This window comes from Daucus carota, chromosome 3, assembly GCF_001625215.2.
Source record: "Daucus carota subsp. sativus chromosome 3, DH1 v3.0, whole genome shotgun sequence".
NCBI classification, from domain to species: domain Eukaryota; kingdom Viridiplantae; phylum Streptophyta; class Magnoliopsida; order Apiales; family Apiaceae; genus Daucus; species Daucus carota.
In genome coordinates, this window is record NC_030383.2 from 11,888,062 (window position 1) to 12,032,240 (window position 144,179).

Sequence of the window (144,179 nt, forward strand, 5' to 3'; positions counted from 1 at the left end):
TTGAAATTCATTTCGAGAAGATTGATTTTAACTTGTAATCTTAACATTTTTGTTTCATGTTTTTGACATTTTTTTTGTTGATGTAATTTTGTTTGTCTTTTACTAAGAGCAATTCTAATAATAAGAAGTCTTAAGCTAAAAATAAAAACTATAGTCATTTTTAGAACTATGGTTGACTATATTTGTCAAACCTTTACAGGTATGGAAAAACTATGTAAAAAAATTACACATTATTTATTATCATATTGAATTGATATATTTTATTTACAATACTCTAAAATATTAATAACATACTTTTTAAATTATAGCCAACCATATAGTCAACACCATCGACACATCTTACGGGTTCAGCAAAGTTAATCTAATGTCTACAGATTCAATCTAATGTCTACAGATTCAATTTAGCCAAGAATGCTGCGTAGCTCAAAATCTGTTCCCAATTTTTTCCCCAAATGTCGTGACAGACAAATAGCTAATTTTAATTGGGTGATTGATGTGCATACATGGATCCTATTATTATTAGTATGAGAGTAATCAATTATACATTGTCAATTGGATTTGGGAAAAAAAATTGGGAACACCAGTCCCATCGGAGATGCTCTTAGAAAAAAATGTTGGATTTGCCCCTGGGCACACTCCCATGTTTTCATTCGGATCCCATAGTTATAAAAATCCCATTGGGTCGGTCACCCATGGCCATGAATACACACATAATTAGCATATTTGTCACTGCTTCTGCTCTTCCTGTACAAGTTTTAGTTCGACAAAGGTAAAGTAATGCTGTTCTAGCCTGGTGGAGTGTATAGGAACAATTAAGCTTCTCTCCAGGTGAAGCATATTGAGAACATTATGCACGGTGTATCATGTGCACCAGAAAAGGGAGTGAACAATGGTACTTGATCAAGCACTTGAAAACTATAAGAAACTAAACCTTATCAGGAGACATGAGTGTTGTTTCCGAAGACACACATTACAACAAAGAAGAAATTCATCCTTTTCACAGAAATCTAGAATCACCAGTATAACATTTGGCATTGCTCATCCATGTTATGTGTCTACTTCAGTCGATTTACCTTCAGATAGGGCAATGCACCAATCACATTGTTGTAGTCACTGCGATCAACTTGTAGCTGTGAAGAAACACAAAAATATTTTAAGAAACTCGACTGTGAACTGAAAACAAGAAGCATGTAAAGTAATATCAGGGGAAAGAGATTGTTTAAAGGTATTGGAGATTATGAAGTTCATCATGTTGAAAATTTTGTATCGTGGATAAGTTCTTAATTATCTTTTTATTTGACAATGATATGGAACAAATTCCAAATATGATTCTTCCATGTGGAATCTTCTTGAGCACATAGCAGATGTTGTTTCATGATAAAGCTAATTATTACCCATCTACGAGACAAAGACCTTGACATGCATATCATTTGTAGAGTTCACATGAACATAACAAACATGAACCTTGGATAATCTTTTCAGACTCATATTTTGGAAGTGGTAAATATCATGGACTTGTAATTTGTCAAGTCTGCACCGACTTAACTACCACATAGAAACTTCTTGTATGGCGAGGCCTTAAACAAGAGCAGCCTAAAAATTGATAAAAAGGAAAATGATATTTGAATATAAAAATTTGTGAAATAACACAAAACCATGCTTTAATACATCTGTCTCGTATATACTGGGAGTGGGATGTCTGTGCAAGATGTCAGATATCGGACATCATTATGCTTATGGGTGGCAAAGGATCCATGTACCAGACTCTAAATAGTCCAGGATAGTGAATCAATTTTCTATTTCAAAATATTCTAGTATGACCCTTTCGCAGTTCTACCTCGAGATTGGCTCAATGATTACATATTATCTAGCAAAGCAAGATGCTAGATGATAATTTTGAAAAAAACCCAACTCCTAAATGTGCCACCGACTAAATCAGCTTGTCACTTCATCTTTTTCCATTAGAATTAATTCTGTGAGCAACTGAATCTACTAAGTTGCAAGTACTAAATATTAAATATAAATACTTGTGATTTTGAACATGTGTAGGAGCGCGCTTATAAAATTATTGATCTGTAATTATAAGCAACTATGAACTAGAATGCAACTTGTATTTGCTTTAAACAAGTACTTGGTAGAGTAAAGATTGTTAAGAAACTATGAGAGCTACTAATTACTTGTCTAGGATTAAAGTTACAAATACTAATCAGCATCAAGAATATAAATTGGAACCTATTTAGTATGCTGTAAGCCTAACGGTATCATTGATGATCATATGCAATATGCATGCATATTGTTCGTGCCAAATCAAATATCACCGGGTATCAAAATATGAAATTAAAAAAAACAAAAACCAAAAGCATCTCTTTCATATCCTATAGCCTACAAACAAATATAGTTTTTTAAACTTTCAAACATTGGTTCTAATGCTCAATATTCATGTTGTCTTTACTGAAAAATTATATTACTCCATTGTTCATTATATAAATAGACATACACACAAGCTTAAAAAAAAGAGCAAAAAAGGAGGGCATTGGCATACCATTTTGGAGAGCCTTAGCTTCCTCTTATTATTCTTCTTCGCAAGCAAATGCTGTTTCCCCGCCCTCCTCCTCATAATCTTCCCACTTCCAGTGACTCGAAATCGCTTTGCTGAAGCCTAAACACACAACAAAAACAAAAACAAAAACCCAATAAGAAATCAAATTCACAAACACATTTTTACACTCTAAAACAGGGGTATGAAAGAATTAACCTTGTGGGTCTTCATTTTGTAGCCTTTTGCAGACACAACAGTCAAGGGTTTGCTAATTTGAGCATGAGAGTCCGCAGCAAAGATCCCTTTGTGAACAAGTGGGTGAAAATTAGAAATGCATTGGGAAGAAGATAGGATAAGTGAAGCATTCTTGATTGCAAAAGGTGCAAACTTTACAAAGCTTCCATTGAAGTTAGTAATAGGGGGTTTAGTCAACTGGGTGGGGCTGAGAATGGCAAATTTTGATATACAAGAAGCCATTGCCATGGCCATGGAGATGGATGTGGATAAAAGGGGTGGAAGTTTGGATTGGATGATGGGGATATTGGCTTGCTTATGGAAAATTGGAAATGAAGATAAGTGATTTTCAATGTCAAATTATTTTACTTTTTCTAAGACCCTTTTGTTAGAGAAAATAAAGAAAAATTGCAAAAATAAATAATATATGGAATTTCGGAAGTCAAGAACGAAATAAAATTGATGTGAAACTTGTTGAGAATTGAGTAGGCATGAAAATTAAATTCCCAATTTACATTATTTTCTTTCTGATATATACAAATAAATTCATAAATTTACTTCTATATATTAAAAGAGGATTAGGGGCAAAATGAGCAAAAATAATCCCTGTGAAATTACATGTATACCCTCAATTCACACACAATTTCGACAATGCCATTGCCACTTGGTTTTCTTCTTAATCTCGTTGTGTTCACTTGGAGTGAATGGAATGGAGGGAGAATGGAATGAATTTTGTACTCAAAAATGGTGTTGATTAAAGAAAATGTATACAATTTTCATTCCTTCGATCATTCCATTCCCACTATTTTAACTAGAATTCTATCTCACATGTTTTGGAAGGAATGCTCATTCCATCTCTACATCATATTTTCTTTACAATCTTGATCACACAAAAATTTAACTCATTTATACTTAGTCACTATTAGCTCGTACTTTCTTCTTTCTCCATAAAATTTCAATATAATTTTTCGTTCCATTCTCCCTTCATTCCATTTCATCCAAGTGAACACAAAACATTTCCACAGTATCTTCTTATTCTCTCATTGCTTGCGCTTTTCCGATTTGTGTTATGTTGTCGTATTTATCCATCCGTGAGGCGCATTTTGCCATAGATCAAAACACATAATAAGACTCTTCTACTGCTCTCAAAGATTCATGGCACACACAGCGGTTCCTCTTCTCCTCCTAATTCTAATACAAGCCAAACATGTCGGCTCTCTTCAAGGTCTCCCCTCCCTCACCCTGTATCTGTGTCAATACGTCAAATGTTCCTCAATTTTCTGTGCGCTTTTGTGTGTATATTTAAAAAATTTGAGCAGCTGCCTTATAGTTATTATACAATCAATGTGTGTGTAGTAAAATGATTGTTTAGCATTTACTTTTTAATTCTTTTTGATTTATCAACTGTTTGTACAATAAAACTCATCAGTTACAAAAACATGTTTACTCATATTGTTAACCTAGATTTTGCATTTGTTCATCATATTGTCATATATTTAGTCAATTAGTTTTTGCACACAATTTGCACATATACACACAATTTTGATTGTTAAGTTTATCAGTTTCTGCAGTTGGTTTTACTAGCGTCTACTCTTTTATTGAAGTGATAAAGTGATTGTAATTGAAGGTGTTGAGTCGGTGAAACGAATGAATAAGCTAACGGTGATCGGGAGCATGGATCCCTCAAAACTCCGAGACTTAACTAAGAAGAGAACTATAAAGAAAGTCGAGACCATTTCTCCCAAAAAGGATAAGGACAAAAAAAACAATGGTAATGGCGATGACAAGAAAAATTCCGGCGACAAGGAGGACAAAACCGAGAAGAAATCAAAAGATATAGGTGTTTATATGCACTACTGTATTGTTTTCTGTAATTTTTGGTTCAAGTTATATGAAATTTAAGGCTGAAACGGTAGAATGTTTATTTGCAACCTCTTGTAACTACAGCATTGCTAAAGGTACCTCTGCATTGGGATGGCTGTATTCAGAAAATTCAGAAGCTCGTCTACAAAACAAAAGGTAAGTTCTTGAGTGTCAATTTCATAACGACAAATAACGGATAATATATAATATTAATGATATATTGAATGTAAATTTTTTCCAAAAATGATTAATATAAATTATCAAATCATATAAAAAATATTTATATATTTACTTATATGTAATATGTAATAATTAAATCTGTATGGTTGGATTTTCAATTAAACAATTAAATAGATAAATTTACATTGTGGCCATGGGATGTGAATTACAAGGGGCTGTTAGCAGATGAAGCACAAGCTATGTGCTGGGTTTTTAGACCTGGCGCGAAAGCTAACATTGGTGTTTCCCTGGACATAAAAACAGAGACGGAGAAGGGGAATGCAGGTGGATGTTGGGCACTTTTTGCAAAAACATTTTGTTTTGAAAATTTAACAGTACTCATGCTGATTTTTGGGTGATGGAAAAATATGGCGCGGAAGTCTTGGACAAAGCTGTTCAGCATCCCTTATGTTGATAGTACTCGACTCCTTGCTTCCTTAATATCAAATAGATCAAAATGGAGTAAATAGTAAACTTATTTCTGCGTTTTGTGAAATCCTAAGTGCTTTCATACCTAAAAGGTTGGTCATTTTCTCTTGTTTTGGCAGGTTGTAAGTCAGTTTGAAGAGACTTATAAAAAGTAGAAGGACAATGACCAGGTTCTTCAAGTTGCAGGAAAGAGTAGGCCGGTTAATTGCAATATAAATGGGAACCTGTTTAGGCTAAGCTCCATGTGGGATAGATTTGCACAAGACAATTTGTTGTCTGTTGGTGATTTTTGTGTCTGGACTGATAAACACCTCTACTAAATTGCTACAGGTTGAAATATTTTCAGCAGCAAAAGAAGCAAACAGTGGTACTGGCATTGGACATCACTTACGCCACTTAATTTAATCATGACACAATTTGCATCTCATTTTGTTTTCTGGTTTCTGGTTTTCATATTAGTTTGGACGCTTTATTGCTCTATACGTTGTTGCCCGCTGCATTCTCTGAAATAGAAAATCTTCTGTAAGAGACTGCCACGGGTAAAAGGAGACAAGTAAGCTAAAGTGCCTGCATCAGTCGATGCTTTCACATCCAGATACCCTTACTTCAGAATCAAAATATACCCATCTTCCTTGTGTGGTGGATATTTGGTAAGCTTTTCAGTTGATATAAGCTAGCTTTTAGATCATCTACTAATTGAAAGTCTCAAAATTTTATACCATGCCTTGACTGTTGTCCTTGCAGAGTTTGTCGTAAAAGTTTGTGAAGAGAGTTATTACTAAAAACAGTTGCAATGTTACCCTTCGAATATCGGAAATATCAGATGGAAGAGAATGGTTGGTTAAGTGCAATGTTTACCACTGTATTTATCTTGTATGTTTTATTGTAAATTTTAATCTATTTTTCAACAGTATTTGTCTTTATATGCGTGATGTTTTTTGGCTACTCTGGTAATGGAATTTATAGGATAAGACATAGTTACATATCTTACTTTATTATTTAATTATTTAATGTATAATACAGATATGTACATTTTTAATATGTTATATTGTGAATTATATACTGGTTGCAGCCTTGCAGGACTATGCCTAGATAAAAAACTGAATGATATTTCTGTTCATAGAACATGTGGACAGGTGTGATAGTTTTACAGTTAAGCTGTACTTCAAATTACTCAGCAAATTTGGTAAAAAAGATAAAAACAATTGTGTGGTTTTTTGTGCTGTTGAGGCTGAATAACTGTTCTATCTTTGTTGCCACCATTACCAACCAAAACCTGTCAAAAAACTATGTTAAACATAAAATCAAGTGTAAAACTTAAGATGCAGTGGTAACCGGTGAGGTTTGAGTAAGAAACAGATGCTAACCAAATCTTGGAGATGAAGGAGATGTCAGAGAGAATTGATGTAGGTTATGAATGAGGATATGGAAATTTTATCTATATGGGTTTGCCGCGAGACTCCTAAAACTGAAAAAGAGTATTGTCTCTGTCCCGTAAAAGGTGGTGAAGACTTTAAATGCTTTCTCATTTTTTATATGATAATTGTTACATCATTAATAAGCTTGTATTCAGTCTGTGTTATGCAAAAAAAGAATTGAACAAATCTTGCTTCAGAAAAAGTCTCAGGAGGTGATTTTAAAACCTACTGATGTCAAGCCTTTCTTGGGTTCATATCACATGTGCTTAGTTTCAACCTGAAGTCTCTTTCGCGTAATGGAAATTTGGAACCACTTCTTGGTATTCTGAGAATTTCTTCAAATTACAGGCAATTTTTTGGGCATATCTTGCCCCTGGTTGGCTTTTTATATATAGAAGTGGAGATTTATGGAGCGGAGCTGCCATTGATGGAATTGGATGACAATGCAACTTATAATTAAGTTGTAACTCTGCCATCAAATACTATGACCATACTTGATCAATTTTACCAGCTATATTAAGTTTTATAGATAATATTTTTGTAATACTTAAAAATTATTGATGTAACCTAATTAAACTTTTGTTATTTGTTAATATTTTGTGTCAGGATTTCGTTCATTAGAATAATTAAAATTTTTATTGTGATCATACCTCTAGAATTTAGTTCAATAATAAAAAGAAATAATTAAATTGATTTTTCAAATATAAATTATAAAAAAAATATGTAATTAAAAATTTAGTATTAAAAATGTTATAATTATGAGCCCGTGGTAGATTAGGCTGTCAGAGCATCTAAATGGTTACGCATTGGACTGGCAGAAATGGTTGTGTTAAAATAAATAGATTTATTATAATGAATTTTCTGATAAAAAAAATTTAATGTCAAAATAAGAATAAATCTTTGATAATTAGTTTCAGTGTTGAAATAATCACAGGTACTCCGAACAAGAGCCGAGGATTCGATAGGTACGGTTAGCCCGCAGTTAGTACTGACGACCACAGCCCTCAGATGATCAGTTTTCAAATATAAATAGTTCAATAAGATCGTGAGTCGTGACCACAAAACATGATTTTATTGAATAAAACTATATAAATTTCCACAAAAATGATAATGTAAATACTCCCTCCGTTCCTTCAATTGTCTACATCGAGGGACGAGGGCTCGGCACGCATTTTGATGCTCTCATAAACTGTAATTTGATAAATTATTTTGAACTTTATTTCTTCAGAACAAAACATTACAATCTAAACTTTTATTAAAAAAGAAAATTTTCAAAAAAAAGTTATAAAATTATGTTTTATATGCGCGTGTCAAACAATGCAAAACAAGTGTAAAGAAATGAGAGGGACAGAAGAGTAAGAAATAGTGTCAGGCGTTGCTTTTTCTAATTATTATATGTTCCTACGTTGCTGTGGAACTACTGAAGGAGGACATCAACCAAATTACCCAAACCAGGATGAATGAATGCCCATTAGATAATCCAAAGATATACCACCATCTTTACGTTGTAACTTGTTGCTACTGTGAGCCAACAGCAGGCATATACCAGATAAAATCATAACATCTATTGAGGTCAGAAACATGACCAAGGCGATGCAACTCACTCCTCTTCTTTGCAACATTGTCACCATATAGATTCCCCAATTTACTTACATGATCCGTAAGATCGTATATGCAACCTGACTTCCAAGTGTTACCTTTCTCATTATCAGACATCCAACGAGAGGTCGAATAACTCTGCCCTATAAAGAGTGAATGTACACCCAAGGCCTTCACATGTATCCATTCCCCCGTGTCAATATTGAGCTTGTAGACCTTATAACCGGCCTGATCATAATCGACTACTATTAACAACTCCCCTGATGATTCAACCATGTAAAGGACATCATGAAATCTTAATTTAACGTGTATTGGAGGAGGCAAAGAAACAACTACTCTAGCTTCATCAAAAAACACAATACTCCCATCAGCACGTATTGCTGTAACCTGTTCTTTGTACCAAATCGCGTCTACAATTTCACTTTTGGCTGCTTGATTGAACATCGTAGTCTCATAGTATCGATGGATTCTAATGTCTTCCAAAACCTTCCATTCTTTGTATCCATGATCAAGAATTGCTACACCGCTGAACATATGAGAAATTGCCATGACTTGTATAGATGGGTAAGGACAATCAGCACGTCGAGTACGATATACCAGGCCCTTTTTAATTAGACAATTAAGCTGTGGAAGATCAATGACAGCTTTGGTAAGCGGGTTTATTAGTTTTAACTTGTAATCAGAGTAATGCTGGCCGAGGATCCAGCCAGTAAAAGATCCCCAATATCTCCAGTGCAATTCTGTATGATATAGTGAATCCAAACTAGTATTTTCAAAGCTGGACAAGCCTTTTAAAACAACTCTGGGGGTCTCGTATCTCTTGGCCAAAAGCCATGGAACACGTTTCCAGTGGCTTCTAGGAACAGCAGAGCGCCAGGCCTGGCAGACCGATCTGAACATAGTAAAATCGTTCTCTTCAAATATTCTATCGGCGATGAAACAAAGAACATCTTGTGGAAGATTAGACCACATAACACTTGTGGTTTCGGAATCAGAGATGCTAACTGAAGGCTTAGTCTGCACATTGGACGTGCTCAAAGACTTAAGATCTTCTGAAAGTTTAGAACACTTATCACTTGTGGTTTCGGAATCGGAGATGCTAAGCAAAGGCTTATTGTCCACATTGGATGTGCTCAAACGCTTGCTCCTCCTTCTCAAGCGCTTGCCAATCATCTTTCAAAATTTACCTTCCTGCAGGATCCTCCTTCTTTTTCTGTTTGTAGTGTTCATATGGTGATATGAGACTTGTTTTATATAAACGAGGATATGAGATGACACATTGAGAATTACTCAAATTGAGTTAAATATATTTTTAAAGTTTTCAAAAAATAATAAAATTAGCATTTTAAAAATTAATAGAATTCTTGTTTCGAACTTAGACTAGTAATAAATGCTCACAAATAGGAACATGAAAAAAGAATAGAAATTTTATTTGGAATAAGAATCCTAAAAGAAATACAGTTCTTCTCAACTACAATTAGTATGCAAAAGATATTGAGGATGAATAGAATTTTTATATCTTAAAACCTTAATAAAATAAATATAGTTCTTATTTTCAACTATAACCAACATAATAAATATAAATATATTTCTTTATCCCTATCTATGTCTTTCTTCTATCTTTTTTCAATATTTTATAAATAGAGTTTATTTTTTTAGAAAATATTTTGTGAGACGATTTATTTTCTTATCACTAGCTATGTGTTTAGGATCACTTCGTGCTGTTTATTTAAGTCAGTCAACCTAACGTTCAAACTTTTGCAATTTAATTTTTTAATTACTTATTTTATTTAAAATTTGAAAATCTTGCCTTTAATATATTATTTTTAACATAATTTTATTTTAAATTTATCACTTAGACATTTTTTTTGAGGATACATTTATTACTAAAACATATATTCTGAGTCTCGTGGACTTGTGAAAGTATTAGTAGTTCTGGATTAATGTCTTTTTGACTAAAATGCATGTTATGTACCTGTGGTATGAAGAAAATGCACTTTGTGTACCTGTGGTATTGAATGTGCACTTGGTGTACCTGTGCTATTTGATTTTGTGCATTGTGTGTGCTGCTGTTAGTTTCACACTAACACCGTTAGTGTCACAGTGACACCAACGGCTAGTTCACCTCCCCTTCCCCTTTATATCTACATACTTCACTTGCTTTTTGTTTTGAATATTATCATTTCAGTTGCTTGCTTTTTGTTTGAAAGTCATAGACGAATTATGTATGTGTCGGCTGCTTGTTGTTGAGAGGACTGCTTGGACGGAGAACAATGCTGGTCGGAGGTTTGTTAGCTGCGTCAAAGGGCGGAATGGGTGCAACTTTTTCCGTTGGACAGATCCTCCGGTTTGTGCTCGTGGGCGTGCTGTCATATGTGGTTTGCTGAGAAGGATTGAAAGGAATGAAGAAGAGCTAGAAAAGCTGATGCTTTTGCAAGAGGAGAAGAGCAACTGTCGAGTCCAAAAATTCAGATGCCTCAATGTTAAAATGTTTGTGTTCATTGTTGTTGTCATTTGGTTTGTTTGGACTCGTTTTTAGTACATAAATGGTAGTCATTTGGTCATATGTGGTAGTGTATTTAGTACCTAAATGGTAGTATTTGATGTAATCCTTGCTATTTGATGGTTGTATTTTGTTGAATGAATGATATAATCTGCCATTTTATTTGATTTGTTTTAGACTTTGTTTTATGGTTCTTCGATTGATATATAGATGATGCAAATGCCAAACTTTATTTAAGCCAAATTATTACAAAATCAGCTTAACAAGCTGATTGGATAGTAGCATAACAAGCATAGCAGAAACACACACAGAAATCAATCAAAGCAGAGAGATTACATCCTCTCTGCATCAATCATGGGCCGGAGAAAAGCAGGGGCACGAGGGAGATCAACCAATCCTCCCTCACCATCAACATAAGCCCTGGCCAGAGCTGTTGCTGCTTCATTGCTGGAGCTGGGCACATGCACAATAGCACATGAGTCCCAGTCCTCACTCTCCAGGGCCTTGATCATGTCCACCAAATCTGCAAGAAAAAACCCAGGGTCTGGGTTGTTGATCAGGTTGACAACCTCCAAACAGTCTGATTCAATGAACACAGACTTGACATTCCCCTTTTCCCAAGCCATTTTCAGTCCATAGAAAATGGACCAGAGCTCTACAGCAACAGGCACAAGCAGCCCCATCATGCCAGCATTCCCCTTCACCCATTTTCCTTGATGGTTTCTCATCACAGCAGCCACAACACCTCTCATTTTTGGCCTGTCGAAGACCCCTTTGCAGTTAACCTTGAACACATTTGCAGATGATGGTTTGCTCCAGCCAGCCATTATAAATTGTGTAAATTGTAGAGTTTGTGTTGTGTTTAGATGAGAAAACTGGCTAGCAAGGGTGTGTATTTATAGTGCAGATGACATTAAATGTGGTGTATAGACCTTGACATGCATTGGCCTAATGAGTCAAGCTTTGCAGTTTCTATGCATTCAAAGATGAGAATAACTAGACAGTTTTGAAAATTTACAGCAAGTTACTATGCTGGTAGTTGAGAAACAGTGAAGGACAATAAAAATCAAGCAGAGAAAGTGGAGAACAATAACTATATTTCCAGAGAAAGTGGAGTTCCCACATAAATATTACTTCCAAATTCAAGTGGCTTTACACAATATTTGTGCCTACAGATTTTATCTAGTGGCATTTGACAAAGCCAAACCAAAAATATGCTAATGCACTGCATTATGCATTATAATATTTTCAGGCAAAAAATAGTTTAGTATCTACTGCATTAGTTGCACTAATAAAATGCCAAAAAGTTGCAGGCTTATCCTAATTCAGTTTCTCCATGGTGGCCTTTTTCCCAATGCTGACTTCCTTGCACTGGCCTCTGCTTCAATTTGCTTCAAAGTGGTCATATATTGTCCCCTGACCAAGAATCTTTGTGGTTGTATCCCTAATGGTGCATTTTCAACTCTAGAAGGCTGGGTGTAAGATGTAAAAACACCACCTTGATTATATCCTTGAACTTCAATCTGTGGAATAGGGTCTGGAGTTTTAGTAGGCTCTGGAGTCTCTTTAGTCTTGCTCACCCTCTGCTTCATGATCCTAGATGCTACCAATTCTGCATTTTTTTTTCTTAGCATGAATAGAACCATTTGCTTTATCAGCAATCTGCAAGTGTGACAAGAAATTAGAATAAAAAATAGAATAAAAGACAGTTGAATAAAAAATAGAATTAATGACAGTTGCATAAAGAATTGACCTTTGCAGGGCATGTTCTAGCATTGTGGTCCCTCTCCTTGCAATAACTACAAAACACAAATAGATTCTTCCTTGTAAGTTTGGTCTGATCAGCAGGGACATCATTTTTCTTGTTTCTTGATTTTTTTGGCCTCCCAGGTTGCACCTTAAACACAGGTGGTAGTGGTCCAGGGATTCCTGTTTTCTCCCAGTATTGTTCACTTGTGATTGGCTCTACTGTGTGTTGGTAGCATGCCAGATACATATCCTTGCTATATGCAGTGTGAATGAAGTCAACCAATTTTAAATTCTTCCAGTGGATACAAGCACATGCATGGTAACATGGTAGGCCAGTTAAATCAAATTTCCTACATGCACATGTCCTAGCATCAAGGTCAACCACTATTTCATGGCCACCTTCTGTCATTGTCACCAAGTATTTGCTCTTACCAGACCATTGCACAACACATCCATTACTATAAGTCATGGCCCTAAAAATACACATGTCAATATTTCAGATTTGTATTTAACTAAAAGTGAATATATTTACACAAAATTCACTTACTTATTGACTTTCCTCATTGCATTAGGACATATAGGATTTAATGCATAACTTTTTGCCATCTTGTCTCTTCTAGTTTGAATTCTTTTCATTGCACTCTTATGCAACCCTTGTAACAAGCCAATGATGGGAAGATCTCTGTACTCCCTGATGCTATTATTGAAAATCTCACAATGATTGTTGACAAACGTATCAGAAATACATGTGGTCCTAAAGGCTGATCTAGACCACTGTGATGTTGGCTTCTCCATCAACCAGTCATGACATTTCTTGGACAGCTAATAATAGATTGTGGTACTTATTAATTTTATGCAACAAATACAGATATAATAACTGAAATTCAGTAGAAAACCTTACCTTCTCCAGCTCAGTCATATGTTTTTTGAACATGTACTCTGTGGTAGATCTAGCTGCAAGCCAAAGTAATGCTCTGCAGCCTACTCCTTTATGGTCCTTGTACATGTTCGTGTACAAATGCATAACACAGAACCTATGTTCTGCATTTGGTACAATTGCATTCAGAGCATTGATTAGACCCTGTATTAGAATTGCATTAGATTTAGAATAGGATGCACAAGAAATTTCATGATGAATTAAGCAGTGTACTACCAAGGATTACCTTTTGCCTATCTGAAATGAATGTCCACCCACCAGAATTGATGATATTAACATCAATTGACACTAGGTTAAGGAACCAGTTCCAAGTTTCAGTGTTCTCAGCTTCAAAAACAGCCCAAGCAATGGAATACATCCCATCATTGGCATCACAACCAACTGCAGTTAATAGTTGGCCACCAAAAGGACCTTTCAAGTGGCAACCATCTAATCCTATGAGAGGCCTACATCCAGCAGTAAAACCTTTTTTCAGGGGTCCTAAACAAATGTAGATCCTTTTAAATCTTCCACCTTGCACACCAGGTTCCTCACTGTCCAACATCATCTCAATTGTACTATCTGGCATAGCCTTCCTAACTGCAGCCATGTAATCCCATAGTTGGCCATACTGAGCAATATGATTACCTTTAATAACTTGTAAAGCCTTCCTTTTTGCCCTCCCAACTGCATGAATGCTCACCTCACAGCCCCAATCATTGACAACTTTCTTATGCAGTGCACCAATTGGCCAGGAAGGATTCATCCTAATGTCATTTTCATAATACTTTGCAATCCACTTAGAACTCATAAATTTTTGTTTGAAAGAGGGGGGGCATGTGTGAGTGGCACACAAGGACTTCACCTGGTATGTTTTACTGTCTTGCATGGGAGAGGCATAGATCTTCCACTTGCACCCTTCTCCCTTACAAACATACTTGATTCTTTTGCCAAAATTCCTGCATTGTCTAATGGCTTTTCTGTGCACAATGGCATGTTTTTGCACTGCTCCCCTAAGTGAGTTACCAGTACAAAACAACATTCCTAATGCAAAAGTTGGATCATTCATATCAGTTTTCTCATTGAAAACTGTACATGATTCAACCTCTTCATCAGTACTATTGGCAGCCATTCTTTCTTCCTCACTATTGTAATCATTGTCACTAATATCAGATTCACCTCCCTCAATGAAATCATACTCTGCATTACCATGAGCAGAGCCCCCATCTTCTTTCTTTTTCTCTTCTTTATTTTTCTTTTTTTTCTCTTTCACAGCACTTACCTCATCATCTGTGCTATCTATGTTAAAAGAATCCTCATGAAAGCTACCTTCTTCACCATCACTAATAATCTCAGCTTCCATTGTTTTCTCAACATGACCAGTGTCTATGTCTTTTGGAACTGATCTGTCATAAGGTTCTGCAATCCTCTCAAGCAACATATCATCTATCTCATCATCATTCATACCATCCAAATTAGGAATATCTAAAAATTGCAAATTTGTTTGTTGAGAGGGGTAGAAGTCTTGTGTCTCTCCTACACTAACAGTGACAGCATACATATATACCATCCTAGATTGATCAATTTTTGCGCACATGTTTACTACATCAGCATCTTTAGTAATCAAGCATAATCCATCAACATTAGGCATTCTATAATAAAAATCACAATAACCTAAGTGACCAAAGCCTTCTTCTAACATGCTACCCAGCTCAAACATGGAAATCTCATCAACATCAACACTGTCTACATACCTATAAGTGCCCCCGACATAAGCCCCGCCTTCTTCAAACAAGCCACCTCCATGTAGTTTGATTGTAAACAAATCAACAGCATCTGTAAAAAATAATGAACACCATCAGATGCATAGTTAATATCAAGCTACACATAGTCCTATAAACAAAATTTGAGCCAAAAAACAACACCAAAGAATGCAACCCTAAAAAATCGAATTGCAAGCAGTAGATGAAGATGATGCATACTGTTATAATTAGGACACTCTAACGGCTTGTACAGATTATTACAAGAAGATTCCCTCAAACACCAAGGCATTGATAATGGCTGGAAAATTTAAGAGAGGATCTGTAATAATGGAGGGTGTTAATGGAGCTCAAACACCCGCCAAAAACCTAAGTATACACTCCTCTGATGAAATTACGAGCTTACCCCTGACGGTGTTAGTAGAAATTTGACGGCAGTACACATTTTGCACATATTTGGAAACCACAGGTACACCAAGTGCACATTCAATACCACATGTACAAAAAATGCATTTTCTTCATACCACAGGTACACAACATGCATTTTAGTCTGTTTTTTTATATACCTGCATAGTGGCATGTTATATACTTAGGTACTGTTTGGGGTTGCTGTTGCTGACAGCAACAGCAGCTTTTTGCTGAAAAGCAGGTGAAAAACTGTTTGGTAAATCTAAAAGCAGCTTTTCTGAACAACAGGTTTTCAGCTAAAAGCTGCTTTTAGAAAAAGCAGGTCCTCCCATGCTTTTGGAAAAATCTGCTTTCAACTTTTGCAGGTTGCGGTTACAAATTTCATTATCAAACCTCACCACAAAAAATATTTTTTTATATTATAACTTAAAATAAACAAATATCAAAAAAATTACCAAACAGTTATCTGATTTCTACAACAGCACTTTTTTTACCAGCACTTTTTCTGACCGCACAACAATTTTTAACAGCACTGCCAAACAGACCCTTAGTCAGCTTTATTTTTCCGTTTCCAAGTGCTCTTTTATCTTTATGCTCCTTTTTCTTTTTCCTTTTTGTCTTGAAAAACTCTCCTACTTCATCTCCTATTTGTTTTTTGGGTTTTATCACAAATTTTAAGAATAGAAATATTTTTATAAAAATATATTTTTCTCAAATTTTTTTATAAGATTAAAATCTTTTATATTTCTAATTTCAAACTAAAACTTCTAAAATTTAACTAAGAACATTACTATTTTTCTTCCAAAAAAAAAAAGAAAATTACTATTTTTATTTTCACTTATACAATATTATTAATTTTTTGCTTTGATTCTGCTTTGATCTAATTTCTTACAAATCTGTTCATTAATTTTCAAAAAGTATTCCAGAATTTCATTTATTGAGATAACTTAACACATGACATACACTTGTTCTTGTTATTCTTGTGTCCCTTTCGAATTTCATGCTTTCCACCTGACACTTTCTTCCTTGCCAAACATAATTCTTCCAACTCTCTCCTACACACTATATGCATGTATAGAAGCAGACATTAATCCGGTGATTGTGTTTAAAGAAGTAAAAAACTCAATATTTTCAATGACAAGCATTTTGTTTCTTAGTCCACTCTTCTTCATTTTCTTTTTCTGCTTGATTTTTTCTGCAGTTGTTTCTTTTGCTTATGAAGCTCGCAATCCTGAAGGTACTTTCTTTTTCCTGTGCTTAACTCTTAGGGATCACCCTTGTTAATTGCTTGCTTGTTTATGATAAAAAATGTGCAGTTGAGAATTTGATTAGTATAAGAAGTGGACTGAAAGACCCACATGGAGCTCTAAGCAACTGGGACGAAGACTCTGTTGACCCGTGTAGCTGGTCTATGATTACTTGTTCACCTGATAATACTGTCACTGCATTGTCTGTATTTCCTTCCGTTTTAATGTTTTTATATATTTCAGTATCTTGTTTATAGTTCTATGTTACATTTTTGTTTAGATGTTTAAAAATTAACTTATATTTTTGTGTATTGCAGTGGTGCTCCCAGCCAAGGTTTATCCGGAAATTTGTCAGGCAGAATAGCTAATCTTACAAACCTTAGACAAGTGTAAAATGCTTTGCTCTCTAGGAATATATTTTTTGCTTAATTAAAGATTTCACACATTTTGGCAAATTGTTTTATGCATAACTTTACTCTTGTTCAAGCAATCCTTTTATTACAAAAGTGTTTAATTGTTGATATATGATATGGTTGTAGTTGTTTGTTAACACATTTCACAACCTTTTTTTTAATTTTCTTTGATGTTAACTTGATGTGCAGGCTGCTGCAGAACAATAGTATCACTGGGGAAATTCCACCAGGACTTGGCAATCTTCGGAACCTTCAAACACTGGATTTATCCAATAACAAGTTCTTTGGTTCCATACCCGATTCATTGGGATTGTTGAATGATCTTCAATATTTGTAAGAAATTATGAATACTATAAAGAAAAAATTCTAAAATATTTTTGTTTGTTATAATGATTTATCTTTGTTATGCATCATATTTAGGAGACTAAACAACAACAGCTTGTCAGGAGCTATACCCCAGACAATTTTAACCAAACTTACTTTCTTGTAAGTGTTACCATTTCTCCTGTGCGCTTTCGATTTTTTCTGGTCTCTTAATTTTGTTTGTAGTATCATAGTGTATCTGGCAGCTGCAACTTTTATTTCTTTTTTTTTTGCGCTGATTATGTTTAGTAAATTGTAAATGATGAAATCTGAACTATATGTGTTCACTTTGGAGTAGGGACTTGTCATTCAACAATCTCAGTGGACCTGTTGCCAAATTTCCTGCCACAGCATTCAAGTATGCTTATTTTCCAGAAAAACAATTTAATCCATATTGAGAGTACAGTAGTAAATTAAACTAAGCTTGTTATTATGGAATCTTTTATCTGTAATTTTAATTATAAATGTCAATTGTCTTCTTGCTTTTTTTTGTGTGATCATATAGTTTTGCGGGTAATCCTTTGATTTGTGGAAGACTTTCCCCCAGAAATTGTTTCGGATCAGCCCCTTATCCTCTTTCGTTCTCCCTTCAATCATCTTCTGGTAAAAACTCTAAATTGATCTACATCAAAATATGATTCGTTCTTTCTTTATCATTATATTTCCGAACTTATAAGCATTGTCTCTTCCAGGTAAAAGCAAATCCAAGAGACTGGCAATTTCACTTGGCCTAAGCTCTGGCTTTATTTCTCTTACCTTCTTAGCGCTTGGGATACTCTTGTGGCAAAGAAGCAAGAAGAGAAAAAACAGCATCTTAATTGATGGTCAGTTTCATTATCAGAGTTTTCTTCTGATTCCTTTTCTTATTAATATGTTCAAATGAGTGTTTTGTGCTTATCAGTGTTAAGAGTAGTCATTGTTTAATCCTCTGAATCTTACAGACATGCAAGAAGAGATTTTGTCAAGCTTAGGAAACCTTAGAAGTTTCACATTTAAAGAACTATACCATGCAACAAACAGTTATAGCTCCAAGAGCATTGTTGGTGTTGGGGGTTTTGGCAATGTCTATAAAGGAAAACTTGAAGATGGCACTGTAGTGGCTGTAAAGAGATTGAAAGACGTTAGTGGGAAAACAGGGGAATTACAGTTTCAAACTGAATTGAAGATGATAAGCCTGGCTGTTCATCGAAATTTGCTACGTTTGATTGGATACTGTGCTACTCCAAATGAGAGGCTTCTGGTGTATCCCTACATGAGTAACGGTAGTGTGGCATTAAGGCTTAGAGGTTGGTTTCTTATTACTTGTCTAGATCCCTACCTGAATACCTCTATTGTTGTCACTGTTGGTGATTACAACCTTGTGAATTTGCTAAATTGTGCTTGTTTTTTGTCTGAACTTCTGTTTGTTATAGTTTTCATTATAATTTAGAGCTCTTTAACATTTGTGCTTCATTTTGACTCTGTACAATATAATTTGAAAGAAGAAATCCAACGAAGATATATTGCCACATTACTTGATCTGGGCCTCAATTTCAACTTTGAATGAATTTGGAAAAGGATACAATTTTGAATTATTTGCCTTGAACTTTAAGGTGATGTGTAATTTAAACAGGAAAACCGACACTAGATTGGAATGCTAGAAAGAAAATTGCTGTTGGAACTGCAAGAGGCCTCCTATATTTACATGAGCAATGTGATCCAAAGATAATCCACCGAGATGTAAAGGCAGCTAATGTTCTTCTTGACGAGTTTGGTGAAGCTGTTGTTGGCGACTTTGGCCTTGCAAAGCTCCTTAATCATGCTGACTCCCATGTTACAACTGCAGTTCGGGGCACAGTTGGACACATTGCCCCTGAGTACCTCTCCACCGGTCAGTCATCTGAGAAAACCGATGTGTTTGGTTTTGGTATACTTTTGGTAGAGCTCATAACTGGACTGAGAACTCTTCAACTTGAGAAGACAGTTAATCAGAAAGGAGTTATGCTTGACTGGGTAAGCTTTCTACTGTTTCTAGCAATGCTCTATTCTTTTTGTTGGACACAGATGAACCGATCAAGTTAAGTTCCTGTAAATAGTATCAGCTAGTAATTTTGGCCTAGTCAGAAGAATTGTCTAGGGGGTTTTAACTGGCGATGAATAATTGTTCTGGTTTTCCATTTGTTCAATAAATAATTGAAGCCTGTGATATTGCTGCAGATCAAGAAAGCAAATGAGGAGAAAAAAGTTGAAGTTTTAGTAGACAAAGAACTAGGGAGCAACTATGACAGAATCGAGGTGAGTGAAATGCTGCAAGTAGCTCTACTTTGCACCCAATACCTTCCATCCCACCGCCCTAAGATGTCCGAAGTGGTCCGGATGCTCGAAGGCGATGGGCTGGCTGAAAAATGGGCAGCCTCCCACAACAACATAAATTGCAAGTCAACCTTCTCTCATTCAAAAAGAACTCAGTCACACCTTGGCACATATTCTAAACACGAGGGTCATGATCATGACACATCAAGTAGTTTTAGGATGATTATGATGGATGATGATCATGATACTTATGCCATGGAGCTCTCTGGTCCAAGATAACATAAGATCAAGAATCTAAACACAATTAGTAGAAAAGAATACGTTCTACGGAAAAAGAATGCAAAGAAAAGGTTTAATTCTTTTCTAGGCCCCAAAATTGTTTAACTTCTGTTGCTGAGTGCCCAAATTTGATCTTGTAAGGTTCAAGCTGTACTTAAAGTCAAATTACATCTCAATGTCAATGTAAGTTTAGCATTCTTCTGATTTCCTTGTTTTTTAAAACCCCAGGTACCTTGGTCTACCAATATTTCTCACATGCCATGATTATCACTATTTAGTTGTGTGTATGTTAGTAGAAAGTTATATTTTCATTCTTCTTCTGTTCTTATTTGGATATATTAAGCTAAATTAAGTGCTTCCAAAAATAGATAATCTAGCCATTCACCGTGGCTGAAGTATTAATTGATAATTAATTGAATAATTAATCGAATAATTTGGATTGAGTATTGCAGGAGATATATAAAGTGTATTGTATATAGGAAAAAGGACTGGAGTGTCTGGTATTTCAAAAATATCATCATTCATTAGTATCAGATGCTCTGGACAAGTAGCAAGTGAAAGAATAATGGGAAAACAAATATTGGTTTGACTGTGTAAGTTAAATGTTTGGACTCTATATAATTGGTCTGGCATTTTCATCTGATGCCCTTGCAGTTGCATGAGCTTCCCCACAGCTGCAGCAGCAGTACTTTCCCTTCTGTTTTCCTCTTTCCTCCTTAGACTTTTCTAGGACAGGATTTACAATGGCTCGTGACACTCTTTGTTGCCCACCTGCCTCATGCACTTGTATAATTTTTAGTGAATATCCCTCTCCTTAAACATACAAAATTATAACTTACAACATTAATGGTTTAATTCTTAAAATTAACCATGATAGGAAATTAATACAATGCTTTATATTATATAGAGTTGTTTTTCATGCTTTCTCCTCCACGGAGTAGTTGTGGTATGTTCAGGTCAATAGTGTTCGAATTTAACTAAGATGTGATGGAAAAATCTTAGAGAAAGGGATGGAGTTGGATGGGAAGATTAAAGGTAATATGAATAAGGATTACTTTCCATCTGTAATGCCACTGGTTACATTATCATCATTACAGATTTCACTTACATTAACAAGCACAATCTAGGCTGTGAATTTCATCACAACGTAAATTGAATACGGATCTGAAATTTTCTCTTCAGTAATGTATCAGTTCATAAATATATGTGAACTCTGAATAGAGAATTGTCCAAGTGATGTATCTTTCATGTGATAAAAGGTAGCGGTTTAACTAGCAGAGTGTGACACCAAGGGTCGCAAGCTTAAGTTGTAGCATTTGACATCCTGAAGATTCTGAAGCTTACTGCAGGATCATGAAACACAAGACATGCAACATTACTGGTTTAATTTTATTAATTTATACATAACATGACAATCATTAGAGCCTACAACACACTGACACATGCAAACATATTACTGCCACTTATTTCTTGTTGCTAGAACAAGTATATAATTGATTTTTTAATATTTTGTTTAGTTGTTGCCACCAGACCCTGCCCTGGAACCGGCATGGGAACCAGCCTCCGAGCCTGCTTCTGAACCAGCTCCTGAACCAGACCTTGACCCGGCATGTGAGCCAGCATAAGAACCCGCTTCAGAGCCTGCTCCAGATGACCCGCCTCCAGAACCGGCACGTGATCCTGCATGTGAACCTGCTTCCGAACCTGCTCTAGACCCGGATGACCCCGAACCAGATCCGGATGAAGAAGATGAACTTGATCCCGAACTAGATCCTGAGCCAGAACCAGCACCAGCTCCGGACCCTGAACCCGAGCCACCCAAGCCTAGACCAATCCCAGCTCCAATTCCGACACCTATTCCACCAAGGTCCAAACCTAAGTCCTTCCTAGCAACTCTGCACTCTGATACTATAAAAGCAGACATTACAAGAACCATAACACCAAACCCTACAGTATTTCCAGCAGCCATTCTTTCTTTTTAAAGAAACTTGAGGAAACTTAATATATGCTTGCTTGTAATATAAGTTTGTAATGTAATTGATGAAGAATATTTGTATATGTTTACTCTGCATGGGAACTTGGCTATTTATAGCCATGTTTGTGCAGCTATGATCAGTAATTTTGGTGTGTATAATGATTAATGTGATTTCAGTGGAGTTGGTGGATAGAGATGAAAATGCTGCATGTGGCTAATATTGCATGTTTTGTGGAGGATGTGTAATTTATCGGAAGTGCTGTATATTTTTAAACCGAAGACCAGATTATGATATCCACCTAGACAGTGTAGTGGAGTTCATTGTTGACATTCTTTGGTACATATATTGCACAACATTGGAACCATTTTCAAATGTGCGCACATTTTCAATCTGCGGTCTCTATAGCACCAGATGTATTAACATTCACATTTTCGTAACTTAAATCATAAAAAAGGTCAACGACTTCTATAATACGTGAATACATTAATATTCATATTTGCATAATTTAGATTTTAAAAGACCATGTTTCGAGTGAGTTACCAACATCATTATACTTTAAGCAGATGGCATCACGAGTCCTCGGGTACATGACATGTTAAGTTAAGTTGGTTAGAATAAATAGGACATCACTAATAACCTCTTTGTTTGATAATTTGAGTATTTGAAGTTGCATTCTCATTAATACCTCTTTGTTTAATAACTTCAAATTCTCATATCATCAAACAAAGAGGTTATTAATTAGTTGGCTAGAATATTAACATGCATTAATATTCATATTTGCATAATTTGAAGTTGCATTCTCACTAATACCTTTTTGTTTAATAACTTCAAATACTCAGATCATCAAACAAAGAGGTTATTAATTAGTTGGCTAGAATATTAACATGCATTAATATTCATATTATAGTAATTTGAAGTTGCATTCTCACTTCTCTTCTCAAACAAAGAGGTTATTAGTGATGTCCGAAAATCATCAACCAGAAGGATCGTTACCCAAAAAAAACGTCAACCAGGCAACAGATCGGGAAGATCTTCTCTCGAGGGATGAGCTAAATGTTGGGCATGAGGATTAGACAGCATAATATCATAAAAGTCCATAATACAAAATAGGCCCGAGCTAAGATATATACATCACATACATAAGCAGATGACACAAATACTCATTCTAGTCCTATTAATAATTCCGATCATTTGGGGAAAGGACTTGTGGAGAATGGAGAGAAAGAAATATACTTGTATATATTATATTATTCATAAATATTTATACTCTGATCAATATGATAAACAAAATATCTATGCTCTGGCTCAACAAGATTAGTTATTCATCATTTAATTAGCATCAAATTGAAATAACTTGTTTTCATCCAACCTATTGTACTCATCCCACTAACCATAACGTTTACCATCTATAATTTGGTGCAAATTATTAGTTGATGCTGTCTATGTCAATAAGCACAAATTTAACATTTGTTCCGGGCGTCCATGTTCCTTACAAAGACATAAAGATAATCGGCACCTAAATTTGTTAGGAAGATCATTAATAAAGCTGTGACTTTTTGGCCGTAGAAAAACTGTGACCAGCAAGTGATGATGGTCAAATTGTACCCAGCTGCTAGCCACTGTGATCAATTAATTTCGATCGAGATTGATTCATATCTCTAACTGCATTCATATCTTCTTGGCTCTTGCTCTTTGCTTACATGTATTCTTTAGCTAGGCTATATAAGCAACTTAAAACGCGACAAGTCTTTTGTATACTCCCGAGGAAAAAGGATCCAATCTTCCTCCTTTCTCTTTCAAGCTCTTCTTTTCACGTATTGTATTTATCATTGCAGATTTGCAGTGCTTGTTTAATGTTGTGCACATTATAGCATTTCATTGCACATTGCGGATTGGGTAACATATATACACACATACATAAAAACACATAACGTATATGCAATCTTAAGAAGAAATCATGGTCTCTTCTCTGTCAACTTGGCCAGGCCAAATTTTGGGGTCCTTGAAAGTATGAATTTTTAGTATTATACTTGAGATTATAGATTTTAATGCAGTACTGTGTGTAGATCATTCTAAAAATTTGTTCTTTTTTGGTACAGTATTATATGCTATATGGACTTTTACTAGGAAAAGCTATTTACAGTGGATGGGAAGAGGGCTCCATAGATTGGTGTCTCCATATATTTATCCTATGTGCACTCAGAGCTCTTTTGTATACTTTATGGAATGCTTACAGCAACATGCTTTGGATTAATCGCAATCGCCGCATTATTCAACGAGGAGTCGATTTCAAGCAGATTGATAACGAATGGCACTGGTAATTAAAATACTGTAGCGTAGGTTAGCCCCTCTGTTTCCGTCGTTTCTATGCTTAATGTATGGTCAAATTTTGCAGGGACAATTTTATAGTTCTTCAAGCACTGATTGTTGCATTAGGGTTGTACAAACTACCAGCAGCTCTGAGAGAAGAAATTCCAGTGGTGGACACAAGAGGGTTCATTGCTGCAATTGTTCTTCACATTGTTTTTTCCGAGCCTCTGTACTATGTGCTGCATAGATGCTTTCATGGAAGCTACCTTTACGGTCATTTTCATTCGGTCCATCACTCCTCACCTGTACCCCAGCCCTTCACTGGTAATTAATTAGATCACAAACTGATTCTAGAAATTGTGTTGTATTTAATTAGTTGTTGATAAGTCTTTTTTTTGCAGCTGGACATGCTACTTTATTGGAGCAACTTGTGATAAGTGGGGTGATGGGGATACCTGTGATTGGATCATGTGGTATGGGTTATGGATCCATAAGCATGATCTATGCTTATGTGTTGACCTTTGACTTCTTAAGGTGTTTGGGGCATTGTAATGCTGAGATTGTTCCTCATCAGATCTTTCAAGCCTTTCCGGTGCTTAAATATCTTCTCTATACACCAACGTAAGTGTTATTCCTCTCCTTTTTAATTCCATATATATGTGTCTGTGGCCTTGTGTAAACCTAAATCAAGGTTAGTAGATTATTAGCTAGCCTTGTGTAAACCTAAATCAAGGTCAGTAGGTTGTTAGCTAACTTGTTACGGGGTTATGATAGAATACCGGACTCAGTGATCACATGCTAACCCTAATTAATACTTCTTACTTAAAGTTTTTCCTCCCTTCGTCTCATTTTAATCAACTGCTTTTGACTTTTTTAAACGTATTTTAAGATGTTAAAAAAATCACATCTAAACATAATTATTTTTTATAAAATTTATATCAAATAAAAGTTTAGATTCTAAATTTTTATTTGATATAAGAACTGAATTTTTTTATTGAGTGTAAATATTATTTTTTTACACTTCAATGTACGTGTTAAAAAATCAAACATTAATTAAAATGGGACAGAGGGAGTATTTAATTAGCAAGTTCGACATATTCGCTGACCGCTTAATAAATTGCAACTTAATGTTGTTGAATTGACAAATTAAATCTCCGCACTTCTCGATCACCTTGCCCATCAGATTGTAACTTTAATGAAATATATTTTCATATTATAGTATGATATCGTTATGGTAACTATTATACATGGAAATGTTGGATTTGCTCTTTCTAACATTCAATTCAAATGGAGTAAATAAAAATGGGCGATTCAGCGTGTGGTCCGTGTTTAAGGATTTATATTTTGTCTCTTGATTTGGCAAATGCCATACGTTTTGCAGTACATTAATATTTTTTATCTTTCCCCTTTCGGCAGCAATAAATTTGTAACTACTGGGGTATGAGTCACTTGTTTCCGTTTAATTATTGAATCGTATAATTTTTTATCTGTGTATGTAATTAATAATTGTCACCTAAAGTAGTAAATGCATGATCACCTACCAGCACAATTATTCTATATATATATAACCCTTTTATCAATTACACAGTGTAAACGTGTAATACACAGTGAGTGTGTTAATTTAATAAAACTTTCACTAGAAATATTCTATTGAATTATTCGTGGGTCTGTGTACTTACGTAGATGTGTTTGTATAATTGATTAGTGTTGCTCAAATTTGCAGATACCACAGCTTACATCACACTGAAATGGACTCAAATTTTTGCCTTTTCATGCCTCTCTATGACGCTTTGGGCAAGACCCTAAATACAAAATCATGGGAACTGCAAAAAAACTTAAGCATGAATGCAGGTACATATCATCAAATACAATTAATTCTCTGAAAACAGTAATTTTCGGTGATGGTCATTAATAGAATTCAAATACATAGACAGCAAGTACTAAAATCTTCGAGAAGATGATATAAACGTAGACGATAATTGGTGGTCATACGATACCGGCACATAAATGCCACACTGTTTAGTTCAAATGTAGTTACATACATCGTTTGAACTGGAGCTTACGTGTACTGTAACATTAAGATATTCCACAGTACTTATGAACTCTTGACATGTAATATGTTAATGCAGATAAAAATAAGAACATACCGGATTTTGTGTTCTTAGCTCATGTGGTAGACGTGACGTCTTCCATGCATGCTCCATTTGCGTTCAGATCGATGGCGTCCAAGCCCTTTGCTATGAAACTTATTCTGGTGCCTCTGTGGCCAATAGCTTTTTTATTTATGGTAGCAATGTGGGCCAAGTCCAAGACATTTTTGGTCTCTTTCTATAATCTCAGAGGAAAGCTGCATCAAACATGGGCTGTTCCGCGCTTTGGTTTTCACGTAATATATGTTCTATTCTTCCTTCTCATTTTTATATTTTTTTAATTTAGTGGAATTGAACTTTCAATTTAATTTTGGAGTTGGTTTCCTTGCAGTACTTCTTGCCATTTTGTAGCCAAGGCATTAATAATCTGATCGAGGCGGCTATTTTGAGGGCTGATAAACTCGGTGTCAAAGTCATTAGCCTGGCTGCTTTGAATAAGGTAAATTTGCACCAATTAACCATTGACGTTGACCTAGAAGACATATATGCATGCGTGGTCTAAAACACTGTTCATGATATACTTGAATAGTTGAATTACTTCTTACGACGACGTTGTAGGTAAGAAGAATTAATTAGACATGGTTGATCGAATTTAGGTGCATCTAGTGATGATTATAAATGCAGCGCAACTACTGATACTGCTCTAACATGTGCTTTCATTGCAATATACTGTCCGGACTAGCTAACCTAACTGCGAGACCTGATTGATTTTGTCTACTTCTAGAAACAAATTATTGATTGGAAATTACTAGGAGTACGTGTTAGTCATATTGTCCATTCCAACCCAAAATATCCTGCGTGTTTGATTACTAAGGCCGACTTTTATGAAAAAAATTGAAGTACCTATTTATAATAAAAACAAAGCACTTTTTAAAGAAAATCAGGAATTAAGTAGAAAGTTGCGGAACTTATTTATTTTTGGTAAGTAACTTCTACTTCTCTCTGTATATTATTATAGTAAAACCCTATTTTCCTGAATTATCAAACATTAAAATTATTCAAAACATAAATAGCTCGGGAGTCATATTAACCTACTTATCAATTAATAATACACTTCTCTATTTTAAACATTACTTTAAACAATAATTAATTTTTTTTAAAGTTAATCAAACCGTCTCATCATATCTGTAATCTACTACTATTGATCACTGTTATGGGCTGCAACAAGATGGACCAATGTCGAAAAAGAAGTACTGTGTTCACAACAGAAATTGGAGAGGAGAGCCAAAAGTCATTTCTAACCGATCATGTGTTGGGCACTTGGAGGCAAAAGTTGGTTATTTGTTGGGCACCTCCCAAATTACTTAAATTACAATTTGTATCTCTTAAGCATTGTTCGTAATCGAGAATCTGTAAAATAATTGCAGAATGAAGCTCTTAACGGAGGTGGTATGCTATTCGTTGAGAAGCATCCAGATCTTAAAGTTCGAGTAGTTCATGGAAACACATTGACAGCTGCTGTAATTCTTGACGAAATTGATCAAGATGTCACAGAAGTTTTCTTGACCGGGGCTACTTCTAAGCTTGGAAGGGCTATTGCACTCTATCTTTGCAGGCGAAAAGTTCGGGTTCTAGTATGTCATCACTTCTCAAATTCCATCACAGTCTAATTATATTTTTGTCCAAATATTAATAATCCGAAACTGCAGATGCTAACCTCAGCAGCTGAGAGATTTTTGAAGATAAAGAAAGAAGCCCCTCCGGAATTTCAGAAGTACTTGGTTCAAGTAACCAAGTATCAAGCAGCAAAACATTGCAAGGTATGCATAGACACGGACAGAGACAGCATGGGGCAGTGGGGTACTTGTCCGGTCCCACTGACCTTCATAATATATGCATATATCTTCTATATGTTTAATTGAAAATTTGTTGTACCTTCGTGATTATGGAGCTGGACCTTCCCAGTGAAGACACGAGTTTGAATCCAACTTGTGACAACAAAGTTGTTTTGTCGATGGAATTTTTTTCTGCCCCTGCTAGGCTAAAATACTAGCTCCGGCTAAGCATAGATGTCAAGTGTAAATTTTGAGAAATAAAAAGGTGACTAACCAATTAATGAAATTTTTGTAACTACAGACATGGATTGTTGGGAAGTGGACAACTCCAAGAGAGCAAAAATGGGCACCTCCTGGAACACATTTTCATCAGTTTGTGGTTCCACCAATCTTGGCCATCAGAAAAGACTGCACCTACGGTGATCTTGCAGCCATGAGACTACCAGAAGATGTAGAGGGGCTCGGATGTTGCGAGGTAACGACATTTTCCAGCCTCTTAAATTATTCAAGATTACAGACCAGCATTGCTGTAATTTGGTTGATCTGTGATTAATTTTACGGAATCATAAATATGGAACAGTACACGATGGACAGAGGAGTGGTGCATGCTTGCCATGCGGGTGGGGCGGTGCATTACTTGGAAGGGTGGACACACCATGAAGTTGGAGCCATTGATGTGGACAGAATTGATATTGTCTGGGAAGCTGCATTGAAGCATGGATTTAAGCCACTCTCATACAGTAACACCAGTTTAAAGAATAATTGAATTTGTAATATATTTATTTTATCCATTTTTTTTCACTGCCCTGCCAATGTTTACCTAAGATACAGAGACTGCTGTGGTGAATCATTTTTACATGGTTTCATTTATACTTACTTCCAAGTCTAGTTCTGTAGCTATGGTAACAAATTGCACAAGAACTAGAATACCTCAGATCCTTCCCATGGAATATGATACTCCCTCTCTTTTTTTATATGACACTTTTGACTTGAGCACGTATATTTAGGTGGGTTGACCGGGTAGTAAAAATTATTATTTTTAATTGATTTTTTTTTTGAATTAAAATTTTGATTACATATTTTTATTCAAAAAAAAAAATTTTAAAAATAATATTTTTAACTACCCGGTTAAAACATTTAAAAGTTTGTGCCAAAAAGTCAAACGACATATTATATTAAAAAACTGAGGGAGTACCGAGTTTGCAACTCATGGAGAGAAGTATAGTAACACGGTCGAGGGTTACAAAAGAAAGAATAATATTACTAAAGAGGGAACAAGAATACGGAAAAGAAGACGTCGACAATATTTCAGAAAGCAGCAACATTACACAATTATATATTATTTTATTAATAACACCGTTCTCCATCTCTGTTTAATATCATCCAACATATTATTCGGGTCCTATGAGGGGTCCAATTAACAGATACGAGTACTAACAGACACAACACGTTAACCTGCCTGTTTGTGAAAAGGATGAATGATGCAGCTACATTCATTCGCGTATACTGTTACAACTAAATTTTTGGACTACTCTACTCGATAAAGTACTTCTGTTGCCTGATTGTAATAAATTTTGTGAGAAATGTGCATCAGGTGAGAGTGAGACTTGAGAGTAACAGGGCACATAAGGTGTAGATTTCTGCATGAACCGAGCAAGGTTGTGAAATGAAAGTGACAGGTCAGGTCCTGTTATAATCAAGATCTATTAGTTTCACAAGAACCCATGATAGAGAAGATGCCCCCTATGCAAATATCAATAGGAAGCTTAAGTAGAATGGTTGTCATCATCTCAGAAAAAACCTTTCAAGAGGTCCAACACATATTTACTTCTTTGGGACAGAAATCTGCACGTGTCTTCTCAAGATGAGTGGACAAGACGATTTTAAATCACTCAGGAATTATTTGCTTCAGGTTCGCACAACTCAAAACTAACGAACTAGTGAGACTTGGCTGTGCAATGAAAGAACAATGCATCTACAGTGAATCACATATCTTACAGTACTATCTCAAGATTAGTGTTGCTTCTTTTTACAATTTCAGTCCACTAATTTGATAATCGCATCTGAATTTTTCAATGGACCTCTGTGCAAATAATCACATCCAAATTTCAGTTTGCTATTTTAAAAAATCACAACTACCCAAGATTGTCATTTTTTTTAGGCTGCTAGATCTGAAAATTAGACATGACAATTTAAAGCCAAAAGAATTCTTACTCGTGCATACAAATTCACGTCTTTATGTGAAACTATTAGTCTATTACCCCCAGTCTAAGTTATCAAAGCAAGGATAGCTAACAGGTAAAAAAAAGTACTCTTATCATAACAGTCCAAGTAACACCTCAAGATCACATTGGTAAAAAGTGATAGCTTTCATCAAAATTAAGATACAAAAGAAAAACCCTGTTGCTCATTTCTTCTTTCCACCCTTGGCAGCATCTCCAGCCTTGGTCTGCAAATAAAAAAGGTAAAACACAATGTGTTAACTTCAAGAAAGAAAATTTGGCGGATTCAGGAAAAGGAGGAACATATAACCCAGGACCTACCTTCTTCACACCACGGATTTTCTTGGCACGGTTCTTCCTCTCCTTGAGTTGTTTCCTTGACTTCTCAACCTTGGTATCAAGTCCATTCTGCCAACACAAGCTCTCATTAACTTTGTGGATTACATTTTATGTTTATAAGAAATCTAATAAGTATACAGGTAGCATAGCAATCAGGTATTGCTACTATGTAAAGAGATCAATATGTTTGCTAAAGTGTAATTATTCAAAGAACATGTTCATATCCCCTACATAACAAGGTTATCAACCGCCACATGCAAAATAAGGCTACAGGTGCATTTTTTACACTCACTTTTGCTAACTTACACCTAAAAGCAAAAGAGCATTACATCTTGGCATTACATGTCACCATTAATATTGCAGATAATATCTACTGGGAATCAGTTGAAAATAAAAGTAACAATCGATTTTAGAAAATAAACCTTATCTAAATATATCACTTCAAATGTTCCATCAGCAAAAACAGCAAAATATATTTTGAATAGAACTTCTGAGATTATTTAATAGGGTGACTAAAACAGAAATGATTAAGCTATTTAATTTAACCCATGATAGGCAACTTAGCAAGAAGGACAAAATGCTTATGTTCTTCCCACTCTTTTGAGCAATTAGGCAACAAGAAATTGCTGAACCAGAAATCGTCTAATAAAAAAGGGTAGCCTGTAAACAGTAAACTTCAGAGAAAAGGTTTGGCCTAGGAATAAAAAAGAGTGTAATGTACACAACTATGTAAGAAGATTAACCACCAGTACGCAAAAATGCAGCATTCCAACAGAGATTTTCGTTATGATACCTCAATAATGAAATATAAGAGATGAAATTCAGATGACTATAACTTGCATATGGTGAAAAGTTTACCCTGATGAGTCTGTATTTAGGTTCATATTTCTTAGCACTCTCAACAGAGTCATAAATCAACCCAAAACCGGTTGACTTCCCACCACCAAAGTGAGTACGGAACTTAAAAACAGAGATAGCTTGGGTGTCCTTGACAGAGTACAACTCAGCCAACTTCTGCTTCAACTCAGCCTTCAACAAGATAATAAATATAGATAAGCAAAGAAATCATTATCACTAAAACAAAGGTTTGGTAAACAAAACAAGGGCAAACAAAGTAAACTACCTTTGAGACATTAGCTTTCCCAGGATGAAGAACATCAATGATCTGCAGAGGACAATAAAAAAAGAACCACAAATAATGAGCAACATATCCAGGATGTGTAGTAAAGAAGCCTAATTAGATGCATTCAAAGGTTTGAATGAACAATCTATACTTGTATTTCTTATTTGACTAATTGTATTTTTTTAAGGAACAGGCCTGTGAATCTGTGATACTTACAAGTCCAAGTGCAATAGAAGAATCTAATTGCTATTAGAAAAAATATAGTTTAAGGATTAAAATCCTTACATCACTGTAATCATTGGCATAAAGTCCTTTAAATAGTCTAATCTGATGTTTTTTACAGAGGACTATATATAGTCTAATCCCTAACAATCTAACACATACAAGTCATGTCAAACAAGTAAAGGTATTAGCATCTGAAAATTAAAGTAAATATACTCATAAAACTAGCCTTATGTCTAAACAAAGAGATATTCCCCTATATTTCATTATCCCTGTTAATCCTTAATATAATTCATTTGCCAATTATACGGGGGATTAAATAACTTGAGGAACTATAATATAATTGTACATTATTTAATCCCATGAAACAAACATAGCCCCAGGTTACTAGCCATCAGAAATATACACTATGAGACTTAATAATCACAAGAACAAGATTTTGCAGACTAGCTTACAAAATTCATATTAAATTAATCTATTATGTGTGCCCACTTCCTCCCCTCCCAATTATAATCAAACCATGAGCACCCTATTGATATACATAATAATTAGTAAACAAAAAAAATACAATTATGATAAATGAACTTAACTATCATTTCATTTCATTTCCTCAGTAGCAAAAGCAGTCAACTCATCTTACTTCGCGAGATACACAAACACTATTTAGTACGACAGAACTCACCACCAACCCGGAAAACATTTCTTCATCAGGAACATAAATGTGAGTCATTAGCTCATATCATATAAGGGTTTTATATCGAAGTGCACAAATTCTCGTGAAAAATACCAAGTGATTACCTGATCTCCACAGGGACTCATATTAGCCACTAGAATCAGTATATATATCACTATGTTAAATCTTGAAAAATAATTAACAAAAAACTTAACTCATCCTAATCAGCAGATGATGTGTGAGCCACATGGATTACAAAAAAGAACTAGAACCGAAGTCACAGGGAAATATAAAAAAATTGCAACAAACACATCATCTGTTTGTTAACTTTTTCATTGATATTTTTTTATTCAACCGAATGTTATATAGTGATTATAATGTCTTAAATGAGTCTCCTTAGAGACCAGGTAGTCACTTAATAGTTTTTTTATAGTTTTTGATGAAAACGGTGGGCACTTTGATAGTAATACACTATCATATAACATTGGGGTTACAATTAGCTTAAATAAGTGAATTGAGTTACCTAAATATTTCAGAGCAACTAAATCATAAACCTTGTAAGCACAAATGTGATTAAATCTACCTATACTGTAAGCTCCCTAAACTCTATACATTGCTGTTCGGTAATAATAAAGTAAACAACTAGTAATTCTTGTCTGAATAATCTACAAAAGCAATCATAACGTATTTATAACGAAAAAATCGACACAAAATATTTAAAATAACACATGGTTGAACCAGAATAAATACATACGAATTGCTTCCTGGAGAGCAGCCTATTGGTCATGAACTTTCGAGTTCGAATGGTGACATTCTTGTCGGCCATGGCTGCTGCTTCTTCGACTTGATCAAATTTAATTGAAGCTCAGAGCGCCGACAGTGAAACGCAGATGTAGCGACAAGGGGCTAAACCCTAATTTTTGTAATGTAGGAAGGATTTGTAAAACATGGGCTATGATTAGTCCAGGTTAGTTGTTAAAGCTCGGCCCAATAGATTGATCGTTGAACTCTCACCCAGTCCAATGCTTTCGCTTTCGAGACGGTTGGAAGTTGAAATATGGAATACTGAGAGCAAGGCAAGCGAAAATATTTCGATGATGGGCCTGGATAACTAAATTTATAAGAGCAGGCCGAAAGTATTTTATAATTAGCGGTTTTGTAAAATCTTAAATCAACCCGTGATCCGCAAACCAATTAACCCGGACCAAGCGATGCGGTTTTTGATGGTTCGGTTAAGCGGATTGATCGGTTTATGACTAAGACTTATAATCAGATGTGAGGATTCATGAATAATACTAGAAAATAAAGTATTATTTGTCTTCAACGGATTTGTGGAGAATCAAGTTTGAGGTTTATATTGCTAAACTAGCATAATAACCCGTGCGAGGCACGGGTCATTTTCTAGAAAGCTACCGAAATTTGTATCGCTGTTAGTCAGTATGAGAAAAAGCCCCATAACATTTCTATTCAAACTAATCTCTCTGGCATTTTGTTTTTAGCTTGTTAAGTTTACATGAGAATGCTTACAAATATAGGGTAATTTACTATGTAGGGCGAAATATTCTTTCGTTATTTGTCGATGGGTATATTGAAATATGTACTGGGATCTGATAAAGCCTTTGATGGTTGTACATTTAGTATGTTGCCAAAGAGACTTGTAGCCCCAAATAATAAAGATTGTTGTATGGTCATGTTTTACTTGAATTGCAGACTGACCAGAATTATTGCTAAGGCAAAAAGTATTTCAGCTTATAAGTCTAAATGGTATGATCGACAAATGGTATCATCCAATGCTGGTGCATGTAATAACAAATCCTTAATTACTCACTATTTTCTAATAAGTGTCATAAAAGTTGGATAAAACTCTTTATATGTGCCATGTGTTTTTATCAGCATCTTGTAGCATACAACTGGAAGAAAGAATAAGTGAGTCCTCATGCGAGGTGTATGAAGGAGCCGCTTGAGATGATGATCATCTGTGTGATGTAGTGGAAGCTAGTTAGAAATGCACTGCGCTGAACCCAAAGACACACACAAAATTATTAGTACAGCTATAAACACACACACACGCACGCGCGCGCACACACACACACACATATATTAGCAATTTTGTGTTGCTGAAATTTTTTGGAAAATATTTACTCCATTTACCTTTTGACATACATGGTCCAGGATTTGCCTCCTCACATAGCCATGCATATAAGCTGCGAGACTGCTTTATAAACTATTAAATCACTTTCTTTATCAGGAATTTCAACAGAGATGATCTCATCAGTACCCTCTGGAGTTTATATTTTGTCCCCCTCAGCCATTCATAAGACAATGTGAGCATGTGAAAGCCCCGTTTCCAAAACTCTACTGTATAGACAACTGGAAAGACAAAAGTGTATGATAATATCAAATAGCAGATTCTTAATATTAAGTATATGGATGAACTGTTAAACATTTATTATATCTTTAAGGGAAAAATTAAAGTAATCTAAAAGCGATTAATTATGAGCACAGGAACATTAGAGAGATTATGCAAGCTGTTTTTATTGTATCCTCAAACTAATACATTTAATAAACTGAATTAAAATATATATGAAAGTGCGTATAATAGCCGCAAAGTGGAAGATCAACCTTTGTATGTATTAAAGGCAGTTTTTTGTTTATTTGTATTAAAGTCTATTCTCAACATGACCTTTATGTTTTAGACCGACCTGAGCAATCCTTCACGCAACCTTCATTAGAAGCATTTAAGCAGTCATAATCAGTGTAAGAGAAACCTGAAACAAAACTGAAATATCAATATTTAATATTTGGGACGGGGCTTATATATCTAACCGAGGCTTCGGCTGCAGTCCAGCTTGCTTGCTGCGTAAGCCTAGAAATAATATGTAAAAACAGCTTCTGTTATTTGCATCAGCAAGAGTCACTGGTAAATAATGAGTATTTAGTTTGTCATTATCTATTTATAGAAGATGATATTATAATTATTTAAGACTATAACTATGTATTGTTTGTGAGATTGCTCCAAAATGAGGATGAACATATCAGCAGTTTCTTTTACTTGGAATAGGAGGAAATTGTTATGCATAAAAAAATGAAAGCTTCGAACAATACCTGAAGTGCCTTTTTCTCGAGTTTGTTCATCATAGAAAATTGTTTGAGTCCTTGCATTCACATTCTCACCCAAAGAAATATCTAGAGCCTTCTTGGTATTTTGTATCCAAGGATGATCAACAATTATCAACCATTATTAGGTTACTAAAATTTAAAACTCAAGCAACTGGTTGCAACTTGCAAGCACTAAAATACAAATAATTTCATGAAGTTCACATAAAAAGAAAATGATAAGTTATTACCAAGCACTTCCTGAGCAGTAACATGTCTCTTCATATCTGGATTAGGCATCTTCTATACAAGGTCCTTTACACTATCAGATACCATTGGCCAAGAGCCTCTCTTAAAGTCTACAACAAACCTAACGATTGCCTGTGCAGCTCCTTGTTCAGTTTTTGCTCAGTCATATAATATAAGATTAGTATATCTGAGGCTTGAATAACCACAAAATTCAAGTACTCCGGAAAAATCATTGTTAATATAGTAATTGTTCATGCCTACGATATCATAAAAGCATGTTCCACTAAAAATAAATAATTTTATAAACAAAACAAATTGTAGGATATTCATTGGCTCAGTGCCAAGAAGCAGAATATTGATTGCCATGGGAGAAAAAGTGAACAGCACGAAAACTTGCATCCTCCCTTGGCCAAACCACGTGAAAGTTGAGGTTCTAAAAATTGTTTTTACTTTAATCTTATTATACCCAGAAAATTATCAAGCTACTGAGCTTTCCAGCAGCGGCCTCATGATTATATTACATATTTGCACAAATTTACGCATACACTATGATTTGATTTCAAATAATATGATCAAAGAATAGTACATATGATCAAAGAATAGTACGCAATCAAAGAAATAAAATTATTTCAGAAACAAAGAAACTAACCGGCCCAAAAGGGCGGGAAACCACAGGGTAAAATGTGGAGAATCACACCAGCACTCGAACATATATCTTTGAACCATAATTGAGCCTTAGCACCTCAGGTGCCATGTAGTAAGGACTTCCTACAATTTCGTTAAATGTGCATCAGCAATGTATGCTTATCCAGGCAAATTATCTTGATTGTATATTGGAGCTAATCAGTCATGTGTTCTCCACCACCCCTGCAATCCATCAATCCAACAATAGTTCCCTGGAAAGAATAAATGAACGTATTACTAAAGAAGAATAACATCATAAGTAATATGCCTTCTTGTTGGATTTCAGAAATATATTACAATACACTGGACAACACATATTTGCAAGGCCACTCAAGTATGCATCATTAGGAGAGCATAAGAATGTTTCATGTCATAACTCTTGATGCCTCCCTTTTAGACTCAAATAAAATAATTTACTTCAGTTATAACCAGCCCATTTTCTATTAGCTGCTTTACTCTTTATTTATCGATTTAAACAATTTGGTCTTCTTTCCTTTTACATACCAATGTGTGCTGGAGCCTACAACGATAAGCAAACCTGTTGGAAAACGATAATCTTCGTCTGTCCAATATATTTGCAATAATCTTCATCTTTCTTGACAGGGCCCCCTATCTTTACCTATAATATGTACATATTGTATATATAAACATGAGAAGATTTTAAATAAATGAGATTATCTTATATAATAACAAATCTGTAATGAGTCCACAGTCACACAACAACTTGTAACTCAATACTTTCAGAGGTATTCACAACTCACGAAGCACGCAGTGAAAATGTGAACAGGAAGGGAAACAACAAAAAAACACCATAAAAATTTTAAAATCTTATTATGTGTTATATATACCAGTGACGACATATTGTATTCAATTAAGAAAATCAGGAATGTTATATAATTCTATATTCTGCACTAAGTCCACAGTTGCAGAACCCCGACGGGGAAGGAAGCACTGGGTATAATTTGTTCCGTGTACACATTCTTCCAAGTGCAGTAATCATTGTTTTAGCATGTATCTTTAACTCGTTTAAGACTTGAGTAAAATAAAAACTTGCTCTGGTCAGGTATCACTTATATAAACATGAAGGTACCCCAATTGTTGCTCTTTGCTCTGTTAAAGCATCTTGCCTAAGATAAAAAAAAGTTAAAGATTGAACAGCAAGATTCTCAAAATCTCCTGCAGCAATACCAGATCAGAATTTAATACAGCCAGAATTATGGAATCTCACGCAACATCACAGACTTTGTAATTCTAATTTTTAGTAACATCATACTCTCATTATGTCAAATGAAAGCTTCCGCCTGGAAAACATGCAAGTTTAGAATACAAACCTTGATGGCTGGCACGCCTGGCATTTTGCCTCCGCTTGGACAGCTTTCTCCGTTCTGCAACATCTTCTGTGATAGTGAGCTTCGGCCGGCCCCTTTAGAAGTGCCATCTCCAGAAACAGCTTGTAATGGAACAGGTCCTTCTACATGTGAGGTAATTTCACTTTTCTTTGACCCTTTTTTAAATCCTACTGCATTCATCTATGTCCCATGACCGTTACTTTTAGGGGCCAAATAGATATAAGTGGTTAGTGCCGCATACTTCTCAATGGGTATACAACATGACTCCTGTAGTGACTTTTTCCCATCAGACGGAAGAAGGTAATGGCAAGCAAAAGTAAAAAAATGGATTTATTAAATTATTTCAAGACCAAACTAAACCCGACCATCAATCGCATGAAAAATCACAAGAAGCTGGACACCAACTTAAGCCTGAACATGAAAAACACCTATGACCAAATTGAATAAATTGCGAGAGCCAAGCGTGTAACACAAAACCCAGAAATCAAGAGAAGGCATGAACTTACAAACCTCCACAATCGGCCATATATATGTGTGTGTTGGTCCGATCACAGCCCTAGCGCATCAAATCTAAAACGGTGTAGAGAAAATGAAAAGAACAGGCGCTTGCAATCGAAGTCTGTACAGACCAATGACAGAGTTGAGCAACACAAGAACCGCCGCGGCGTTCCGCTGGAGAGAAGCAGATCTCGTGTCTGGGCAGTGGTTAAACCACGTCTGTCGCAGCAGCATTTGAGATTTTGGGAACCTTCCGCAGCAATTCAGATTTGTGCACGGTGGAGCTGAGGGTTGGAAAGGATGTCAGCCCACCACACTTGCTCAGGAGGAGATAGTAGCTCTGGGCAGGCTTAGATTTTTTGCATCGGGCTTGGAACCTAGGCTCGGATAGGCTGTGGGCTATAAGCTAGCTTTGGAATTTGGTATTTTATTTGCTCAGGAGCTCGGTTTGACAAGTACCTGTTCTGCTATAATATATAGAAGTAGATTTATTGTGCAATCAACAATTGTGTTGTATGAAGATACAAAGTACTCGGTGTATCCGAGTTTTTCTTATAATTTTTCTGACTGAATGATTGTATTAAGTTTTTCCTGAGTCCAAGGATTAGAAGCAGCTTCCCTCCCTCACCCATTAACCGTTGAAATTCCATCTTCTAAAAGAAATCAGAAGGCGTGTATAACTCCATTCTAATCGTCGTGTTAGGGCTCATCTACGGATCTACATGTCAAGATTTCGACATTCAAAATCAAAAGTGTACTTATTCCGATTCTTAATTTACATGTTTATGTTTATGTGACTATTTGTTTTCTTAGTATATTCAATATTTTATGTTTTTAAAAGTGTTGATGTGATATTCAGATTTTCTCCTTATGTTTGTATTTGTGCGCGATTATCAATTGTTGTAGGTATTGTTTTATGTCATAATTTTGTCTTTTTGATTTCTCTGGTAGATGAGAATGTTGGTGAAATGTAATCAAACTTATTCAGTGTATTAGGTACTTAATATGTTGGCTTCTTATCAATTTTTTGAGTCACAAGTTTTATTTGATATTGTGTTTTATGATCTTCTAAGGTTAGAATTTGTTCATCGTTGTTAGTGACATGACGAGATACGGTGATTGTTGGTGATGATAAGATGGTAGTATCAATTAGTGTAGTTTTGAAAAATATTTTCATTAATTTTATTGCATGATTAAAAGTTTTGCTTTGTAAAATTGGTAAGGTTGTTGCCCTCTTTTATTAAATTGAATTTCCTCTTTTATTAAATTGAATTGGCTTCAATAGTAGTTATTGCGGTTTAAATTTTAGCTTTTTTAAATGGTAAGTTGACTCACTTGATTGATGTTAATCTTTGAATTTAATTTTTCTCGAATAATTGCTTGTATATATATGCTCTAAATGCTTTAATTCTCATTGATTAGAGTTTAATGTTATGGGTGACCATGATTGATGGCGTATATTCTTGGCCTAATAAACGGCAATTCAGTGCCATTTTGTTGGCTTGTTTATTACATTTTATTTAAGTTGTTATTTAAAATCTTAGATATTTTTTGAAAATTGCAACTTTATATTTTAATATTTTTATCATTAATTATTCTTAGTAATTAATTATCTGGTTATATATCTAGCCAAAGGGTCTCCCTTTGGTTAGATATATTTTTTTTCTGTTTTCTTTCTTATATTATCTTCTTTTTGTCGAATTATTTTTATATTTATCATTTCATTCACTTTTACCATCTTTTGATTTTGATAAACTATACTGATTTTAATTATTAAATTTATTATATTTTCTTGTTATTAATGAATCGTATTTATTTCAGGTAGCGTGGTCTTACAAGTTGGGACGTTTTCTTTTCGGACACTAAGGTCTTATTGTCTAAACTTCCAGAGACATTTTCATGTCTTTCGGTTAGATGATAAGCTTTTTTGAATGAAAGAAACTCCTCGGAGTATTGGCGTTTATCGATACGAGCAAGTGTATTTTCTGTCAAAAAAAAGTATTATTTGTCTTCATTTACACAATTTCACTAAGTTAAATTAAAATACAAACTTTAGTATAATAAAATGCATAAACTTGAATCGAAGTTGTGGATTACTAAATTAATATGACTTGTAGTTGGTATTGATGAGGTAAATAACTAAACAACAACCCAGCAAGTATAAACTAAAAATTCAATATATTTATATATAGGGGTGGGTTCTGGTACAAACTTACAAACTTTATGTGTTCAACACATATATAATTTGAGTTCAACATTTTTTTAACATATTTTGTTGAACATCGATTAAAATTTTGTTGGAGAAGTACATAAACTAATTTTTCAATGTAAGAACTAAGTTAAACGTATTATATAACTAATATTTATATTTCTGGACCCTACCCAAACCCTAGAGGTATAGTTTAAGCATCTTTATAGATTTGTTCAACACAATGATAATTAGTTTTCTACACCCGATGTTGAACCCTAGTTACAAATGTGTTCAATGCATCATTTATTTATGCGTTATTTTTAAAAATTATGATGTTTTTTCAAGAATTTTCAACATGTATACTTTCTATAACTAAGGATTAACATGATGGGAAAATAAAAAAAATTCAAAAAAAAGTTTGTAAGTTTGTAATTTAAAAAAGTTTTTATTTGATCCTATCCCTATATATATATCAAATATTTATATTGTATATATATAAATATGCGGTTCGGTTTTATAACTGGTTGTTTTAATATAAAACCGAAACCAACCCACAAACCACGGTTTTTTAAATTAGTCGAACCGAAACCGTAAACCTCATTTTGGTTTCGGTTTGGGTCGGATTAATATTGAATTGGTTTATGCGGATTTTGCGGTTTAAACCAGACCGTGATCATCCCTAGTTGCTTGAGCTTTTCTTATATTTTTGTGGCATGATATACTTGAGTTGTTTCATCCTCCATGTCACTTAAATATAACAACTTATCTTTAACATTGATGTAAATGAAACTAAAAATTTGAAAAGATACTGCGATTTTGTTTCGGACGAAACAAATTGATTTTCCTTTCTCAATTACATTATGTTTCCATACTCGAACCAAATCATCCTTAAAACATTGACAGGATATTAAAATAGAAATACGTAAGCAAATAATTCCAACTATTTACTATTTAATATAACATCTATATTATGTTTGTTTGGGGTCAATGAAAATTGAGAGAATGGAATGAAAGTTGCACTATAAATTAGTTGAATGTTTAATAATTTCATTCCTTTCACCATTTCATTCTTAGAGCATCTCCAACGGTATTGGTTATAATCGTTGACTAAATTGAACCTGCAAGATATTATGTAAAATTTGTTGAACCTGTAAGACATTATACTTCAATGGTGTTAGCTTGGCTATATTGGTTGGTTATAATTTAAAAATAGTATGTTATTAATATTTTAGATTGTTACAATAAAATATATCAGTACAATATGGTAATAAATGATGTGTAATCTTCCTACAGATTTCTTACAGACCTGTAGCGGATCGACAAATATAGTCATCCATAAGAGGTTGGCTAAAATTATAGACAACAGATGGATGTTGTTGGAGTGTTATTTTTTCAACATATTGGCTATATTTTTTATATTTGGTATGCCAATTCACCATTTAGCTAAGAGTTTTGTAAGGTTGAAGATGCTCTTATCACCCTTAAGTTCTTAACTAGAGTTCAAACCCTCCACTTTGTGAAGGAATGCTCTATTCCTTGTCATACTTATTTTTTACCCAAATATTATCATACAAAATTTGCACTAACATTTTAGATTTCCTTTTGTTTTCACTCTTTCCATTCCATTTACTCCAACCAAACACAACACTGATGTTGTGTTTGGTCGAGGAGAATGGAATGAGTAAAATTACTTGAAATGAATAGGGATAGGAGGGAAATTTTGAAATAAATTTAAATGACTGCAAAATTGCTATGATGAGATTTTAGAAGAAATTGGAGGTAGGAGAGAATGGAGCATTTCATGTCAAATTGAAGGTATGATCTCTAGCACATAATGTAAGGAACTGAATGGAGGAATGAGTGAAATTTGTTAACAGTTGCTCATAATATAGTTTATTTTTTATTCTATTCTTTCCGGAATCATTCGCCCCAACCAAACACAACATGAAGGTGATTTTCTCTATTAACACAATATCATGTCTCCAACAGTTGATTTCATCTTATTTCAATTCCAACCAAATTCTAAATAAAATCCTCATTCAAATATAAATTCTAACTAATATTAAAAAATTACAAATCATATGTTACTTTTGTATCCATTTCCCTCTATCTCTTTTTACTTTAACGGATACATCTATTTGTTGTTCTAAATTTATAACAAACATTATTCGATTTTTTCTTCAAAAAAACATAAATCAACTTTAGATCAATATATTAAACGTGATAAGTTCTAATATTTGTTTTAAAACATAGATATACAACAATATATTGAGGCTTTTTTTTTAAAACTTAAAACTGTTTCTAATTTTAAGTTGAAAAATATATGTTTGTGTGTAATAAGTCAGAAGACGGCTCAGTTTGAGTTAACTCTTTCAGTGACTTATTTTTTTATTAAAATTAACCATAAGTCATAAGTTACCCATAAATCATTTTCATTTTTATTATTATAATTTTATTCATCTATAAGTCATTAATAATTCAAAATTACAATAGATTTCTTAACCTCCCAACTTAAGTCATAAATCACGTAAAATCATAAGTCATAAGTTCAGCCAAACGGGCTCCTAATTTATCGCAACATTTTTTCATGTAGAATTGTTCAAATTTAACACAATGTTTGAGTGATACAGTAATGTTTAATTTTATTCTAGAAGATAAATGCAAAACGAGATATGAGGTGTTTGGAGACGGGCTTGTAACTTTATAAGTTAGAAATACTTATTTTGTACCGTTTGTGTAAAAAGTTGAGTCAAAAAAATTGTAAGAAGTTAAGAATATTAGTTTTTGTTTCATGATTTCTAATTTTTGTCTCATGATTGGAGATGTTCTTATCAATCTTAACGTGTTCCTAACTTCTACTTTGATTCTTTATTTTAATCAAGAATCACTCTTAGGTTGACCTCAACGGCCCCTTAATAGGACTTGGCACCAGAAGAAATGTATTGTATTGATAGATTAAATTTATGGGTTAATAATCAAGTGAAGTAAGCTTGATATATCAAATTGTTCACCGAACTCAAAACGGTCTCAAATCGAGCATTATTTAAGTTACACACCTACACGTATCTCTAAATATGAGTTCAAGGAATAAATTGTAAATAAACTTGAAAAAATCTAGATATTATATAATATCGTATATACTAGAAACTAAGATCGTATTTAGTTGTGATAATACTTAAGAATAATATGTAAACTCCTGTAAATGATAATTTATTCTTTGAGCTCATATCTGTAAATGACTTAGATGACCGATTTGAGACATTTGGAGTTTGGTCACCAATTTGATATATTAAAGTCTACATTGATGACTCACTTGATTATTAACACTAGAATTTATCCGGTCCAAATAAAAAAGAAATGGTTTGTACAAATAAATCAGAGGATTTTCCCACTCTCAAAGAAAAAAACCCGGAGGATTTCCCATGAGAAAAAGATGAAGATTTGCAGGAATAAAAGTCGAGATATTCCAAATATTGATATCATAATTCGAATTGATCTCCTCTCCTAAACTCTCGTTCTTTACACCAACTGATGTTTCTTTCCCTTTCTTTTCCGTATACTTTGAGATAATGTTGGCTGTCATTTCTATCATCTGAAAATCCAAAAATTAGTCGTTAAATATGAGTTGGTCGTTTACACGTCCTAAAAGTTCAATAATGTCCACGAGGGACAAAATACAACGCAAAGCGTGCCAAATTACACCTTGATATTAGGCGTGCCAAACTCCTTTCCTCGCCTCTTTCCACGTGTAAATTATTTTGTACATAAAATATTGAAAATTACAAACAGATATACTTGAGTTTAGGATAAGGTATATACACACAAATTATAGATATAGACAGAGAGATAAAAGGAAAAGTCACACGGATGAGCGTTGAAGGCCGTGTTATCTATTTACTACCCTCTCCATACACGTACTGCATAATTTATGTGTACAAACCGAGTCGATCTCCACCAGCTGTAAATAACTCGTTCCATCTGTCACTCTTTTTTCTATTTCCCAAATTATCCTTCGTAACGCTCGTATCTTTTTTCTTGTTTTAATTTCGTAACGCTCGTATTAATTACTTTATCCCGCCCCTATTCGGAGAATGACATGATCCGTGTGAAAATAGTCTAAATCAAGAGTTGAATAGGAAATTCTTCTCGAGATTTATCTTGATCGCTTATTATGATACATGAATAAAGAATAATTGTTGAAGTAAGAACCAAAATTAAAACAAAAAAAATAAATTAAAATGAAATTATAAATTAAGAGCATTTATAAATTGATTGGTTGGTTAAATTAAATCATAATATTTTTTTTAGCACATTTGACTTTGCGATACTTATTGTATTGATTAGTTATTGGGTTAATAATCAAGTGAGTTACCAGAGTGGGCTCGATATATCAAGTTGGTCATTGGAGTCAAAACCGTCTCAAATTGGTCACTTAAGTCAGTTACACGTATCTTTAAATATGAGTCGAAAGAGTAAAAATATTATTTACACAGGTTTACGCATTATTCTTGAATGTTACCACAACTAGGTACAATGTTATGACTTCTAATATTTATAAGAATATATTTTAATTTTATCAAGTTTATTTATTATTTATTTTTAATTAAAACAAAGGAATTAACTATATAATAAAAAAATAAATAACAAATAAATTTGATAAAATCTAAATATAAGGGTTAATTATCAAGTTGGTCATTGAAGTAGGCTTAATGTATCAAGTTGATCACTGAACTCAAAACGGTATCAAGATGGTCACTAAAGTCACCATAAATATCAAATAAGTACCTTGAAATACGAGTTCAAGTAATAAAAATATTATTTATAAAGTTTTACACATTATTTTTAAATGTTACCATAACCAACTAAAAGATTATGACTTCTAGTATTTAAAATAATATATTTATATTTTATCAAGTTTTTTTATTATTTATATTTTATTATATAGTTATTTTCTTTGTTTTAATTAAAAATAAATAATAAATAAACTTGATAAAATATTAATATATTATTTTAAATACTAGAATTCATAACCTTTTAGTTGGTTGTGGTAACATTTAAAAATAATGTGTAAAATTTTATAAATAATATTTTTACTACTTGAACTCCTATTTCAAGGTACTTGTTTGATATTTATGACCACTTCAGTGACCATCTTGATACCGTTTTGAGTTCAGTGACCAATTTGATACATTAAGCCCACTTCAGTGACCAACTTGATAATTAACCCCTAAATATAATATCATAAATAGTAGAAGCCATAACCTTGTACTAAGTTGTGGTAACATTCCAGAATAATGTGTAAATCTATGTAAATAATACTTTTACTCGTTGAACTCGTATTTAAAGATACATGTAACTGACTTAAGTGACCAATTTGAGACGGTTTTGTGTTCAGTGACTAACTTGATATATTGAGTCCATTTTGGTAGTCACTTGATTATTAACCCATTAGTTATATTCTAAAAATATTATGTTATTGGTATTTTAAGTTGTTATAAATAAAATGGGTTTTCTCATAAACATCCAAATTTAAATTATTATTTTTTTGCAAAAATACTACATTTTTTCAAATATTTCGTAAAAATATGAATTTTTTGTAAATATTTGTAAAACTACTGTATCCGACTTGTTGCAGCCAAATGCAACTATACTTGCAAATGGCCAATTAACTGAAGTCGTATCTAATTGCGTATAGTTGTAGATCGTATTTTTGCAAATATTTTCAAAAAATAACAACTTTGATGAGTATTCTAAATAAAATATATCATTTTAATATCGTAATAGATGATTTGAAATCTTGTTACAGTTGTCTAGAATTGGGTTAAATATAGCCAACATGCAACATCAATGAGCTCGCTATTTTTTAGACAAGGATAATGTGTTCCCATTTTATACATTATTTATATTTTTTAATTATAATTTGATTTATTGAATTTTTATTAGGAACTTTGAATGATCAGAGATACTTTAGAGGTGTATTCAGTTTGGATTTTAAAAAAAAATTTCATTATGACATCCAGGTGTATTCAACTATGATTTTGAAAAATATATTAAAATCTTCAGATATTCAATTGGTGAACAATTTTCGAGATCCGATATCATTCTTTTTTATTTATTCTCCCATGATCAATTTTTATTTTCTATATATGCAATATTTCGTTATGATTGAGAATTTTTTTTAATTTTCTTTTTTAAAGATTCATGCCGGACTCATAATATTTATTTTTACGAAAACTTCATAACAGAAATAGCATGATTGTTTGAGGAATATAAAATTCATATATAATATTGTATTATCTTTGGTAATATTTTTGAGTCGGAGTCTTGTTCATCGTCATCATTATAGATAAGGAATTGGGTGTTTTTGGTAATTTCAGAGGTTAAATTTGAACACAACTGGCGATAGACGGTATGGCCAAAAATAAAACCTAGTACGTATAAGCTGTCGAGAATTTCCATTAATAACCAGCTGGTTTGAGTTCCAAACACGAACCTATACACACACATTAGACACATACATTATACAGGGAGTGACAATATGAAGAGTGAGATTTTGTTGATGATGAATGAAGATCACAATCAAATCTTGACCGTCGAAAAAAGCGAGTAGGTCCCACATTACACGTAGACTTTTAGAAGTCGGTCTCTTCGTTGTTATCCATTCCACCACCTTCCTTATACCAAAATATTACTAACAAAACAAAAATCCCATAATTTTATAAACATATTCACTTTCCATATCTATTTTCTCTTCACTATGTATATAATTCTCGTCTCCAAAACTCTGAATTTTCCAAAACTAATCGCAACCCTTTTCTCAAAATCGAAACTTTTGATCTGGGATGTTCTTAGTTTCTCGTAATTTGTCATGTTGTCACGTTCTTTTTTCAATGTGCTAGAGTTGAGTGATGATGATTCTAGTGGTTTAATCCCAGGAGTTGAAATGGCTGATCAATCCGGCTTCGTTTCGTCTGCAGATGAGGAGAGGAGAATCATTGTTGCTAATATGCTGCCTTTGAAGTGTTGGTTTGATGAAGAGACGAAAAAGTGGGGGTTTGATTGGGATGAAGATGCTCTGGTTTTGCAGATGAAAGAGGGGTTCGAGGCTAATGATGAAGTTGTTTATGTGGGATCTTTGAATGCGGAGATTGATGCTCATGAACAAGATGAAGTGGCTGAATTGTTGCTAGATAAGTTTAATTGCGTACCTACTTTTATTCCAAATGATATTCAAGATAAGTTTTATCATGGTTGTTGCAAGCATTATTTGTGGCCTTTGTTTCATTATAGATTGCCTATGACTGAGAATGTTGGTGTTAAGTTTGATAAGAATATGTGGCAAGCTTATATTTCTGCTAATAAGATTTTTGCTCAGAGAGTGGCTGAAGTGTTAAACCCTGATCATGATTATGTCTGGATACAAGATTATCATCTTTTACTATTGCCCACTTTTTTGAGGAAGAAGTTTCATAAGGTTAAGCTTGGGTTTTTCTTGCATAGTCCATTTCCTTCGTCGGAGATGTATCGTGCATTGCCTGTTAGGACTGAGATTTTGAGGGCTTTGTTGAATTGTGATCTTTTGGGGTTTCATACATATGATTATGCCAGGCATTTTCTGTCAGCTTGTAGTAGATTGTTGGGTGTGGATTCTAAGTTAATGAGGGGCTACATTGGGTTAGAGTATTATGGTAGAACTGTGTGTATTAAGATTCTTCCGGTTGGTATACATATGGGTCTGATAGAATCGGTTAAGGCCTTGGAGGACACGGGGGAGAAAGTTAAGGAATTGAGGGAAAGGTTTAATGGGAAAACTGTGATGTTGGGCGTTGATGATATGGATATTTTTAAGGGGATTAGTTCGAAGTTTTATGCAATGGGGAAGTTGCTGGAAGAGTATCCCCATTTAAGAGGGAAAGTGGTTTTGGTTCAGATTTTGAATCCAGCTAGAAGCCAGGGTCGGGACATTCAACAAGTTATAGATGAGACTGAACGAGTTGCTACTGAGATTAATCAGAAGTTCGGTGATTTGGATTATGTGCCTATTGTATTTGTCAATGGTCCAGTTTCAACTCGAGACAAAGTTGCGTATTATGCCATATCAGACTGTTGTGTCGTGAATGCCTTGAGAGATGGGATGAATTTGGTACCTTACAAGTACACCGTGTCTAGACAAGGGAGTCCTGTAATAGACAAGGCAATGGGACTTGAAGGCCAAGAAGCCATAAGGAAGAGTGTTATTATTGTCTCTGAATTCGTTGGGTGCTCTCCATCGCTGAGCGGGGCAATTCGGGTTAATCCTTGGAATGTTGAAAGTGTCTCTGATGCAATGAGATCGGCTTTATCAATGTCAAATACGGAGAAGCAGTTGCGCCATGAGAAACATTACAAGTATGTAAGCTCTCATGATGTTGCTTACTGGGCTAGGAGTTTTGACCAAGATCTGAAGAGAGCTTGTACTGGGCATCTTAACCAGAGATGTTTGGAACTTGGGTTTGGTTTGAGTTTCAAAGTTGTTGCAATGGGCCCAAATTTCAGAAAACTCTCTGTGGAAGACATTGTCTCTGCTTACAGGAGCACCAACAATCGGCTTATTCTGCTGGATTATGATGGCACCATGATGCCACAAGGTACAGTTGACAAAGCACCAAGCAGTGAAGTTATCAAAGTTCTGGAGAAGTTGTGCAGTGAACCACAAAATGTTGTGTTTATTGTGAGTGGCAGAGGAAAGGAATCCTTAAGCACTTGGTTTGCACCATGTAGAAGACTCGGTCTATCAGCTGAACATGGTTACTTTACAAGGTAAGCTCGGTGTTCTTAATATTTTCTGTAGAATAGAAGTGTTTTGTGCCTTAAGTTAACCGAAGTCTCTTCTATACCTGCAAAAGATTATAATACATTTATTTCTTTTTATCATAGGTGGACTCAGGATTCGCGATGGGAGTGCAGCATGTCAGCGGATTATTTTGGATGGAAAAGGATAGCACTGCCTGTAATGGAGCATTACACAGAGGCAACGGATGGCTCATTTATAGAGCAGAAGGAAAGTGCATTGGTGTGGAACCATCAACAAGCTGATCCTGATTTTGGTTCGTGTCAGGCAAAGGAGCTCCATGATCATCTTGAGAGCGTGCTTGCCAATGAGCCTGTAGTTGTCAAAAGAGGTCAACAGATTGTGGAAGTGAAACCACAGGTATGAAGAACATATCCATTTCTTCTACTTTTGAAATGAAATTAGTTTAATGTGTCTAGGATTCTAGGTTACCGAAACAATTTAGTAAACGTTCACAAGTAAACTTTGGACATGCTATGACTTCTAACGTGTCTTGTAAACATGCAATCTTGTTTTGAGCTCATCCGTGGAGTTAACTCGATTGCAGGGTGTGAGCAAGGGTGTTGCTGTGGAGAGACTTATTGCAACCATGCGGAGCAACAATAGGTTGCCGGACTTTGTGCTGTGTGTAGGAGATGACTCCTCGGATGAAGACATGTTTGCCAGTGTTGCCAAATGTGTCACTGAGGCTGAAGTGTATGCCTGCACTGTAGGTCGTAAACCGAGTAACGCTAAGTTCTACCTCGACGACACTGACGAAGTTATTAAGATGCTTCAAAGGCTTGCGCAACCTCCAGAGTCTCAAGTCTCTCATAAACGCTACCGTAGTATGTGAATACTTAAGTTTAATCCAGTAGCCAAGTTTACAAACTAGTCACATAACAGTTTGCCTCCTCTTTTCACCTTTTTAATTTAATATATATATAATCCTGATGTTAGCTCTACAAGAGCGCGGTGATTTACTTGTTTATACCTTCTATTCAGGATTGGAACATATAAAATCTGAGTTATGAATATATCACAGAAAAATAAATATGTTTATTCAACAAATGCAGTTTATATATCAAGTTTACTAAATTCACATCGATTATAACATGTTTTTTTAGTGGACACCTACAAAATATTAGTTTAGTTAGCAAGAGTTATGACTAGGTGGGAGAAAAGTTCAATATAGACTTAATTTAAAATAAAATTACTTATTGTTTATGAATATGAAGTAATTTTTAATTCATCTGTTAGGGAAATTTTTTTAAAAATTCAAAAGTTGTTCCACTATAACAATTGTAAAGAATTTGCGAATATGTGAGAATTGTCACTTATTTATATGTGTGTCGCATCCTGAAGATTAGTATCGGGAATGATACAAGGTTCCACACGACGGAGCATGCTTCTGCAACAATTTCCGGTAAGTTGAAGTAGGAAAAGGCTTTAAAATACATAAATTTCGTCATTTTTGTTAACGACTGTCAGTCCAAATTATCGTAAGAACACACTTTGAAAAAGAAAAAATAGAACTCTGAATATTATTGCAAGTGTTTGAAAGTGGTTATTGCAAGTGGTCTGACACAAAATATGATTACACAAATGCACTTTACACTTTTACTAAATATTAAGTTTATGAATTTGATTTAATAAATAAAATATATCAAAATAACAAATATAATTCTAACTTATATTTAGAGTAATTTGAATCATAAATTCAGCTTGATAATATATTTGAGAATATCGATTTTATTATTATCAAATCATATTGAAATATTCATGAGATGAATTTAAAAATCTCACAGATAATTTAGATCATTTACACCCAATTAAGTTATATCTTGCACGGTTGGATAGCTCAGTGGTAAAGAGCTTATCCTCTGTCGTCCCAGGTCCTGGCTTCGACCCTGGGCGAGAGTTTCGTAGAACAGGTACTCATTTGTAAGGCTATAAGCCATATTTGTCAAAAAAAAAAAAAAAGTTATATCTTGCAGAACCTGACAAAAAAAAAAAAGCAGAATACCTGAGAAAACCCAGCCCATTACTTTACATTTTGTTTACCATTATCAAAATTGGGTTTATTGCACTCAGTTCCTTATCCAACCTAAATTAGAGAAACCCACGCTAAAAGTTCGGTCAGGTTGAATCCACTAAAATTTCTTCTCCCATCCAAATGTATGTATGCTCTAATTCAACATCCAGCCCATAATATCAGTCGTATTTAGATCTGGCAATCGTATCGTGTCGTGTACTTTCGTGTCGTGTACTTTCGCGTTTCGTATACTTGAAGGTGAAACCCGTACCCGACCCGTTTCAGATTCGTGTACCTAGTCTCAAACCCGTACCCGTTTCGAAACGTGTCGTGTACTTTTCGTGTACTTTTCGTGTACATTTAATATAAATATCATAATTAAATTTAATTAAAATATATTTAAAAAAATACATTTTTATGTATTATTTAATGAAATATATGCATTTTTATGTATTATATAGTGAAATATATATTAAATCTTTATATATGTATACAATTGTGTACAAATTGGTACATGTATATATATTATATATATAAATATATATATTTTTACACGAATATATACTTATTTTTTTAAAAAAATATATATATCGTGTACATTCGTGTATATAAAATAAAAACCCGAACCCGACACTAAATTCAACGTGTATTTTCGTGTTCGTGTACTTTCGTGTTCGTGTACCGAATATTGAAAACCAAACCCGAACTTTTCGTGTCGTGTTTTCGTGTCGTGTACCAAATTGTCAGGTCTAGTCGTATTCAGTCCTCCCAAGTTGGAGTCAAATTAAGCCCATATTATCAGTCTAGTTCGAGCAAGTTTGGTAAAAAACTTGGATACAACCAAGTCTCTGATTTAGAATTGAGAGAACTGTTGTGTTATTTCAACCAAAATTTATCAACGGCTGCTTCACAACTGGATTAGTTAAAAAACCTTAACTTTTAAACAATAGAGGATAATCGTGTGAGTCGTATACTTCACCACTAAAATGCTCACCGTACGGCGTATAGTCATATAGATACGTCGTGTGAGCCATGCTGAAAGTACAGAGAAACATCTGCTATATAGATACAACATGAACATACATGTAAACAGAAGTCACCTAAGCAATTAGATCTTTAAATATAGTACTTTTCCCTCTTTGGAGTCTGATTTTAGATTTGACTACCAAGAGCTAATATTTCTCAATGTCATAAAACTCTATATTCTTGTACTTCTGTGATATTATCTCTGCCTCAACTTTTCTTGCTGTATCTGTAGCACAACCAACAAGAATGAGAACTGATGTGCCTGCAAACCCTCTAAAAGCAGTCAGGTGTGTAGTTTGTTCGATCAGTGCAGGACCACCAGCCAGAATCGCCAAAAAAGCAGATCCTAGAACCGATATTCGACTCAGAACCTGCATGAATTCACAATTTCATAAATTACCGTTAGAAAAAAATAATTCAAACTTGAGCAAATCAGAAACAAATCGAGAGCAAAATTGACAGTGCTGAGTAATTATCAGAACAGGAAATTACCGTCTTAATGTAAGTAGCCGTGCTTTTACCAGGTCGTACAAGTGGGATTGAGGCACCCTGGCGCTTTAATTGTTCACTCACATCATCAGGGTCCAATTGCAGGAAAGTGTAGTAGTAGTTAAAGAAGGCTATTAAGACGATGTTTGTTGGGACATATAAAGAACCTGTTGATAATGTGGTTAAAAATCTTTTCTTACAAAGAGATGAACATACAGAAACAGAATATGCTTTAGACTCTAGTGCAGAATCAAGACACACCAATTGTATGGGTTTGGGTACTTTTTCCCATTTCGGGCAAGTGATATAACTATAGAAGCAAATTGAATAGAAGCGCCACATATTGCCATTCACATAAAAATGCATCAACTTTACAAACAACACCAGTCATTACAAATAAGCAATTGTTTTAGACGCATAGTTCCTTCAGCTTAAATTGGATGATCTGAATACGGCAGATATAATGTGATGTATCATATATACACAAATAATGATAACTCGAATACAGGTTGCTTCTTATATTAGAGAAAACCTTTAAACGACCACTATGAAATTGTTATCAGAAAAAAAAAACAAGACTTGAATCCTAAAAGAAGGAATTTGGTAGGTAATTACTACATTAGAGGTTTTACTTTTTTTTACATATAAAGTTTTGTTTTCATTGCATATGTTGTTCCCCTTCTCAACGGCTTCTCCCATTCCTGATCTATTGTTGTAATCAAGGATGGAAAAGAAACCACAAACTCTATCATAAACAGTGAGCAATAACCAGAATGTACAATATCGGCCAACAAAAACATTATCTAGATGGTGCATGAGAGGAAACAAAGCTCTATATCAGAAATTTTAAAAACTCAGGAACCATATTTACTATACATATCAAGTTTCAACATGGTTCTTACCCCCTGGGTTTAGAGCCACTGCAGCATTTTTTAGCGCACTCAAGCCGGTAAATCGTGCTAGTGTACCAGGTAGTGCTAAAGATGATGTAGAAAAGATGATTGGCATCACTCCTGAACTATTTACCTGGTCAACCAATATTATTATATGTACCATATAAAATTACAAAAGCATAAACATTGAATTTAAAGGTCACTTGAAACATAGATGTAGCAAGGGAAGCATATAGTGTTGGTCAATCAGAAAATTTTACTTCTTTCTGCAGTAGATAAAAAGAAACTTCTTGTTTTCAAGTAAAGCATCCCTATAATTGAACCTTATGGTTACCGTAATCTGAGTGGTAAGAATTAAAACAATATTTAAGCACGGCAACATTACACTTCATATGCGAAGATACTGGAGCCTGACGCAACATGCAACTTAAGCAAGGGGATGCTTATAACCCAGATAGTAGGCAAGATACTGGATCCTGATGCAAAATGCAACGCAAGAGAGTGGATGCTTGTAACCCAGATAGTAGGACTTCTTGTCTCACTATTTTTTTTCCAATGGTGGTGGCACAAACCGAAGTCTGGAAAAATGGCAGTTTGAGGGCTTTTGTTTAGCCAGATATGATTTTAAATAATTTATATCACACATCAATAACAATGGTTTTATGATACATTTCTTCCTTGTCTTTCCTGTGCCGATAGCTATTTGACTGCAACTAACATCTGTCCTATTAATTTGTGTAAATACCCCAATAAAAATTTCCTTATGAATATACAAATGACTTCAAATAAAATTAGAAGCTCAGTGGTGTTAATTAGAAAAGATCCAAGCTCATTTAGTTCTAGAAGCTATTACAATTATTATGCAGATTATCACAACATCAAAACCAAGGAATCAAACCTTAAACGGCAGGTATGCAGATTTTTGAAGCCCGCCTGCTTTGCTAGTGTACCTCGAAGCATAATTAAGCGGAATTTTCCTTTCTGCTTCCTGAGACCCTTTGTGGAGAGCATTGTTAACAATTTCTGTATCAGCATATCAACCGGCTTTATATATAACAATAATCAGTGCTTACCTGAACATAAACAATGCTGAGTACAAGCAACACAAATGAGACAACGATAGTGATGAGTCCGGTATAGTTGCCATCCTGAAATGCCTGTGCAACTGTTCTGCCAAAAGATGCTGGTAAATAGGATATAATGCTTGTAAAGATCAAAAGAGATGTTCCGTTTCCAAGTTTCAAGTCAGTGATCCGTTCGCCTATATACGTTGTACCAACTGATCCAAGCGTTAATAGAATAACTGAAGACAGAACCCACTGGGTACTGAAGTCATTGGCATAAGGGCGGAGGTAGAGTACTTGGCCAATTGCCTGCACGAAAGCTTAACTTGTGACATAATGTCTATAGTACCTATTGTTAGTAGTTATGATATAGATATTAACACAAAATTCCAGTTTATGCATGGACCCTGAATCTTTTATCCATCTATATACATGAATAGGCTGATAGTTTATACAATCAGTCACAGCCTAAGATTTAGACGACAACTCCAACTACTATCAACAATGGGCCATGATCATAAAACACTTAAATTAAGAATAGTCCTAACCTACCCCTACGGTTCAATTCAATTGTGATACAACTAAAACATAAGAATGTTGATGAAAAGTAATATAATTATCCCATAGTTGGTATTGGCAAGCTCCGACCTTAACTGTCAGTTATTATATTGGATCTATAGTTTCTAATTTTGAACTTTGGATCCAGCAAGATGTTTATACAGCACTAGGTGAAACATGCCATGATATTTCAAGCAGTTTATAACCTTTTAAGTTAAATTAAACTATATACCACAGCACATATCAGGATAATATGGTAGTAGGACCACGTGACAGTTTAAACATTTCTCTGGGTAAAAGTTTACACTTTCCATGGTTACAGATTGCTCCAGGTAAAAGTTTACATTTTCCATTCTACAATAGGTATCAAATAAAAGAGTTGCATAGAGTGATGCAATCGTACTTTCTCATTGAGCAAGCTTAACAAAGCAGATAGAATTTACAACAAATAAACTTTCCTCCCACAGAAAAATGTTTAGCAATTCTCGACACAATAAAAATTGGGCAAAAAGTTCGACATTTTGACAGGTTGAGAAACAAAATTATGAAGTGCATACCTGTACGATGGCAAATCCAACGGAAGCATAGCGAGTGTATTGGAGTATCTTCTTTCTCCCAGCTTCACCTTCTCTTTTCTGAAGATCTTGCAACTTAGGGTAGAGTTGTGTTAGAAGCTGAAACACAATTGATGCATTAATGAACGGAACAATACCAAGAGAGCATATCCCAAGTCGTCCAATGCCTCCTCCAGAGAATGAATCTAAGGTGCTTAATATACTGTTCTGATCTAAACTCCCAGTGAAAGCCTCCCTATTTACTCCGCCTAGAGGTATATATATTCCAAGACGAGAAAGGGCTAAGAAGCCTAACAGTTTAAGGAACTTTCCAGGCAATGGCCCTTTAAAAAAGTCGCCAAAATCGATGCTAGTATCTTCAATTGCAGCTGTTAATGTCATATAACAAAAATCAAAAATTAAAGAGCCATACAATTATAGCATGTAGAATATGAAGTTACGCAGAAGTATGTGGATAACTTAAAACCATACCTGCTACTCCTCTAGGTAAAGGTTTGTCCCTTTTTGTACTTGAGGAACTCTCAAACAAGCCAATTAAACTATCCCAGGCAGAATTGAGACCAAATGACTTGTCTGAACTGATGCCCAAGGGATCAAAAACACCTGTCTTGCAACTGAAAATCATACAATAAGCATTAAAATATGAGATATAATTACTTCAGAAACCAAGCTTGAGGGCAGACACCAAATTTATGAAAATTTTTAAGCTTGACGACTAAAGATTTAAAATGACAGTTATTGTGGATTCTGGGATAGCCTAGTGACAGAGTCTTTTATACCAAGCCTCTCCCTACAGGCTACGGCAAGGTCATGGGTTTGATTCCTCACCCAGTTCACGCATATTTTTATACAGAACTAAAAAACCCGTGCTCATCTGAGTAGAGCCTTGCCAAAACCCCTTTTTGCACTTTGTAACAAATTATACAGTCATCAATTCATCAAATATATATAGTATCACTGCCAATTCATCGAATAATTCTCAAAAATTTCAAAGTTTTGGAATCACAATTATGAATTCATGATACACCACAAATCACAATTCAAGACCCCCCCCCCCCCCCCCCCCCCAGAAAAACAAAGAAAACTTGTGAGCTTGACAACAAAACTTAAAAAAATGAGCCATACTCATATGCAAAAAGATCCAATCTTTACACCAAGAAAATCTAGCCAGAACTCTCTTCTCCTTATTACTTTACTTGACAAGTTATAAAGCCTTCAAATACCATACACACAAAATCAAAAACCCCATCAGAAAAATCCAAGAAATAATGAAGAAAGTGAAATGGGTACCTGTTAGAATGGAGGTCAGAATTGGGTTTTGGGTTGAGAGAGAGACTGCTTCTGCAAATGGAGATAGAACAATATCTGGGCAACTTTGAAGAATTGTAGTTGAAATTATAGCAGTGCTTGGGAGTTGTGAAAGAATTGAACTGGGACCAAGAACACACATCTCTAACAGTTATCAACATTTTTCGTTTTTGTATCTCAAGACATTAACTTGATGCCACACTCCTCATCTTGTTGTGTTCATGTCTTCATGAGTAGCTGGAGTTGAGCCACAGTTCGATAATATCCGAATCTTTACTGCCCAATCTAAAACAAGTTTTAATAATCTTAGTGCTTTTTTTTTTTTTGACGTAATTTTAGTACTTTAACGTGATTTTTTAGTAAATCATTAATTTTATTCTCAAATTTGGCATATCTATATATAACTTTAATTTTATGTATAAATACATTATATTTAACAAGACATTTTCTCGATTATAAATATATCTATATTACATTGACGTCCTAATAAAATATTTATCAACTAAATTGTAAAATAATTTATAATATAATATAACACAAAATCATAAAAACCTTCTCTTCATATAAATATTTTAGCTACAATGAAAACAAATCAATAATAATCATGCCTTAGACTTGAAAGCCAAATATCAAACTCAAATAAAATTTATAAAGTAAAAAATATATTAAGTAATATGTTGATGAGTCATAAAATTATTGTATGATGACAAGTATGATAGAATTCATTACAAATTCAACATGTTTGATCGTAATTATTTAGATGTTTCATAACTTACTTAACTCATTATAAAGCCTTCTATCACAAATCTTTAAATTTATATCAACAATTAATAAAAATCTATTCTGAAAATGCATACGTAATTAAAAAAATTCATTTCAAGCCTATAATGATATTCCGGAGAATAAAAGAGATTTACGGCTAGTAGGTAGTATGGATAAGATAAGTAAACAATATGGTGAAATTGAGAATTACACGAAGAGGGGGTGAATGTTTATTCTTATATTATTTTAAAATTTTCGTGTTAAATCTACAAACACAACAATAAAAAATGAAAACACCCGGCAAAGAGTGAGTGAAGACACAAAGTAGCAATAAAAGTTGCAAAGCTAAAGATAAAAATGCAAACGAAGTTAACTTTAAACTAATAAATTTATTTGTTTTGAATTGTGCTATAATCTAGGTTCTTCGACCCAACTATAAACTTGAAACTTACAGAGATGAGTTCTAAGTGCTTCAATAGATACCGACTCACTTAAATTTATCGAAGATTCCAACTACAAACTTGAAACTTACACAAATGAGTTCTAAGATACTGACTCTTACTAAAATGAAATATAGAGACATGACTTTATAGACTAGCACATGTGTTTTTACAGAATTGTCTAAGTAAGCTAATTAGAACTTTTAGCACAAAAATTTATCTCTAACTCATATTAGCAACTTGCAATTTGGAGCGCAAAATTTTCACTATCATTTGTTTTTTTTTCATCTTTCATCATGTTCGTTAATTTCTGATGTGAGTTTCAAACTAAGTGTAGGCTTGTCATCTATTTTCCTAGGAAAGAACAAAATCTTGCGAAAGATATTGCTAGTTCATTTTGTCGATTTCATTCCACTACTTTCTTGAGTTGAGAGCTTGACTTCACTGTGCTATTGATTACGCGTTTAGCTGCATAATGCTTGACTTATCAATTGCTCTGAGTTGGCCATAATATAACGTCGTTTTCAGCTAGCTTTGAGTTTATGCTAACATGTAGACTTGTTGCACACTTAGCTTTTTTATAGAAGTCTTTGAATTGTCGAACATATTACATTCCTTCAAGTTATTTATCAGCCTACCATAGAGTTTCCTACGTGACACTTTGACACTTTAAAACACTCTACAACATTGTTAAGTTTCCTGTAACTTGAGTTTTCAAAGGTTGTGAAGTGTATGGTAATTTTATGTTGACTTTTTGTTTAAGATAATAATTTACGAGGTGCTTGGCGGTTGACATTCATCTTACCGAAACAAAATTTTCTTTAGAAAAAACATATATACCATCAAGAATAATTCAAGCGCAGCCTATATCATGTACATCAGTTTAACATCGATTAAGTGGTTGAACCAAGTCACAGCTATGCTTCCAGTTGATGGTATTCTGTTATGATTTTCTTAGGTTGCTAAGAGCATGTTTGTCTCAACTTTAAGCTGAGGTTTAAAATTGTTTCCAATTTTAAACTGAAAAATATCTGTTTGTGTAATAATTCAGAAGCCGACTTAAAATCAGATACTGATTTAAAGTTAGAAGTTAGTTTGGGATACCTTTTTCAGTGAATTAAATTTTCAAACTTTTTTGTGACAAAAGTTACTCATAAGAAATAAACTAACTACAAATCATTTTTATTTATATTATATACTTTATATAACTTGAACGGGAAAATATAATATAACACAATATATTTTATTATTATCAACTTATAATTAATTATAACTGGATGATAGAGACGAGCATGGCCAACATTACAAAGAAGCTCGTATAGTAATGAAACTATTCGGTAATTTATATTAATATAGTGTGTGTAGGAGGAAGATCCTAAGAAAACCCACCTTATCAAACTATCAAAATTTATAATAAAACTTTTAGCAAAATCTTAGTTTATTTATTAAATAAGTTTAATAAACTTAATAATTAAATTAAATTAAATCATAAAACTAATAAAATTAGCTAAAATTTATATTATGTTATAGGTCACGCACTTAATAGAATCTTAACATTATCAATATAATAGAATCTTAACATTATTAATATAACAGAATCTTAACATTATTAATTATGTTATAGGTCAAACGCTTAATAAAATCTTAACATTATTAATATATATTGAAAATTCTCTAAAATATTTTATTATTTTTAGTAATAAATATGTGAAAAATCTAGTGGGAACTAAGTATTCGTTTAACATTTGAAAGTTACTTGAAGTGTTCTTTTTAATATTAATATAATTTTTAAATTAGGAATCTTTAACATTAATTAGGTTGTAATTCTTCAAAATAATATTAATTTGAAAATATTTGAAGAGTCAAAAGAATAATAGGGTGAATAATTTGTATAAGAAAAATTAAATATTCAAAAAGAATCTTGCACAATACAAATATTTACTACTAAAAATAATAAAATATTTTAGAGAATTTTCTATATATATTAATAGAGTTAAGTTCAATGGAGACCACATTTTTTCTGGAGACTTGGAGACCACATATGTTCTGCAAGTAAAATATTTCATAAAAACATTGCAAAACGTATAATTTTACAAATCATGTTCTCCGAAATCATTATTACATTTAAAATCTTGAATATCATATAAGTTTTACATGTAGAACATTACAAAATGTTTTGTTCTATGAAATATGTTTAATTTGCAGAACATTTGTTCAACTTGCAAAACATGCATTATCTACTTATTAAACATTGATGATCTTCAACAATTTTAATGAATACATGATATTTGTAGAACATATTTTACAAAATAATGTATTTTACAGTGTTTTGATTGCAGAATATACGTGGTCTCCGAGGTCTCCGATAAAAATGCGGTCTCCATAGAACTTTCCTCTATATTAATAATATTAAGATTCTATTAAGTGTTTAACATATAACGTAGGTGTTTGGATGCAGTGCTTATGAGCTTAAAAGTGGCATAAGCCCACTTCCACTTATTTGCTGCCCGTTTGGCAAATTATATGAAGTGCTTAAATATTATAACCCAAGAAAAAAGCCAGAGAACCTAGCTTTTTTCCGAGACTTAACTTCTTTCTGATCTTCTTCCGTACAATATTGCTTAATGTTTCAGATCCCAGACAATTCTGATACTAAAGAAACATTATAAAATCTGAAATATATGAAATCCACACACGAGACCATATATACGAGAGATAATCTCAAAAAAATTTAATTAATTCATGACTCGAGATGCATAATAAATCTTAAATTTATTATTATAATAGTTTTTAATAATAAAATTTTGTATTTATAAAATATTTCATGTATAAATAATAAAAGGTCTTATATTATTATAATTTATTTTTTAATAGAAACAAATTATTATATTACAAAATTATGAACCTATACCAAATTATAAGTTAAATTATCCAAACACTTATAAAAGGTAGCTTATAAGTCATGATATCCAAACACTTCTGATAGCTTATAAGTTCACACCAACTTCTCACTTTTAATCCACTTCTTTATTCTGAGCAATAAGTCACTTCTTTTAAGTTCAGCCAAACGGCCCCACATAATATAAATTTTAGCTAATTTATTAGTTCTATGATATAATTTATTTTAATTATTAATTTTAGTATTAAATTTATTTAATAACTAAACTAAGATTCTGTTAAAAGTTTTTTTTACAAATTTTGATAGTTTGATTATGTATAATACAAGATTCTTTTAATGTGTTCTGCCTGTGTTACTAACGAATCTCTAACCATTATTCAAATGAATCATCTTATGAAACTTTTTATTGAAATCTTAATGTATCTATAAAATAAACTCATTCACATGATTTAGAAATTTATTGTAATTTTATATTGTTAGTAGAATCTTATTACAATTTTAATAATATTGTTAAATATCTCCGATACATAATAATAATATTTTGATCTATTACATGTTATTTTATAATAGATAATAAAAAAATTCTATTTGAATACGCTCAAAAATATTTTATTGCATATTACTAATACTAATTAATCTATAACAAAAAATATTTTGTTAAAATTCTCTTGATTATTTTATTTATTTAAGATTCGAAAGTTTCATGCATTGATTATTATAATATTAATTAATGTATCAATTTTATTATATTAAATTCTACATCGTTTAAAAAGAACACATAATAAATCATATCAATATATGATTGACTATTTAAACACTTTGTAATGGATTCTTGATATAATTAGAAAATCAAATAAGAGAAATTAATATATAATAAAACGAATTACTTAGTAGAATCTTATTAATATTAATATGACACTTGGTAGAATATTAATAAAATCTATAATAGAATCTTAATGTATTTATTAGTATGACATTTAGGAAAAGCTTATGTTTGTTAAATTTATTATTTAATTGATTCCACTGTGTGTTTTATTAGAAGTTAGTATATTCATTAAGATATGTGCAAAAATCATGTTAATTGATTGATATTTGGAAATGTATGTCACATTAATTGATATAGAAAATTGAATTTTGGAAATACCATAAATAAAAGATATGCAAATATTCACAAGATTTTGTCCAAGATTTCCCTTCTATTTGGATGTATTCTGATTGCAATTAAAAAAGGAATACCGTACAAATGTACGTAATTAATACTGGTTTTCTCGGTTTTCTTGATATGTAGGTTTTCTCTGGAACCTCACACACTCTCTCTCTCTCTCTATATATAGGGGAAGATCCTAAGAAAACTCAGCTTATCAAGAAAATCGAACAATCCTTGTGTTAAATGATATACCGTATTATACTGTATTGTAATAATTAATTATGTCAATCAAATCTAGCGTATATAAGGTAGTTTTGTAACATAAATATATACCAAATCATTCCCACATTAATATCATCTTTAAATAGATTGTCAATCATTTAATGTATATTCAATTTGAATTTCAAATTTCAAATTTTAAGAGATTCAACTTGAAAAGATTTAAAATAATAATATTATATTACATTTAACAGGTAATATTTATAGTAAAATATCTTAGTGAATCTTGTATATATATATTTTAAAAAATCTTGATACAAAAAATGTCAGAATATCTTATAAATCCTCGTAGCCTTCATTGTATTAATAATGTTAAGATTCTATTAAGTGTTTCACCTATAACTTTTAACATTTGAAGGATTCTTGAAGTGTTCTTTCTAAAATTATTATAATTTTTAAATTATGGTTTTTTAATATTAATTAGTTTGAAATTCTTCAAAATAATATTAATTTAAAAATATTTGAAGTGTCAAAAAAATATTATAGGGTGAATAATTTATAAAAAGAAAAATTAAATATTCTAAAAGAATCTTGCACATTATTACCAGAAATAACAAAATATTTTAGAGAATCTTCTATATATATAATAATATTAAGATTCTATTAAGTGTTTCACCTATAATATAATAATATTTTACATTTAACATATAAATTTTGTAATAAAATATCTCAGTGAATCTTGTATATATTTATTTTAAAAAATCTTGGTACAAAATGACAGAATATCTTATAGATTCTCGTACCCTTCATTATATTAATAATATTAAGATTTCTATTAAGTGTTTCACCTATAACTTTTAACATTTGAAGAATTCTTGAAGTGTTCTTTTTAAAATTATTATAATTTTAAAATTAGGATTCTTTAATATTACTTAGTTTGAAATTCTTCAAAATAATATTAATTTAAAATATGTGAAGAGTCAAAAGATTATATAGGGTGAATAATTTATACAAGAAAAATTAAATATTTCAAAAGAATCTTTCACATTATTACTAGAAATAACAAAATATTTTAGGGAATCCTCTATGTATATTAATAATATTAAAATTCTATTAAGTGTTTACCTATAATTTAAATATAAATTTTAGCTAATTTTATTAGTTTTATGATTAAATTTAATTTTATTATTAATTTTATTATTAAATTTATTTAATAAATAAATTAAGATTCTTCTAGAAGTTTATTATGTATTGCAATTATATTTCATAAAAAATATAATAAAATATATATTATGTATATATTTATAATGGTGTGCTACGTAACTCCATATAAGAGGGTATGTTATGGACATATAATCAAAATTTGTCTTGTTATCATTATCAAATTGATCTGAATTCATAGTCTGAATGAAGAAAAACTTATATTTCTTGTTTTTTTTTTCAGATTAAAGTGTATACGTCATTGATAATGAAATTTTTTCACTGCATGTGTTATTATAATAACTCATAGATTAATATATCGAAGTGAATTTTTGATTTTTCACATTACTATCATGTCAACATTAATTAATATATTTATCGTCAGTGAAACTGGACGGAAGAATGCGAATTATAATCTTTTAAAAGTTAAGGTATATTTATTCAAAAAAAAAAAAGTTAAGGTATATCAAAATATTTTGTTTTTTTATTAAATCAATTCTTTTTATTATATAAGGACGTAAACCAAAAATAACATATAATTTAAGGACAAAAAAAATACTATCTCGATAATAAAATATTTTTTAATAACGAAGTAGGAGTATATTAATATTTAACTAACGATTAGATGCCTAAGTTAAAAATTTATTAAAACTAATTATATATACTTTTTAATAATTTAATTACAAACTATTAAAGTGTGGAGGTTGTTTATGGGTTGGGGTTTTACACGTATTTTAAACCTCCTATAAAATATAGTTTCACAATTATTTTGAATTTTGCTTTCTTTTGAATAAAAATTTAATATTTATAAGAAATACTTTTTTGAAAAATTTATAAAACTATATTTATATAAACCTTAATTGCATATCAAATAATATAAATTAAACCCGTAAACAAATGAGAGATATATCTTCTATATAATTATATAGTGCGACAAGTTTCAAATTCAAGTTGATAGTTCTTTCCGGAATTAAAATTTATAGTATTTTCTAAGAGTCCTGTATGATTATTTTCGATTCTTTGATAGTACTCCATCCGTCCGTCCATTTTTAGTTGTCACATTTCTATTTTTGTTGGTCAAATTGACTAATTTTTGACCAAAGATTATAAGTCACTTTTTCATTATTTTAAAAAACTGAAAATTACATTTTACAGTAGATTAAAAATTATTTCTTGTGATATATATTTTTTTTAATTTTCACTTGATAAAATATTAATAAAGTCCAGTTCAATTTGACCGGCACAATCCTGACAACTAAAAAGGGACGGAGGGAGTAACTTTAGTATTACGTTCTGACCAGAAGTTCAGCAAAATAGACCAGAAAGATCAAAGATGTACTCCCTCCGTCCCATTTTAGTTGTCACATTTGGTTTTGTGCTGGTCAAATTGACTAAAGTTTGACTGTAATTTATTAATATTTTATCAATTGACAAAATAAAAAATATATATCGAACGGAAATAACTTTTAATCTACTTAAAGATGTAATTTTCAGTTTTTTAAAATAATGAGTGTGTGACTTATAATCTTTGGTCAAAACTTAGTCAATTTGACCAACAAGAATAGAAATGTGACAACTAAAATGGGACGGAGGGAGTATTATTAACAGAGCTCATAGAAAAAAGAAGAATAGAAATGTGACAACTAAAATGGGACGGAGGGAGTATTATTAACAGAGCTCATAGAAAAAAGAAAGATGCATTAATGGAACCAAGCTTTAAAGCCCTGACTTTTATAATGGCAGGTAGCTGAAGCTGAGTCGACTACTATAATTTAATGGTACAGGAGCTGTAATAAGTTCATCGAGTTCTGCATTAATGGATGTTTGTCACTTGCCCCTGGTATCGTGGCTAAATGGCGTTCATGTATATACTACCCGCAGATCCGTCAATATACGATATACCTGCTGCAAAGGTTACTTGTTATTTATATTTTTATCTAAATTCCAAAGATAATTTAAAACACACATATATATACTACTCCCTCCGTTTCAAATTAGATGTCCACTTTAAAAAATTCACACAGTTTAAGAAAAGTGGATGTTGACAAATTAATTGCATTAAATGATCAAAATATGTGGAGTGAGATTGATCTAGGAAATATAAATAAGAGATATGTGGAGTAGAATTCACTTTGGAAATATGATTTTGCATTGAAAGTTGAAGTGGACAACTAATTTGAAACAAAAAATTTTCTTGAAAGTGGACATGTAAATTGAAACGGAGGGAGTATATGTTAATTTAATACTCGTTAAGTTTTATTTTAACTGATTTTTGACTTTATGACATATGAGATGTAAAAAGACAATAGCTACTAGAACTGAGAAAAAACCGAAAAAATTCCGATCGATCTGAAACCGGTAAAAATCGAGCCAAAAAAATCCGAACCGAAACCGAAAATTGAAAAACCGGCCGAGTTCATGGGTTCGGTTCCTGTTATTGGTTAAAACCGAACCGGAAAAAACTGAACCGAACCGATTATTTAATTATTATTATTATTATTATTATTATTACATGATTATTATTATTAATACATAATAATAATAGTGCAGTAGATAACTTTGCATTGGTCCAATTCTCTTCAACTGTTCACACTTTGATTACAAGACTCTATGCTCTTTCTTTCTCAACATGCTTTTCTAGAAGATCTGTAAATTCAAAAGATTTTAGCCTAAGCACAAAAATTCAACAAGACCATCTTTTGAACTATCAATTTTTGCAGATTAGTTGCTGTTCACAGTTCACCAAAATTTATCCTTTGATGCCTTTAGGCTTCAGGCCATATCAGTATCTCGAAAAAAAAATACTCACTAATTAGTTGCTAGCTAGTTAGTTACACATCCATCGTCTACACAAGGAGATTACTATTTTGCATGCATTCTTTCTCGAACTTTACTAAGTTACAGTGTAAGAGCATCTCCAACCATGAAAACCCCTTAGCTAAAAGGTGAGTTGTCATGCCAAAAATAAAAAATTTAGCCAACCACTTCAAAAATTCACACTCCAACCACAGTGACCTGTTGTCTATAAATTTAGCCAACCTCCTATGGATGGCTAAATTTGTCGAACCTCTACAGGTCTGTAAGAAATCTGTAGGAATATTGCACATCATTTATTACCATATTGAACTGATATATTCTATTTTAACAATCTAAAATATTAATAACATGCTATTTTTAAATTATAGCCAATCAATATAGCCAATACCATTGAAGAGAAATGTCTTACAGGTTCAACAAATTTTACATAACATCTTACAGGTCCAATTTAGCCAACGATTATAGCCAACACCGTTGGAGATGCTCTAACACACTTGAGCCGCAATGACAGTTGGAGAAGTAGATGCCACTATATTGTATTTGAGACGGAATGAATACTAATGTTGTCCTTGTGTTTCAGTTTTGTAACTGAAACCGAGCCGATTATAACCGAACCAGGATTTTTTAACCGAAACCGAATCCGAACCGGCGGTTACGGTTTTCGATTTTAAAAATCGAAGATATATGGTTGCGGTTCCGATTTTGTCCAAAAACCGAGCCGAACCGGCCTATTTTTTTTGAAAGGCAATATATATATATATATATATATATATATATATATATATATATATATATATATATAGATAAAGGGATTACAAAACGTCCGAGTGAATTTTCAGAGCACAACACCACAAAATCTTAGCAATCATTACTTCTAGACCCAGTAGACAAAATACCTAATCCAATAGACTTCAAAAACTGAACAGCTTCTACCCACTTTATCACTTAAAGTGATCTATACCACTTAAACCTGCTACTACTAAAACTAGATAGATAAAAAAACTAGAAACCCTTCCCATACAGCACCAGAAACAACACCCTTGGACTACTTTTAGTTACTCCAACTCGATAATCTCCATCCTATTCACATTTGCGAGTGCATCACCTTGAGCTTCATCTTCAACAATCGGAGCTTGATCTTCAGCACCATCCTCCACAGCAAGTTCAAGGTCAGCTTCATGGACAGCCACAAACTGCTGATCAGCTTGCCCCAGGCCCATGTCCAAGCTCCAGAGCTCGAAAACCCTACCAAAAGGGTGAGCCATAATCACCATAACTTTAAAGTTATGAGTCCCGTAGTCAGCCAAGTACTCAGCCAGCGCATTAGCTTCAAGAGCACAAAGAGAAATTTCCATATCAAAGTTTGCATCAGCCTTACGCTGATTGAGTTGTTGCACAATGAACTGATGTTCTGGGTGCACACCTTCAAGCTGAGAGTTTCGCCACTCCCAAATAGATTCAAAGTGATCTGACTCAAGTATGAAACGTTCCCAACCCTCCAGAAAGGCACATTTGCATCCTTCCATCATGGCCTGAAACTCGTTCAGCCTACGATTCTGGATTCCAAGTGAACCGGAAATCATGCGAAGGATCTTACCACGACTGTTGCGAACAACCACCCCTATTCCTGAGACGTTCCCATTTGGAAGAGCATTGACAAAAAAACGACCATGTACATTGATTTTGACCTTGCCTTGGTGAGGCATGATCCAACGTGGAAGGGCGTCAACAGGTTCTGGCTCAACCATGAGAAGAGAGGGTTATCAAAGAGAAGAAAGGAATTTTAAGGGAAGAGAAAAAGGTGTGAACAGTGAGTTAATAGTGAGTGAAGGGAGGCCAAATATATAGCACCAGAAGGGGAACATGATGCAGCCTAAATCACGATATTCAATAAGCTATGAAGCATTGGCCAATGCGGAGAAATCAGCCTTACGCCTCCCCAAGCCACCTGAGCAAACGCAATCGAGTGGTACACAGTTACATATGAGATATCTGAAAAGCTAACACCCCCTTTTATGAACCTAAAACAGTTTAAGCTCTTTAGATTTGGCCCCTTTTTTGGCCAAAAGATCTGCTCTAGAGTTGTGCTCACTTGAAATAAATTTAACTCTGATGTTTTGGCAGCTTAAAAAAGCGTTTTCCTTACTATTCCCCATCTGTTGCATTTTAATTGAACTTTCCATAAAATTGCAATAAACCTGTCGAGAATCTGTAAAAATTGTTAACTGAAGTGTGCTCCATTCAGAACCCATAAAAGCGTTTCCTAAACAAGTTAAGGCCTCCCACTCTGAATCAAAAGAAGTAGCTGCATGAGAAGGACCAAAGAAACTCAAAACTGCTTCTCCTGGATCTTTAAAAATTAAACCTCCTATTCCCGCCTTAGAGCCACCTGATTTTCTTTTCCAAGAACCATCACAGGATCCTATAAACTGTGAACCACAAGCGAGAAGTTCCTTAAATTTAATCCCTTCTGCTTCTAAAATAGCACTTACAGAGTTGTGATTCCACCGATGAAGTGACTCCTTGTGTAATAAATTATGGATTTGGCACCATTCTGAGGCATGGGATTTGGCAAGGCTCAATATATTTTTTATGTCTGCACTTCTGGAATCAAAGATACACTGATTTCGAGTCAGCCATAATGACCACATCGAAGCACTAACTGTTATTCGCCATGCTGATTTCAGACTCTTGGAGGAGAAAAAACTAGATATGTTCCACAAAGCTGCCATGTGTATCAGACCGTGCTGCACAAAATCTACTCTCCACCATGCAAAAACATCTAACCAAAGTTGCTTTGAGAAATGACACTGAAAGAATAGATGCTCCAAGGACTCCAACTCCCTCTTACAAAGCGCACAAAACCCCTTACTAGCTATATCAATTCCTCTCGCAAGTAAAAATGAACTGGTAGGAATGATATTTAAGTGAACTTTCCAAAGAAAAAGCTTGATTTTGTGAGGAATTTTTAATTTCTAAATAAAATACAAAGAAACCTCTTCTCCAATACCTGAGATTAGTTCCATGGCTTTGTTAACTGCGTATGGTTTTTTGTTGACAGACCAAGAAATTGAATCTTCTTTGTGAGAAAATTTTACTCGCTCAATTAAGACTTCCAAATTCCCAGCTTCCTCCATCTCTCATGATCTCAGAGGCCGATTCCAAAAAGTTGGCAGTTTGAGAGATTTTCCTTGCCTAGCTTTAAAAAAATCCAGGACTGAGGATTCCTTGAATTTAGATATAGAGAACAAACGCCTGAATTTGACCTTAAGGGGTTCATCTAACAACCAAACATCCTCCCAGAAAAAGACTACTTTTCCATTTGCCATAGACCATCTGAAATTTTCTTTGGTGACCTTGTTTTTTAGTGAAGAAAACTGTGAGACTGACAAAATTGCTTGCATACTGTCTGACATGTTATTTGAGAACTTGCACTCGCTTAGACCACAGTGTCTAGAAAAGCCATATTTGCACCTAATCCATTTATTCCAGCTCTTATTTCGATCTCTTTCCCATTTGTAATACCACTTCCCTAGCAAAACAAGGTTTCTTTGTGAAATTGGAGATAAGCCCAAACCACATAACTTTTTTGGCTTGCAGATTTTAGTCCAAGAAATTAGATGGACCTTCCTTGTTTGACTGCTGTTGTTAAAACCGTGTCCCCAAAAGAAATCCCTTCTAATTCTGTCTATTTGCTTTGCCACCATAGATGGAATTCTGTGAAGATTCATCCAATACACTGGAGTGCTATCCAGTACTGACTTCACCAAAGTTAACCTCCCTGCTTGATTCAAAAAATCCGCCTTCCATTATGCTAACTTGCTCTTGAGTTTTGCAACCAAGGGTCCCCAGAACATTCTTTTCTTAGCTGAGATTCCTATGGGCATCCCCAGATAGCTAAACGGCCATTTACCTATTCCACAATTGAGAATTTTTGCCATATCTTCCATGTTAATCCCTCCAAATTTAGAAGAGTATAAACTGCTCTTTATAAAATTGATCTTTAGTCCTGATAAAATTTGAAAAGTCTGGGATACTTTTTTGATTCCTCTAGCAGATTCAGCTGAGCCATCAAGGAAAACCACTGTATCATCCGCAAATTGAAGATGAGTAATTTGATCAGAAGCTTTTCCTAGCATAATCCCTTTAAAGATCCCTTTCTTAGCTGCTGTAGAGATCATAGAACTCAGAACCTGCCCTGCAAGATTAAAAAGCAATGGTGATATCGGATCACCTTGTCTGAGGCCTCTATTAGGTGCAAATTCCTTGGTAGGGGTACCATTAACAAGTATGGATATTCTTGTTGAATTTAGCAACGCTTGGATCCATCCACGCCATTTCTGATCGAAGTTCATTGATTCCATAGTATCCATCAAGAAGTTCAAATTCACTGTGTCAAACGCTTTTTCAAAATGAAGCTTTAAAATTACACCCTTACGTCTCCTCTTTTGAATCGAATGAGCAACCTCTTTAACCAGCCAAATACTTTCTGAAGATTGTCTCCCTTTGAAAAAACCAGATTGGGAGTCACTATTTAGATTCTCCATTTGACTAGCCAATCTAAGAGCTAATACCTTCTTGAGAATTTTGATTGAAGAGTTAATAAGACTAATAGGCCTGTAATCCTTAACTAAAGAGGGCATTGAAACTTTAGGAATAAGCGAAATAAAAGATGAATTCACCCCAACCGGTACTAGTCCTGAATTGCAGAATTCCTCTATGAATTTGCTCACCTTATTTCTTATGCAGGGCCACAAAAATTTTATACTCCTAATGTTCATCCCATCTGGGCCTGGAGCCTTATTATCAGCCAGAGAATGTAAGGCAGCCTCAATTTCTGAAGAAGTTATCCTGCAAACAAGTCGATTTCTTCCTTCTTCCTTTAACTTAGGCAGACTAAGAACTCCTAAGCTGAACAATCTAAAATGAGAATCCTGGAAGAAACTAGAGTAATGTTCATAGAAAGCCTCTCTAATTTGATTATGATCCACCAACCACTTATCTCTCCAGAATAGTTTATTGATGCTGTTAGAGGATATTCTTTTTTGAATAGCTTGATGAAAAAATTTGTTATTGCCATCTCCCTTAAGTAACCACTGAATTCTTGACTTTTGCTTGATCATAGAATCTCTTTTGATGTAAAGAGATTGAAGATTTTCTCTCAGCCCTTGGGAATCTACTTCAGAATTGTTAGGGGAATCAATGAAATCTACCTCATTCTCCAAGGCCTTGATGTCTTTGTCCAGTTGGCTAGCTGAATTATAAGATGAGTTCTTAATTAAGCCCTTGATCTCTTTCAGCATGCCCTGGAGATTTTTCCCTTCCCATTCCCTACTCAATAAAGAGGACTGCTTCACCTTCTCTAGTAGAGATTCAGTTAGATAACAGTTAAAAACCTTAAAAGATCTTGGAGGATGAAGAGATATACCACTAGTCAACAGAATAGGCCTATGATCTGAATGCTTCTTACAGAGAGCTTTAACTGACCAATTGCCCATTGAAAACCATGCATAACTAACTAGAGCTCTGTCCAGTTTGCTCTTCTTTTTAGTTGGCCCAAACCAGGTAAATTCTGAGTTGACTAAAGGGAGGTCAGTAAGATTTTGATCTGCTATCAACTCATTAAATCCCTCTGAATCCAATCGCTTGTAGACACAGTTAAACCTTTCATTTGTTGACCTCACACAATTAAAGTAAACTATGAAACATAAGGCTTCTCCATAAGAACACTCAATAATATCCCTGAGATGACCATAATTCTCTTTTCTTATCAAGTTGCAAAGGGCTGTAGATGTTAACAACGTGCATCCTTCCTTCAACTCGTAAATCCACAAAACAATTCCATATCCACGAAGTTTCTTGAGCCAAAGCCACACATTTAAGTGACTTCAAATTCCAACCAGTAACTAATCCTCCTGAGAGCCCTGATGATGGTTGATAGGTGATTCCAAACCCTCTCGAACAAACGAAATCTTCTAACTGCTTTGAAGGATAACACTCAATCTTTGTTTCTTGTATACAAAAGATGGTTGCCCCATTGGCAAAAATGTGATCCTTTAGGTTCTGAAAAGCAACACTATTGTTGAGCCCCCTAATATTCCAAGAAAGAATACTAATTGAACTAGACATGATATATATTTCCTAAATTTACGACACCTCTCTCACCACTACTCACAAATCATTCATTTCCAATTGCCTAGCAATCTCTTTCACCACTATTTCTCTATCTCCATTTACAGCCAACTCATGTTTTCTGCCGCTTCTAAAATTTCCAGAGCTTGTTTAACCGAACTTCCAATTATTGTAGAAGGAACTATCTGTAAACATTGAATGTTCGGGTTACTTCTTCTACCTTTCTGCAAAGTTTTACTCTTCCCACGACCCTTGATTCTTCTCTTGAAACCACCCCCTATTTCAAAAGGATTTCTGTGCTTTGTAGTAGCTTTTCTAGGCCTACCCCTATTACTCTTTACATTCAACTTGCGAGTTATTCCTGAACATAATGTTGATTGAGAGCTCAAGTTTGTTGATTGCTTACCAGCCTCAGACTTGTTTATATCAACACAATTAGATATTCCATCTGAGCAAACTTCCGAACTGCCTGACCTACATCTAATATCAAATAACTTGTTACTGTCACTATACCATAGATTGCATTTAGCAACCCCTGAAAATAGTTGCTATATTATAAAAAATCATTGCAATAGCGTCTATTGCAATGATTTTCAAAAATTCGACTGTTAACTTTGCCCCCATTGCCATAAGACCCATTATGCAATGAATTAACCCATGTATTGCAACAAGTTCAAATCATTTTCAGAGCCACATATTGCAACAACTTTTCCTCTATAGCAATGCCATTTAATTAATTGTTGTAGTTTGTTCTTGTATTACAACAAAATTTGCAACACTTTTTCTTAGTTTAAACATTGCCATATAGCACCTGTGGTAACAAAAATTGGTCCTAATGCATTGTTATTTAAATGATTTACAATAGAAAAAGCAACCTCTAAGGCAACATTATAAACATATATTGCAACAGTATGAACAAAAAAATTTGGCATGACCATTTCAAAAAATATATTAATCTACCATTTAAGGTTCAACACCAACAAATATCAAAACAGTACTAAGACTATTACCAACCACAAGTATAATCATTCATAAACATCAAATAGGTTAAGTACATCAATTTTTGCCATCAAAATGGGTCAAGTCTAGAACATAATACTATTGATCATGAATAATCAGCTGCATTGCTATCGGCATTTGACTCTTGTTAATTATGACCACTAGCACATAGTTCTTCGACATTAATATATAGTCAGAGATTCTTCTCAGCCTATGTCCAAGGATTTTCTTCAATTTTTGGTAAGTTTATCCTCCATATCAGAAGCTTTCTTAGAGACCTTTAAGTCCATTAATATCCTGTACACCAACAAGTATATAATCATGTCAAATATCCCTTAGAATAGTAAGAAAAATAAATAAATAAAGTTTGTCAACTACATGACAATTCCTAGTGGACAGCAGACAAATCCTATGTACCATTGTGCGAATTATTTGTTAGTGCAGTATATAGTTCCTGAAAGTGGTCAATAGAGTGTGATCTTACATATATGCATAACAATATAGCAGTGCATATTCTAACTTGCATGAGAAGTTCCTAAAAAATGTAGGAAAGTTCAGTTAAATATGACCATTTAAGATGAACCAGCCTTTACCTAAAATATTTTTAATTAAGGGTTTTGAATATGGGAGTTCTTCCACACAGTTCAGACGTCTGACCAGCCAACTTATGTCAAATCCCCGTCTCTACAAGTCTGAAAAATAATGCCTTTTACTCTGTGATCATGTCTGCATTGACATCAGTTACTACCGTGTTCATATACGAAGACACTGTTATGCAAAACACATTCAACATCATAGCCTGAATAATATCGACTTTGGAAGTGATATGCTTCAGAGTGGGTACTTTTATGTAATCCGCTCAAGTAAGCTTACAAATTCTGACTTAACCTCATGACCCTTCCAAAGCCTAAAACCAATGGTTTCCCATGAAGAGCTTGGTTGATCATTTCCTGCTCTGGCAACAGGTTCTGGAAGCTTTCTGAGCTGGCACCGAAACCAAATATGATTAGGTATTGTTATAAAACTAAAATAAATACCAAACCCAGGTGAATACACACACATTCATATCATATGCTTCATAGTTACAATATATCTTGGGCAAGAATTTAATTAGCAACAAATCAGCCTTTGTACATAACACTATATTAATTGAAGTCCTGCACAAATAACATTACTACTATATAAGGGTTCTGAAGAAGAAATTAGTAGAATATTCACTCCTTTTTTTTTCTTTTACTCGTCGCCATATATGAGGAAATATTGATAAACTGACTTGGAATTAATCATAAAAGCAAATAAGAAGATGTTAAATGAAAAGGTATGTTATGAATCAACTGAAAAACTCTTTATAAAGAGAACATAATCAGCGGTCAAGGTTACAATATTGCTACATGTTAACGAGGGAAAACGTGTATACATAAAGGTTTCTGGCAATATCATCCATAAGTAATAATCATACTCACAATTTATAATTTAATCATAGCCAAATTATTAAGCTAGATAGCACTTACGCTCCTACTGCCATAAAGGTAAACTAGTCAAAGGTTGAAGAGTAAAACTTAAAATTACATTGCTTCTGGAGAACCACCAAGCAGGTAACCTTTCAATGTACATAGACTTGATTGCTGATATCCTTTCGGTAGCTTCACATACTTTAAGTTATAAAATGGAGATGGAAAACGTGGCAGAAAGTCAGCGACAACAATAAGTGCCTAGGAAATAACAATTAAAATCGATCAGAACATAGGAATCAACAATTGGAACTAATTCAATTGCCAAATATCAAATAAAATTATTGGTCCTAAAGATAAATTAAGGACATGATGATTATATACTTGCAAAAATAAATCATGAACGTACCTTAACAGTGTCTAAGTTGAGAGAGAGAATTTTAGCATTACCCAATCCTGGAAACATAAATATGTTTACGAATATAGTAAATATATCTTTACACTGTTAGTTGTTTCAGGACAATTCAACCAAAGGATCGAGCAGAGCCTAAAAGCCACTTCACCTATGTCAAGATATTATTTTCGATACCTTAAGAATGATCCCAGGTCCAAACCATACGTCACCAGAAACCTTTAAACTATCTAGCTCAACAATATTAGGGATTGACTTGATAGGCTTTAAAAAGTCTGCAACCTGGGAGAAAAACATATGGTAAAAGACTTAAAATTAAAAGTACCCACCAATCAATCTTTTAGCCTTGACATTTTCAACAAGAATAAACATCATTTTATCCCAGCTGCCAATCATAATTATATCTACTCATTCCCTCTATATTTATAAACAAGAATGTGCCGGAAGTCCCCATTTAAGCAGACTATAATCCAATATCAGTGATTAAGGATCAAATTTCAACAACTAACATATATATATATATATATATATATATATATATATATATATATATATATATATATATATATATATATATATATATATATATATATATATATATATATATATTACATGAGACAGCCAGACAAATACTTGACTCTAGACATGTAATGTCCAATTACGGACAAGCATTCATTGGGATACCCTGTTTCCAATTCTCATCTGGTTACCAAGTTCATTAATTATCTATTTTCTAGTACAGTACAAAAACATGATAATTAAATAGAGCTTCAACACAAGAGCCCTTAATTAAATCCCTAAATTAACAAATGAACAGAACCCATAAAATTAACTATGAACCTTAAGTTAAACAAATATAATACCTAATTAAGAACATAAATCCTTGATTTAACAAGTGTAAGACCAAATTAACAACAAAAAATCAATTAAAAACATTTACAAACTCAATTAAACACGTATACCCAGCCAATTAAACACACATATAAACCCTTACATACAGCGATTAGGGGAAGAAGATTATTCCTCTATATGGTGTGCTTTCTTCACTCTCTATAATCTTCTTATCTCTTTCCTTCTTCCTGTCTCTCTATCGCCATCTCTCTCTCTCTCTCTCTCTCTCTCTCTCTCTCTCTCTCTCTCTCTCTCTCTCTCCATATTTCCCTCTCTATCGTCTTATTTCTGTCAGTTAGAGTGTTTGTGAAAGGTGAGGTCGAGAAAGTGTTTGGGGGTGCTTTCTATTTTCTATATTTTGATAAAAGCCCATCAAAATATTTCATACATCTCGCCCTCATATTTTAATTGGCCCGCCAATTTTTTTGATCCAAAAATATCATCTACTTCAACGCTCTCTAATAACATTGCAATAGATAGTTCTTTTTATACTCCTTTCAAAATTTTTAACGAAATTTTGATTCTATCGCAACGATTTTTTCGGCATTGCAATATACTGATTTTATTTTTTCAATGGCAACGAAATTGAGGAAATTTTCTTCTGAGTGGTTGCGAAATCCAATCTATGGTATAGTGTGTGTTCTTGTTGCACAGGGTTAATGTGGTCTGAAACTACTTCCTCTTAGGGGTGAAGGATTCTGACTCACTTCAGACTTATCCTACAAGTTCTCCAAATTCACCTCTTCGATTTTTACCAAAGCCTTGCTTTTTGCTGATGATTTTTTGACTCCAGAGTTTCTCTTCTTAGCAGAATTCTTTTCCATCTTCGTTGAGCTCAAATCTTCTTCTGCAAAATCCATTGGAAGCACCTTTCCTTGCAAATATTTAAAATCTGTGATCTCTTAAAAGAAAATCTGAATTTGTTTTCCTTTATATAGGATTATCATATCTTCTAAAACTTTCTCATGATTTGTGAGATCCAGGCACACTAGAGGATTAAAGAATTCCCCTAGATTATCACTTTGATAAGACCAGCTTATTATTTGCCTAATCTATCCGTAAATGCTCTTAAGTTCTCTTCTCTCCAAGCAGGCATCGGCAGACCCCTGCATTCCAACCATGTTGCTCTTGATAGAATATGATCCTCTTCTACATAGTCTCTGATGTGGCTAAACCACACTGATAAGTCTGTATCATTGAAATCATCCCAACTAGCCTCTTTATCTTTACTGATCAGAAACTTCCTCTTAGATAAAGAGATCACCTTTAAATAACCGAGATCCATGTCTTTAAAACGCTCCTGCATTATTTTGACATCTTCCTCAAACCATGTATATCCAATTTTGCTTTCCATCAGAGCCTTCTCCACCTCTTCATCCACTTCAACTTCTGTGAATTCATACAATTTTTTACTAAAATCCATCTCAGCTTCCCCTAATAGCTCTCCCCTAATAGCTACACTCAATAAAAACATTCAAATAAAAATTTAGAATCTAAACTTTTATTTAATATAAATTTTTATTAGAACAAATATATTTAGATTTGACTTTTTAACACTTTATAATACGTGTAAAAAAAATCAAAAGCAGTTAAAATTAGCTATGTACAGAAGAGACTCTGACTAGTATCTATGATAGATTTACTCAACTATTCAATGGTATGACTATGTATGACGAGTACTATGATAGCGAGGATGTGAACATCAAGTTCATGAGAGCGCTACCTAATATGTATGATAAAAGGTCTATAAAAAAAAAAAAAATTAATGAACTTGATAAAGTATCATCAGATATTGTATATAATGCACTCAACGCATATAAGTTAGTTAGAGAAGTAGTAGAAGAAGGATATGAGTGATGGAAGGTCAAAATTTGTAATATTTCTATTACAAGCTTAAAGGGAAAATTTATTTTAAAAACAAGCAGAAGAGTCCAAGCCAAAAGACTCATCCATAAACAAGAATAAGAAGAATATGATTGACTAATAACTATGTTTGCATAAACTTTTAACAAATATTAATTTAGTAATAACAGGTTTAGCAAAAGATCATTCAACAATAGTGATGATAAGAGGGGTGACAAGTGTAAAAACACAATCATCAAGATGGATAATTATAAGATTTAGTGTTTCCATTGTTGCGAGTTTAGATATTTTGCTAGTGAATGCAAGAAGCCAGTGAGCAAAGGCAACGCCGAAACATTATTGTCAATTCAGAAAGATGGGACTGATTCAAGTATCTCTGGGAGAAGTTGATCAGGAGAATATTACATTAATGATTATCTTTCCTAAAAGATCATCAATATCCTCAAGTAAGGTATCAATATCTTCTGTAAATATTTATAATTTAGACTCTGACATGTCATTCATACATGATATGTATAAGCATATTACACCTTTAACTAAGTCATGCATGTACCGGTGTTCAACCCTGGCCCATCTCACGGTCTTCATAAACCAAGTGCATACCATAGATTCATTATCTAGCAGAGCCTATTTTTCTGACCCAATAAGAATTATTCTCCCAATCTTGTGACTTATGTGTCCTGGAGGACTCCTGATGGATGTGAATTCTTCCTTGAACTGATCATGTCCTTGCTCAAGTCATACCTAAATCCGTCTCTCTCGCTCTTGTATCATGCTATCTCAACCATATGGCTGATATTATTATCCTCGGCCTTTGTTGATCTTCTTCATGTCTTAGACTGTTTAACCGGTGCGAACGTTTTCAAGTTCCCAACTTCATCTCAAGACTCAACTCCGCTACTAAGTGTCAGTCAAGCCCGAACGTCTAACTCATACTTGTGCTAGGACTCAACCCTTGTGAACCTCCAAACTGGGTCACCGTCTCGGACCTAACCCGAGTCTTAGTACGCCGTCTAACAGAGTAACAGTGGGGTTGTATACAGACTGATCAACATGATCCAAATCGACCCTATTTCAGCCGATCTTAAACAATTTTTTCTACCCCGACATAAGTTTGGGTTAAAAAGGCATCAATCCAATAATTATAGGTCGGATACGACTTACGATTTTTAAACCGACCGAATCCAATTCTATTAAATAATAAATTTAAAAATTAATAAAATATGCCTACTATTAGTGGCCCACTACATAATATATCTACCCTTTAGTTAACCTGGTCCGTTAGTAATTTATCCATGTTTTGTGTCTTTCGTGTGTATTAACAATTACTACTTTGTTCGGTGTGTAACATATTTAGTACTCGACAATTTTTTTAATTCTTTTATATGCTTGTGAAATTTTTTAAACACACCTAACCCCAGTCGCATGCATCCATGACTTATATCCTAATTAACTGAATATATGCATGCCTTATATCCTAATTAACTGAATAATATATATAATCATTGAAAAGGATATTATTCCTTTAATTTGGATATGTGATCACATTGACCACTTTCACATTGAAGTTGATTTTAAAAAAAAATGGTCAAAAAATTGAAAGAGAGAGAATAATAAAAATAAAAGTCTTTCTGGTGTGTGCTATAACAACCACTTTTTTTTTTTTTCAGGTGGAGGGTTTTTACTGGTCATATTTTTTGTGCATTTGCAGGAGGGCATGACTATTAATGATGTTTTAGCCAATAAAAACTCTCCAACTCAACAAACGTGGTTGCCAGTGTGTCCATGACCACACACTAGAAAATCCGTACAAATAAATACCAATAACAAACTCAATTCCACACGAAAGTTAAACTAGCCGTACAACATTTACCGAGAGGTCTTAAAGACCTTAAAGGCTGGAACAGTGTCACCATGAAATAATCCTCCCTGTCAATTAGTCATAATATCCTTCAGGAGCTAACCGTTTCCAGTTAACCATTTTACAAAATTTTCTGCTTTTATATTTTTCAACGGGCGCTTTCCGTGAAAATTCTCACAAAGAAGGCCAACACTTTGTAAATGACAATCCACTCCATAATTAATAAAAACATCGCATCGCACATAAATTCAAAACCTCGCCGGAACTTTCCATTATTTACCGTTAACGCTCATTAATTCACTCACCAGAACCAACACTAGTACACACACATTACACACAACTACAATACGTAACAAACTCGGAGAGAGAGAGAGAGAGAGAGAGAGAGAGAGAGAGATCAGAGGGGAGAGAGAGATGGAATCGCCGACGGCGGACGAGTTGAGATCAACTAGAGTAGCCGTCCGATCATCATTGATCGATTCAATCAAGGCGTGCACATTCGCCGGCGCACGAATTTCAAAAGAACAACTGCGTGCTAAGATCTCCATGCCTCAACACCTCCGTTTCGCAATTCGTGACGCCGTTCGCCACAAAAATGTCGATGCCGGAATGTCACATCACCGTGACGCCGCCGTTGATCCGCCGGAAGCTCCGGTCGTCGTGTTCATCAGTTCCAAGAGCGGTGGACGTCACGGTCCCAAACTCATGACCAGGCTTCAGGAGTTAATGAGTGAAGAACAGGTATCTCACTAGTAATAATTAATAAATGATTTAATCAGTCTGTAACTCTGTATTCTTGAAAAAATGTTGATTTATTTGCTTATATTATGAATACTAATAATACAAGAATTGTTTAATAAGGATGACGAGTTAAAAATATTTTATGATTTAAGTATGGCTGAGGTTTGTGTTGTCAGAATATGTGGCGGTACTACAAATTTAAAGAAGCTGTGAGGCTGAATGTGAATGTTATCTATTTTAATTTATTGTGCTGCTGCTGGTTCTGCAGTTGCAGTTGCATGTAGATAGATTTTAATGTTCTTTGTGTGATCCCACGTAGATTGGCAGGACAGAGACATATGATTTCTGCATATACATGGTTCCTGACATTTTCAAGTCCGAGTGTCATAGTCATGGGATAGATTGCATACACCTGAAATAATTTTAGCTTTGTATTTTTTTGCTTGTTTTTGGTATGCCACATGCTTCGAGATCTATTTAATTTTTTATAATTTCTGTCAGGCACATGCTTCGAGATTTATTTTGCCTGGCAATATACTTTTTCACATAGATTTGATTTTAGTATTTTTAGAAATTGGATCATATTTTTGTGTTCTTAGAAAGTATATTTTCTTGTGTGCCAGGTTCTTGATCTTTCACAAGTGAAGCCTCATGAATTTGTACAGTTTGGATTGGGTTGCCTGGAGAAGCTTGCTTCCCAGGGGGACACTTGTGCCAAAGAGACACGTGAGAAGCTGAGGGTTGTGGTATGTCGATGGCAAACTTAATATTTTAGAGTAGTAACTAAGATCCACAAATTTTCTGTGTATATTTTTATTTTATACATGGGTAGGTACAGTGAGATCTGAGCTTTTCTTTACACGGGAACTAAAATTTTATGATATTTTGAAAGGTTGCTGGGGGTGATGGCACTGTGGGTTGGGTCCTTAGCTGCCTCGGAGAACTTCATAAACAGGGACGAGAACCTGTTCCACCAACAGGAATTATTCCTCTTGGTACAGGAAATGACTTGTCCAGAAGTTTTAATTGGGTAAGCTTGCATCCATTTCATGTGCACATTTTCTCAACTTTAAAGCCTTAAGCTGTTTGTTCAAGTGTAAGAAGATATGGACAACATACAATATCAACTGAAGCTTCCACTTTTTGTTTATGTTAATAAGCAACTCCAATCCCAAGAACTGATACAACCTTTATTATAGGGCGGATCATTTCCTTATAACTGGAAATCAGGCATTAAAAGAACACTCGACAGAGTTGCTAGTGGTCAAACAGCCCGTCTTGACAGGTGAGCAGTCTAGTGTATTTTTGGTCAACAGTTTTTTAATGATTAGGCTAGTTATTTCATACATTGTTGTTTTTGTATTGTGCTGGAAAACCATTGGTACTTGAGATAATTGAACTTATCATTTTAACTAAATTCTTTATATCCGGGAAAGAAGTGTACTCTTTTCTGAAATTTCATATTCAAGTGACACTATTCAATCCTACACATCTGGAGATATTAGCCGCTGCTAGTTTTTCATGTAAATCAAACACTTTTTTACATCAGCACTTCAATAGGAGGTTTTGCTGAGTTTCCTGTAAAATTTATCGTCCTGGATATCTTTAGCTAATTGGTACTACTAGAAAGTGATTACACGGAGAGTGGATTGTGATTTTACTTTGATGATCTGTATGATGGTATTCTAGCTCTAAATGGTTGGTCTCTGGAGGACTAGAAGGATAGTCAGCGTTGCTGGTAATGGAATAAGATAAGATAAATTTCAGGTATATAAAAATCTGGAGCCGGAGAAGGTCATTTAGGGAGGAGGAAGAATGGTGTAGCAGTCTGATCTTTAAGAGAAAGCATAATTTTTGAGAACAAATAACTGAGGAACTAAAATGTTATGATATCAATATGCATGTAATATAATTCTTTTATACAGAATCAACCTATTTGATATATCATCATGATGTAAATATATAGTGTTCCTGTTATTTTTGTGACACAATAATGTATAGAATTGTTTTTTATTATTAATGTTTCGTAAAAAATTACATTGTGATAAATTTGGTACTACTTAAAATTTATTGTGTATATAATGAAGTGGTTTTAAATTGACCACAGGGTCAAGATGGGAAAATATCATGCCTCAAATGTTTTGAGATTAAAAATTAATATTTTTTATTTAGATTCAGGGTCCATCAATTTTATACAATATATCCAATGGTGCATTAATTTTATTTTCGAACACCACCTCATATGGATATAGCTGGTTGGTAACATATTTAAGTTAGTCTTAAATTAGCCAACTGATATGCTACCATTATGCCATCCTACTAAGATTACCTAGCACATGAAGTAGGACAGTGTATTTATGAATATGCCATGAGAACATCCAGTACCTTATTTTGGATGGGAAGATGATTTTATAGTGAGCATATTAAGTACTAATTTGGTTTAATTAAGAGTCTTATCTTCTCAAAAAAACATAAAATATTTTTGATCCACAGCTGGAATCTTAGAGTACTAATGCCAGCCGGGGAAGAGGTGAATACACCACACTGTTTGAAACGACAGGCAGTGGACGACTTGTCTCTTGATCTGGTTAGTTATAGTCATTGCTAGTTTTTCTTCTTTGTGTTGCTAAATAATTATTCAACAACTTGACATTACTTTGGCCATTATTACCTGAGCTGTTTAAATAATGGGGAAGTATATTGAGGGATGCCTACTAGGTCGTACCTAGGATTGGGGATGTTTTGGGTCCGGGAACGGCTTTGGGACGTCCCCTAAACTTTGGGGATAACAGGTTTAAAATGTGGAAGTTTCTCAAACCAAAATGACTAAAATACATGTCCCCATTAAACTAAAAGTCGTAAACTCTATTTTGTATCTTTCATCAACTACTTATGCAAGATGTTGGATGTTGGTGGAGATACATTTGCTTCTGCAAAGATGGATGTGGATTCAAAGAGTTTGTAGAGATTTCACTTGTTGAATGTGAAACGGAGGGTGATGATGTGATGATGTAAACTTGTGACAATTCATGATGTCTTTTATGTTTATCCTTTGGATGTTGAATATTGTTTCTATCTTATATATAATTTTTTTTATATATTAATATATTTATAGCAATACATGTACCTGAGAATATTGAAATTTCCATTTCATGTCCCTGTCCCTGTGTGTGTTCATGAACCTGTATCCTCTTAACGTTGACGGGAATTCTAGCAGGGCTAGATCTAGATGTTAGGGCTGGAGAATAATCTTTGGTGGTGAGTTTTTGATACAGTTAAAGAAATATATATGTTTTAGCTATTATAAGGAGTAAATGTCAGCAGATTAGTAGAATTCTACAGAATCCTAACTTATAGGGTTAAACGTAAAATTAATTTAAATGAATAAAACAATTATAGTATCATAAATAAAAAATATTATTTTAAAAAAAAAAGTATTATCAAAATTTGGTAGTTCACTAAGATCTGGAATTTCAATACATGTCTTTAGAGGTTTGACAAATATATATAGCCAACATTGTGGACTGGCTAATTTTAACGAAGGGGAATGTCCCATTATAATGCACAAGTTTATACATAATCTCTTTAATTTTTAATTATGGCATGTCACATTGATTTTTTAGCTAAGAGATATTCTCCGTTGGAGATGCTCTAAGAAGGATTTCACTTGTTATAATTTTCAATATTACACTAATTTTAATGAGTTAACAATCGTACTCATTAATTTGTATATAAATATAATTATGCTTGTATAGCTGAAAAATATATAAATAAATATACGTGAATTATCTTATAAAATATTTTTACATATATAATATATTAAATTGATAAAGTTCTAGTAGGATTTTGCAGAGTAGGTGCAAGAGTAGTCTATTAGTGTGACAATAATATATACTATACTATTGGAATAGGTATAATCGATTAGTATAGTACTTTGGTGAACACAATGTCCATAATGAATTAAATATTATCTAAAATTAACTAATTAGTTAAATTGTCCTTAATTGCTATAAACACTCACTCCAATTGTAAAGCGATTTCTTATATCATCCAATTATAAACATACAAGTATATCTCTATATAAAATATTTTTATTAATAATTAAATATACTATACCTTACCCTTATAAACTATACTATTATAACCGGAATGGGGTATAATTGGTTAGCGTAGTACTTTGGTTAACACAATGTCCATAATGAATCAAACAATATCTAAAATTAAGTTATTAGTTGAATTATCCTTAACTGCTCCAAACACTCACTCCAAATGTAAAGCGATTTCTTATGCCATCTAATTTTAAACATACAAGTATATCTCTAAATAAAATATATTTCGAGATATACAATACCTTACCCTGACAGCTACAAACACTCATTCCAAGTCTCCAACTCAAATTTTTAACTATAAAATAATTTCTTACATCTGCAAATTCTAAATATTTTTTAAATACACGAGTATACACGGGTATATTTTTTTAAATACACGAGTATACATGGGATTCTACCCGATTTCCGCAAAAGACCCAGGATTTGACCTAGGTTGTCACAGTATGCTATTTGGAACCATTTTGGATTGTTTCTTAATATACCCAGTAAATAATGACAATTATTTACATGTACTGGTCTTGGAAGTAACTCAAGAAGTGTCATACATTGCGATACTCACATTTGCTAATCCGACAGTATGCAGTTGCATTATTTGAGGTCAATTACTATGTTTCCTGGACTCGGCTGGAAGTGTGCAATATGAATACCTGTCCAAGTGTTGGAGTCCCAATATTTTAATATTTTTACATGTTTTTTGGGACTAACATAAGCGTCCAAGGGTCATACCAAAGTCCGAATGGTATCTGCCAGTAGTACTCCAGGCAAAATGAAGTGTTTGTATGATGAAATCGAATAGGGAGTAGGCGAAAAAATGGGAATAAAATACCTTAAGAAGTGTCTTATACCCGATCTTGCAATGTTGGAACTTCATTATTTTTAGTGTTGTGGAGTTTCCAGTAAAAACATCCACACCTATGTCTTCTCCCCAAGACAGAGCACTATGCATACTTTACTCATCAGTTCGAATAATTCTCTTATGTAATATTTTAGCATATAACCCCTGCCAAGCGCTCTCTGATTCTTATAATTGTAAAATTTATTCCAGTGATTTTTTTTGATAATATATTGAATGTATTTTATATAATTTGATGATTGTTGAAAATTAATATAAATAGCCATGAAATTGCATGCAAAATGAATATATAGATACAATTTGTTAATATTAAGTTTACAAGCAACTCTGAAGATAAAGATATTAGTTCCGTCACTTGATTATAGGATCATGACATTATGTACATCATGAGTACTTAATGATTAAAAGCACTTATTGAACTTGCAAGCTTGTAGGGCCTCATGCCAGTGGAACAGTTGAACATACTCTTTAAAAGTAAAGGGTAGTTTGGTCACTTGGGATGAACTAAAAGGTAAAATGAAATGTTGAAATTATTTTCCAGGTAAAAGATAATCGCATATAAAGCGAAATGCATGCAGGGGATAGTATTTGCAAATTCATGACTCTGAGGAGGCGAAAATTAATAAAATGGGAACTGTAGTTTATTCTAATCGTTGCATGATGCTACACATTTTAGTTTTCTTTGGGGTGATTTGAAGTGACGGGTCTGCAGTTCCCCACCTATGCCTTCTCTCCTACTTGTCATGTTGAATACTAGGAAATTACTCATGCCAAGCACGGCCGTTTCAATTGAATAACAATTTATATCACAGTAAATTTGTATTGAATATATATTATAAAATATCCTCATTGAAGATATTTAATATTGATAATAGAAAATTATAAAATTGATAATTACTTTATTTATATTTGAAAATACTAATTGAATAATTATTGAAAAGTATTATAATTAGTTGTGAAATTGTAGATAAATTTTATGAGTATGTATGTAATATGTTGATATTAGGTTTACAACTAATTTCCAGTGTAATGATTAATTTTGTATCTCAATTATAGGATTACGGTATAGCTAGGAATTAAATAATGGTGCAAAGACAACATATTTAGCATATCATGAGTATTTGATGAATTTGCAAGCTTGTAGGGTCTTATGGAACAGTGAAATACACATTTTATATAGTGAGTTTAAGTAAAGGGTAGTCTGGACTGGGGTGAACTAAACGGTAAAAAATAATTGCAATAAAGTGAGATGCAGGGTACAATATTTGCACAATTATGGCTAAAGATTTAAGAAATTAGAACTATAGTACTTTACATGCATCTTCATGGTTACAGAAGTTGGTGTATTCTGATCGTTGCATGGTGAAACATGATTTTTTTTTAATGATGATTTGAAGTGCATTTGCAGGAAATGGAATATGGACAAGAGCTGCCTGAAAAAGTTTCTTGCTACGAAGGAGTCTTCTATAATTACTTTAGCATAGGTTGGCCTTCTGAAGTTCTTAAATTGGTCTGTAGACTGTAGCATAAGCACTGTTAGCAATTTTTATCTGCTTCTCAGTAAATGTGCTTCAAGCCCACCAATTTATTGTTCTTCGAAGTGTTAAATTTTTGATTTATTTTTCCTCCTAATTGGACCACTATTATATTTAGATGGTCTATAAATTATTACTTCATTTTGGATTCTTTTAGCTTAGAGTAGAATAGTAAATAGTCAAAACATTGTGTCAGTCATACCTAAATTTGCGTGTGGAACCCATATTAAATTGCATGTAACCCATATTCAACCTTCAGAAGTTTAAAATTTTTACCATTAGTTTATCTTTTGTATAGTAACTTGAGGAGGGAGTCTTGTAAGTCAGAAGACAACACCTCACTTAACAGAAGGACATGATAGAATAATGCCATATCTAGAGAAGTTATCTAGGATTGTTTCTTTTTCGCAATACAGTACCCCCTTGTGAGCTTCCATGACCGTGCTTTTACAATTCCTTACTTGGTGTGGCTCTGAATAAAAATACAGGAATGGATGCCCAAATTGCTTATGGGTTCCATCACTTGCGCAATGAAAAACCTTACCTCGCACAAGGTCCAATTTCAAACAAGGTATTAATTTTACTTTTTCCGCCACTTGAATAAATTTTCCTTCTGCAAGGTCGATTTTTTGTTCTTTTATTGTTACATTTTAATTAATAGCCTCTGATTAAGCATGGAATTTTTTTGTTGCAGGTGATTTACTCTTGTTACACTTGCGCACAAGGGTGGTTCTGCACACCTTGTATTGCGAATCCCGGTTTGAGGTTATCCTCTACCTTACCCCTCCCTCTTCCTCTAAATTGTTTGTTATTGTCACTTTGTAATATCACATTCTTCATGTTTTAAGCTGAACTTTGAAACTGCTTGCAGCCTGGGATTGTTCATACTTTATAGTTAGCAAAACAACCTCCGCCTTCTAAATGTCCAGAGTTTTTATTTGTCTATGAAGGTTCACTGTGATGGCTACTGTGAGACATGATTCCTTGTATGAAATTATTATTACCAAAACCTTGGCTTCGCTTTAAAAAAGAGAGCAGCCATCGTTGTTTCACAACGTACTCTGTAATCTGGCACTCCACAAAGTTCAAAATATTTTGTACACTTAACCTGTCCACCTCTAGCGACCCATTTCTGTAAATCAAGAAGCTATGCTTTAGTTGTAGCAAACCTTTACCAGTTTTCATATTGCCGATAGCACACTCCCCTTGCGTAGATAGGATAACTTCCGTAGTTTTCTTCCTAATATCTGTGCTTGATTTTTAGTCCTGCTCTCCAGCCCATAGGATTTGTATATTGTGTCCTGACGAGGGACCGAAAGAGAGGAGGGCACAGGGGGACCACCCCCCAAACTCTCAGGCAGTCATGAATTTAATAATAAATTCTCTTCCTCTGATATATTCATGTGTGTGTGCAATTCACAAGATTTTGATATAATTGATGTTTTCTTCTACATTTATTAATTTAATAAGTCTATAGACGATTTTGAAGGAATGTAAAATAAAACTGTGGTGGACAATTATGTTGACCATCCAAAGCTTGAATTGTCAAATATTGCACTTATTACTGTACAACGGTGAAAGTATTTGTCATAGTCACTATAATTAAAGAAATAGAAGACGTTAAAGAGGGTGATAGATCAGGAAGAACTATTTTATAGAGAAATTAAAGACACCAGAACTGCGAACTTACCAAAATATGTTTGGAATAGGCGCATAGCTTCATGGCCTGGAAGCATAATCATAATTGATGTTAGAATCCAATATGATCCTGGTAAGCCCTCCTCCTAACACCTTGAGATTTTGGAAAAATTGGTCACTTAACATGGTATTAGAGTTCAGTCTCGCGGGAGACTCAGGTTCGACTCCTTGCGACCCCGACCCAAATATGAGCTTTCGAGTGAGGGGGAATGATAGAATACAATATGATTAAGTTTTCAAATTTTCTTTATTAGGGTCAAATAGTAATGGCAAACCACATATTTCAACACTTAAGAAGAGCTGAGGACATAACTTTGGCTTAAAACATCATACAGATAGCTTCCGCAAGCAATATGGGTAACACATTATTGTTTACACCTTTCTACCTAAGTTTTGGATGCCATTTGTTAAATGTGCCTAATACAATGCCCCAAGTCCATCAACCAAAGTATACCAGACCCAACAAACTACCACAGATGGTTTCAAAAGAAATAGCACTTTGGTATACATTAGTTTTCGGCTTGTCCTTGCAACAGCATTCTAACTCGCTATTCAAAACGTGGATGTCTTATCTAGTGAAGTAATAAGAAGCATATACACCACATGCTCTTGCTAATAGACGGATCGGCACACACACATCCATATATTTATCCATTCCTATTCAAATTGCTTTTGAATGTATAATTACCACAATTTGGCCTTGCTACTCTTCCTATGAGATTGTTTATAGGCTTATATGAGGATACATAATACTAAGAAATAACTACACTGATGCAGGGGACTGAATAACATATTAAGGATGTACATTAAGCGGGTCAATTGCTCAGAATGGGAGCAAATACATTTTCCTTCAAGGTTGATTACTTCTGCTGCTTGGCATCATCATAACACTATTATGAAAATTCCAATGCATGTTTTTTCGCAGTGACGAAATTTTGAAGAGCTTTTTGTTTGTAACTTTTTCTCCTACTTTAAAAATATATATATACTTTCATCTGGATTCTATATTTCGGTTGCTGATGACTTCTAATCTTTTTCTTGCTATTTTAGCGTGAGGTCTATAGTTGCTCTAAATCTTCATAACTATGGGAGTGGAAGAAATCCATGGGGCCATCCCAACCCGAAGTATATGGAAAAGGTATTGTTGATTGGTTATCATATGAAGTCTGTGATCCATATACATTCTTCTCTAATGCTAGAGCTACATTGTCTTAAAAATTATTTTTTGTCAGACTACACTAGTATTGTGATTTTTAACATCCTTATCCCTCAGTTTCCAATTAAGCAATATAATTGCAAGATTTTTTTTTAGTTTTATCTATTGCACTTATTACAACGTTCAGAGCCTGAATTGATAATTGTGTGGTATGTATTACATATTTACATGCATATTGTATTAAGACATATATAGGCATTATTAGCTTGTTTAGAAATTGATATTGTGCTGTTTTAAGACATATGAAAGTATTATCAACTTGTTTGAAAATGATCTGGTTCAAGGCATATGTAGGAAGTATAAATTGTTTAGAAATGTATGTTTATCTACACTACTCAAGTGTTTGCTGATTGTGCATGTGAGACATCTATGCACCAATTCCCGAGGCTGAATTAGAAAGGGTCTGAGGAGAGTAGAGATGGAGGATGAAAAACATTTTGGTCGAGGGAGTAAGGAGAGGCAGGCCATGACGTATGTGGAATCTGTAGCTTATATGAGGGCCACCTTTTGAGGACATTACCATTGGTAGGGGTTCTTGGAGATGGGGACAAGGGCAACAATTTTTTTAGGTTGAAGGAGGGTTGATAGTAATCACACGCTTACCATTTTATTGTATTGCAGTCTTATATTGTTATGTTGTGTGATTATTTATGACATGCTTTTCACTTGATGCTATTTTGCAAAAAAGGAAAAAAAAAACACTTGATAAAAATTCCTAACACATTTTCATGATTACGAGCATCTTTAAAATCTTTTTCGGCTGAGGGGCTTTACTGAAGAAACTTGTGTACTTCTATGAAGTAGGTGTAAGGTCTGCATTATCTCGCTCTCCTTTTACTTCTTGAGTAAGGAATACTGGGTCGCTCTCCTTATGTACTTCTTTCCGAGCTTTATGTATTCTGTATTCATATCTTGTTTGCAACAACAATGTCCAGGGTACCACACAACCATTAAAAAAAGTGGATTGATAAAACTTGAACAATTTTAGGAAATGAAATTTTTTGGGAAGGTGTTGCTGTTACTATCTGAACATAACTATAATGCTGCATTCAAGATTGTACACACACACACACACACAACTTTGACCACATTTGTCAATTTTTGTGATATTTATAACGTTGAACTTTATTAACCATTCAAAAATGACAGACAAAAGGTTGATTATGACACCGACATAATCAAAAAGATTTTTTTTTTTTTTTTTGACATCGCCGTCTATCTTGGTTCATTATACATTGTTTGATTTAATTGTTTTTTAAAGATTGTACACATCACAACTTTGACCACATTTGTCAATTTTTGTGATGTTTATAACGTCGAACTTTATTAACCATTTAAAATTGACAGACAAAAAGTTGATAATGACACCGACATAATCAAAAATGATATATATTTTTTTTTTTTGACATCGTCGTCTATTTTGGTTCATTATGCATTGTTTGATTGAATTGTTTTTTAAAGATTATATACCACATCTCTGTGCCTGCGTTGACTATTATATATGACTGTCTCTTGTTGCCCTCCCTTGTTTTTTTTAATATTAGATCATGATCTCAAAGAGCATGGTTTCAAATGTTAATATCTGTGTCTTTCTGCATTTCTGTAATGTTTCAGAAAGGTTTCGTAGAGGCCCAAACTGATGACGGTGTCCTAGAAGTTTTTGGCTTAAAACAAGGGTGGCATACCTCATTCGTCATGGTAGAGCTTATTACAGCTAAACACCTTGCTCAGGTACTGCAACTTGCTGATATCTCTTTTGAGTGTGAAGTTCTAACTACTCTGACATACGGACAAATGAAAGGCTTCATAGTAAATATTTTTAAGAGGGACTTGTAAGTTATAACTGAAGACATTCAAATTTGTTATATCAAAAAATTATGCAAAACAATAAGATCTTGGAACATAACTACATGTACTGGATATATTTGCTTGTTCTTTCGTTTTGGAGTTCAAAAATTAGAGTGAGTAATTTGATAATTAAGTTGGCATATAGATGAAAGATGTTCACCATCTTTACCTGGAAAAGAACTTGTGATGCATAAGAAAATTTCCGTGCCTTGTAAAAAAGATTGTAATCTTTGAGTATGACAGAATTGTTTACAGAAATATATGGAATCATATGAGAACTACTCATGGCTGTCTTAATAAAAGTTAATGCCCTAAGCCGATCATTAGTAATATCATTGAATTAAATACTAATTTCCTTAACGAACTGGAGTCCCTAAGGTAAATGGAATAGAAACAAACTTTTCTTTTTGAATCTACAAGGCAAAGATAATGTAAAGGAAACTTGCCTGGAGCTTTAGCCATTTAAGGAAGGTCAGAAGCATTGCTTTATCACCATAACACTATAAGCACAAACAACGCACTTCTAGTAGCACAAACAATCTCTATTCTTATAACATTTGGGGCTTCTATTTTAGAACACAACACCCAGAAGCACTAGATTAGCTTTGGAAAAGCATAAACAATGTTCCAAAAAATACTGACCAGATATTTACACCATCACAATACAGAAGGATGATAGATGATAATCTGGTCTTTTATATGTGTTTTGGCATACAGTGATTATTATCAATCTCAGTGTTCATGAAATTATTTAAAAAATCAGTTGGATGTTGAAAAATGTTTGATTTGTGACCGGTAAGATAGTACATGTCATTGGCATGACTCTCTTCCCAAGTTTTGTTATTTATGCATTAACCAACATGTGTTTATCTGGATCATTAAAAACCTCATTTAGTACAAGTCTTCTTGGACTTTCCTTCCATTGAAAAGATATGTTCCGACTAGCTTATGTTGTGATATATAGCAAATTATACTTTATATATAAGCTTAAGCCTGGATGATTACGAATGCGCCAGTTTATTGTTTCTCTGACAATTTAGCATGATATGGACTTGTACATGCATATTGTTTACGTATATAGAATCCAATCAATACATTAGCCAACACATATAGGTGGTTGTAAACTTTGCTCCAGAATCCTTTTCCTAATATACAGAAATTGCAGCCTAAACAACTTTTCTGTTTTTTTAGGCCGCAGAACTCCGATTTGAGTTCAGGGGTGGAGAGTGGATGAAAAGTTATATGCAAATGGATGGGGAGCCATGGAAGCAACCTATAAACAAGGCATATTCAACTTTTGTTGAGATTAAGAGGGTCCCTGATCAATCAATTATGATAAGTGGGGAGTGAATATACTAGTTTCTTTTACAAGTAGAGTTTGTATTAATATCATGGCTGTTGTATGTTGTAGCATTATGTAAATGGGCCAAGTCCATCTTTATATCCATATAGTTATGCAATGTTTCTTCAGATAGTAAGTTGATGTGGGCTTTACTAATTGGTGCACTAGTATTTAATTATTCTTGTAACCAACAACAAAAATTTTGTTGTTGGAAACAAATACATTTATTATAAGTTCTCTATGAACATGTTTGAGCATGGTAAGGATGCACGTGGACCTTATATTTTTCTCTAAAGAGGAGAGTGTCTTCCTGATTCACCTTGTATTTTACTCAGAAAGAGTAGAGATGTCTTCCTGATTCACAAGCGTGTACAAAAATATAACACATACAAAACAGAGTGTTTATAGCTTGGAGTTTTGTATATGATGTGTTGGTTGATGGGCTGGCACCTTAATTATTCCTTCCTTTGATGGTGAAGGGGGCAATAATCATGACTGAATATGCGGTGAAATAAGGACTTGGTTTACGGCTCACACACAATTATTCTGCACTAGGCACTGTGTCCCGTCACCCTCTCAGAGGAGTTGTCCTCTTCCTCCTTTGCTTGTAGCATGAAAAAAGTAAACGGGTTGCATGCACCTTGGAGATTTAGTGGGAGTCGCACTGGAATTACAAGATGCCAGATTAATAGACCGCAACTTTATCAACGAAAAGCCCCAACTCTTGGCGAAATGAGAAATAATACGGAGGGCTGGAACTTAATTAGAACAACAATTCTGGAGGCGAAGATTTAAGAGGTATATATATGAGTTTGGGGAGCAAACAATTTACTTTGTTCACTATATACATACATACATACATACATACATACATACATACATACATACATACATACATACATACATACATATATATATATATATATATATATATATATATATATATATATATATATATATATATATATATATATATATATATATATGAGAAATAAGTGAAAGAATATAGGTGAGGTTTTATTTTAGTAATGATTGAGAAACGAATAGGGCGTTTGGATGGTAGACATGCAGTGGCGGAGGCAGAAGACAATTCTAAGGGGCACTTTTTAATTTTTAACATTCTAGGGACAATTTTTAACATATCAGGGGTACAAGGAGTAATATTTTGTAGATTAATATTGTCAAATATGTGGATCTCATGTAAAAACATATACACTTTTCTGAAACCTATGGGGGCATGGGCACCCAGAGGCCCCCATGTCCCTCCGCCTCTGTAGACATGAATGAAAATCGGAAATGAAAATGAGGGGCAAGGGAATGTGGGTATAAGAATGGGTATCTCAAAAGTATGAAATGAATGATTTACCCACGAAGTGAGAATGAGATTTCCATTTCATACAATAAGATTGCTAATCCGAACATCAAGACATGGATTAGGAATTTCAATTCATGTTGAACGGACTCACTCAGAGGCGTCTTCAGGGGGAGTCTCTCCAGTTATTTGCCTAGGGCCTCCATCGATATAGGGGCCTCCAATATATATACATACATGTAGTATTAATATTTATAATTATTAGTTATTAATTATATTCAATAAAATTATTAAAATAATATCTATTCTTCTCCTCTATACACCAGTTTAGGAATATGGACACTCAAAAGTAAGAAGAATAATAACTTCTTAGCTTTAACTTGAACTATTTTTATGCTTTGTTTCTTAGTTAAGAATTATTTTTACTACTGCAAATTTTTCATGTGATTTTAGTTCATCAATTTTTAGATTTTGATTCAAAAATACTAGGGCCTCCGAAATTCTGGAAACGCCCAGTCACTAACTATGAACCAAACACTCAAAAAAAAGAAAGAGATGATCAACTTGATTCTTCAGACGAAGATGAGAGAAGTTTGGTCCTTGCGTAGCTCTATGATGTTGAACGAAAACATGCATGTGTCTCCTCACTGGGAAGCATAGCATTTGTATTTTACCTGGTGTTCTTTCTAATATAAATACGATGCTGCTACTCGTGATCTCTCTTACCATTATTCGACTCCATTTTTTCTAATTGAAAAGCTCTCATCAGTCCTCGGGTTTTCACTATTCACATTCAGGCTTTTTACATTCGGCCTTTTAACAAGAACCATCATATATACCAGCAACATGATGAGATACATTAGTGAGTGTAGCTAGTGGACTCGGGATGGCCTTATGTTAGATGCGAGCCAGATATTTAGTCCACATATGTTTTCACTGGCTACTTATTGAGAAGCTGTCAAGTTCCACTCGAGTAGTAGTGAAAATTGTGATGCTTGCTAGGGGGTACGGTCGATGATGCTGATACATCGTTGTTGTATCATTTATAGGCGCATCAACTTGCTTTTTGAACATTCCTTTTCATTCCTTGCTTTTACTAGTATTTCATGACATGACAGACAATGATATAGCGACTGCCACAGTGATGCATTTTCTACTACAGTGCTAGTCGCAGACTCCTGTGTATTTCCACTTTGAATATGGTCACAGAAATAGGAAATCAGAACTAATCAGTTGACTTACCGATAAAGAATTTACTGAATATTTTTTCGGTAATCAGAAATTTTTAATCAAATTGGAGCGTAATTGATAAATCAGTAAAATATTTTTAAAAATAATTAATAATTAATGAATTTTTTAAATAAATTGAGAACTTTTGTAACACAGGAAAATTAGAATCTATTATTTGACCAGTGTTCACCCCATCTTGTTTCCCGCACAAACTCGAACTTTCTGAGGAGTGTTCGAAATGCTTGAAATTTTTAGCCTATCTTACGATTGAAACATAATTATTTGCGTAAAGTGCATAACATTTGTTTACAACTTTCACCAGGTTCATCTCATTAATTTTGTTTATTGGACCCCTTTTTTATAATTAAAGAAATTCAGTCTACAACACACCTTCCACAATACACAATACACAGTACACGAGCAGAAGCAACAGAATATAAAGAAGAGAGACCAAGAAAGACAATGAAAAAAAAACGAATTTTTGGCCTGATATATAAATATATATATATATATATATATATATATATATATATATATATATATATATATATATATATATATATATATATATATATATATATATATATATATATATATATATATATATATATATATAGGCTAATGATCAAATAGAAACCAATTTTAAAATAAAAACTAGAAACCAATACAAGTTAGTGATATTCTCAGTACAATTTAGTGATATTCTCTTTAGGATTTAGTGATATGTGTTGCAGGAATTAGTGAAAACTTAATCTCCAGATATGTTCCAGCTTAAAATCTCCACATCTGTTCATGTTTTCAATTCAGATGGTGGTGATAGTGGTGGAGATGGTGGAGGTGAAGGTGAAGATGGAGGAAGGATGATTGTAGCGGAGGTTTGAGCGGCTTGAAGTGGGGGGTTGGAGCGTTGCCGGATTAGTGGAGGCTCCGCGTTTGAAGTTGAGTCGAGTGGAGAAAGAAGTATGAACATGGTTGAAGGAGGTTGAAGCAGTGATTAAGATGGGGATGGTGAAGATGGAGGTGTGGAGGTTGTGTTAGAGAAATAATGGAGGTGGAGGTGGAGATGGAGGTGGTTGTTATGGAGGGGGCGGGCGGCATAGAGGTGGTAGTGGTTATGAAGGAGGCGACGACGGAGGTGGTGGTAGTGGAGGTGGGTTGGTGAAGATGGAGGTGGTTTTGGTGAAGATGGAGGTGGAGATGGGGTTGTTTAAGAATTTAGTGGTATCTGCTTTAGGATTTAGTGATATTTCAGATTGGTTTTTAGTTTTTAGGATAAGGAGGTTTCTATTGGAGTAAAACTCTATATATATATATATATATGACCATTTAGCACTGTAGGATAAAAAATACTCAAATAACTTTACTACCGGATATAAAGTCAATTTTTTTAATTATTATTAAGTTCCAGGAAAATCAACTAATTAAAGTGCCTAATGTTTGCCCTACACTGTCTAGTGTCTACACCAGAACTTAATTGATGATTTTGAAAGTCTAGTTGGACTCATAAATGTCTTAAAATTCCTGTCCACCTTCGCTTAGACACCCGTCCACACTCCTTTGTTAGAAAAAAGACTGTTCATCAGACCGGAGGGACCGGAGATATATTATGTGATTGTAGCCTCCTATCTGTATGACTATCAATTAGTAACCAGTATTGATATGTACGTGTGTGTAAATAAATAGTCAGCATGGTATTTTTGGATCATGTTTTGCAATATTGTCATATAAACAGGACTGTAGCAAATTATAATATTAAGAATACCAAAAAAGATGAGAAGTGGATGCAACATCAGCTCAAGAATGGACTCGGTAATGAGGGATATGGAAATCAAGCATAAGGTGATGGTAGCCTATCGAAATGTTTAGTGTTTCTAATAATTGAAAGACTCCTTTCGGACTTCATTCACTGGTTTATTAATTATTATTTTTTTAATTATATGCCAATTTTTTTATGAGCAACCCTAATCATGAATTTTTTTGTTAAAAATAGTTTACAAATAAAAATAAATATATAGATAATCATGAAAAAATCACACACCAACCATATAATTCCCTGTGTATAATTTAGCCAAACTTCCATGATTGATTATATTTGTCGAACCACAACAAATCATTAACAATTGTCGCGTCATCAATTATCATATTAAAACAATTCATTCTATCTATGACAACTTGAAATACTAATAACATGCTATATGGTTGTTTGGCTACCATTTAGAAGGCCGAGTACTTCTAGATTTATAAGTTAGAAGCACTTATTCGTACCGTTTGCGTAAAAAATCAAGAAGTACTTATAAAAAACTAGGAATACTAGCTTTTGTTTAGGGGCTTCTACTCTTTCCCAAGCACCTTAATCACTTATGAGTTTTAACTTACTTCTAACTTTTACGTCACATTTTTATCTTAAGTAAGAAACACTTATTTTAAACTCATCCAAACGGCCCCTATATTTAAAATATATTCAATCAGCATAATCAATATTATTGAACAAAATGTTTTACGGGGTTCGACAAATATTACCGAATGAGCTCGATTGGTTAACCTTAAAAAAAAGTGGCTCCATACTTAATGCATAGAAGTGGAGTAGAAACAAAAATTAAGTGAAAACTTATAATATTTAAAAGTGTTCGGAGAAAAGGTAGAAATCCTGAAAAAAATTAGCATTTTCAATTTTTTATAAGTATTTGTGATTTTTGTATTCAAACGCGTCAAAAAAAGAAGAAGCCGACTTTCGGAATAGCACTTAATTTATCTAACTAAACATGCCCAATATCTTAGATGTCCAATTTAACTAATCTTATAACCAATTTAATCGGAGATACTCTAATACTAGTAAAATACCTTGTATACGAGAAAATGACCGTGTACCACACCGGAGGTGCACCGTGCATCAGAATAACATTAAAAATTCCCGAGGTAAACTGACACTATAGAGCCCTGGTGCAATGGAAATCTTTTTTATGTAATAACTAAATTTAGACGGATCAACTCTATTAAAATTTTAAAGTAATAATAAAGTTTTGATATATATAATTTTGGGGTTAATTATATATCAAACTCATCACTGAAGTGGATAAATGGTATCAAACTCATCACTAATCTCCACGGGGTCTCAAGTGGCTCACTAAACTCATTTAATGGTATCAAACTCATCCCTGCCGTTAAAAAAAGTAACGGAAGTTAGACGGAATGACACATTGGCGGTTGACGTGGCACATTAATAAAAAAAGACTAAAGAAAAACAAATGAAAGAAAATAAAAAAAAGAAAAAGTAGAAAATAAAAAGAAAGAAAATAAACCACAAGAGTAAAAACATATGTCAACAAAACTACATACATGGACACACACTGCTGCTTCACACGGGAGCAGAGATGAAGCGTCAAGAACATTCAGAGCAAATAGCATATAAACCTTAATCCAAATCAAGCCTCAACAGTACCAAATCATAACCAGGTATGAAAACCCTAATCTATTTTGCATTTCGTGTCATATCTCTGTTTATTTATGCTGTATGTTGCTTCATATGTTACATTTACATACATTTTTATTTTCATATTTTTGTTTGATACAAGAAACTCCAAAAGAAAATTTAAAAATATTTTTTTGCCAACAATAATATTCACATAAATAAAATTTATTAAAAAAGAAAACATTTCAATATTATTCAAAAATAATTATAATCTAGTAAAAAGAATAAAAGTTAATCTTAATTGTTTAGTTAGTTATATATTAAAATTTAGTTTCATGCATTTATTTAGATAATTATATTCTAAAAATAATTTAATAAAAAGATTGCATATTTTATTTCCATGTAAACTTATGTGGCATGCCACATGTCAAACCCTACCGCCAATGTGCCAATGTATATTTATATTACTATAATAGATTTAGCAATGGAGCTCTGTGAACACTTCTGTGTATTGTGTGTGAGAACAGAAAGTGGTGGAAAAGAAAATGTATTCATCAAGATACTGAAATGACACATATAGTTTTGGTTTTATACTACTACAATCAGTCAACTGTAATTGACTATCTCACTAACAAACTGTAACTAACTGGTACATCCAGCTGTCACTAACATCCAGCTGTCACTCCCATACACTAGCTTGCAGTGTCTTCATGCTCTGGTGCATTAAGGCTATAGTCACTTTAGCCTTGTGCTGAGGCTTGAGGTGCACCAATGCTGCCACATGCTCTTTTGTATCTGTATTACTCCCCCCACAAGCTTGAGACACACAAGGATTGTGGAGACCAAGCTTGGAACAAATAAACCAATGAGATGAGCCACCAAGAGCTTTTGTAAAAATATCCGCCAACTGATCTTTGGTGGAAATTTTTAATGGAAGAATAATCCCAGCCTGAACCTTTTCCCGAATAAAATGGCAATCTAGTTCAATGTGCTTTGTGCGAGCATGTTGAACATGGTTGTTAGCTATATCCACTGCAGCCTGATTGTCACAATAAACTGGAACAGCACATACCACAGGGATGAGAAGATCAGCCAGTAGGTATTTAAGCCACATAATCTCAGTAGTGATAGAAGCAAGAGCCCTGTATTCTGCTTCAGCAGTGCTTTGAGAAGTTACTGTTTGTTTCTTGGCTTGCCAAGAAATAAGAGAAGCACCAAGCTTGAGGCAAAACCCAGTAACAGACCTACCAGATATGGTGCAACCACCCCAATCGCTGTCACAAAACCCTTGCAGCACCAATTCATTGTTAGCAGGAAAGAACAAACCAAGACCAGCAGTGCACTTTAGATAGCGAAGCACCCGAAACAACACATCTAAATGCTTGACACGAGGTGCTTGCATGAATTGGCTGAGCAAATGAACAGAATAGTTGATGTCCGGTCTGGTAAAGGTCAAGTAAAGTAGCTTACCCACAAGGCTACGATACAGAGACGGATTGGTAAGCAAAATACCAGATTTATCATTATCATAGAGCTTTAGATTTTGATCTAAAGGAATAGAAAGAGGCTTGGAATTCAGAAGATTTGTGGTGGAAAGCAAGTCCAAAACAAACTTCTGCTGGCTGAGCAACAATCCTTGGTCAGTACGAGAGATTTCCAACCCCAGATAATACTTGGCCTGTCCTAAGTCCTTGATGCTAAATTTATCATGTAATGCCTGCTTAACATAGTCCATGAAAGCAAGATGATTGCCAGTAAGAAGAATATCGTCTACATAAACAACAGTGACAGTAAATAATGCCCCCTGCTGATGTGTAAACATAGCATAATCAGCCAGAGATTGCTGAAAACCAAGAGACAACAAGAAATCAGATAATTTCTTGTTCCATTGTCGAGAGGCCTGGCGAAGCCCATAAATGGACTTAATAAGTCTGCAAACGAGCTTAGAACTGACTGAATCAAGGACATAACCCAACGGAATATCCATATATACTTCCTCAATGAGATCGCCATGAAGAAAAGCGTTATTGATGTCCAATTGAAACAGAGGCCAATTCTTGGACGCTGCAACTGCCATAACAGATTTAACAGTAACACCCTTTGCTACAGGAGCAAAGGTGTCATGGAAGTCAACTCCAGGTTCTTGGGTGTAGCCTTTGGCTACCAAGCGGGCTTTATAACGATCAACATCACCATTGGCCAAGTATTTGATTTTAAAAACCCACTTACACCCAATGGTTTGTTTGCCTTCAGGAAGAGCAACTAAAACCCAGGTATTGTTTGCTTCAAGGGCATCCAACTCTTTGTTCATTGCTGCCACCCACAGAGGATCACGCACTGCTTGAGAAAATGTGCGAGGCTCAACATTTTTAACAATCTTAGCCAAGAAGACAGCATGTTCTCCAGAAGAATGTGAAGTTACAAAATCAGATATTGGATACTTTACAGGAAAAACATCTGAAGAGAAAACAGTACTAAGATTCACTTGATAATCAGACCACCACCCGGGTCGTTTACGATCTCTAGTAGATTTACGAGTCAAATGTTGACTGGACTCAAGACGTAAATCTGTATCAGGATGAAGATTCACAAGAATGTCAGTATCTGGTGGCTGATCAGCCCAGTCAAAAGGAACCGGAGCAGTAGTCTCAACAGCCTCATCATGTGTTGTCAACACTGGAGGAAAAGCAACATCATCCTCAGTATTAGAAATCCAATGTTGAAGGGCATGGGGGTCACTAGGATCAACTGTACTGGTATTATCAAGAAAAGGAAATTGAGTCTCATGAAACACCACATGGCGAGAGACAAAAGTGCTGTTATCAACCAGATTAAGTAACTTGTATCCTTTGTGCCCTGGTGCATACCCCAGAAAAACAGAACGAACAGCTCTAGGACTGAATTTATCGAGATTATGCACGGATGAGTAACACAAACAACCGAACACCTTGAACAAGTCATAATCAGGAATCGATTTATGCAAACACTCATAAGGAGTTTTGTAGTCCAAAACTGGTGTGGGCAATCGATTAATGATATATGTAGCTGTTAGGATACAGTCCCCCCAATACTTGATTGGTAATCCAGACTGGAAACGCAAGGAACGAGCAATGTTAAGCAATTGACGATGCCTTCGTTCCACACGTCCATTTTGAGCAGGCGTGCCAACACAAGAGGCTTGATGAACAACCCCTTTATCTGCCAAAAAGGAATTCATAGCAGCATTGAAAAATTCAGTCCCGTGATCACTACGAATTTGCTGAACTTTGACACCCTCAAACTGATTCTCCACAGAGATCATAAATTCACGTAACTGAGGAAATACATGTTGTTTAGTAGGCAACAGGTATGTCCAGATATTTCGAGTGTGATCATCCACAATCGTGAGAAAGAAACGGCAACCTGAATGTGTTTCATGAGCGTATGGTCCCCATAGATCAACGTGAACCAAAGCAAAAGCACGAGAAGCTCGGCTGTTACTCAATGTAAAAGGCAATTTTGTTTGTTTCGAGATAGGACATACTGGGCATTCTTTGTTGCATAGGTCACTGACATGATCCTTAACAACTGAAATCTTATGCATGACTTCATTAGATACATTTCCTAATCGCAGATGCCATAAAACACTCAGCTTACGCTTGCTGACAACACTGTTCATAACAACTAAATCAGACTTGCCTGGTAAGTCAGATGGAATGTTTAAATGATAAAGACCATCCATTAACTTCCCTGTAGCCACAAGCTGTGTATTACCAGAAGTATAGAAAGAACAAGATTCAGGCATGAACATAACAGAGCCATCACTTTCTTTGGACCACTTAGAGACAGAAAACAAATTATAGGCAAACGAAGGCACATAAAGCACATCATGCAAAATCAGCCCAGAGTGAACAGTAAAAGTACCAATTTGGTGCACCAAGATTGTGTTACCATTTGGTAAAGCAAGATTGACAGGAGTGGATAAGCTCTGCACATCTGTCAACATGCTCAATAAGCAACATATGTGGTCCGTTGCTCCTGTATCAATCAACCAAATAGAACCAGGAGACTGTGACATTATCAAACTAGCCCTTGAAGTCACCATGCTGGCAAAATGATCCTCTGGACTAGCAGAATTCTTAGTATTCCCCATGAAGAAGGACATCATTTGACTAATCTGATTAATTTGGCTCTGCATTTGTTGCATTTGATCACTGCCTCCTGTATTGGATTGTGTTGTATTGGCCTGATTGGCTTTAGGTAATGGTCGAAACTGACCAGTGGGAGTAGAAGTAGTACCAGAATTATCTTTCTTCTTCTTCCAATTTGGTGGATATCCAATCAGCTTAAAACATTGCTCTTTGGTATGACCATTGTAATTACAATGTGAGCATTTGACAACAGATTTTACACCAGCAACTGGTGACAACTTCTTGCTGGTTATATTTGCAGCAAGGCTATCTGTAGAAGAAGAAGTTTGAACCAACGCATTTGAAACTGGACTAGCAGCTGGCACCAAGCTTTGGTATCCTTGACGTGCCTTTTCATCTTGTTTAACATAAGCATAGGCCTGTGATAAACTGGGCAACGGATTCATCATAAGGATTTGACCACGCACATTAGCATTACTCTCATGTAATCCCATAAGAAACTGCAACAACTTTCTCTTTTGCTCCCTCTCTACTTGAGTTTTCTGAGAACCACAAGTACAAGCTACAGTTGGCTCTAGAACTGTGTATTCATCCCACAGTCCTTTCAGTTTGTGAAAATAGACTTCCACAGATTTATTACTTTGTTCCATACTATGAATATCCTTCATGACCTGGAACACTCTGTGTCCATTAACGCCTGAAAAACGTTCTTGCAACTCCATCCAAATTTCATTAGCAGAAGTAACATAATTCAAGCCATCTGAAATCTCATCCACGACGGAATTTAGAATCCATGTAATGATGAGATCATTAACTCTCTCCCACTGAGAATACAGAGGAGAGCTAATGTCTGGTTTTGGATAGACATTGTTGACAATAACAAACTTGTTTCTAGCACTCAAGGCTATCCGCATAGATCTAGACCATGGAGCATAGTTATCTGGTCCGATTAGCTTCTTTGCAATCAGTAACAAGCCAGGATGATCATTATTATGAATGAACAAAGGATGAGCATTGCTATCGATTGTGATCGTATTGTATGAAGTCATATTTTCAGAATCATGTGGAATCCGTTTCGGAATATCCTGATTCATATGATCTTCGTTTTCTACAATGACGTCATCTTCTACGCTAATACGGCTAGATCCATGAACTACATGTGCAAATGAAGAATTCGACATGACTGAAAACACAATTTGTATCAATCTTAGTCTCAACTAACAATTGATGTCTAGCACAAATGATCAAAATCGTTAACTAAACGCAAACGATGAAGAACAGTGCTCAAATCTAAACAATTGATGCTGAACAAAACTCAAATCTTTACACAAGAGACAAAACCTGAAAATTAGGGCTCGAATCGGTGAAAACGTTGAGAAATGGAGAGACGATGAAGACGCGAACGATTCAACTCAAGTATCAACGTAATGAACTCAATCGCATCGTCAAGTAGGATCGGAAACAGTCATGTCAAGCTCTGATACCATAATAGATTTAGCAATGGAGCTCTGTGAACACTTCTGTGTATTGTGTGTGAGAACAGAAAGTGGTGGAAAAGAAAATGTATTCATCAAGATACTGAAATGACACATATAGTTTTGGTTTTATACTACTACAATCAGTCAACTGTAATTGACTATCTCACTAACAAACTGTAACTAACTGGTACATCCAGCTGTCACTAACATCCAGCTGTCACTCCCATACACTAGCTTGCAGTGTCTTCATGCTCTGGTGCATTAAGGCTATAGTCACTTTAGCCTTGTGCTGAGGCTTGAGGTGCACCAATGCTGCCACATGCTCTTTTGTATCTGTATTATACTAAGATAATATAAATATACAAAAATTCAGTTTTTTTTAGGATTTGGATTTTTGATCATTGTCCCTACTGTTTTAATAAATAGGCGGCAGTCTAGTTACATTTTCCCTCTATGATATGTACATGGATTCTTAATTTACATGCTTCCTTAAACCTTAATTATCAATCTAATTTTGAGGATGTCCAGTTTAATCTGTCTCTACAACCTTACTTCCAACTCCGAAGATGTATCCCGAATTCGATTAAAACCTAGATTTGGATTGACATCGAGATATGCATAGCACGGGAGAAGTCACTGAATTCAATGCAGATTTTTACAATTTCACATGGGCAGCAGTAGTGTTAAAAAACATGCTGCGCGTTCAGTCGCTAACGTACTCTTGCATGTTTTATATCGTACTGCACCAAAAATAGTTCTCTCACTTGTAGTACAATACAATCTGTGTCTTCCATTTTCTCATATTCCATCAATTGCTTCGTGACTGTAGTCCGGGATCATGTATGATTAAAGTTGTGATAACTTGGTAAAACGGATATGGATCCCACAATTTGGGCAAATGACGACACATTTCACCCCACACCAAAATTCCTCCCTTCCCTACTTCCCCGTTTCTCTCCCTAATTTCCAAAAGCGTTACCTCTTTTCTCTCTCTATAAATATCACCTGAATGCTGCTGCTATCCTCTTATCCCATTCATCTTCTCCATACATCTCTCTCTCTCTCCCCCCTCTCTCGCTCTTTCTCTCTCTCTCTCCCCCTCCCTCTCTCTCTCTCTATCTCTTTCTCTCCCTCTCTCGCTCTCTCTCCCTCCCTCCCTCTCCCTCTCTCTCTCTCTCCCCCCCTCCCTCCATCTCTCTCTCTCTCTCCAGATAATGGCTGGGATGGCAAGCGCACCACTATCCATGCAGGAGAAGTCACCATGGCACTCTCCTGTGCCCTACTTATTCGGAGGTCTTGCTGCGATGTTAGGTCTTATCGCCTTCGCCCTTTTCATTCTAGCTTGCTCTTACTGGAAGCTCTCGAGTCGTCTCAGCAACGGCGATGAGACGCCGGGGAGCGACCTCGAAGCCGGTGAGGAGCCAGCCGGAAACGTGAAAGCACAAGTGTTTGATGAAAAGTGTCTGGTTATCATGGCGGGACAAGAAAAACCTACTTATTTGGCTACGCCTATGTGGAGTAGAGCCACTTCATTTGATAGCAACACTAGTTGTAGCACTGATTACTGATACTACCATGCTCCTGAATTTTGAGTTTGTCAAGTTGATTTACTAATTCCAGAAGCTTTCTTCTGGTGAAATTGTCTTTCCTTTTTTCTCTTCCTCGTTCAAATCGAGTTGTACATATTTTCGAATGAAATGACGCAGAGTTAATTCTTTTGTTTTCTTCTTGCAAAGAGGCTACAAGTTCCTAAGAAGTGATACTCCACTTTATTGTGATATTCTTGAGAGTTGGAGAACTTAATTCCGATAAAGTTATCACTTTCTAAAGATTATTACGTTTATATTTCTCTGGCTTCTTTTTTTTGTTTTTCTGACCCATTTGTGTAAATAAGTACAAACATTTTTAAAAAGTTGAACCTGCTAGTTTTTCTCTCAGAGTTTCTACTTATTTTCCAAATACTTTATTTATTTCTTACTTCTAATACACTTTTTACTTTAAGCAAAGAATCATTTCTTTTAAACTTGCCCAAACGACCCTTTTATACTTGGGCTATGAAAACTTTGATATCAAGACTTTCTAATAATATAGGGAAGTTTTGATTTATTGAATATTAATTTAAAGAGTTTTTTTTTATAAAATCGCGTAAGCAGTTCGAAACATAAAATCAATTATAATTTTTGTTAACTAATGGATTTAATTAGGTTTAGTTATCGGTAAGATGTTGAAATGCTGCAAGTTGACCTGAGATATATATATATATCTGTTCATAAATATGAAAAGTTTAAGGTTTACAATCTTGTACTTCAATTGTTTTATAAAATAGTATTTCGTAAAATTCAAAATTCAAAATATGTGAATATATTTTAGAGTAAAGTGCATTGTGTGTACCTGCACTTTCAGCAAGACACCACTTGCAATACTGCACTTCGAAAAGTAACACATGCAATACTGTAATTTATAACTTGATACAGTTTGTGTGTTGCCGTCTAAAATCACTAACACCGTTAATAAAACATAAGGTTATTTGTATAATTTTACTTCTGTCAGTCTGTAACCACTTCACTTCCAAGAATATCCTGCTTGATTCGATAAACAAAATCGAAACTCCGGCTCAAAAATCACCTCAAAAAAGATCAAACTCCCCTCCACCACCCCTCAAACAAACCCAAAACAAGTCTAAACATCAAAAGGCATCAATTTTTGACTTCAAGAAACACCCACCAAACGTTTTTTCCAAAACCCACAAAATATCACACAAACAACACAAACCCAATTCAAGATGTTACATAAAGATTCAATCTTTAAACACCAAAAGAAAATATAAGCAGCTTTAGATCACCTAAATAAGCACATTACACATAGTGCAAGCTGTCTCATACATGTATTAAACTTCAATAAGTGCTTAGTGGGTGTCTGCAACTCACCAAAAGATTCAATTTTGACACAATCTACTAATCTAGCCCCTTGAAAGCTCATAAAATCATCATTTATTTGCACACACAAATACACACAATCGTGTGTGTATTTCCAGAAATGAAATGTATGAAGGATAAATAATTCCCGGGTGAATTGAGATAAGCTGCTTGGCTCTTCCAGGTGTTATATAACTATAAGAGATATTTGGGGAATATGGGCAAAAGACGAGCAGTGTAAAATGTGTAATGGATTGAGAAGAGCGGAAAAGGTGGGCAAACATGCGGGTCAGGATGATTTTAATGGTGCTGGGCTAATGGTGTTGGAGGCATATAGCTTATGTTGGCTATTTTTCTTTTTATTATCTGTTAATGGCGTTAGGTGATTTTAGACGGCGATACACAAACTGTATCGAGTTATAAATTACAGTATTGCATGTGATATTTTTTAAAGTGTGATATTATAAGTGGTATCTTGCTTAAACTGTAGGTACACAAAATGCACTTTACTCATGTGATATGCATTAATGACGAGACGACACACAGGTCTACAAGTAAAGCAAATTAAATGCGGAAAATATAACACATGCACGTGACAGTGGGTACCCTGAGTTTAAGGTGGACACGTGTATGGCACTGTCGACACAGCTGCTCTTCCCTTCTTTTATGCGGCGAGCTACAGCTATAGGCCTATAGCCAATATGTGATCAATAAAGAAAGAATTTAAGGGAAATAATGGCAAAAATAATCTGTCAAATTAAAGAATATAATAGGTGTTATCGGAGGTATTTGACCAATATGCATAAAACATAAACGATGATGATTCTCAGTTGTCCAGAAAGACTTAATTTAGAGTGCTCAAACTAAGGTTCTGTGACAAGAGGTGATGGTGTTAAATGTGTTTGACTGAGTTTGTTAGGTTCTCGGTGATATAAAGTGTGATATAAATAAGTGCACAATCACTTAAAAAATATATTTCTCTCGAATATTTACATGTTCTTGTCGTGACTTAATTAGAAATTAATCCCAACAAATAAGTATGTCATATTCATACGGGTCAAATGTATATTATGTAATTCTCACGTGCTATCGACTCTCCAAGATTATAATCATAGAAAACCTTTAGCTAAAAATTGAGTTGACATATTAAAAATAAATAAATAGTCAACCTCTTGAAAAAATCACACTCCAATTACACTTATCTCTTGTTTATAATTTTAACCAAATTCTTATGTATGGTTATATATGTCGAATCTCTAAAATTTTGTAGGAAATCTGCAGGATGCATTTATTATCGTATTGAAATTATATATTCTATTTTAACAATCTAAAATATTAATAACATATGTTTTACAAGTTCAGCAAATTTTACATATTATCTTACCCGTTCAATCTAGCCAACGATTATAACCAACCTTATTTATAGATGCTCTAAAGACATAAATGGACTGTGAGTTTAATACATAGCTTGTTACGTTTTTAGTTTATCAATGACGAGAGGCACTCTAATTTCTCTTAATACGTATTCATACATAAATATTTTCGTAATTGCATATCAGTTTTAACAGCATGCATAATATATTTTTTAATTTTTCTATCGCTTCACAAGGAACAAATTTAAATTTAAGGGAAAAGGCGGGGATTTACAGATTGAAAAATAGTTTGGAAAGTTATACAAATTGAAAGTTGTAACTAATAGTTATGTAAAGTTCTAATATATTTTTTGTTGGGGTACTTGGTAAATAAAAGAATGATTTTTTTTTTACTGTTGAGTTTTGGTTTTTTACGAGGGCACATGATCCCGGTGCTCGTAAACTCTTTAGGTAAGCTATACAATTCGAATTTTTAGATATATATAAGAAAGTGTCACGTCATTCATTATCAAATTAAATAATATATTTTATTAACTAGTTTATGACCCGTGCCAAGCACGGGATTATATAATTTTTTTAAAATTATTATTTATTGAAAATATAATATTTTTGATATAAGAATTTAAATTATTATTGTTGAGATACAAAACTTATTACTCCCTCCGTTCCACCTGATTCTTTACGGTTTCCTTATTTGGTCGTCCCTCCCATTTCTTTACATTACAAAATTTTCCTAAAATAGTTAATGAGTCTCACCACTTTCCTACTTTTTCTTCATTTTCACACTACTTTTACTCCACCGTCTCTCTTTTATATATTACTCCCTCTGTCCCATTTAATTGTATACGTTTCTTTTCAACTGCTCGACACGCATTTCAATGCTCTTATAAAATATTGTTCCGTAATTTATTTTTGAGATTTTCTTTTTCTGAATAAAAATATAACATCCAAATTTTAATTCAGAAAAAGAAAATTTTAAAAATAAATTACACAACTATACTTTACAGGAGCATTAAAGTCCGTGCCGCGTCCCCGTCCCCCAATGTATACTACTCAGGGGGACGGAGGGAGTAAAAATCAGTGGGTCCCACCACTTCACAACTTTTCTTTATCTTTTCAACTACTTTATACATATTTTTAGCTTTCGTGCCCAAACCCAATCTAAAGAATTGGGTGGGACGGAGGGAGCATGCATTAACATATTAATATTAAATTATGTTTAATTTTTATTTTTTTAAAAAAATATTCTCAAAGTACATGTTATGATATCAAAATGGTATGTATCATATCATTATGTTTTTGATTCTAAATAGATGTGGAAAAAATTTGACACCAACATATATAAATTGGCCGAGAGGGTCTTTAGTACAACTTAATTTTTTTAATTCATAATTGTTTTAGACGTCTAATAAATATTATTAAGTGTAAAGCTAACTGAAGTTCTTGTAAATTTAATATTGATAAATATTTGTCAAATTAATATAGAACTATAACATAAATTTAAAATTAATTTATTTTTAATTTTTTTTGACAAAGTCTTGTAAACCCCTTTTTATGGCATAACCAAATAATTTACAGTAATTTTATTCTCGTTGGAGTTTGCGTTTGTCACGACAGTGCTACCACCACCTTTCCGTCTTTATACTAATATTTATTATATAGGAAAATTATGTGATAGTAATCAAATTCGGATAGTTCGGTATTTGGTACTGATATTCTTCCGCTAAAGATGGATTTCGCATATTAATGAAAAGTATATATATGGATAATATTGATTTGGCTACTAATATCAATATAAACTTTTATTTATTTGAATGCTGAAACATGAGTTATTTCATAAATTAAATTATTTGAGTTTAAAGAAATTAAAATAAATAATGATATTCGTGGTATAACTGTTGCATTACAATATCATAACCACGGTAGAAGTCTTTTCTAAATAGTATAGGATTGAAGTCTTTAATTATAAATCCTAATCGATATCAAAGTCTCATAATTATAAAATCCGAACCAACATTGAATTCTTTAATTATAAAATCATAATTATTATGAAAGTCTTATAATAATATAATAAAATTATAAAATCCTAACCAATACGAATTTTTTTTCATAATAGTTTAATGATTATAATTATTAAGTAAAAAAAATTTATGATTACAAAATCCTAATAACTATAGAAGTCGTCTTTAATTATAATAATATCTTAATCAATTCATGAATATTATAAATTCCTAACCAATATACGTCTTTTAATGAGAATAAAATACTTTTAATAATAGGATAATAATAATAGTAATAATAATAATAATAATAATAATAATAATAATAATAATAATAATAATAATAATAATAATAATAATATGATATAAGATGACCAAATTTTGGTTATTTTGGTACCGATGTTCCACTGAAACGTGATTTCGCTTATTAATAAAGGGTATTGATGACAATCTGAAATGAAATGGTAATAATATACTATACTTATAACAAAATAATAACAACAACGTACTGTTTTTAAAACATAACCCGATCATTATAATCAATCGCATTATGCATCGAAGCGCAACTTCTAACAAATTTAATAAATTTTATCATATCTTGCGATTGTAGTTTAGCATACCTACTTTTGCCACGGGAGATGCTCTCTCAGGGTGAGACCAACTATCCGTGACATGTGAAATAATAAGGATCCCCCATGGGTGAATTTAACAATGTTTGCTTTGATTACAATTTACAAGTAACCAAAAATAGAAAATCAATAAAAATCTCTAGACTAATGCAAGAATGTAAAGCAAGCACAAGCAAGCAAAGCCAAGAAAACTGATTTTACTGTGACAGAACTTGGTACCTTGCCTTTGTCCTTCCGTTCGAAAAGTGCCTCGTATAATGGTAAATTAATCACAACCAGGAAGAAATTTTGAATGATCTGCAGAATCATTGTTTCGAGAGTCCTGCTAAAATCCACCAAAAGTTGCTTTGCCAACCCAGCAAGACAAAAGAGATTAAGCATAGCAAGTGTTACTAATATGGTAATCATAGGTGAAGGAGTTTCGAAGTCCATGATATCTTGCTCATATCTCTGGTATGCATCTTGATCAGCCACTTTTGATGTGATCGTAAATGTTGTGCTTGAATATTTCACCAGCCTACTTATGGTGTCGACAAGGGCGAAAAAGTAGGAGCTAGTCCTCTTGTACAGCCACATTCTTTGGTCATTCCACCAGGCTAGGAAAGTGCCACCCGACCAGAGGAACTCAGCCAAACTATACGCGTATGCAGAGAAAATTATGTATGCATATGGAATAATCCACAGGCTGGATATCTGTAAGAACTCCAAAATATACAAATTATGATCAAGTTATAGCTATGGCACTTATAAGTTAAAGGAATGTTAGCTATTCTGGGAGGGAAAAATTTATTGTACCTGAGGAAACAAAGAATTGCCAATTAGGAGGTGGAGGGAGGGGATGATGCAGTAATAGAGTGTTGGCAAGCTACTAGGAGCCCAGAGTATGTACACATAGTATCCCATTATGAGGCCAGGATGAATCCTTCTGAAACCATATGATGCTGGATTGTACTTTGATAGCAAGATCTGTAGATCACCCTCAGACCATCTCTTATGCTGTACCAGAGTTGGATGCAGGCTGGTGGGAGCTAGACCCAAGAACCCTTTTCTTTCTGGATTGTAGTATACTGATTTCCATCCGTTGCACTGGATTGAGAGTCCGGTGATCACATCTTCCACCGCGCACCCATATTTCAATCCCATCTGCAAAAACAGATAAACTGAGCATCAAGACATGGGGTGTATATAAGGATCACAGATATACACAAACTATAAATAAAGTTATGCCACCTCAGTTCCCCATTGAGTATCCTTTTCAAATGTACAACTTGCTAGATCCTTCAGTCTTTCTTCTAAATCATAAGCAGTTTCAATAAAATATTGATTGTCATTCCCTTTTCTCCAAAATCCCCTATCGCGTTGGCTCTTGCTGAAAACTCTGCCACAAAGAGTATCTCTTCTGTGGAAGCAGCCAGTTCCAATGTACATAGAACCCCCAAAACCATCCATACCATGGAAATCCACCTGATTAGATGGTATATAGCAAACATCCGATAGAAAGTTAGCGTAATATCTTTATATGTGTAGACTGTGTATACGCGGTTAAAAATTACCTCCATATCTGTTCTCAAGGAACTACCATAAATATCATTCCTTGTAACATTTTCAAAACTCTGAGGGAACTGCACAAAAGCAATCTCATACCCCTTTTCCTCATCCATAAAAAAACAAAGAGCATCCCTTAATGATCGAGTGCTATTAGAATACATATCACAGTCTAGAGTTAGTATGACAGGTCCATTACTCATCTGTTCTGATACCCTTATCTGCAAACAAAAACTAATCAATAAAACAAAGCTCACAAGATACAAATCCTACAAACCTTGAGAATTCACCATATCAGCATTTTTGTATTGATAACATATTAGAATGTTGCTATATACCAATGAATTTATGGCCCCAGCTTTAAAGTTATGGGGATGCTGAGGTCTCTTCTCCCTTGCCAAGTATATCAGATTAGGCAATGCACACCCGTCAACGCCCTTCACCTCTCTACTACTGCTCACTCCGATTAATATCTAAAGAAGAAAAAACGCAGTTAACTGATTGTACATCCAAAAGTACAAATTACATACTCTTACATAATTGATCATGAAATCTTGAGGAGATTTGTATATAAGTAGTGATGGGAGACCAGTTAAGTACATGAAGTATGGTGTCATGGTCCCGGGGAGACGAAAAGGACTCCCATCCGGTGAATCCATTGTGCTCCAGACGTAACTCCTTAGAAATCCCACCAAGTTCTGTCACACTTTGAATTCGGTTCTTCATTTCTTCGTATAGTTCCTGTAAAGTGTTATTCTAAATGAATGCTCAACTAACTTTGGCAATGTTATTCCAGCAGAATTATAACAAAAAATATTTTTTGCATGGGAAATTGGAGGTAATATTAACATGCAAGTACAAGAGTAGTCAATAGCACTATTGAATCAAAGTAAACAAGTGTCCACACCCTGATGGAGGCCCAGTCTTCAGAAGCCGGTGTAGGTGGTGCAGAGTTGCTAAAATAAGCTGCAGGACAAGGTGTTTCGAGTTTATACTTCTTGCAGTAAGGTATCCAATGTTTAGCAAAGGTTGAGGCTAGTGTGAGCACGTAGAAGGTAATGTCAGAGCCTCCATCATCTGAAAGATAGACAGAGAGTTTCTCGGATGGGTAATCATAAGCCATGACTGATAAAACAGTGTTGATCACCATGATTGGTGGCTCAATTGTCGGATCAGCTGTGCACCCAAATATGTCAATTCCAGGCAACTCTTTCTCGTGCCTGCATAGCATTAACATTTCATTAACAAATTGAGCTGCAATTATTTCTTCTAATCACAAACATGATCTGGAAATTGAATCAAGATATGAAGTCACTGACCTGTAGGAGAGCTTGTCCTTAAAAGTGCGGCGATAGATAAGATTCCAGCGTGAGGCCTGAGTTAGCAGCCAGCAGAGACCAAACCAAACCTCCGCGGCAAACATGCCAATCCACACAAGTGCATGAGCATGACTTTGATAATCATAGACAAAGTAAAAACATCTATACAACCAAACCGAAAGTATAGCCAACGACGTCGATCCTGCAAAAGCTCTCCTGCACAACAACATGCTTTTGCTAACTCCCTTGCTCTCGAACAGAGCAACATCTTCATTTCTCATTCTCTGTGGTTTTCTTACGTCTGCTAATTAGGAGAAATTCTTTCTCTAATGTCAGAAGTCAATTCCCCACTTGTTCTATATCTCAGATTCTCACCTTATCATTATCAACATGGAAGGAGTACATTGCTTTGGCTACTTCTGATTTCTGATTTGTTTTTTGTGTTTTCATTATTTTCAACTGCTTTTTTGTAAAGATCTATGATGTAACACTCGAGTCCCGATCAAGGGGCGCAATAAAGTCAAAAAATTCCGAAGAAAATCATATATATTCCCTTACATGTTGCTATCAGTAGCCACAATTTGAGCTAGTTGTAAATTGGAATTATCTCCATGTCAAACAAGAATCATTATAACTGATCGCAAAGTTCAATGTATAGGTGGAGAATGTTCAATACAATTACAAGAACTTGATAAAAAATGTCAAACTGAAGAAGAATTGAGTGAACTAGGCCGAGTCTAGACAAAGAGTAGAGAGATTGGTATCTATTATTAGTGATAAATGTCCGGTGGAAAAAAAGCTAGACAACGAGAGAAATTAGTTTACATTAAATCACAATCTAGCTTGCCTGCATATACATCAACAACTTATGGTTAAGTCATAGAGCTATTTTTTTCCGCTAATAGTATGCCCTGACATACGACTATGAGGGACCCGAACCCGAACTACACAGACCATTTTTTGATATACAAATTCATAAAATATAATCTGATAAAGCTGAGTGTCAACTGTAAGACCATCTAACTCTTCCATGTTAAACAAGAGAATCCACCTGGGTGGGTCTTACAGAATATATTAAGCTGGATTACAATTTAAAGATGACCAGAGATAGATGAACAATGTAAAACAAAAAACTAGTTCAAGAATGTAAAGCAAGTACAAGCAAGCAAAGCCAAGGAAACTGATATTACAGTTACAAAACTTGGTAGTTTCCCTTTATCCTTCCGTAGCAAAAGGGCTTCATACAATGGTAAATTTATCAGAACAAGGAAGGAACACAGAATGATCTGTACAGCCATTGTTTCGAAAGTCCTGCTAAAATCCACCAAAAGTTGCTTCACCAAACCAGCAAGACAAAAAAGATTGAGCATAGCAACTGTTACTAATATGGTGATCAGAGGAGAAGGAGTTTCGAAATCCATTATATCTTGCTTATATCTCTGATAAGCACCTTGATCAGCCACTTTAGATGTGATCGTAAATGTTGTGCTTGAAAATTTCACCAAGCTACCTATGGTGTCGACAAGGGCAAAGAAATAGGAGCTAGTTCTCTTGTACAGCCATATTCTCTGGTCATTCCACCACCCTAGGAAAGTGCCACCCGTCCAGAGGAACTCAGCCAAACTGTATGCATATGCAGAGAAAATAATGTATGCGAATGGAATAAACCATGGGCTTGATATCTGCAAGAAATTACAAAAATGAAACTGCAATTGCAATCTTTTTCATGTATGCAATTATAGAAGACCTCAGGCAAGGGGTGCTTTTAAGTAGAATGTACTATATGAGTTATTGACTAAACGAAAAAAACCAAGAACATGTCAGAATAACTATGATTTTGTTTTGTGCTATAGAGTATTATCATAAAGATGACCTGATTGATATGCCACTTATGAGAGTACCTACAATATTATGAGTTAGCGTCTGATATTTGATCATGATTAACTAATAGCTAAGATACCTAGTTGAGATCAATTTATCAGATTAGAGCTGACAGGGATATTGATTATTTTGGAAGGAAAAAGGTTGTACCTGAGGAAATAAATGATTTCCACTTAGGAGATGGAGGGAAGGGATGATGCAGTAATAAAGTGTTGGCAAGCTACTTGGAGCCCAGAGTAGGTACACACAGTATCCCATTATGTGGCCAGGACTAATCCTTCCGAAACCATATGATGCCGGACTATACTTTGATAGCAAGATCTGTAGATCACCCTCAGACCATCTCTTGTGCTGCACCAGAGTTGGGTACAGACTGGTGGGCGCTACACCTAAGAACGCTTTTCGTTCTGGATTGTAATATACTGATTTCCATCCGCTACATTGAATTGAAAGTCCGGTTATCACATCTTCCACTGGACATCCATATTTCAAACCTACCTGCATTTGGACACTAATTAGTTAAATCATTTAACAACAATCTTCCCATTGCACGTCATAAGTTGATCATAAACATCTATAAAGACACATGAATCAAGATATGGTACCTCGTTTCCCCATTGAGTATCCTTCTCAAATGTACAACTTGCTAGATTCTTCAGTCTCTCTTGTAGATCAAAAGAAGCTTCTTCCAAAAATCGGTGTTCATTCCCTCTATTCCAGTAGTTGCTCGTGGTTTGGTTCTTGCTGAAAACTCTCCCACAAAGAGTATCTCTTCTGTGAAAACAGCCAGTTCCAATGTATAAAGGACCTCCCAAGCCATCCATACCATGAAAATCCACCTGGTTAGTTGGTAATAGCAAACAATTAATATAAAGAAGTAACTAAAAATGTTATCAACATGGAATCTTATAAAGAACAGTCTTAAACATATAGATACTTATACTCACCTCGGAAATTGTTCTCATGTAACTAGCATAAATATCATTCTTAGTCACATTTTCATAGTTCTGTGGGAACTGCACATAGGCAATCTCATTTCCCTTCTCTTTGTCCATGAAAAAGCAAAGAGCATCTTTTACTGATTGAGAGCTATTAGAATACATATCACAGTCTACATTTAGTATGATAAGGCCATTGCTCATCTTTTCTGACACCCTTATCTGCATAGTGCAACAACTAATCAAAATTATAATCCACAGCATAAGTACCATATACTTGAGTTCTCTGTGACATTTGATGCACAACTGAAAGCTAGGTCGATGTGTGCTAATCACGGTATAAATGGCTGCAAGACTACGCGCATGCTAATCATGATAAAGAATCACTTGACATTACTTGCTAATGCCAAACTGGCATGTACCTACATGTAAGTGAAAAAAACAATTTTAATATATTGATATGTTACCAACGAATTCATGGCTCCAGCTTTGTAGTTATGGTGATGCTGAGGTCTCTTCTCCCTAGCCAAGTATATAAGATTGGGTAGTGTACACCCATCAATATCTTTAACTTCTTTGTCACTGCTCACTCCGATCAATATCTGGAGAAGAAATTATATTCAATTGAATGTGTATCCAAAAGAAAAAATCAGTTATGTTGAGGTAATTGATTGAGTATTTATCAGTTTGAAGTGGTAGAGGCTTCTTCACATGAAATCTCAAAAATGAAGTATATAAGTGATAGGAGACTGTATACATACATGAAGTATGGTGTCATGGTCACGGGCAGACGAAAATGATTCCCATTGAGTGAATTCATTGTATTCTAGTCGTAACTCTTTAGAAATTCCTCCAAGCTCCGTCACACTTTGAATTTGATTCTTCATTTCTTCATATAAATCCTGCGAAGTGTTTACAGAGAATATTGAATATATAGTGGCAATGTCTTTAGTAAATAATGCTTAGAAGTTCCAATTTGAAGAAGTTGGCCTACAGATATATATGTTACGCTTTGTTGGTTGAGAAGAAATTGAAATGAGAATGCAATGAAGATATCAAAACAGCTAAATGTAGGGAAATGCAAATTTTAAATAGTCGATAGCATTAATGCATTATTGAAATCAATTGAGCAAGTTACCGCACCTTGATGGAGGCCCAATCTTCAGAACCTTCTTCTGGTGGTGCAGAGGTGTTAAAATAGGCTGCAGGACAAGGGGATTCGACTTTATATTTCTTGCAGTATGGTATCCAGTGTTTAGCGAAGGCAGAGGCCAGTGTGAGCGCGTAGAAGGTAATGTCGGAGCCTCCATCATCAGAGAGATAAACGGATAGTTTCTCCGATGGGTAATCATAAGCCATGACAGACAAAACCGTGTTGATCACCATGATTGGGGGCTCTATTGTTGGATCAGCTGTGCACACAAATATGTCGACTCCAGGCAACTCTTTCTCGTCTCTACATTGCATCAACAAATTTGTCAAGACAATCTAACAACTCTCTTCTAAGATTATTCTTTTCGATTCTTACCAATTTATATGATCACATTTATGTACACACATTGGAAAATATTAATGTTGTCACAACTCACTACACAGGGACTAGTGGGACGAGAACCGAAGAGGCACGGAACACGTGCCCCTTTAATTTTAATTTTACATTTTTTCACTACTCTAAATTTCGCAAAATTATATAAATGTCCTCACAAAATTTAAAAATATATGTGTTTTTTGAAATTTGCTTGGTGCCCCCAAATTTTAAATCCTGGATCCTCCCTGATAACAACGGTATGATTCGGAAATTTAATCAATACATGTAGACACTAACCGGTAGGAGAGCTTGTCTTTAAAAGTGCGGCGATAGATGATATTCCACCGTGAGGCCTGAGTTAGCATCCAGTAGAGACCAAACCAAACCTCAGCAGCAAACATGCCAATCCACACAAGTGCGTGATTATTATGAGCAAACAAGTGAACACATCTATACAACCAAATGGACACTATAGCCAACAACGTAGATGCTGCAAAAGCTCTACTGCAAATCAACAAGCCTCTGCTGACTCCCCTGCTCTCGAACAGAGCATTACCTTCATTTCTCATTCTCTCTGCTGAGTCCTGGAGTCAATTTTTCTGCATATTAGTTTATGTTATCACCTTATCGTTATATACATAAAATGGGTAATATTTCTTTGGTGGCATCATGCGTGATGCGTTTTGGTCTTTTTTTTCTTACTCTATGGCAAGAGGTATTTGTTTGACCAGGATCTCTAAAGATAGCGCTCTGGTTTTAGAGTGGGTTTGGTGTGCACGGTTGTTGCAGGGGTCAATCATTGGTGCGGGAGTGCATTATTATCCAAAATATGTACACCCCTCATTTGTTTACATTAGGGGATGGAGGCTCGACACGCTATCTAATGCTCTTGTAAAACATACTTCGATAAATTATTTTGAACTTTTTTCTCTTCTGAATAAAAATTTGATGTTTAAATTATTATACAAAAAAGAAAATTTTTAAAAATAAATTATAGAATTATGTTTTATATGCGCCTTAAAATACGTGTCGAGCCGTGTGAAAAAACGGTAAAAAAATGAGAGGGACAGAGGGAGTATAATGGTTGGCTAGGTTGAATATGTAAATTTTTTGCTAAGGACTCCAATAATTACTCCAATGAGATTATCTATATTTATGGTTATGTAAAATTATACCTAAAGGGTTTTTTGGATCCACATATATAGCCAACCAAACGTGGTTGACTATATCTTTTACTAAGGGGAGGGAGGGTTGGAGTTTCGTTACATGATCTTTGAAAATAACACGTATATACCAAATAAGCGTCACCTAGATAATTTTAGTTAAAAAATTTTACTATCAGATATGCTCTTATTATCACAGTCTATTTCCACGATCGAAACTAATAATTCTATGGGCTACTAAAGCTATTCATACATGGCAGACATTTCTGGAATACTCGCAGAGGAAAATTAGTGAATTTTGTAATTTCAGCTTGGGATCGATCTCAATCGCAAAAAACTCAATATTAGAAGAGAATTATTAGAGGTCCCAAGAAAAAATTCTAGAAATTTTTTTAAAAAAATATGTCCAAGTCATAAGTGTACGCATTTCTGCGCGTGATTATTAATTAAAAACCGAACCAATCCGTACATAATCAATCCGTATATGATGATTATATAGAATTTCTAATAATAATCACAAGTGAGGTTATAGTTAAACTCACTAATTTAAACAGCGAAATCGTGTTTTATGCTGTTCATTTTACGATTCAACCACCTGTGAATAAGTACAACTTCCTACGAAAATTAATAATATAATTTTGTTACAGTATATATCCTAGTCAAGTCAAGTACAAATCACACATATGAATTAGTATATTTTGGATAAGAAAAATGATACAAATATAGCTATTATATAATCAATAATACTCTAAAAGTATCTCCTATATACTGTTAAATAGCCTCCTTACTCAAGATACAAAGAGGGTGAATGGATAATCAAAAACTAAGTTTCAAAAGACTTTTAGAGGATCTCCAAGAACTTTCTTATTCGCTTCTAAATGTAATATAAAAAATATGACTCTTCTAGTAATCCTTATTTTTTGTTCCATATGATTTTAATAACAAAATTTTTTTTTGAGGGGGGGGGGGGGGGGGAAGAGACAAAGAAAGAAGGTTTTTTTTTTTTTGAAAGGCAACTTGCATAGATATAAGAAAACCACCCCTGGCAGGGGAGTACAAAAGAAACAGTGGCAGCCTACAAGAGATGCCTATAATATCTCCAGCTTATATCTAGGGAAACATCAGAAAAAACCTATACTAAGAGGCATAATCTACCAACCATACATCTACCAAAAGCCAACCTACATGCATGAATCGAGCAAAAGACAAACCCTAGGATTTTGACCTACATCACCACCCCTTCTTCCTCCACCTCCACATCATCTTCAAAGATAAAGTCCTGAATCTCAGCCTCTTGGTGATCCGGAGCGTTAGGGGCCATCTGAAAAGCTGCACCAGCCAGAAAATCTGCAGCTAACCCCACCTCCATCGGACCCTGAGGTGCTGCCAAAGCCACTTCGAGCAGTTCCAACTCTTCTTCAACCATTTCAGCTTCGATAAGGTCCGGGTCATGAGGACCCAAGCCGATATCTAGGTCCATAAGTTCCGCAGCACGACCTAGAGGCTCCATGAAGAAGAACAAACGAGTGAAGAGCTCAGCACCCAGAAGGGCGAGATACGTCGCCACCCTGTTCCTACGAGGGTAGACGTAGCGGATGGAGCAGTTCCAGGAGGCATTGTTTTTCAGCAACAAGATTTGTTGAACAATGCTCGAAACTTGAGGAGAAGCTGCTGCATTAGGAAACTTGATGGCTCCAAACGCCTCCAAGTTATCAGTTTCGACGATAACATGGCGAGAGGTGCCCAGGAAGGCCCGGCGCATGCCACAGAAAACCGCCCACAACTGGTTTCCCAGCGGAGTCAGCCTACGAACCGAACCCACAATGCTGCTTATCATGTTACCATTGGATCTTCGCAAAATTACTCTCAAACCAGTGGTGTTACCGTTCATGACAGCAGCTTCCAGGGTTACGCCATGGCAGTTAACCTTGGTGACCCCAGTTGCTGGATTTTCCCAGTGAATGTTCATGGAGAGAGAGAGATGAGAAGAGTGGAAGAAATTGAGTAGTAAACTCACAGCAATTCTATTCTTAAATAGAGAGAAGCCACGCATGGGATTGGAGCCAGTGCCTCGATATCTAAGGGACAAAACAGAAAGGTTTAAAAACCGACGGATCTTCACCAGTTCCCGGGGTGGCCTCCATAAAAGAATGGAATGGCTGCGAAAAGTACCTACTGAAGATATGCAGATCTTTAAAACTACAGAGAAAATCCTACGCAATGGATTCTCGATACAAGACATGGGGGAGTATAGGACTGAGCAAAGGCTATTCATCTAAGTTTACCAGCCACCAAATCTAAACGAGCGGCCCCAGATTTTGCAAGAAAATCTGCCTCGGAATTGAGCGATCTATCTATATGTTGGACCCATACCAAGTCAAGATCCAACCCAAAAGAAGAGAAGTCCACTGGGCTTGAAATATTATCTAAAATGCCTGCTTGATATTTCAAGTACTGGGAAACTACTACTACCGAATCCGAGCAAATTATAACTCTGGAATTTTTCCAATGATTCTGGACAACTTTGCATGCCAACATGAAGGCTTCGAATTCTGATGCTAAACTCGAGCTTGATCTTGATGGGCCCGAGAAAATATAAACAATCTCAAGTCGCTTATTCAGAAACAGACCCCCCACTCCTGATTTCTTATTTGAGAACGCACCATCCGTGAAAACTACTAACTCAAATTTTTTAATAAGCCGGTCGAGAAGCAAATCTTTCTTATGGAGTATGAACTTCCTTGAATTTGTCGCTGGAGAATTGCGCCATGGCTGAAAAGATTGTGAGGGAATTATATTCGCGATGACACTCCATTCAAAGGCTCTCAATAGTATCAAAGAGAACATACTATTCTCATCTAAACTATTGCCTCTGAAGATCTTTCCGTTGCGAGCCACCCAAATAATCCAGAGTGTGGCTGAAACTGTAATCTCCCAAGCGGGTTTGACTGAGATATCTCTCACACAATCAAAAAGAGCTGGCAAAGGTTTCCAGGCCTCAGCAACCATTGCTAACGGCAGATTCCACCATACAAAAACTTTCTTCCAAAGCAACTTAATAACATTACAATCCCAAAACAGGTGAGCTAATGTTTCCACCTCTGTCCCGCAGATTTCGCAGATACCATCTCCTCTTTTGATTCTTGATTTTAAGAACCATTTGGTAGTAACAATTTCATGAGCTATTTTCCAGAGTAAAACTCTGATTTTTGGAGCTACTTTCACCGACCAAATCCTCCTCCACACAATTTCTCTCGGAAAAGTCCCAACAAGAAGGGAGTAAGCGTCTTTCACTGTGTAGGTCCCTGAGCAAAGTCTCCATTGAGCCTTATCATTGCCTGTGATCAAAACAGAGGACCTTATAATCTCTACTAACTCGGCCTCCGATTCACGTTCCCATCCTCGTAATGGACGTCGCCACATTCCCGAAGAGCAAACCAGCTCATAAGCCTGCTGCCATGTACACAAATCTGCCAGTGAGATATCACCGTTGATACTAAGGGAAAAAAGACGAGGGGAACTCAGTTTTAACGGCCTCTCGCCTGACCAAAGATCATGCCAGAACAAAATTGATTTCCCATTGCCAACCTTCCACCCCCAGCATTGATCCCCCATAAATGATTCAAATTTATCACTCTCTTTTAAACTTAAAATGTCTTTTAGTATTGGGGACACAAGTTTTCCTGTAATCGACAATAAGGAATTTTGTAACTTGTATTTATGTCTAACCATCTGGTTCCACTTGCTGTTTCTATCATTTTGAAACCGCCACCACCATTTACCCAATAAAGCAAGATTCTTCTCTTTTATTTTCTGAAGGCCCAGGCCGCCGTTATTTTTTGGTTGACATACCGCGGACCATTTTAGCAGGTGTAGTGATCGCTTCTCCTCATCAACCTTAGAGAGTTCTCCCCATAAAATTTCCTACGAAATCGTTCGATTGAATTACATACCCCAGAAGGAATCTTGTGTAGCCCAAACCAATAGGAAGGGATACTATCTAGGCATGACTGAAGCAATGTGGCTCGCCCTGAAAAATTTAGAGATGATCTCTTCCAATTAGAAAGCTTAGATTTCATAGAACATAACTGGGGATCCCAGAAGGATTGTACTGATGGTCGTTTCCCCACCCATGCCCCTAAGTACCTAAAGGGGATAGTCCCGGGCGCACACTGTAAAAGCTCAGCCCAATCCTTGATCATGTCGATTTTATTCGTAAATATTAAACAGGCAATGACACGAAGTTATCTAAAAATAGATAATGGTTAGAAAATTTAGGGGTGTACTGGTGATTTAGGTAATCATTAGAATAATATTAGAATATCTGTTTTATATATTACCTAAATATGAGTTTATGAGTTCATCTAGATAACCTATTGGACTTGCTCTAATAGGTAAGAGAATATTCAAGAGACTTTTAACACATTCTTAAATATAAAGTAGTTTAATGTGCGATCATCTCCAACAATGCTTCTCATATTCACTTTTCATTTATTTTTATTATTATTAAAAGTAACTTACATTCATAAAAGTACAGAAACAAAATCATGAGAGAAGAGGAATATACTATATACAATATTTTCATAAAAGAGGAGAGAAAAAAGATTTTTAGTGATTTAAAAAGCTACTAAGAGCTCTTTTGCGCAATTTTTTACTTATCTCTAAGTTTTATTTTCTCCGACGAGGTATACTGGAGTATCATATCATCTGTGTATCTTTGTAAGTGCTGAGGAGGGGGGCAAAGGAATTGGGGATTCTGTGTAAAATTCGTGCATCTTTCTGTGAGTGTTTATTTCAAATTTATAATCTAACCTGCGAATGCCTGTGTACCATATAAACTCAATATTTAATGAAACATGATTTTCTGATGTAAATGCTCCCTCTGTTTTGAGATATAAGTCGTTTAACTTTTTGGGACACATCTCTAAGTCCTTTGATCGCATAGTTAAAATTATTATTTTTAAAATTTTCTTTTTTTGAATAAAAGTATATGATTAATATTATAATTTAGAAAAAGAAAATTTTAAAAATAATGATTTTAACTAAACGGTCAAAAGACTTAGTAGTGTGTGCCAAAAAATCAAACGACCTATATTTCAAAATGGAGGGAGTAATAAATATGAAATTTAAATTTAAATTTTATATCTTATTCGTTACTACAAAATAAAAATTATTTCTTTGATTAAATAATTTTATTTAATTTTTAATCATATATGCACATATTTGGGTAGAATATAGAAATATGAGAACATGCTTAAGTTACATGAAGACCACACTTATTTGGAGTATTGGAGTACTCCATCTGATCCGTCAATTTTCTTCAATCCAACGGCTGTTCTTGTTTTTTTTTTTTTTAAAGTTTATCTATTACATTTTAACTTATACGTATACTATCTTTATACCGAATACATATTATATAATTGTCAGTTCCAAATCATGCGTCGAAATAGCCTAGTGGTTTTCCATTCGTACAAATTCTAGTATTATGATTATCATGTTTTTGTGTCCCTCTTCTTCTCGGTTTAGTTGTCCTTCACTTTTTGGTTGTGCTGCAAATGATGAATCAAGCAGAACCATCATGTGCGTGGATTTTACATGTCTTCCACATCTAAAATAGTTCTGCAAAATTACTTTTCTTCAAAAAAGATTCAATTTCAGATTGTCCTGCAAGTGTTCTTGGTTGTCGTATAATCTAAAAGAACTCATGTTGGTTGTTCAGCACCACTGAGTCAAAAGGAGACAATGCTTGAATGCCCAATTCCTCAGTTCTGCACTTGATTTCGGCCATGATTTTTATCACTCTTGCGCTTTGATGTGATTTAGGGGAGAAATTGAAGGAGAATGATTGACTTGTAATGGTCTTTGGGTTGCACAAGAAAGCAGGATATTGATACACATGTACAGTTGTAAAGCACGATCCCTAATTTAATGTATATGGTTTTTGTTTTCTTTTTTAATAAAAAAACTTATCGACCTGTCTTTGAAATCAACCGTTCATCTTATTTTGATCCATTGGTGTTGGATATGGTCTCCAAAGACTCTAAACTATGTAGTCTTCTGATAGAGCATATATTTATATATGTTTTTATATGATTTTATTCCCATAATTTTAGTATTTTGTAAATAATCGGGTTATTACTAATTGATTTTAAGTGTTTAATTTCAGGAAAATAAATATTCCTAAAGTTGGATTAAATCAAGCTTATTTGGGCTTAATCAGATGAAAATTCGGACTTTATGGATAGCCAGCGAAGCAAATTTTGTTTGGGCCATAACTTGAGTTTCGGGCGTCAGAATTGGGCGATTCAACAGCCCACGCAAAGATATTGAAATTTCCTACAAGTTTAAAGTGGTCCAGAAATCAAAATCCAACCTGATCAGCCCAGAATCAAGCCTGAACAGCAGCCTGCGAATTTCAGCATCAGAATCCAACCCGTTTTAGGATAGTATTTTTATTTTCTTGTAAATTTAGAAAACTCTTATATATATTAGGGTTTTGATAGAGATTAGAGACAACTAACTTTGTATCATATAGAATAATATAGAGATAGCCTTTTTAGAGAGAAAAGGGAGAGAAACACTTATGAGAGAGATTGGAAGAAGGTTTGAAGGGATTCATCCGGACTTCGAGCACTTTAGTCAAGTTATATTCTTCGTACTTAAATTCTTACACTCTTGGTTTGTGATATAAATATATATTTGTTTCATCTTATCATGAGTAGCTAATTCCTTAATCCAAGAGTTGAGTAGTATTCTTTGGCTTATTATGTTTGTTTAGTTGGATTGTGTTTTCTCTTGATTTGTTAATCTGTCATTGAGCGCTTTATACAATTACAGGAGTAGCTAACTTGTGATTGAATATCTAGGAGTTATAACGAATTGGGAGAGGAGTTATAATTCTAGTACATGATATGATGGACACAATTTGAGTATTAGATCGGGAGATTGATATGAGAATTGTGAGACTTAAAATCCTTGGTTCTTAATAGTTTATAATTGTTCTTCAATTGACCATGGGAGTAGGGCTGAGCATTTTGTCGGTTCGGTCCAGAACCGGACCGAACCGAAAGAACCGAAAACTGAATTAGAATTTTTTCCCGGACCGAACCGGACCGAAATTAACTTATGGACCGAACCGAAACCGAACCGAAATAATTCGGTTTGGTTCGGTTCTTGCTTTCATAACCGAATTTTTCCTAAAAAAATGAAAAGAAAAGTTTTCAACTGTTGAACTCTAAGTACCATATATCACGGAGTACAGCATCCAGCACAAACTGAAGTCGCGTGTATTCTCCTAACTAATGGTATACAAACTGAAGTCGCAATTGCATATAAACTAACAAAAAAAAGATAATAAAAATGAACTCAGATGCAGTATACTTCAGGCCTCCAAAGTTCAAACAATCTCAAATTAAAATACCAGAACTCCGATTGCCGATACTTGATTTGTGAATCTCCGATATCTGAATCTGGAATTAGACACTAGAGACGAGAGTTTATGTGTGGCTTAATACATATACCGATACGTCTGAACTGAATGGAATATGCAAATTACCGTATCTATTATCAACATATATTATATTAAATATATTAATATAAAAAGTTCGGTCTATTCGGTCCAGAACCGAAATTTTTTTGAAAGAACCGGACCGAACCGAAATTTAATTCGGTCCGGACCGAAGAACCGAACAGACCGAAATTACGAAAAATTTAGAACCGAACCGGACCGAATTTATACGGTTCGGTTCGGTTTTTCGGTTCCAGTTCGGTTTTGCTCACCCCTACATGGGAGTGGCTTTTGAGGGATAATTGTAGGCATTATAATCTACCTTGGGAGAGGAGTTTATTAATATTAGAAGGATTGTTTTTAGCAAACATGAGACACAAATTAGACATTCATGATAGTCATTGAAGAACTCTAATTCTTGGGTTGTTCTCTCTCATATTTATTATATTATATTTATTTATTTATTATATTAATTAGTTGATAACCACACACCACCAAATTCTTCTCCACACTTCTGAATTGCAAGAGATAAAAGATTTGAAATTAGTATTGATATCAGTCCTTCCCTGCGAACGATACTGTTGAAAATACTCGACAACAAATTGGCGCCGCTGTCGAGGAAGGCAGCAATATTAAGTTTAGGTTAATTATTTCTTATTGCTTAGATTTTATTAAATTTGTTTCCAAGATCTATCTCATTGGTGTTTCGTTTCAGGTACACCTGATATATGCGTAGATCGAAAAGTGTTGGAAATTTCGAACCAGATCCAGAAATCGAGCGCACTTTTCGAGTTAGAAGGCCAGAAGCAAGGAAAAAGAAAGAGGAGGCCAGGATGGCTGATAACAATAATGCAAACGAAAATCTCCATGTTATTGTTCCTGACGAGTCATCCATTCAGGATCATGAGTCTCCTAATCCTGCTAATTGCATGTACAAGACTCCGGCGATTGGTGCAACTCAATATAACATCAATCCCAGTCTTATTCAGATGGTGAGCAATTCTGCTTTTGAAGGAGACATTGAGTGAGAGGATCCACACCGCCATCTAGAGCGCTTCGTGCAAATGTGTGGTTCTTTCAGAATCAATGGGGTTACTGCTGATCAAATTCGTCTTCATATGTTCCCTTATTCTATAAAGGGAAAAGCTTTGGAATGGTTTCAACAGCTTTCAGATACTAGTCTAGCTACTTGGGATAATCTTTCTACTGAGTTCTTATCCAAATATTATCCTTCTGACAAGACTCAGCAAATGAGAGCAATTATTCTTACTTTCAAAGCACAACCAGGTGAAGGTTTGTATCAAGCATGGGAGAGATATAAGGCATTGTTGAGAAAGTGTCCACATCATGGTTACGAGGAGTGGATGGTTCTGAGCACTTTCTATGGAGCTCTAAATTCTGATATTCGGCTGAGTTTGGATGTTGCAGCTGGAGGAAATTTTAAGAAAGCACCTGTTACTCAAGCTAAAGCACTTCTCGAGGAATTAGCCTCAAATAATTATGCTTGGGCACCTAGTGGTACAAGCTCAGTGAAATCAGCACAAGACACTGAGATGATGAACTTGCTCACTCTGAAATTGGATGCTCTTACTCAAGAAGTTCGTGGACAAAAGGCAAATGTCAATGCTATCTCTTCTCCGATGGAAGGATATGTGGATCCTACTGTTAATCAGCACTCTTATACACAACAGTTTCCGGACGAAGCATCTTTTATCCAAGGAAGACAATCATGGCCTGTTCAGAACAAATCCATCATATGCAGCACCAAAGCAAAATCCGCCTCTTGGTTTTCAACCGCGTCAGCAGTATCAAAGTCAACAACATTTTCAACCTCCACCTAATGAAAAAAAAGAGCCTGCTGATTGGGAAGTCGCACTCAGCAAGATGATACAAGGAACTACTGGGGCTTTTGCTAATATCGAGACTAAATTTGAGAAGGTTGAGTCAAGGATTGATCAGATAGCTTCGTCACAGAAGATGTTAGAAATTCAGATTGGCCAAATTGCTAATAAGGTTGGTGTTCGTGAGCAGGGATCACTACCTAGTCAAACAGATGTGAGTGCCCAAGAACACTGCAAGGCTATCACGTTAAGGAGTGGCATAGAATTACCAGAAGTTAGAGCCCCGGAACTGAATGATGCAACTCTTCCTCCTAAAAAGAGAAAGTCATACCAAACTACTATGAAAATTGCTGAAAAGATTGTGGATGAGCCAAAAGATGATATTGCGCCGAAAGCTAATGTGAAACAATACGTGCCTCCAATTCCTTTTCCACAAAGGTTGACAAACCGGAAGTTAGAGAAGCAATATGAAAATTTTTTAAAGATGTTTCGGGAGATACACATTAGCATTCTTTTTGCTTGAAAGGACATCTTCGATAAAAGATTATTTTGGTATTTGTATAACTCACATAAAATTTAAATACACTTAGAATCCTCTCCAATAGGACATCATTATTTAATTCATTCCGTCAAAAGTCAAATGGTCAAACTAGCTCAAAAAGAATTTCCAACATTATATTTATATTACATAAAATGATACTCCTTACTTATACAAATATTTTCAATATTCTTTAAGGAGTACTCAAAGTTTTTACACCGCAATTTATCGGGCGAGAAATATCAAGGTATGATATCTTCTTGTTTTACAATTGCAAAAGCAAAATTTAAAAGAAGCTTGAAGAAGGAATATACATCCATTATATTCTTTAGAACACTCTTCTGACATTAATTTGAAAAGACAAAATTTATTATGCAAGTCTTTTATTTTAAAGTAATTTATTCCCAATTATTCAATTTATCATTTTACGGAATAAATTATTTTAAACTCTCAAAATATTTCCTTCAAAATTCAAAACATTTTATCTTCAAGAAAATATATTTCAAAGTGTTTACTCAAGTCAAAATATTAGCCAAAGTTCTGTTCAAACTCGCAAATGGCAAATCGTATTTGATTCAAACCCGGAGACCGGTTTTTATCGTTTTAAATCCAAATAAAATACTTCTACTTGCTAGAATGACTTGAAACCTGAGATGGATCATTTGAATAATGTTTTTGGTGCATAGTAATATTTTCGTAATTTTCTGAGAAGTTTGGTCCGGCCACTATTTTTAGGGGCTGACTGGGATCTTTGACTGGACGTTTGACCAAGTCAACATTGACCAAAATTGACCAAAATTTCCAGATCACCATTTTCCAATATTCTATGATTTATCATATTTTTGGTGTAATTTATTGGAGGTTTCGAAAAATCATCGCATTTAATAACGATACAAAGTTACGTTATTAATCAAATTCTCGGGAAGCGTGTTTGTCTTTTAGTGACACAACTCAGCTGAGATCTCTCCCATAAAGTTGTTTGTCTTATTCTACAAGTGGACAACTAACACAACAAAACCACAATCCACACCTTTTCAATCTCCACCCTTCATTTTCCTTTCATCTCAATCATTCATTCCACCCACCTCTCTCTATAAATACACACCTCCTACACACCAAATACTTCCAAGCTAAGAGCCAAGAAAGTGCTGAGATTTTGAGAAGTTATCAAGAAATACAAGTTTATATTCTCTCTCAAATATACTTCTCCACCAAAACCTTCTCTCTCTCAAATATATATTCATATATTCAAGGTTTTGATCTACAAGCTTTCTTACACTAACCGAGCTCAACCACAACCACTTCCAAGCCTTTGTAAGGGCTGCCCAAGTAAGTTCCAAGTGCCAAAATACGGCCGAACCTCCGGCGAATTTTTCCGGCGAACTTTTCCGTTCATCTCTCGTAAGTGGTTTCTACTTAGCTTCTTATTTGTGTCTTAACCGACCATTTTGTTTTAGAACTTTGCACTTAAACTCTCTTCATCTTACAAGTTCTTCTACAAGGTTCTCTAAAAGAGAACAAACGATCCGGATTTGTTCAAGATATACAAAAGATATATCTACCTCTTTGATAGAGTGGAAACAAACGAACAAATATCCGTGAAAGTACTCGACCTCTTGAAAAGAGGCGTTTGATTTGAACGAAAGGTTCAAAAGTACTTATCTCTAAAAGAGAGTTATTTGATAAAGAGTCAAATTTGTGATAAAAGAATCGTCGTCCTCCCATCTATCACCATAGTGTTGTGTGGGAGAAATTATACGACCAAAAAGATCTTTTATTCACAAAAGCTTCGAAAGAAAAAGTTTAGCAACATTATCTTTGTTGTTATCAACTTGGCTAAACTTTAAAGAAGCTAAAGAAAGCATATTGTTAGGTCCAATCAGACGTAGAAGGGGGGGTTGAATACGTCTTACCAATTTCTTCGATTTAATTTAATTGCGGATAATCTTTGTTTCAGTCCATGTTAAATCAATCGTAAATAAATAACTCCAGCAAGTCGGGGAATATTCTTATATTAGAAATAATCCTCGGGTGCTACAAATTCCAACACAAGTGTCGGCTGCAGAGACTACAATCACTCTATTACAAACTCTCGATAAATACGATCTTCTAATTTAACTCTCGAGAATGTGTATAGTGTGTGCACTTACAAAGTGTGTAGTTGTTTTCAAATGAAAACACAAAGCTCTATTTATAGGCTTTCCAACAACTAACCATGGTTAACGAATTCGTCCTGGACGACTTATACTGACCAAAATAAATCTATCTCCACAACACATTAACTGGCGCCAATTACATATACATATATACAAGTATATATATATATATGTATGACAGAGTTACCAGTCAAACATGGCGCCAAGGATTTGTACAATGGGAAGTCAAAACTTGCGCTTGACTTCCCAGTCAAACCTTGCGCTTAGAGATAACTACAGTGGAAGAATTACTTAGATAAAATCTAAGTAAGTAGGTCAACAGTTGCGCTGAGGATACTGGTCAAAGGTTGCGCACAAAGAGTCTTCACAGAGGACAGGACTTAGAAAAATTTCTAAGTGAAAGATGCGCTTTATACCTCCCATATGTGAGGCGCCAACTTTGACTAAAAGTCAAGAGTTGCGCTTAAATGAGAGAACTGTATGCACAGTACATACTTAGACGTTTTCTAAGTGTTTGAGAGGGGATGTGGCGCAAACTTTGACTTAGTCAAAGTTTGCGCTTCATCGGTATAGAGGCACCCCTTGTGATAAACACTTAGAAAAATTCTCAAGACTTCCCATTTAGCAAACGAATTAAATATACATATATATATAATTAATTGTGTTTAATTAATTAGTTGAATTATTTAAATCCAAATAATTCACAATTAATATATATATATATATATATATATATATATATATATATATATATATATATATATATATATATATATATATATATATCTAATTAAGTTCCTTTGGCAATAAATCCAAGAGCAGCTCGATTAACTTGATCAATTAATCCGTTGATCGAATCCACTGAATACTTTCGTACGTCCTGACGTCCTGTGCACTGGTCTGGTTCACGAACGACTCGAACTGAAATGATTCTTTGAATCCTTTGCTTGATAATAAACTTGATCAGTCATTCCGGGTTAGATGTTGCTTCGATAAATTTGATTATAAATAATCAAATTAAATATACTGGAATCTTCTGGTCTTTGATACTTGATCTTCAGGCAATCTTGATAGCAGAAACATATTGAACTTTATTCTTCACTGAGGCTTGAACATGTAAATGAACTTCTTCCAGTGGACGGATGCTCGTCTCAGATATCTTGATTGTCTTTGTCTGTTCGTATCGAATCTCCAACCTGTAGATTCCTGTATTATACTTACGTATTGTTTCCTGTCTTTTGTTGTGTTGAGTTATCGTAATTACATTTACGTTACATTATGCTTTACAATCTCCCCCTATTTGTTTGTTAGAGTTCGACAAGCAAATCCTTTAAGAGGATAACTCAACTGACACAATGAAAAAGCATACTAATTTAAACAGGAAATAATACTAAGTACAGTCTGGATTATATTTTACATTTTCCAGAATTCAAAAGTAAATACAAGCAGCCATTTGTTCCTCTAGCCTGAACTAATCTGTCCTTGGTTTCTTGGCTCTTGCATTAAGCAGCTTTTGCTCAGCTTTCCTCTTTGCAGCTTCCTCTACTCTCTTCTGAGTAAGCTTATTTTCAATCTCTTCAATCCTTGCTGTAATGGTACTCAGTGCCACTTGCTCCAGTGTATTCTCAGGTGGAGGTTGCTCTAGATTTTTCTTCATCTTCTCTAAAGTTTGCAGGTGAACCATCTTCTTCAACTTCTTAAAAGTGACATTCATCTCCATTCCTTCAATTTTCATAATGATCCTTGATGGATGAGCACGAACTCTAGAAGTGTTGTGGACAGTCTCTACAGCTTTTCTTATCTCCAGAAGATCAATCAAATCTTTGAGCACACTCTTGTCTTCTTTTACCACTGACCACTTAACAGCTGCAACTGCACGAGTGATTCTTTTGGAATTGAGTTTTCCAATCTCTGTGAGTGGTATAGCAGTGACTTCAGAGTCTTTCTTCTTCTTGAATAGTACAGATGTAGGATTGTAAGTAACAACAGGTGCATTTGGATTTTCAGGAATTTCAGGGTTGAGTGGAGGCAGTGGATATGGTGGTTGACGATTGATGACTGATAAGTCTAAGTCTCTCAGAGCAGCAAAGTTCAGACGATAGGCATATAGCAGTTCAGCAGTTAGTCTTCCCTTGCTAGTCCTTGAGCACTTCTCCCTGACTTGAGCTTCCACATATTTCAGTATACGAGGATTGTATGTTGATAGTGCTTCATCAGTGAGTCCAATACTCTGAATCATACCATCCTTGAAATACTTAATAACTGAGGGCTTGTCATGAATTTCAACTCCAATATCAGTGATCCATTCTTCCACCATATCTCTAAATACTTCATTATGCTTTCTGCCGGTAGAGATGATCTTGTTTCTTACCACAAACAGCTCAGTTAAAGATAGATCTCTGAGAAACTGACTTGACACATGCTTGAGTCCATGGCCTTCTCTTTGTAGCTCAAATGATATGTTAACCATCCATCCTCTTCTGGGAAGAACAGCAACAGACACAGTAGAAATGATATCATTCAACACCTCGTGATAATCATGTAAATCTTTGTAGTTGTTCCTGAAGGAGTCAAAGATATCTTTTACTTCGTCATCATCATTATCTTGAGTGACCTCTGGAAAGTCAAACACAGATCTAGCAGCATCCCATTCAGCTCCATCTTTATGTAAGTTGGCAAGTCTCCTTTCCCTTCGAATCCGTCTTTGGTTTTCTAACTTCTCCCTTGCTTTCCTTTGCTCAGCATAATCCCTAGCAACATTAGCAATGTCTTGTGGATTTGCAATTTCAAACTCTTCAGCAGGAAAGATGTCATTGTGATATGCAAGTTCATCAGCAAAGACTTCAGCTTCTGGGATTTCTCCTTCTTCAAGATCTTCATTCTCAGCACCAACCATCCTAATCACCCTGTCATCCACAAACTCAGGGATGTATTCATCATGACTGTAACTGAATTGATGCCTAAGAGCAGAGTCAATCAGTTCTTCAGACACCCCTGTTATCACCCTCTTTCCCTTTGCTTTTTCTGCTGCTCTCTCCCCCTCAGTTGAGTAATCCTCTCTGGAAGGTTGAGATGCCAGCAACTTAGCCTCCAGGGCAGCCAACCTTTGCTCCATTGTTGATTTGATTTCTACCAACTCCTCCCGTAGAACAAGATTCTCAGCTTCTAAGTGTTGAACTTTGAATTTCAGAGCTTCAAATTCTGTCACAGATACAGTTGGAATGGCAGATTCAATTGTAGGTTGGGATGTGGGGTTCTCACTAGTACGTTCTGCAGGTGTTTCTCTCATTTCACTCAAAGCTAGAACACTCAGTGGGTCAGAGGGTTTCTGTATAACTGGTTCTGTAAGTGTTTCCCTCTCACTCAAAGAAGTTCCAGCATCTGTTGATGTACCTGCAAGTGAAATCTTCTTAGCCTCTTCTAGAGAGGTCACAGAAGGTGCAATGAAGGTTCGTAAGCCTTCGTCCTCGGTTTCCTCGTCAGATGAATCTGAGTCATAAGAAACAAGTTGCCGACCACTTGAAAGTGGTGAGTCCTTTGATGGATCCTGAGTTGGAATCTCAGGGTGGGTAGACACAGGGCTCGAAGGATGTGATCCTTGAATTGGCGAAGCACCCTGGTTTCCCACAACTGCCTTTGACGGCGAAAGACTTTGTGACAAGTCCTCTATAACTGGCACATTTCCTGATACGAAGGGCTCAGAAACAGATTGCCGTTCACCTTCGAGAGGTGAAGAGTCCTTTGAAGGATCTGGGAATGTTCCTCCCAGGGGGGTAGACAAGGATGTAGAAAGTGGCATTTCATCCAAGTTTCCCCCAGAAGCCTGTGAAGGCACTTGACCCTGAAAAGGATCAGAAACAACAGTGTCTATCCCTGACATGGACGACAAAGTGTTAGCAACCGTCAATTCTTCTATTGTGTGTGCAACCTCACTGTGCATTGAAGTAATATTTGGCTGAGGTGGTAAAGAAAAAGACAGTTCTGCAGTTGTCTCAGGTTCTATTCTCCTTTCCTGACTAGGAGACAGAGCTGCAGATTCAGAAACAAACTCCTTATGTGGTGCACTTAAGGCACTTTCTCCCTCGCTCTCAAGTATTTGAAGTGGTTGGCTGAGGGGTTGAGATGTTTCTGCTTCAATTGTTTGGGAAGTGGTGCCTTGGTTATGAATTTGGGGGATTTCAAATTCAATGGCACGTGGAGGAAGTGGAGTGAGTGGATTAATATCCAGTAAATGCTGGACCCAATCATCAGGTGCACTAAATGACAAATTGTCAGAGTCAGAAGGTATACCTGATGGATGCAGGGGATTGTATGTGTTGGTAAAGAGTTCATCAATGTCCACCATCACATCATCAGTTGGTGCAGCTACAGTGGATTGTACAGGACTATTTGCTTCATCCTCAGAGTCAGTAGAGTTGTCCTGTAGTGAATCCTCTCCATCAGATTGATCATTGGCTTCAGAGGAGTCATCTGCAGCATCTTCCACAATCACTTCTTCCTCTACAGGAATATCTTGAGCCTCAGGAACATTTTCTTGGATGAGTGGCTCAGGCATTGGTTCATCTTGTTCTTCAGGGACTTCTTCAGCAACAACAGGGGCAGCAACATGTTGAAGTGGTGGAGGCACATTCTGATTCAGAAAAGCTTGCATGGCCTCAGTGATCACCACTGGTTCATTGTTGGTGTACCCTTGATGATTCTCCAGCATTGATATCACTCTTGTAGTCATGAAGGAACAGATGACATTGTCTATTCTTGGATAGACAGCAAGTTCAGCAGGTGTCAACAGCTGATTCAGCATAATCTGGAAGAAACGAGGATATAGAAGTACATGTCTGTTCTTCCTCAGAGAGTCCTGAAAAGCTCCCATTATCAGATGTCCTAGATTGATTCTTGAGTTTTGAGCAATTGCAATCCCAATTTCCTGATTGAAGTTGGTAATCCCATGGAATCCTCCAGTTTTAGGGGCAAACACATGGGAGATGGAATTAAAGAAGAAATTCCATTCCCTAGGCAGGTGCTTGACATACATCTTCGCTGGAAGATCACCATTTGGCTCCCTCTGACAGTGAATAGCATAGAAAAAATTAGTTCGTTCAGCTCTGTCAGGAACAGCTTCAAAATTCTCTGTAGGTAGCTGGAGTGCAGTGTTCAGGGTATTCTCAGTGATAGAAAGTGTACGTCCCTGAATTGTGCAAGTAAGTCCAAGTACTTGTCCTGCATTTACAACAGAAAGAGAAGACAAAAACTCTCGTAGAAGAGATTTGTTAAGGTTAACTGATTCTGTCATAGCAAACCTAGCAAAAGAAAATTCTGACATATATCGAACCCAGCGTCGATAATTCGCTTGCGTAATTAAATTATTATTCTCAACAATTGTGAAATTTGTTTTCGGAATATCAAAATTTGCAGCCATTTTTAATTAGAATTAAAAATGATTATAAATTTCGTTTCACGAAAAAACACGAACAAATATTCACTTTATGTCACGAAAATAATTAATTAATAACGCTCCGAAAAACCCTAATTCCAAGAATTTTAGAATTCGATGAAATTCAAGTATGATGTTCCCCTTGAAATTCTAAGAATTATAGGTTCGGTTTTGCAAATTTTCGATGCTAAATTCTCGTTCAAAACTAGCCAAGAAGTCGAATGGTCTCGAAAAACCCTTACTAAAAACGATCACGGATCGTTGAAATATTCGGATCAAACGAAAGCCCTCGTTCCAAGGAATCTAAAACAGGTTTCAGAAAAACAAATGGACAAGATCTTGGTGGTGTTTTGTGGATTTAAAAACAGTCGAACTCGAGAGTTTGAATGGCAGTGGGAGGTTTTGAATGTATATATCTGTGTGTGTATATGGCTGATGAGGAAAAAGAAAAGCTTTAAGTGCAGTACATATACACCTACAGAGGTGAGGCGCAACTTGGTGAAAGACCAAGTTGCCCCTCATCGTATATACAGCGAGTGACAGAGGGCGCGATCATTAAAAAGACCAGAATGCCCTCTATACACACCCCTGTGTATAGAGGCGCAACTTGTGTGACTTAGAGATAAAATCTAAGTCATTCAGAACATACAGTGCATACAAAGGCCAGAAAGGGAACCGTTGGCGCAACATTTGACTTGGTCAAATGTTGCGCTTGGTTCAACATGGCTAATAAAAACTTAGACTAAGAAACTAAGTCTAATAATGCATATACGCTAAGTCACAACAGCCAAGCCATGTACTGATCCTGGGCGCAAGTTTTGACTTGGTCAAACCTTGCGCTTGGGTTCAGTACAAACCCACAATTCAAATTTTGTTTATTGAATTATTTTGTTCGAAATAAAACAAAATAATTTAATAACTTGAATGAAATCACAATTAATTTAAATAAAGTTAAACTAATTTAGAATTAGTCAACCAACATCTAAATTAATTATGCTGCAATAATTTTAATCAAGTATTTAATTAATGGAAAACTTAAAATAATTTGAATTGCTTCAAATCCATTAATTAAATATAATTAAAATATGAATTAAATAAACACTAATATTCATTAATTGAATATAAGCACTTAAGTAATTTAAGAAAATTAATTCTAAATATCTACCACTTAGCAATTAATAATCACATAAAATCATGCAAGTCATATAAATCATGGCAAATAATTAAAACTAATTATCAGATAAATATGTAAAATACTGGATGCTCTTTGTAAACTCACAAGTCTTGAAAATATGTACATTTTAAAACTTGTGAACTTACGAACAAATTGCAGTTATTTCTTGTCTAATTAATTAGACATATTTAACATCCCAAGTTCACCAACCAGTCTAGAGAAAGTGGATTCGTCTAGTGGTTTAGTGAAGATGTCTGCAATTTGTTGATCAGTAGGTACGAAGTGTAACTCTACTGTTCCATTCATGACATGCTCGCGAAGGAAATGATACCTGATATCAATATGCTTTGTCCTGGAGTGTTGAACAGGATTGTTGGCAATGGCAATGGCACTCGTGTTATCACACAGAATCGGAATTTTATCCAACATGAGTCCATAATCTTGTAGTTGATTCCTCATCCACAAGATTTGAGCACAGCAACTTCCAGCAGCTATATATTCAGCTTCCGCTGTAGACGTAGACACGGAGTGTTGCTTCTTGCTATACCATGACACCAATCTTCGTCCAAGAAACTGACAGCTTCCTGAAGTACTTTTCCTATCAATCTTACATCCTGCAAAGTCAGAATCTGTATAGCCAATCAGATTAAAACCTGTATCTTTAGGGTACCAAATCCCTAGATTGGGGGTTCCCTTAAGATACCTAAAAATACGTTTAACAGCTATAAGATGTGACTCTTTAGGATCAGCCTGGAATCTAGCACATAAACAAGTTGCGAACATGATATCTGGTCTACTAGCAGTTAAGTATAAGAGAGAGCCAATCATACCTCGATACTTCGTGATGTCAACTGACTTACCAGATTTGTCCTGATCAAGTTTGACAGCAGTTGGCATAGGGGTTTTGGCGGTAGATGCTTCTTCCATTCCATATTTCTTCAGAAGATCCTTGATGTATTTGGATTGGCAGATAAAAATACCGTCAGGCTTCTGAATGACTTGAAGTCCTAGGAAGAAGGACAATTCTCCCATCATGCTCATCTCATACTTGCTCTGCATTAACTTAGCAAATCTCTCGCACAAAAGATCATTAGTAGAACCAAATATAATGTCATCGACATATACTTGTACAAGAATTATATCATCCTTATGCTTTTTATGGAAAAGAGTTTTATCGATGATACCTCTGGTGAAACCATTTTCAAGTAAGAACTTGGAAAGAGTGTCATACCAGGTTCGAGGGGCTTGTTTCAGGCCATAGAGAGCTTTGAAGAGAAAGTATACGAAGTCTTCAAATTCTTTGTCTTCAAACCCAGGGGGTTGTTCAACATAGACTTCCTCTTCCAGATCACCATTCAGGAATGCACTTTTCACATCCATCTGATATACTTTGAAGCTGGAGTGTGCTGCAAATGCTAAGAACATCCTGATTGCTTCAAGCCTAGCAACTGGAGCGTAGGTTTCATCATAATCAATTCCTTCTTCTTGTGAATAACCCTTTGCAACCAGTCTTGCCTTATTCCTCGTAACAATACCATCTTCATCCAGTTTGTTTCTAAAAACCCATCTGGTGCCAACTATAGATTTTCCTTTAGGTCTTGGCACCAGCTTCCAAACTTTCTGCCTTTCGAATTGATTGAGTTCTTCCTGCATTGCAGATACCCAATCTGGATCACTTAGAGCCTCTTCAACTTTCTTTGGTTCTATTTGAGACAAGAATCCAGCAAAGTTGCATTCATTCTGAGTTGCTCTTCTAGTCTGCACTCCTGTGTCTGGATCACCAATGATTTGTTCAACATAATGGTCTCTACTCCATACCCTTTGTCTTGGCAGATTCAATCTTGATGATTCACCAAAATCATAGTTGTGTTGAGTGTGATGACTAGTGGATCCACTTTGACTTACTCCCCCTGAGCTGATGTAGATTCTATTTGATGATCCTCCACTTTGACCACTGTGACCATGATGATCATTTGTATTGTTGCCAATACTTCCTCCAGATGGTTCAGGATCAGCATTCTCTTCATTTGCCTTAGGATCTCTTATATCAGCTTCAGGTTCATCTTCTCCTAAGTAGATGTCTTCTAAATTCTCAAACTCCAGAGAATCAGATTCATTTTCCTTTTGAAGACTTGGGAGTCTGGTATCATCAAATCTTACATTGATGCTTTCAATCAACTTGTCGTCATTGATCAGATAAACCCTGTAGGCCTTAGACTCCAAAGAATAACCCAGAAAAATGCCTTCTTCAGCTTTAGCATCAAACTTTCCCAAATGCTCTTCTTTTAACACAAAGCATTTTGCACCAAACACATGAAAGTAACTCAGTGATGGTTTTCTGTTGGCCATTATTTCATAAGGAGTCTTATCCAAATCCTTGTTAATCAGGGTACGATTTTGAGTGTAGCAAGCAGTGCTTACAGCTTCAGCCCAGAAATAGATTGGAAGTCTTGATTGACTAATCATAGTCCTTGTTGCTTCAATCAAGGTTCTGTTCTTCCTTTCTACGACACCATTTTGTTGTGGAGTCCTTGGAGCTGAGTACTGACGAGAGATGCCCTTATCAGTACAGAAGTCATTAAGAACAGCATTACGAAATTCTGTTCCATTATCTGATCTGATTGCCCTTACTGGCAGATCTGCTTCCTTTTCAATCTTCTTGATATGATCAATGATGACGAGTGCTGCTTCATCCTTTGAATGTAAGAATAATACCCATGTGTATTTTGAGTAGTCATCGACGATCACAAGAGCATATCTTTTCCTTGATATAGAAAGAATGTTGACTGGTCCAAACAGATCCATATGAATCAGTTGAAGGGGTGAACCAATGTCAGTCATGCCTTTGCTCCTGTGTGATGCTTTCTTTGACTTCCCTTTTTCACATGCATCACAGAGTCCTTCTTGACAGAATTCCTTCTGTGGCAATCCTCTCACAAGTTCCCTTTTGACTAAAGAGTTCATAGTCTTAAAGTTCAAGTGTGAGAGCTTCCGATGCCATAACCAACTATCATCAGCAGAGGCCTTGGTGTAGAAACACTTGACCTCCCCCTTACTTGCTGAGTCTATGTCGGCTATAAACAAACTTGATTTTCTTACACCACGGAGTGTAAGATCCTTGTTCTTCCGGTTCTGGATTAAGCAAGCTTCCTTCTGAAAGATTACGTCGTATCCTTTGTCACAGAACTGACTGATACTTAGTAAGTTGTGCTTAAGTCCTTCCACCAGAGAGATATCTTCAATGATGACATTTCCAACTTTCAGCTTACCATATCCCGTTGTAAAACCTTTGCTGTCATCTCCAAAGATTACAATTGGGCCGGTTCTCATCACCACATCTGTGAGCAGGGACTTTTCTCCAGTCATGTGTCTTGAACAACCACTATCAAGAACCCACACAACTTTACTTTTCCTTCCTGTGCCCTGCATTCACAAATGGATTAAACTTTCTTTGGTACCCAGACGTTCTTGGGTCCAGGTGATTTAGTAGAAACAGGATTATCAACAGAAACTGGTTTAACATGTGCTTGTTCAGGGGTGACTGGACTCTTCTCCTTTTTAGTCTTAGCAGAAGTGCTTTTAGACTTGGAGTTGGGAGTTTCCTTCTTCTTAGAAGGACTAGCAGTCTTTGCCACAGGGGCAACAGAAGGTGCAGGCATATTCATATTCATGGTAGATGGTGCAGAAAAAGATATTCATATTCATATTCATATTCTTAGAAGGACTAGCAGTCTTTGCCATTTCTGTTGTTCTTCTTTTTGTTGGAACTAGTACTTCCTAATCCAGTTTTATCTGAGTCATCTCTGACTTGGGAATTAGAAGGTACATCTTGTGATTCCTGTTTTACTTGAGGCTTAACAACTTCCTCATTTTTCAACTCTTCCTTGATGACAAGGTCTTCTTCTATCAGAGGTTCTGTTTGTGCCATTCTAAAGATAGGGGTCTTGGTGTTCTTCAGAATTTTAGGTATATTTGTTCCTTCAGGAGCATTCTCAGTTCCTGCTGAAACAAATATGCCTTCATTCTCTTTTCTCTTCTTTCTTTTAGCTTTTTCTAAAGAACTATAGTCAAGGCCAATAGCAACCTTCTTATCAACCCTTTGACTATCCAAGATCTCTTTCTGTAGAAAAGCAGAATTCTGATAGGCCCTAAGCTTAGTTTCTAGGTCAGCAATCTGAGACCTAAGGGACTCCTCAATTTCTGCACTACACTTCTCCTTATTCTCTAGATATTCAATTCTATCTTTAAGGTTAGTGTTCATGAGTTTCTCTAAAGCTAATTCATCTACTCTTTCTTCAAGTTTAGCCATCTTTAGATAAAGACTACAGTTATCTGATTCTGAAGCCAATAAACTAGTGTGCAAGTTATACATCTCTTGACCTAGTTCATTTATAGTCTTTTT

At 34.7% G+C, this 144,179-nt stretch overlaps 13 protein-coding genes and 1 pseudogene across 35 annotated transcripts; 6 read left to right on the top strand and 8 right to left on the bottom strand.

Annotated features, from left to right (window-relative positions):
* Positions 1–805: 805 nt before the first annotated feature.
* On the bottom strand, positions 806–3,135 carry LOC108211536 (large ribosomal subunit protein bL35c-like). The gene is made up of 3 exons (XM_017383166.2): positions 2,756–3,135; positions 2,543–2,659; positions 806–1,130 (listed from the first exon to the last, which is right to left on the bottom strand). Exons 1-3 carry the CDS (start codon positions 3,026–3,028, stop codon positions 1,056–1,058), a joined length of 465 nt encoding a protein of 154 aa, XP_017238655.1. The 5' UTR covers positions 3,029–3,135; the 3' UTR covers positions 806–1,055.
* A 92-nt stretch (positions 3,136–3,227) lies between these two features.
* Positions 3,228–6,355, top strand: LOC108213303 (heavy metal-associated isoprenylated plant protein 5-like). Of its 3 annotated transcripts, XM_064090909.1 has the most exons (6): positions 3,228–3,998; positions 4,401–4,613; positions 4,721–4,792; positions 5,404–5,651; positions 5,744–5,934; positions 6,029–6,355. In XM_064090909.1, exons 1-4 carry the CDS (start codon positions 3,929–3,931, stop codon positions 5,418–5,420), a joined length of 372 nt encoding a protein of 123 aa, XP_063946979.1. In that variant the 5' UTR covers positions 3,228–3,928; the 3' UTR covers positions 5,421–5,651; positions 5,744–5,934; positions 6,029–6,355. The 3 variants fall into 3 exon arrangements, with proteins under 3 accessions (XP_063946979.1, XP_017240574.1, XP_063946978.1); XM_017385085.2 differs by having other exon boundaries at positions 5,404–5,934; XM_064090908.1 differs by lacking the exons at positions 5,404–5,651; positions 5,744–5,934; positions 6,029–6,355 and adding an exon at positions 5,120–5,397.
* Positions 6,356–16,587: 10,232 nt separating this feature from the next.
* On the top strand, positions 16,588–20,435 carry LOC108211405 (probable LRR receptor-like serine/threonine-protein kinase At4g30520). 3 transcript variants are annotated; one of them, XM_064090631.1, is made up of 12 exons: positions 16,633–16,750; positions 16,839–16,874; positions 16,954–17,086; positions 17,202–17,273; positions 17,487–17,630; positions 17,718–17,783; positions 17,956–18,018; positions 18,166–18,263; positions 18,353–18,484; positions 18,602–18,946; positions 19,273–19,652; positions 19,857–20,435. In XM_064090631.1, the coding sequence occupies exons 3-12, from the start codon at positions 17,049–17,051 to the stop codon at positions 20,229–20,231; spliced, it is 1,713 nt and encodes a 570-aa protein (XP_063946701.1). In that variant the 5' UTR covers positions 16,633–16,750; positions 16,839–16,874; positions 16,954–17,048; the 3' UTR covers positions 20,232–20,435. The 3 variants fall into 3 exon arrangements, with proteins under 3 accessions (XP_063946700.1, XP_017238487.2, XP_063946701.1); XM_064090630.1 differs by having other exon boundaries at positions 16,588–16,874; XM_017382998.2 differs by having other exon boundaries at positions 16,589–16,874; positions 17,959–18,018.
* Positions 20,436–21,599: 1,164 nt separating this feature from the next.
* Positions 21,600–22,287, bottom strand: LOC108213163 (cell wall protein IFF6-like). The gene has a single exon (XM_017384922.2). It carries the CDS (start codon positions 22,198–22,200, stop codon positions 21,745–21,747), a length of 456 nt encoding a protein of 151 aa, XP_017240411.1. The 5' UTR covers positions 22,201–22,287; the 3' UTR covers positions 21,600–21,744.
* Positions 22,288–23,960: 1,673 nt separating this feature from the next.
* On the top strand, positions 23,961–29,318 carry LOC108211069 (very-long-chain aldehyde decarbonylase CER3). The gene is made up of 11 exons (XM_017382560.2): positions 23,961–24,215; positions 24,307–24,524; positions 24,603–24,841; positions 24,919–25,138; positions 26,241–26,368; positions 26,647–26,903; positions 26,999–27,106; positions 28,035–28,241; positions 28,317–28,427; positions 28,744–28,917; positions 29,023–29,318. The coding sequence occupies exons 1-11, from the start codon at positions 24,165–24,167 to the stop codon at positions 29,206–29,208; spliced, it is 1,899 nt and encodes a 632-aa protein (XP_017238049.1). The 5' UTR covers positions 23,961–24,164; the 3' UTR covers positions 29,209–29,318.
* A 1,423-nt stretch (positions 29,319–30,741) lies between these two features.
* On the bottom strand, positions 30,742–33,940 carry LOC108211278 (small ribosomal subunit protein eS24z). Its single transcript, XM_017382836.2, has 5 exons — positions 33,776–33,940; positions 32,127–32,168; positions 31,862–32,032; positions 30,986–31,072; positions 30,742–30,891 (listed from the first exon to the last, which is right to left on the bottom strand). The coding sequence occupies exons 1-5, from the start codon at positions 33,845–33,847 to the stop codon at positions 30,850–30,852; spliced, it is 414 nt and encodes a 137-aa protein (XP_017238325.1). The 5' UTR covers positions 33,848–33,940; the 3' UTR covers positions 30,742–30,849.
* An 862-nt stretch (positions 33,941–34,802) lies between these two features.
* LOC108214063 (uncharacterized) lies at positions 34,803–39,503 on the bottom strand. 18 transcript variants are annotated; one of them, XM_064088571.1, is made up of 7 exons: positions 38,382–39,469; positions 37,589–37,669; positions 36,369–37,262; positions 36,127–36,214; positions 35,724–35,789; positions 35,173–35,391; positions 34,803–35,036 (listed from the first exon to the last, which is right to left on the bottom strand). In XM_064088571.1, exons 1-3 carry the CDS (start codon positions 38,577–38,579, stop codon positions 37,206–37,208), a joined length of 336 nt encoding a protein of 111 aa, XP_063944641.1. In that variant the 5' UTR covers positions 38,580–39,469; the 3' UTR covers positions 34,803–35,036; positions 35,173–35,391; positions 35,724–35,789; positions 36,127–36,214; positions 36,369–37,205. The 18 variants fall into 18 exon arrangements, 16 of the variants coding, with proteins under 16 accessions (XP_063944641.1, XP_063944642.1, XP_063944643.1 ...); XM_064088572.1 differs by having other exon boundaries at positions 35,724–35,887; XM_064088573.1 differs by having other exon boundaries at positions 36,127–36,217.
* Positions 39,504–47,753: 8,250 nt separating this feature from the next.
* Positions 47,754–50,888, top strand: LOC108214751 (probable alpha,alpha-trehalose-phosphate synthase [UDP-forming] 11). The gene is made up of 3 exons (XM_017386920.2): positions 47,754–49,887; positions 50,005–50,278; positions 50,466–50,888. The coding sequence occupies exons 1-3, from the start codon at positions 47,957–47,959 to the stop codon at positions 50,751–50,753; spliced, it is 2,493 nt and encodes an 830-aa protein (XP_017242409.1). The 5' UTR covers positions 47,754–47,956; the 3' UTR covers positions 50,754–50,888.
* A 2,080-nt stretch (positions 50,889–52,968) lies between these two features.
* LOC108215215 (preprotein translocase subunit SCY1, chloroplastic) lies at positions 52,969–58,116 on the bottom strand. Its single transcript, XM_017387609.2, has 8 exons — positions 57,828–58,116; positions 57,009–57,151; positions 56,520–56,905; positions 55,414–55,713; positions 55,239–55,328; positions 54,350–54,473; positions 53,451–53,614; positions 52,969–53,329 (listed from the first exon to the last, which is right to left on the bottom strand). The coding sequence occupies exons 1-8, from the start codon at positions 58,004–58,006 to the stop codon at positions 53,105–53,107; spliced, it is 1,611 nt and encodes a 536-aa protein (XP_017243098.1). The 5' UTR covers positions 58,007–58,116; the 3' UTR covers positions 52,969–53,104.
* Positions 58,117–81,052: 22,936 nt separating this feature from the next.
* Positions 81,053–94,546, top strand: LOC108215367 (diacylglycerol kinase 7). The gene is made up of 12 exons (XM_017387847.2): positions 81,053–81,679; positions 82,303–82,425; positions 82,572–82,709; positions 82,879–82,964; positions 84,173–84,266; positions 88,050–88,125; positions 88,665–88,747; positions 88,871–88,941; positions 90,652–90,729; positions 90,925–91,012; positions 92,705–92,821; positions 94,130–94,546. The coding sequence occupies exons 1-12, from the start codon at positions 81,353–81,355 to the stop codon at positions 94,286–94,288; spliced, it is 1,440 nt and encodes a 479-aa protein (XP_017243336.1). The 5' UTR covers positions 81,053–81,352; the 3' UTR covers positions 94,289–94,546.
* Positions 94,547–107,053: 12,507 nt separating this feature from the next.
* On the top strand, positions 107,054–107,407 carry LOC108212246 (protein GLUTAMINE DUMPER 3-like). The gene has a single exon (XM_017383970.1). It carries the CDS (start codon positions 107,054–107,056, stop codon positions 107,405–107,407), a length of 354 nt encoding a protein of 117 aa, XP_017239459.1.
* A 5,395-nt stretch (positions 107,408–112,802) lies between these two features.
* LOC108211110 (cellulose synthase-like protein E1) lies at positions 112,803–116,062 on the bottom strand. The gene is made up of 8 exons (XM_017382621.2): positions 115,621–116,062; positions 115,209–115,521; positions 114,902–115,042; positions 114,640–114,774; positions 114,310–114,522; positions 113,987–114,220; positions 113,552–113,899; positions 112,803–113,449 (listed from the first exon to the last, which is right to left on the bottom strand). Exons 1-8 carry the CDS (start codon positions 115,899–115,901, stop codon positions 112,901–112,903), a joined length of 2,214 nt encoding a protein of 737 aa, XP_017238110.1. The 5' UTR covers positions 115,902–116,062; the 3' UTR covers positions 112,803–112,900.
* A 591-nt stretch (positions 116,063–116,653) lies between these two features.
* Positions 116,654–120,784, bottom strand: LOC108214864 (cellulose synthase-like protein E1). Of its 2 annotated transcripts, none has more exons than XM_017387092.2 (8): positions 120,265–120,784; positions 119,583–119,895; positions 119,201–119,341; positions 118,907–119,041; positions 118,449–118,661; positions 118,107–118,340; positions 117,652–117,999; positions 116,654–117,302 (listed from the first exon to the last, which is right to left on the bottom strand). In XM_017387092.2, the coding sequence occupies exons 1-8, from the start codon at positions 120,534–120,536 to the stop codon at positions 116,754–116,756; spliced, it is 2,205 nt and encodes a 734-aa protein (XP_017242581.1). In that variant the 5' UTR covers positions 120,537–120,784; the 3' UTR covers positions 116,654–116,753. The 2 variants fall into 2 exon arrangements, with proteins under 2 accessions (XP_017242581.1, XP_063944932.1); XM_064088862.1 differs by having other exon boundaries at positions 116,654–117,243; positions 120,265–120,691.
* A 9,092-nt stretch (positions 120,785–129,876) lies between these two features.
* On the bottom strand, positions 129,877–129,991 carry LOC135151818 (small nucleolar RNA R71; annotated as a pseudogene).
* Between the last annotated feature and the right edge of the window lie 14,188 nt (positions 129,992–144,179).

Coding starts and splice junctions, on each gene's coding strand:
- LOC108211536 (XM_017383166.2), bottom strand. CDS start 3,028: ATGGCCATGGCAATGGCTTCTTGTATATCAAAATTTGCCATTCTCAGC. Junction 2,660..2,755: donor ACAAAATGAAGACCCACAAG/GTTAATTCTTTC, acceptor TTGTGTGTTTAG/GCTTCAGCAAAGCGATTTCG. Junction 1,131..2,542: donor AGCTAAGGCTCTCCAAAATG/GTATGCCAATGC, acceptor GTTTCTTCACAG/CTACAAGTTGATCGCAGTGA.
- LOC108213303 (XM_064090908.1), top strand. CDS start 3,929: ATGGCACACACAGCGGTTCCTCTTCTCCTCCTAATTCTAATACAAGCC. Junction 3,999..4,400: donor ACATGTCGGCTCTCTTCAAG/GTCTCCCCTCCC, acceptor TTGTAATTGAAG/GTGTTGAGTCGGTGAAACGA. Junction 4,614..4,720: donor GAAGAAATCAAAAGATATAG/GTGTTTATATGC, acceptor TTGTAACTACAG/CATTGCTAAAGGTACCTCTG.
- LOC108211405 (XM_064090630.1), top strand. CDS start 16,592: ATGACATACACTTGTTCTTGTTATTCTTGTGTCCCTTTCGAATTTCAT. Junction 17,631..17,717: donor TTGAATGATCTTCAATATTT/GTAAGAAATTAT, acceptor CATCATATTTAG/GAGACTAAACAACAACAGCT. Junction 18,264..18,352: donor CTCCCTTCAATCATCTTCTG/GTAAAAACTCTA, acceptor TGTCTCTTCCAG/GTAAAAGCAAATCCAAGAGA.
- LOC108213163 (XM_017384922.2), bottom strand. CDS start 22,200: ATGGCTGCTGGAAATACTGTAGGGTTTGGTGTTATGGTTCTTGTAATG.
- LOC108211069 (XM_017382560.2), top strand. CDS start 24,165: ATGGTCTCTTCTCTGTCAACTTGGCCAGGCCAAATTTTGGGGTCCTTG. Junction 24,842..24,918: donor TGTACCCCAGCCCTTCACTG/GTAATTAATTAG, acceptor TTTTTTTTGCAG/CTGGACATGCTACTTTATTG. Junction 28,242..28,316: donor GGCGAAAAGTTCGGGTTCTA/GTATGTCATCAC, acceptor CCGAAACTGCAG/ATGCTAACCTCAGCAGCTGA.
- LOC108211278 (XM_017382836.2), bottom strand. CDS start 33,847: ATGGCCGACAAGAATGTCACCATTCGAACTCGAAAGTTCATGACCAAT. Junction 31,073..31,861: donor CTAAATACAGACTCATCAGG/GTAAACTTTTCA, acceptor TTGTGTTGGCAG/AATGGACTTGATACCAAGGT. Junction 30,892..30,985: donor AAATCCGTGGTGTGAAGAAG/GTAGGTCCTGGG, acceptor TTTTATTTGCAG/ACCAAGGCTGGAGATGCTGC.
- LOC108214063 (XM_064088563.1), bottom strand. CDS start 38,579: ATGAATGCAGTAGGATTTAAAAAAGGGTCAAAGAAAAGTGAAATTACC. Junction 37,670..38,381: donor CAGGCGTGCCAGCCATCAAG/GTTTGTATTCTA, acceptor TACATATTATAG/GTAAAGATAGGGGGCCCTGT. Junction 37,263..37,588: donor AGATTATCGTTTTCCAACAG/GTTTGCTTATCG, acceptor TATTCTTTCCAG/GGAACTATTGTTGGATTGAT.
- LOC108214751 (XM_017386920.2), top strand. CDS start 47,957: ATGTTGTCACGTTCTTTTTTCAATGTGCTAGAGTTGAGTGATGATGAT. Junction 49,888..50,004: donor GAACATGGTTACTTTACAAG/GTAAGCTCGGTG, acceptor TTTTTATCATAG/GTGGACTCAGGATTCGCGAT. Junction 50,279..50,465: donor TTGTGGAAGTGAAACCACAG/GTATGAAGAACA, acceptor ACTCGATTGCAG/GGTGTGAGCAAGGGTGTTGC.
- LOC108215215 (XM_017387609.2), bottom strand. CDS start 58,006: ATGTTGATAACTGTTAGAGATGTGTGTTCTTGGTCCCAGTTCAATTCT. Junction 56,906..57,008: donor TTTACCTAGAGGAGTAGCAG/GTATGGTTTTAA, acceptor TGACATTAACAG/CTGCAATTGAAGATACTAGC. Junction 53,615..54,349: donor AGTGGCTCTAAACCCAGGGG/GTAAGAACCATG, acceptor CATTATCAACAG/GTTCTTTATATGTCCCAACA.
- LOC108215367 (XM_017387847.2), top strand. CDS start 81,353: ATGGAATCGCCGACGGCGGACGAGTTGAGATCAACTAGAGTAGCCGTC. Junction 82,426..82,571: donor GTGAGAAGCTGAGGGTTGTG/GTATGTCGATGG, acceptor ATATTTTGAAAG/GTTGCTGGGGGTGATGGCAC. Junction 82,965..84,172: donor CAAACAGCCCGTCTTGACAG/GTGAGCAGTCTA, acceptor TTTGATCCACAG/CTGGAATCTTAGAGTACTAA.
- LOC108212246 (XM_017383970.1), top strand. CDS start 107,054: ATGGCTGGGATGGCAAGCGCACCACTATCCATGCAGGAGAAGTCACCA.
- LOC108211110 (XM_017382621.2), bottom strand. CDS start 115,901: ATGAGAAATGAAGATGTTGCTCTGTTCGAGAGCAAGGGAGTTAGCAAA. Junction 114,775..114,901: donor ACCATGACACCATACTTCAT/GTACTTAACTGG, acceptor TTTCTTCTTTAG/ATATTAATCGGAGTGAGCAG. Junction 113,450..113,551: donor GCAATTCTTTGTTTCCTCAG/GTACAATAAATT, acceptor GAGTTCTTACAG/ATATCCAGCCTGTGGATTAT.
- LOC108214864 (XM_017387092.2), bottom strand. CDS start 120,536: ATGAGAAATGAAGGTAATGCTCTGTTCGAGAGCAGGGGAGTCAGCAGA. Junction 119,896..120,264: donor AAAGACAAGCTCTCCTACCG/GTTAGTGTCTAC, acceptor GATGCAATGTAG/AGACGAGAAAGAGTTGCCTG. Junction 119,042..119,200: donor ACCATGACACCATACTTCAT/GTATGTATACAG, acceptor TTTCTTCTCCAG/ATATTGATCGGAGTGAGCAG.